Source organism: Rhineura floridana, chromosome 8 (genome assembly GCF_030035675.1).
Source record: "Rhineura floridana isolate rRhiFlo1 chromosome 8, rRhiFlo1.hap2, whole genome shotgun sequence".
Lineage (NCBI taxonomy): Eukaryota > Metazoa > Chordata > Lepidosauria > Squamata > Rhineuridae > Rhineura > Rhineura floridana.
Genome location: NC_084487.1, coordinates 108,635,087 through 108,759,555, shown reverse-complemented (window position 1 = coordinate 108,759,555; position 124,469 = coordinate 108,635,087). Strand labels below are relative to the sequence as shown.

The 124,469-nt window shown below is 41.5% G+C and overlaps 2 protein-coding genes and 1 long non-coding RNA gene across 3 annotated transcripts; 1 reads left to right on the top strand and 2 right to left on the bottom strand.

The window, feature by feature from the left end:
• Positions 1–9,527: 9,527 nt before the first annotated feature.
• Positions 9,528–43,948, top strand: ERGIC2 (ERGIC and golgi 2). Its single transcript, XM_061640345.1, has 15 exons — positions 9,528–9,845; positions 17,220–17,282; positions 20,751–20,896; positions 24,836–24,944; positions 27,669–27,715; positions 29,767–29,837; positions 31,487–31,527; positions 33,240–33,341; positions 34,529–34,624; positions 36,217–36,272; positions 36,667–36,765; positions 37,852–37,949; positions 39,260–39,422; positions 40,278–40,357; positions 43,299–43,948. The coding sequence occupies exons 3-15, from the start codon at positions 20,791–20,793 to the stop codon at positions 43,362–43,364; spliced, it is 1,134 nt and encodes a 377-aa protein (XP_061496329.1). The 5' UTR covers positions 9,528–9,845; positions 17,220–17,282; positions 20,751–20,790; the 3' UTR covers positions 43,365–43,948.
• An 8,894-nt stretch (positions 43,949–52,842) lies between these two features.
• Positions 52,843–111,357, bottom strand: MUC19 (mucin 19, oligomeric). The gene is made up of 35 exons (XM_061582765.1): positions 111,339–111,357; positions 111,023–111,088; positions 110,576–110,804; positions 109,605–109,722; positions 108,344–108,404; positions 106,340–106,440; positions 104,730–104,940; positions 102,374–102,496; positions 98,057–98,180; positions 96,963–97,098; positions 95,470–95,562; positions 94,972–95,056; positions 94,736–94,873; positions 92,741–92,890; positions 89,262–89,356; positions 87,966–88,092; positions 86,466–86,712; positions 85,115–85,167; positions 83,299–83,399; positions 82,383–82,534; positions 80,521–80,659; positions 80,229–80,333; positions 79,634–79,828; positions 77,444–77,683; positions 76,733–76,889; positions 75,163–75,288; positions 74,401–74,542; positions 70,532–70,563; positions 68,643–69,332; positions 67,354–67,371; positions 64,509–64,546; positions 61,630–61,740; positions 55,784–55,823; positions 53,713–53,821; positions 52,843–53,198 (listed from the first exon to the last, which is right to left on the bottom strand). The coding sequence occupies exons 1-35, from the start codon at positions 111,355–111,357 to the stop codon at positions 53,036–53,038; spliced, it is 4,734 nt and encodes a 1,577-aa protein (XP_061438749.1). The 3' UTR covers positions 52,843–53,035.
• Positions 111,358–114,960: 3,603 nt separating this feature from the next.
• Positions 114,961–122,524, bottom strand: LOC133390446 (uncharacterized). Its single transcript, XR_009764400.1, has 3 exons — positions 122,452–122,524; positions 116,772–116,846; positions 114,961–114,991 (listed from the first exon to the last, which is right to left on the bottom strand). It is a non-coding gene; the product is annotated as an uncharacterized LOC133390446 (long non-coding RNA).
• Between the last annotated feature and the right edge of the window lie 1,945 nt (positions 122,525–124,469).

The following is a 124,469-nucleotide window of genomic DNA, read 5'->3' as shown; positions in this document are numbered from 1 at the left end:
GAAATAGCTTTCTGTGTGTGTTCGTGTGTGTCTCTCTTTGTTAAGGGTGTATGATTGTGGGGGGGCTGTTTTGAGTTTGGCCATACTCACTACTCAAATTCAGCCGCTTTACACCCCCCCCCCCCAAAAAAGATGGCTACTCCTGCCATACAAAATGCACAGTGTGCTTCCACACTGGGCTTTTCATGTGGAAATGCCATGCTTCATCCACTCACTTTTTACAGGGCATACATTCAATGCCATCACTTATTCATTGTCAGACTGCAGAAAGTCTTCAATCTTCTTTATCCAGAAGAATAGCACAGTCACCACAGGTGTAGATGTCTCAGACGTCTTAGTGTTACTCGGGTAGGTGTGTGTGTTTAAAGGAGTGGTGTTCTGACATGGGCATTGATGTATTGGTCAGATGAACCTGTCACAGTGCTGCACATATTCATTTTAACCTTTGTGGTGAGTACAATTTTATCACCCTCTTAAATGTTTAAGCAGTCTTTTAATCAGTGCTAACACTTTCCCAGCAATATGTTTTTTTAAAAATGGAAGATAGACATAATGCTATAACACCTTAATGCTGTGCTATAGTGCTACACCATTTTAGCAACATAGCTAAAAATCATATAAGGACATATATATCTATTTTAGGGGGAATGTAAGTTTAGTGGGTAATGTGCACAATAACCAGCCATTGTGCACATTTACCAGGCTTCATGTAGAATGTGTTCATAATCTGTCCATGAAGAAAGAATTGTGCACATTTCCCAGTCAAAATGTCTAAGTTAGATATCACCTGTACATGTTTGTGGAACTTCCTACCAGCAGAGGTTTGAGAGGAATCATTCTTGCCTTTCAGATGTATTCTAAAATTGTGTTGTTCAGACAGGCCTCTGCAATGTGAATTTCTTTTTACCAACTAGTATCTACTGATGTTTTTATTGTCCTTATTGTGATTTTGCATCTTGTCTACTGCCTTCTTGTATTTTTTTTTTGAAAGTGCGGTCTATAAGCATTTCAATAAAAATAAATAAATGTTATAGTATTATGATGTTTTGTACTGTATCAGTATCTTATTATTTGTAATTTGGAGAAATGTTTTAGTGAAAATTGAAAAAAACAAGAGACCCACATAAATTGATTTGTGCCTCACACTATTATACATGTGTTCACATAGAGATGAAAGAAATCCTTTCATTAGAACCAATATTGTACAGATTCTGTGGAAAAAACCCTGCATCCTAAGTAATTTTGTTCTATAGTACCAAAACAATGCCTTTGAAGCAGTGTTTTGCTTACACAAGGGTTTCATTAAATAATGCTAGGAAATAGCAATATTTTTTAAAAATAGTATTGAGTAAGGTCATTTGATTATTAGACTTCCTCCTGACTGAGCACATGAAATATTTCATACTGAGAAATGGAGCATGAAGTCCCCTTTGAGGCTTTCCAAAGGGATTTCACACCTGGTATACAGGAGTCAACTTGCTTAGAGAACATTTGCACAGGCAAAGATCCTCAACATGACCTGCTGGAACAAGCCCTACTCAACCAATTTGCACAGGTGCGAGATCTTTAAGGACAAGACATTTCCTATTAAAAAGAAAAAAAGAAACCTGTGGATGCAAAATTAACCCACTGGCAAATTCCACCCCAGCACAATCAGTGATTTGTGGATTGCTCTTGTACATTCAGTCACAGTGAAACAGAATAATCTTGTGCACATCCTGCTTCTTTGAGTCTTGGGAATTTCTAGGAGTGCAGAGCTTGCCCAGAATTGGTTTCTATTGAACGAAAAGCACTGTATTATTCTAGTTTATTTGCAAATATACAGGCTGAGCACAGATACATACAGCTTAAAGAATCCAGCAGCCATGAGATCTCAAGAAAAGGATCGGAAGGACTCAAAAAATGTTGTTAGGTAGCATAGGGATTTTTTTGGCAGGTGTATTCTGCAACATATCATTGACTCAATAATAGTTTATTGGGATGGATTTATACTAGACCATCCATCCATCATTCTGCTTTATTGGTTGCTCTGTAATGCTTCTTCAATGTGACTGCATTATTGCCCTCTGGAGCAGCATTCTTGCACTATAAAAAACAAATGTGGGGAAAAACAAACCACCAGAACATTAAAAGTTATAGGACTTCAGCAGAAGCAACAGGACATGCACTGTTTGGAAATAAAGCAGTATGTCTGCCTCAGAACTTTTGCAGGTGCAAACAGTATGAAAGCGTGATTGCATATAACCACACTGAGACCATCATGAGGACACATCGTGACTAGATAATTAAAAGGACATCTGGAGAAGCCCTTATGAAGCCCAAACTCAACTCTGTTTTTGTGCCTCTTTTAGTCTTAACTCAGAAACTTTATTCTTTTCTTTTACACAGAGACAACTAGATCACATCATCCTTTGCTGGGGGCAGAAACACGGGGAGACTTGAGGATCGTCTAACACTTAGTTCCCATAGAAATATGTCACCTGTAGGTTCCCTAACAAAATATATGTCTAACAACTTTGCAAGGACTAGTAAAGAATGGTGTAATTCTGGCCCCATTAACCCTACACAAATCTCTCCCAATCTTACAGTACCAAGAATTAAGACAGTATAGTGAATAAATGTTAAACTTTAGCCCCACTGAAGTTATTTATTTATTTATTAGATTTATATCCCGCCTTTTCTCCCAGTAGGAGACCAGGGCAGCAGACAAAAGCACTAAAAACACTTTAACACATCATAGAAACAGCCTTTAAAATATATTAAAACAAAACTTCCATTAAAACATATTAAAACAAAACATCTTCAAAAACATTTTTAAAAAGCTTTAAAAACATCTATTTTTTTAAAAAAAGTTTAAAAACATATTAAAGACCAATTCCAACACAGACAAATGCAGACACAATTTAATGATATTAAATTGGTTTAAATGTCAATGCCTGTGGCTTAATTGTTTGTTGATAAAGCTGTGAACTGTGGACAGACTGGCACCAGGTACATCAAAAGTGGAGAAAAGCAAATTATTATTATTAAAATTTAAATTTACTACCTGCCCTTCACCCAAAGGTACCAGGATGGGTTACAACAATTTTAAAATACATCATTAAAAACAACTCAATCACATGACAAAAAAATGGGATGGGTCCTAAAAGTATACATCTCGGGTGTCAAATGCCAGGATAAAAAGCTGCTTCTTCAGCATTTGCCGAAAGCTATACAGTGAACTTGCCAGACACACCTCTATAGGAAGGGAGTTCCACAATTTAGGGGCTGCCACAGAGAATGCCCTTTCCTGGGCCATCATCACCCAATCTTTTGAGGGTGTGGAAATACCAAAGGGCCCTCACTGCTATCTCAACATCAAAGAGGGTCTGTAGGGATGGAGGCAGTCTTTCAGATATTTGGGATCTATGCTGTTTAGGGCTTTAAACACTAATGTGAGCACCTTAAAAATTCCCCAGAGCATTCAGGAATCCATCAGATCCCATTAAGTCTCTGAGGGTGGGCCATCTCAATGGGTCCCCTATCCTTGCAGGGTAGAGTAGCTTCACTCAGCCCAAACCTTAGCAGGAAATGGCCCGTCTATGACAACAGATTCACAGTGAGTCCTCCAATCAACAGAGTATTACGAATCCACTCTGTAGCAAAGACTGGATTGAGGGTATGCCCGACCACATGTGTTGAGCCATTGGTGTACTGAGACAGTCCCATGGTTGTCATGGAGGCCATGAAATCTCAAGCTAGCCTATTTGAGGCAGTCTCAGCATAGATATTGAAGTCCCCCAATACCAGTGTGAAAGGGCTCCCCAACACCATATCTGTCATGGACTCTGCAAAGTATTTCTGGAGTGATCAGGAAGAGAAGGATACGGAGGCTCTCCTACACTGGAGGCATTCAAGAGGCAGCTGGACAGCCACCTATCAGGTATGCTTTAAGTTGGATTCCTGCACTGAGCATGGGGCTGGACTCAATGGCCTTATAGGCCTTTCCCAACTGAGTAGATTCTTTGATTCTACGACCTGGGACCCGGGGCAGGGACCCAGTGGATTACAGAGACAGGAGGATGAAATAGAGAAGGCTTCAGCACTTTAGACAGTGATAGTTCGGCCCCCTTCATTTCAGTTCCAACTGAAGAAATGCTGCTGACGAGCTGGTCCCTTTTTCTCCTCCCTTGTTGCCCCAGCTGCCGCTGGGGGGGAGGGGAATCAGGGGCTGGACCAGAACCAGTGTCAGATAAAGATCTGCCTGATCTGCCTCCAACTCCATTGCCAAGGATGCACTAGCAGATGTGTAGAGAGGCACAATCAGCACCCACACATCACCCTGTTTGTAGGAGCACCCACTTGCTAACACAGTCCTGTTCAGAGTCACCTTCCCCACACAAACAGAGAGTCTGTCCTGAGCATTCTTGAAGAGTCTCGAGGGGCATGTCTAGTTGCTGCAACAACATCTTAGCTTGATGACATTTTCATTCATTGGCGATCACTTGTGACCAAGTAAGATTGTCTTCCAATATAAGGTCTTTAATGGTGGGTCCGTATGTGACTGTGGAGGCCAATCCTAGATCCACGCAGCCTCCCATAGTGAGGACATAGGTTTCTAGATGGAAGACAGTCACAATGAGGATTTGCTTGATGTCCCTTTTACCTTGTACTCATGCGTCTTCAAAGTCCATAGCACCTTTGATAATAGGCGACCTCCAATTGGGACATTCATGGGCCAAAACTTCCCAGTTCTTGATGCTTATGTTACATTTTTTTAGATTATCTTTAAGAATATCTTTAAACCTCTTTTGCTGTCCACCAATACTCCATTTTCCATCTTAAACTGGGAGTAAAGTAGCTACTTCTAGATAGAAATGTAGAATCCTGCATAACCTGTAAGCTGATTGATGATATGCTCTAAGCTGAAATTCCACATTAAACATAATGGAGACAACCACACCAGTGGGTCTGAATCTAATGGGGTTGGCCAGGACAACATCCAAGATTACGTCTGCTAGCTTGGTTAGGGAGATTGTAGTGCAGCAGGATGGATGATACACTAACAACATCCCTGTTCTGCCTCTCTGGCCCACCACCACAATCCATCCCTCAGACCCAGACACAGCACAGATTGGTCTCCTGGTGTGGGAGATGGTATTTTTTATGGATGATTGCAACTCCCCCTTTTAGCACTGGGCCACTGAGCTCATCTGCCCAGGTCTCAGTTATACATGCCAAATCTGCACCCTCATTTGGGATGGGAGAAAATATCCAACAAATTCGAATCTGGTACCGGATCCCAACTGAATTCACTAGTTCACTATCCCTATGGAGCGGCACCAATCTGCTGCAGCATGCCACGGCTGTAATTAGTACAGATTTTGTAGCCGCAACTGCAATCAGCAAGATTTCCCCCCCCCAAAATCCTCCCCCTATTTTACTTTTTTTTTGTAATTATTTTTCACAATGTTTTTCCTCTCTACCAAAAAACTACATGGAACACGGTGATCATTCATGTAAGTGACATAAAAATTACACGTTTTTCTTCCCCGCCAAAAAAACTACGTGGAATGCTGTCATTTACATAAGTATCTACGAAAACAATTATGTAATTTTTGCAACCCCCCCAAAACACCTGCAGATCAAATCACCCAAAAACATGCGCAGCAGATCGAATTGGTAAGCTCCAGAAAAGCAGAGACAAAACAACAACAATGGACTATCAAAATGCATGCAGATTGGCACCATGCAGCGAACCCCATCCCTACCCTTTAAATTGCTTTCAAAAAAATGTGTTTTTAAATTTGTATATTTGTTTTTAATATTTTTAATTGTAAACCGCCCAGAGAGCTTTGGCTATGGGGCGGTATACAAATGCAATAAATAAATAATACCCCTCATCCACAATCAAGTTGTAGATAGATATTTTATTTGGGGCAGACCTGGGGTTTAATATCACCACACTACAAGGCCAGGGCAACAGCTGACTGGCCATCCCCAGTTCTGAAACACAACAGGCAAAGCAGAAGGGGCAACGGCTTTGATGTAATTAGCCACCCTCCTGCCCCTGTATACCTTTACCCACCACCATATCTCCCCCTACCTACCACACAGGGATGGAGTTCTACTCCCATCCTTTCCTGGTCAAACAAATAAAACTATTGGATGAGAATTACACCAAAGCTCTCACCTGGATAAAAACTCACCACTCCCCCGTCCCCCACCCAGGAAGGGCACAGTTTCATGCTGAATTGGACTCTCACTCCAGGAGCATGAAACTACTTTCCATTAACACATGCCACTCAAGACCACCTCCAGCCTCTCACCCTAGAAACAGTCTAAAGAAAAACATGACAATCCTCCCAGAGGAAGAAACAATCAATACCACATATAAAACCCTACCCTTTAAAACTAATTGAAAGATGATGAGACTTTATCCTCATTACTTCTCAATGTGACCCAGAGGCAACTCCCTTTGGTATCAGCCTAACTGGCAGTGCTACTTGCTATCTCCAGCATGTTTGGATTATATCCTCCCCTTCCCCAGCACAATTACAAGATCTGCTGGTTTGGGGAGTGCCCTGGGCAACTGTAGCCACTCAGGCAGATGGAATATAGCCTTAGCGGGGTCTAGTCCTGATGTTAAACATCTCCCACAAACAACAGCCTCTTGGAGGTAGCTGCTTCTGTAAGGGGGGTGGGGGACCTGATGGTAAACTCTCCCTAACTCAGCTAGCTGCCTCCCTCCCACTCACCTCCTTCTTGCTCTTTCCCACTTACTAGCAACATTGAAATCTGCATCTCCACAAAAATGTCAGGCAGCACATCCATGTTGTATTAGTTCCTGTGCTACAAGCAGAATCAATGTTGCTTGTTCATGTCATTAAATAGCAAGTAATGTTTTTGACCTACAAAAGTCATGTCAGGAGTGAAGTTCACAGTAGGACTACCGTGTATGGTCTTGGTATACGGTAAATGAACTACATTTTTAGTTGATGGTGAATTGGCCTAACCATTGATGACAATAATGACCTTTCCATATTTTTTTCTCCATGAAGTTATCATACAACTTTATGGCTTTATAAGTTGAACGTATGACATGAAATGAGATGAAGTAGTGATTCTGCTTCTTACACATATGCTGTCTGGGATTGTTCTAATTCTGCATTTCTCATTTCATCTGAATATAACTATAATAAATGTGCTAAGTACAGTTTATCAGCTATTTTTTGGAACAATAATGCAGGGTCTATGCTCACATTATCTTAACATAACCACACAGCTTGTTGTTTTTTGTTATATACCTTCAAGTCATTAGACTTATGGCAACCCTATGAATCAGCAACCTCCAATAATATCTGTCATGAGCCACCCTGTTCAGATCTTGTAAGTTCAGGTCTGTGGCTTCCTTCATGGAATCAATCCATCTCTTGTTTGGTCTTCCTCTTTTTCTACTTCCTTTTGTTTTTCCCAGTATTGTCTTTTCTGTCTTGAGTTCTTGTGAATGAGTAAGTGAAGACAGGCTGTCCTTTCATCTCGCTGAACAACTAATATAATGCAATTAATGAATATTTGAACCCAACTGTGATGCCACTCCACTGACAATATTTTGTAATGAAATGTTGGAATGGAATGGTGACATGGGCCCTAAGGAGAGGGGGGCTTTCTTCCCTCGTTCTTTTTTCTTGACTCTGTTGGGGAGTGCAGGGGGAGCAAAGCTTTGTTCGCTTTGGAAAGTTGCAAGGAAAATAAAGGGCATCCGCCCCACCACCACAACCGTTTAAGCCAGGTAGGTAAGAGGCGAGGAATAGACTGTTATGCCTAAATTCTCTTGCTGCTTGAGACAACACAAGGAAATCGCTAGAGGAAGGCGGCAGGTGTGCTGCTTGCAGGCGCTTTCCTGAGATGCAGTGGCTTATGACAGCGTTGCTTCGAGAGAGAAAAAGGAGAGAGGAGGAAACTAAGGTGAACATTTCTCTCCTTGCTGCCAGTTTTTCAGAACAAATTTGAAGAACTAAAATGAAGGGTCGAAAATGACAATCTTGCAATTTTGCATTTCGACAAAAACAGGAAATTTAGCTACTGTAAAACTGAGGGCTTATCCAAACGGAGCAGGATAATCCACGGTTTCCATATTCAGTTTGTCATCTGATAGTCCTCACTTTGCCTTTTAGTTCGCTCTTTCCCAATTAAAAAAATGCTTTTTTGCACACGCACATGCAGCGGTAAGACCCCTACATTCTTTTTGCTTTTTCCAAGCTCCACCTCTAAAACCTCCCCCCATCAACCAATTGGTCAGCAAAAAAATGACATATGCTCCTCTCCCCCTTTGCAACGAAGCACAATATGGCTGTAAAGGAGTTCTCGCCTCAGAAGGAAAGGCTGCTGGTCGGTTTCACGCCTGCCTTGTCTGTATTTGCGATATTATGCTTAAATGAACGTATGCTTTTCTGCCTTTATTGATATTTAAGGAGATACACATGCTGGCAATTGCACTTATTTCTCCAAAAAAGCAAGAAACGTGTCACCCCCCCCTCCTTCTCCCTTTCCTTCCCACAAAGAATGAAACTGACAAAGCTTTCTGGAGCAGGCTTGAAACTGACTAGAAGCCCTTTTCTTGTTTGTATTTCCCATATTACACTTAAACTAATGTATGCTTTTCTGATTTGAAGCAAAACCCCCAGCAAGTAGAATGAAATTGACAAAGCTTTTCGGAGGCAGGCTGAAACCGACCACCTGCCCTTTCTTGCTTGCTGTGCACTGCAGATCTCACCCAGAGCGGCAGCCCAGTTTGCAGGCTGGCAAAAAATAAAATGCATCTGCGCAGTAGTTGCAGACCCCCCCCAACACCCCACCGTTGCGATGATTGGTTCAATTTTCCCAGGCTTATTCTCGCACATGCGCAGAAGTGCAGATACATGATTGGCTGGAATGAGGAGAAGGGGCAAGGGGAAAGCCCAAGAACCGCCCATCAGCTGTAAAGTCCCTGGTATTGCATCCTAACTCCTGAAGGTACAGCGGATGATTCCCGATTTTAAACAACAAATCGCATTTTTGCCAGTATTGCAAGGAGCAGATTTAACGCAAAAATGCGTAGCAGCGCGAGACGTCATTTGGACGTCCGAAAAATAATGAACACACATAGCGGGCGTGTCACACATTCTGCATTCGTCTGCATGAGCCCTAAGGTGAACATTTCTCTCCTCGCTGCCAGTTTTTCAGAACAAATTTGAAGAACTAAAATGAAGGGTCGAAAATGACAATCTTGCAATTCTGCATTTCGACAAAAACAGGAAATCTAGCTAGTGTAAAACTGAGAAGAGCTAGGCCAGTAGCTTCCATATATATCTCCTTCTCTTCCCTGAGGGAAACTTTCCTCCATCTACCAACACAGCTCGATCGGCTGCTATAAATGCCACCAACGCCTCCTCCAGGCTTCGGAAGGAAGGAGACAGTTTGTTAAGTTCCCGCTTTCGGAGAAGGGAGGGGGGAGAAAGAGGAGCAAAGCCTACAATAGAGTCTAAGAGGTGTAGAGGATAGAAAGGTACCCACTTCCGGTCCCTCTTCTTTTCTCCTCCGTGCGAGCCGCTTCCGGAAAGCGAGGGAGGGAAGATTGTGGTGTCATGAGCTGTTTTCTAATTGGCCCGGGTAACTGACATCGCCTTGCTCTGTCTCTCGCTCGCGCTTGTCCCTCTCCTTCCCCCCTCCCGGAAGATTTCGCTGGAGCTGCTGCCTGCCTTACCTGGGCGCTTGCCTGCTCCTATCCCGATCACAGGCGAAGAGGGGCAGGTGGTGCTCGCGTGGAAGGGGGTGGAGAAGATGCGGCTGGAAGGCTGAGCGCGGGAGCCGTGGAAGGCTGAGAGGTAACATGCGCCTCTCCCACCGCGATCCCGTATCTCTTTTCCCATTCCCACCCATTTTCGCCAACATTCACCCTGGGTGACACCTCCCTCCTCGCTTCTTCTCCTTTACGTTTACAACGCCAAGACGTGCAAACCCCCATTTGCGGGTATCAGGCTACCTCCTGTGTTGGGATGGGGCTGACTTCCCTTCCTTCAGTCCTGGCACTTAATATCTTTTGCTCGATTTCAGAAGTGACATTTTCACACGTGACACTAAAAGCTCCTCTGTCTGTGCTGCACGTGTGGATTCAGATTAGGAAGCGGAAAAGGAAAGCTTTTGAATCCACTGTAAGTTGTAGCTGTAATAGGCTTTGAATTTAGAATGTGGAAACTCAGAACCTGTTGTTGTGTCATGTATGAAAAAATGCATTTAGTATTTTGCATATTAGTGACCAAAAGGCCCTCTCATGTTGTGTATACCATGTATGAATGGTGTTAATGTATGATAGAATTCAAAATAGACTCATATTTAAATATTAAAGTATGTTGCAGCTAATGTAGATGTCTACATACACTCACTTCATATGGTTGTATTCAACATAAAGCCAAGGTAGAGAGTTAGCATTGAACTTGTTCTGCTAGCCTGTCATCTTGTGCAAGTGGATCTTTTTGCATGAGAGGTTTGATAAGTTGACAGCTTGTATTTGTATGTACAGAAGATAGGAAAATAAAAAGGCAGCTTTGCAAGCTCTTGTGCCATGGTTCAGCCAGCAGACCTGTAGTGCTTAGGGTTGCCAGGCTCCGGGCCTGAGACTGATCCTGTATCTTTAGGAGAAGAGAAAGTCAGCCAAGTGCAGATGTTCTTGCAACACTGTAATGGGAAAAACCACAAGGTGAAATTCTCCCTTTCCCCTGCACAAAGTGTATGGGTAGTGCAAGAGAGGCAATAAGTAGCTGAAGTGCCCTGTGTGAAAAGGTTAATTCTTCTATCCTATGATAACAGCTGTAATTGATTTATTTTGCATTTCAAATTAAAAGGCATCATTTATTAAGAAGCCCTTAGGGCATCTAGCATTTCCATATTGCTTTAACAACTCTAGGATTTCTAGGGGTATATCTGTGGCCAATGGACTGCTCATATTCACTTCTATTCAATCTCACTAGGAATGTTTGCAATTTTGAGTTCGTGTGAGTTTGTATAAAAGTATGCTACCTTCTCTTGCATTCTTTGTCTGTCCTACCTCTTATGAGTGTTTATTTTCCTGTTTCCCAAATATCCTGTTCCAAATTATTTCCTCCTTGATTCATTCTGCCCTTTATCATTCTGTTCTCTTCTCTGTTCAGACCAATACCTGATAGGGGAAGGAGGGCTGCAGAGGTTTGTTGCTGTTACCTTTAAGTCATACTTTTCATCTCTGATATTGAAGCAATATGTACAAGCTACATCTTTCACAATAAAGATATTTGCAATCTGGTATTTAAAACAAATATGAACTCTGGTGTGTATATATACACACATTATATATATTTACATGTACTAGATATACAATGTAATCATGTGTACTTGGGAGCAAGTTCAAGTTGAACACAGTGAGACTGTAGAGTGACTTGCACTGGGTCAGGGTGTAAATGCTTTGTCAGTCATAGTTTAGATTTGTCCGATAATGAAATGCATTCCCTGGGTTACATGACAAATTACAAGAGTTTTGTTATAAATAGCAATTAGGGCTGTTGTTAAGTATTGGAATTACACGTACTGAAAGTGTCTTATTTGCACTGTTAGAAATAGAATAATCATAGAGAGGGAGATGTAATAAAGAATTCCTGGATGTGTGTGACACTTCCTCCTTCTGTGGCTCTGTCTAATAGGTTGCTAAAGGTAATTTGGCAGCTGCTGATAGGCTGCAGCATATTAGAAAAAAGTGCAGGTAAGATTGTTGCAGAACAGGATTACTATTTGACGTCAGAGTTGAAAAGTTAGTGTCCAGAACTCTTTATCATACCTGACCACATTGTAATTATGGGTGGGCAGGTATGTACAGTACCATAGCATGACCTCCCCCTTCCACCCATTATGATGTTGCTTAGTGCCTTTTTGAATTTGCTGCATGCCAGTCACTCCTTTTTGTCAGCGCCGTATAGAATGTATCAGCAGTAGAAGAAAGTTCTTGAGTTGGTAGAAACTTGCACCCATATCCTGTCTTCTGCTGCAGCACAAGCAGATGCTCCTGATGCAACAACTGTAGCAGCATCCACTACCACATTTGGATGGAGGCCACTAGCCTCTAACTCTTCCTTGTAACTTCTTGGCAGTGCATGCGTCTGCTAGAAGAGGGATGGGGGACTTGTGACGTTCCTGTTGATGCTGGGTTTCAAGTCCCATCATCCCTGACAGTTGGCCATACTGGAATGTAGGAAGGTGACTTATACTGAGTCAGGCCATTGGTCCACCTAGCTCAGTATTGTCTACCTTGACTGGCACTGGCTCTCCTGGGGTTCAGGCAGGAGACATTCCCAGCCCTACCTGGAGATGCCATTGGGGACTGAACTGGGGACCTTCTGCATGCAAAGCAGATGCTCTACTGCTGAGATATGGCCCTTCCCCACTGTTTGGGGCTGATGGGAATTAGGATCCAGCAACACTGGTTACCCATACCTGTGCTAGGGGGATGAAACCATTGCCATCACTTGTGTCCCTGCCCCCACCCTCACCAGCATAGCCCTGTTCTCCGGCTCAGAACCATCGGTGGCTGCTGCAGTAGAGCTAAGTATGGGATATGGGGTCATGTGTCCCCTTGCAGTGGTGCAGGGGAATTCCAGCACGTGATGTTGGGCTTCACTGCCGCTGTATAGTAGGGCATAAATTACACAACCTTGAGAATGCTCAGATCTGTGGGCTTCATTTGCTTCAGTATAATAGGAAGAAAAAGGGGTACAGAATAAACCTCTTTGCCTTCCAGCTAACGTTAGTCATGACTATCTCCCAGTGGAACAAATGAGTCACAACCAATTTAAATCCCATTGCTTTTAAGGAGAACCATGGCTAACTTTAATTGGATCAGAGTCTTTGTCTAATTACAGTTCTAGTGGTTTCTTATATTTTTGTTTCTGTTAAGGTTGTCAAAGCAGTGTCCTCTTGTCAAAGCTTCCAGCTAACCAAGACTGATTTAGAATGCTATTACATTTCTGCCCTTTTTTTTCCAGTCAACCCTTATCCTTCCCCATCCCTCTTCTCTAATATCCTGGTTCTATGATCCAGGCTTGCTTTGGCTACCAATAGCCTGATTTGTCTTCTTTGCAAAGTCTGTCCTGTTTTGGCTGCCTTCTGATGGTTGATTCAGCTTCTTATCTGAGAGCATCTGATAGTATTTTCAGGCTTAAGCATCTTCCCCCCGCCCCTCAAAAATATGCAATGTCATTTTCAAAAAGTTTTCTTAATATTTGTGTATTTATATTAAAAAAAATTTTTTTTAACTTGGCCATGTCTCTTCCTGCTCTGTTTGTTATATAGAAACATGGAAAGCTGCCTTATCTCAAGTCGGACCATTGATCCATCTAGTTCAGTGTTGTCTACCCTGACTTGCAGCAAGCGTTCAGGGTTTCAGATGGGAGTCTTTCCAAGCTACACTTGGAGATGCCAGGAATTTAACCTGGGCCCTTCTGCGTGTAAAGCAGTTGCTCCATTGCTGAGCTATGGTCCTTCCCCAAATATTTTTCCCATGAGGGACTTGAATTAGCAACCTTTTGAGTGTGTATGTAGTGTCTATAACAGACAGCACCACTGGGCTTTCCTTTGTATAATACATTTTCAAGCAAGAGTGGAACTCTGATTTTCTTTTTTAAGCAAGGCTGTTTGGATAAAGAATAAAACATTATTCTTTGGCAGACCCTAAGTTGTCGAACTCCTTCCCCATAGAAGTGCATCTGGCAACCTCACTATACAGTTTTCAGCAAATGCTGGAGACTTACCTCTTTCTGATGGCCTTTGACACCTGAAATGTTTAGTTTAAGAACCCACCATATTTTCTTGATTGTAAGTTTTTAAATTGTTTTTAATGTTGTATTTTAAATTGTTGTAACTCACCCTAGGATCTCTGGGTGAAGGGTGGGTAATGAATTAAAATAATAATAATAATAATAATAGCCAACTAAAACATAGCGTGGTACTGAGCACACGACCATTAGATGTGGTGCCTTTCACAATGCATCTGCTTGCATCTCTCTGCCAGATTTGAGCCCTTTCTCAGAGTACCCACTCCCCCACATTTAAAATATTCATCAGTCTTAAGTTCAGCATAAGCCACTCTTGGGCATGAAGAACCTGATTTGTGTCTCTTGTGTATGGCTAGGCATGTCAACTCAGAAGAAAGTTCCCTTGAATAGCATTGAACTAACTTCTTGCCTCTCCCCACCCACCCCATGCGCATCCCACACTGTCCCTAAATCTCTGGAGGATTGGGAGAAATCTTTGTACTGAAGGAACGTTCGCCTTAGTGCTACATTGCGTGTAACTCATTTAGTTCAGCGGGGCTTACTCTCAGGTAAGTGAGTATAGCAATGCAGCTTTGAAGTGGATGTAAATAGCCATGAGCTTAATTCTGTACTTTAGAGCAAACTTGCATATGGAAATTTTGTGGACATCAGTAGAGGACAGCAGTAAACTGAAGCTCAATCCAGACAAGACTGAGATGCTGTTGGTGGACGGGTTCTCTGATCGGATGGTGGATATATACCCTGTCCTGGATGGGGTTACACTCCCCCTAAAGGAGCGGGTTCGTAGTCTGGGAGTCTTTTTAGACTCTTCCCTTTCACTTGAGGCTCAAGTAGCCTCGGTGGCTAGGAATGCGTTCTACCAACTTCGGTTGGTAGCCCAGCTACGTCTCTGTTTGAGTAAAGAGGACCTTACATCAGTGGTACATGTTGTGGTAACCTCACATTTGGACTACTGTAATGCGCTTTACGTAGGGCTACCTTTGAAGACAGTTCGGAAGCTACAGCTAGTGCAAAATGCGGTGGCCAGATTGCTGACAAGGACCAAGCGGTCCGAGCATATAACACCTGTTCTGGCCCGCTTGCACTGGTTGCCAATATGTTTCCGGGCCAGATTCAAAGTGTTGGTATTGACCTATAAAGCCTTATATGGTGCGGGACCACGATACCTTGCGGAACGCCTCTTCCGATATGAACCGGCCCGTACACTACGTTCTGCTACGAAGGCCCTCCTCCGGGTTCCAACTCATAGGGAGGTCCGGAGGGTGGTGACAAGATCTAGGGCCTTCTCAGTGGTGGCCCCCGAACTATGGAACAGTCTCCCCGAGGAAGTACGCCTGGCGCCGACTTTGCTCTCTTTTCGGCGCCAGGTCAAAACCTTCCTATTCTCTGAAGCATTTTAAGCTAAATTGATTTACTTTAAAAATGTTATTGTATTTGATTTTTGACTGTATTACTAATATTATTTTGTTATTTATTGTATTTTTATGCTATTTTATGTTCACCGCCCAGAGAGCTATCGCTAGTCGGGCGGTATATAAATCTAATAAATAAATTAAATAAATAAATAAATAAACATGAAAGGATCGTTCAGCATTGCCTTGGAATCAGTACTTTAGAGGCGGGGTCAAAGGTACATGGATAAAACATGGGGGTATAATAAGTTAGTATGAAAGGGCAACAGGATCTAAACACAAGTAGTCAGTTATGTGAAAAGTTATTTATTACACATTCAAGAGAATAATTAAGAACCATCTGCCTGTTTTAAATTGGAATGAAGGAGGTGATTGGAATGCATGCTAAATGGTAACTTTCTTCTTGACATTAAGGTTGGTTCATGTGCACCACCAAACTGGCTTGATGTCACACGACTGAGCGTTGGGCTAATACATTCTTTTTCTTCTCCTTCCTCAGCTCTTGCGCTCCACTGAATTCTACTTCAATCTGTAGTCTGCAATCCTGGTTTGGAGAGCTGTGCAAACCATGGTTTGCCAGTTTGGATTTAATGGCAGACTATGGCTTAGTGCAAATTGAGAACTAACTGCAGAGCATGATGCTCATTCCTTTTGTGCTAAGGCATGACTTGATATTAACATGTGAAGCAACTCTATACATTTTCCTCTTACTTTTTTAATTTATTTGCATAAACCTCTGTTCTGCATCTACCAATACTCTTTTTACCATAACTTTGTCTTTTTGGCTCAACTGCCAGTGCTGATCAGTGTTGTTCCATTCTAGGCATCCCTCTTTTTCTTCTTTTGCACCTCCCCTCTGCCTTGCTTGTTGACTAGCTGTTAGTAATACTGTAGGTGTTTCATTTAAAATGTGTCACAAAGCAAAATAAATAAAAGGGCAGCAGCTTTATTTTCTTACTATGTAGGTACTTGTACTTATGTGTACATGCCAATTAGATGAATAGTACGGATTTGGTTGTGTTCAAGAATTTGTAGGGTATTTGAAGCCAGGATAGATTTTTCTGTTCTGCCTCCTATGCGGCCAGCACTAAAAATAATGCTTGTAAAGGTGAGAGCTTCATAATTCATGCTTTTCGGTGCACTGTGAATAGATAAATTATTCATTTTTTCCTACTCCACCAACCCCAATCCTGCCCCTCCATACCTAACAGCCACACAGGAGTCAAATTTGTCAAGGTAAGGTGTTTTATTGCAGGCAGTGGACTGCCTTCAAGTTGATCTCAACTTATGGCTTTACCATTGCCTCCCGCTGAGGCTAGTCCTCTCCAGCTGGCTAGGGCTTGCTCAGCTTGCCACAGCTGCACAAGCCAGCCCCTTCCTTGTCCGCAACTGCCAGCTGGGGGGCAACTGGGCTCCTTGGGACTATGCAGCTTGCTCACAGCTGCACAGGTGGCAGGGTGCGTTACCCCTGAGCCACTCACTGTCAGGGTGATCTTTAGCTGGCCCTTGACACCCAGGAGACATGAGCGGAGATTTGAACTCACAGACTCTGGACTCCCAGCCAGGCTCTCCTCCCCACTGTGCTATACCAGCTGTTCCTAGTGCAAGCATAAGTCTGTCAATATTGTGGATTTAAAAATATGAATAGTGCCCTGGTTCTTAGCTTTTATACATTTTAGCTCTTTTCTCGCTCAGTTCGTCCCCTTTTGAAATCTTTTGTCCACCCACGTTTGCTCTTTTGACCTGCTTCATCCCCCCACTCTTGGTTTTCACTTTGCATAATTTACCCCCTAATTATGTTTCAGCATTACTGTTGTAGCATCTTTCCAGTTCTATTGGACATGCCCTCAAAGAACATTAAGTTTCTAAATGCAGTGGGCAGTGGAATTTGCATTTCCCCAAGAGTTAAGGTTCATGCCACTTTAGAACTTCCCAACTGCTGTGATTTTATATAAACTAATAAATTGTTGTTGATGCTCTCTTGCTTCAGAATTTCTGCCCGTGATCCTGTTGTGCTGTCTCATAACAACTGCAAGAGAAACTGAAGGTCAAGGTAAGATTGTTCATGTGCTGGGATCTTTTTTCTTTTAAACTGCTTTCATGAGTAAAATTGCATTTGGGTTTTAATGTGTTAGATATCCAGGGAAACTTTAAGTAGAGTACTTTTAAGCCCAGCTTGGTATATGTAAATTAGAAAAGCAAATAGTGGAATTTGGATAATTTATGGCACACATTGAATAAAAAGTGCTTTTTGTATTATGAAATCTTAAATAGTGTTATGCTCTGTGGGAGACTTCATAACCGTTTCATTATAGTCTGCATGCATGTTAAAGAAGAAACCATTTCATCGTTTTTGTCAGGATACAGTTTTTTTGGCCAGAGCCACACTTTGTCTTAGTCAGCCATCTCCAACCTGGTGCCACCTGATCTTATTGGACTTCAACTCCCATCAGCCCTAGCCAATGCTCAAGGATGTTCAGGGGAATTGTTAAAAACATCTGGAGCTGAGGAAGGTTGATCTTGGCTAACAATTGTTCTCAGATCCATGTTTGCCTGGTAACAATACTTAAAAAGGGAAAGATCATTTGCAAAGGAGAACCAGCATGTGGGAATGGCAGTGCTTAACTCTTCCCCTGTGACTGCTGTTCCTCCACAGTCACAACTTGCTGGGGTTGTTTTTCCCCAGGCAGGCTCCAAGTTTGGCAATAAGTCTAGCTGTAGGGACAAATTCATAATATGTGGACAAAATATAATATTATTTGACTACATTCGTTATATACCAAAAGGTAAAGGTGTCCCCGCACTTATAGTGCGAGTCGTTTCCGACTCTTAGGGTGATGTCTTGTGACGTTTACAAGGCAGACCGTATATATGGGGTGGGATTGCCAGTTCCTTCCCCGGCCTTTCTTTACCCCCCAGCATATGCCGGGTACTCATTTTACCGACCACGGGTGGATGGAAGGCTGAGTGGACCTCGACCCCTTTTACCGGAGATTCGACTTCCTCTTTCCGTTGGAATTGAACTCCGGCCGTGAGCAGAGCTTTGGCTGCATTACTGCCGCTTACTACTCTGCGCCACGGAGTGGCATAATTGAAAAAAGGCAGCATAACTGACAGGTAAAGGATTGAGAAAAGGGTTGGGGCTCCCACAAATGATTCAGTGGAAGTGGCTGTCAGAGGAAAAATAGCTCCGAGCATCTCTTTACCCTCGTAAATGAAACTTTTTTAGTTAATGGAGCGCCACATGCACACACAAATAGCATTTTGGCAGGGCCATTTTCTGTATGTAAGAACATAAGAACATAAGAAGAGCCTGCTGGATCAGGCCAGTGGCCCATCTAGTCCAGCATCCTGTTCTCACAGTGGCCAGCCAGGTGCCTGGGGGAAGCCCGCAAGCAGGACTCGAATGCAAGAACACTCCCCTCCTGAGGCTTCCGGCAACTGGTGTTCAGAAGCATGCTGCCTCTGACTAGGGTGGCAGAGCACAGCCATCATGGCTAGTAGCCATTGATAGCCCTGTCCTCCATGAATTTGTCTAATCTTCTTTTAAAGCCATCCAAGCTGGTGGCCATTAGTGCGTCTTGTGGGAGAAAAATTCCATAGTTTAACTATGCGCTGAGTAAAGAAGTACTTCCTTTTGTCTGTCCGGAATCTTCCAACATTCAGCTTCTTTGAATGTCCACGAGTTCTAGTATTATGAGAGAGGGAGAAGAACTTTTCTCTATCCACTTTCTCAATGCCATGCATAATTTTATACACTTCTATCATGTCTCCTCTGACCCGCCTTTTCTCTAAACTAAAAAGCCCCAAATGTTGCAACCTTTCCTCGTAAGGGAGTCGCTCCATCCCCTTGATCATTCTGGTCGCCCTCTTCTGAACCTTTTCCACACTCTGCTCCTGGCACCGTTACCTCTTTAAGCAGAAAGAGATATTCCTAAGGTATTTGTGTCTTGAAAGGCATATGCTGACATGCGCTGCGTGAAGCTGTAGATATTGAGCCAGGTATAAGTATAGCTTGGAACTGGATCTTGACATCTCCATATGTTGATACTGTCACTAATTTGCACTCCTCAGTTCCTACTTCTGAGGATATCAGCTCCCGCTGATAAACACGCTGGTCTTTCTTGCCCATGCATCTCTGCACACAGGCTTCTTCTTTCTGCTTTTCTGGGTCTGACTGTTTCCATTAAGTTTGACGTCTGGAAGTCTTCATTCATGCTGCACAGAAGAAGACGAGCCCTGCTAGATCAAGCCAAAGGCCAGTCTAATCCAGCATGCTTCTGCTTCCCTCAGTGGCCAACTCGGTGCCCCCAGGAAATCCAGAAGCAGGGCTTGAAAGCAATAGCAGTCTGGCCATTTATATTCAGCGGCATACTGGTTCTGAACCTGGAGATTCTCTATATAGCTGACTTTGCTAATTAGTCAGTGACAGACCTATCCACCATGAATTTGTTTAATCCCCTTTGTGGAGTCTGGAACATGTACCCCTACACCCAGTTCCCAAATCCTAGAGTCATGAACCTTCTTCCTACCAGCTGCTCTCCCTTACAAATGTCCCAGCGCCATATCAGTATTGCTAGGTGTAACAGCATGTCCATATTTGCCTTGTGAGGGAGACCAATCCCACATGCAGTCTTCTTGTTCGTGCCACTGACTTCTTTTTCCCCTCTGACTTAACTCTTTTTGAAACTAGATGAGGCTGGATAGGTGTTAATTAAAAGGGAGATTGCAGAGTCTGATTCTAGTAGATGGGCCATATCAAAGGATTATGCATTCAAAAGTGGTGGGAGTTACATGATTTTGTCTCCTTGAAGGAATGGAGGCTAGGAAGGTTGCATTTTTAAAGACACCCTAGAATAGCTGGTCTCTGTCATACCAGGCAAGAATTGAATTGAATTGAATTATGATTTATTATGGTCGGAGACCAGCATATACCAGAATATAATGGTTTTGGAAAATCTGTTTGCCTAATAATTTGTAGCCATGGTGTCACATGTAAGCAGCAAGGAAATCACAATAGCTTGTTGAGTATTTCACTGGCAACAGAACTGAGGTGATAACAGCATCTGTTGCCATTATTTTAAGTTGTGTAGTATTAGGATAGGTTACATGGCACTTCTTTGCTGATCCATAAAATTTTAACTCTTCATAGCCATTGTTATTGCTAAAAGTGCCATTGACTCTCAAGTGAAACGTACATTAGTGCTAATGGGAGAAGAATGAAAAAGGCTTAACGTTGGCATATGCGTCCAAAACAAGACTTAATCTTGAATTAATTTCAGTCTGCAAATGTTGATAGTTACTTTAGCAGAACAAGAGAACAACAGTTAATGCTGATGCCTGATATTCTGGGGTAGGATGTATTATCCCTTCAGTAACATTATAGGTCTGGAAATTTTAAATCCCAAAGATTTTTCTGCTAATCTCGTCACCTCATTTCAGAAGCAGTACAGAGTGCAGAAAAGGGCAAAAGGAGTGTTTGTTACTTATTACATTTGGATGGTACTCTCTTAAATAACAGAGTGAATATATGAAGGAAGACGTTGAGGAATCTGCTGAAGATGAGGCGACTGAATCGGAAGAAGACTTTGAATTTAATGAAGGAGTTGGATGCCTTTCCCAAAGTCCCTGATAGCTACATAGAGACTACAGCAAGTGGAGGAACAGGTGAGCCTTGCTGGCAGATGGTTTTCAGCTCTGAGCCTGGCGCTTAAGAGTAAGAGTCATATTTAGTAAACATTTGTCAGGGAAAAGCTTTTGATAGTGGACCAGCTGAATGCTTGCCTTGCTAAGCTGTGTTAGTGACAAAGCTCCATCACAGCGATTTTCAAACTTCACATTAAGGAAACATGCCAATGTAGTTTTAATTTGGTGTGAGGAAGGCGCTAGAGTCCCCCTCATTGGTCCTACTCACAATTCCACCTGCTTTTCTCCCTCCTGCTCTACCCATGCTGACCTGAGTCATGTTCCTACCCCCCACTCTCAGGAGCACTGCTGCTCTGGGGGGTCCTACAATTTTGGATCAACAACCTTGGATCAAAGTGCTATAATAGTAATTTTAAAATGTTGTCTTATCTAAAAAAAAAAAAATTGCTGCTGCCTCCATATGTTGTGCCTTGAAAGGGTACAGACCTTGGGTGACTAGGAGACTGGTGCTGCTGTGGCAGGAGGGCTTCCCTAATCCCACGTGTGTCAAAGCCAGCCGTTGCTAAACAGTCATCTGTTCCAGCAGATCCTTCTTAAGCTTTTCATGGTTGTGTTATTCAGAGAATAGCTGTCACCACAGAAGGCAGAATCAGAATGCTTACAGCAGCCTGGAATGCTGGGCTGAAATCAATAAGTTGACATTTAACACAAATAAACATGTAACACAGATAACACAGATAACACAGATAAATGCGAAGTCCTGCATTTTTGGGTAAAAATAAATAAAGTAAATAATATAAGGGCATGAGTATAGGATGGGGAAGACCTAGCATGACATCTGCTCATGGGAAAAGAATCAAAGATGTCTTAGTGGACCACAAGCTAAACATGAGCCAGCAGTGTGGCGTAGCTGCTAAAAAAGCTAATAAAATCCTACGGTCCATCAATAGAAGCATAGCGCCCAGATCATGGAAAGTGATAGTTTTACTCTGTTCTGTAGCTTGTCAGGCTGCATCTGGAGTACTGTGTCCATTTCTGCAGGTCACATTTTAAGATGGGCATTGACAAAGTGAAGTGTTTCCAGAAGAAGCTGACCAGAAGGCAAAGACTCTAGAGACCAAGTCCGATGAGGAATGGTTGAAAGAGCTGGGCAGGAGAAGAGACGGTTATTATCATTATCATCATTATTGTTGTTAGTAATAATTAAATTTATATCCCACCCTTCCTCTCAGAAAGAGTCCAGGGTGGCAATCAAGTGAGAGAAAACTAAAAACTAAGCTGAAAATTTGCCTTGAAACATCTTAGCAACAAAACATCTTAAAAATATCTTTTAAAAAAACCTGTAAAAATCTTAAAAACAATTCCAACATAGATGTAGATTAGGATGAGGTCTCTACTTAAAAGGCTTGTTGAAATTTATTATTTAAATTTATATCCTGCTCGTTCTCCCAAAGGGAGCCCAGGGTGTCAAACGAATAAGATGAATAAAGGAACACATGATAGGGATCTTAAAATATTTGCCAGGCAGAAGGTAGAGTGGACAGCTTTTCTGTTGCTCCAGAGGGAAAGACTAGAACAAATGGTTGGAAGTTGTAGGGGAGCAGATTTTGACTAAACATTATGCAACACTTTCATACAGTAGGGCAGCTGTTTGACAGTGGAAACAGACTACTTTTGGAGATGGTGGTCTCTTTCTGATTAGCAACCTGTCGGGATGCTGTAGTTTCATCTTGCATTGAGCAGAGGGTTGGAATTGATGATCTTCAATATCCCTTCTACCTCTGTGATTCTGAGGCTCTCCAGCAGGGAGGGAACACAGAAAGGGGTTCTGCATGTGCAGAAAATAAGTTTGTGTGTCCATGCATGAATTCCCTGTTTTGAGTGTAGAGGAATAACTTCAGTGGCCCAGCATATGGCATCTTGGTTGGGGTGAACTGCTGATGTTCTGAGGAACAATTTTTAATTGTTTAAGTCCTAGCCCATAAGCAAAGTGAAACTCTTAGTTGCTTCTTGCCACATTGTTTCTAACCATTATTGCAAGCAGCCCCGGGCCACATTCACACTGGACACACAGAGAGATATGCTTTTCAGCCAGTCCCTATTCCCAGAGAACTCTGGGATTTGTAGCTCTGTGTGGGGAATAGGGGTCTCCTGACAACTCTCAGCACCCTTCACAAACTACACTTCCCATGGTTCTTTGGGGGAAGCCATGACTGTTTAAAGTGGAATGATAGTGAAATAAATGTCTGGTGTGAATGTGAACTCAATACTTATATGGAAATCTTCTGAAACTCACTGATAACTCTTAATTCAACTCTTGTTCTTATTTCTTGCAATCTCTTGAGAAATTCTGATTCTGAAAGTTGGATTCTTTTTTTTAATGTCCTGGTTGGAAAAACGAGTGACTCTAACAAAAGGTGAAATACACTTGGGCACATTTTCATATCTAAAACAGAAAATTCAAATGATACTCCTTGTGGTGGTAATGATGAAATAATGTGCTGCCCTTTAGTCCCAAACTCTGCCATCTGAGACAGGCTTTCTAATCCTGCCTCATGGTAAGGCTAGCCCTGATAGTTAGCTGCAAGTAGCATTCACCTGTGAAGCAGTTTCTGGGATACAAAGGAAAGGATGCGCTAGAGCTTGTAGGCAGCATTAAAGGAATGGAAGCACCATTTGTGGCTGCCTCTTTCTTCCCTTCTCCTGCACAGAATGACTCCTCAGAGGGCTGTCCAGTAGGACTTGCTTTGCAATAAGTGTGCACAGCCTCAGATTTCAGTTTGCATGACTAGCATCATTATGTTTGCTTCACTGAATGATTACACAGTTTTCATGAAAACTTTTATTTCTGGACATCTGAACTGAACATATTGTACTACAGAATGGCCTCTAGTCTACTTTTGGTGCTTTCATGTGTACACCTTGCTCTTTTAAGAGCAGAAAAGTAAGCTGAGAATTTACTTTTTAAAATCTGTAATCGGCACATAAAGCATTCCTCTTCCCTTTTTTTTGGCAGGCATTTTCAGGGTTTTTGCATGGCAAGAACTGGTCGGGTGGCTTATTGAGTATGGTGTGCACTTTACTCCCCCATATCTTGTCCTCTGCCCGTTTTTATGTTCTTTTGAATATAGAATCTCACGCGTTGTTTTCATGCTTCGCACAACAGTTTCATTTCCTCAGGTCCTACTTGCAGGTTTTCTATAGTCATCTGGTTGGCTGCGGTGAAAACAGGATGCCTGGACTCAAGAGGCTTGTGTGGTCTGATCCAGCAGGGGTCTTCTTGTGTTCTTATGGCTTGTATAGACCATAGCTTTTTAGGAGCAGTGACCATGACATCTGTCTAAGTGCTCCCTTTCCATGGCCCCCAGGCCTCCAGGGATATAATGAGTGGAGAGGGGAAGGGGAGGTGAGTTCTACTTAGGGGACTATGCTGTGGTGATGGCAATGGAAGCCTGCTAGGTCCTTTCAATAACATATAGATGAGTGGCCCAGTGTACTCCAAAAATAATAAATGTATAGTTTATTTATAATTTTTTTAATGCTATGCTTCCTCCAAGAAGCTCGTGATGATGGTGTGTTATCTTCACAACAACCCTCTGAGGTAAGTGAGGCTGAGAGATAATGACCAGCCCAAGGTGACCCAAAAGGCTTCATAGTCAAACAGTCTGGCTAGTCATGGTTTCCCTGGTTCAATAGTGTCTGAAGTCCAATATACTATCCACTGCACCACCTTGGCTCCTCAGAAAAGGTTCTGAAGTCGTTGGGCAGTGCTTTGGGAGCAGAGTAACTTTACCTGAGTTTGCACTACAGTCACGAAGCAGAGAAACTCTTCAAACTGAATCACTGAATATATTTATGTGTTAAGTATAAAATGTATCCCGCGTTATCTTTTTTCTCCTTGTAAATTCAGTGGATATCATCTTTATACTAGTTTTTTTTTCTTCCTTTGTTTGTCCTCAGTTTCTATAATAGCATTTACAACTATGGCTCTGTTAACCATCATGGAATTTATGGTATATCGAGATACCTGGATGAAATATGAATATGAAGTAGATAAGGATTTTACAAGGTAACTTTTTATTTCCTTTGCTTTTTAAACCTGTGTTGATTGCATGCTGCTTTATTTTCTTTTCAAAGCATGTTGGCTGCCCTAAATTAATAACGTTCAAATTTTCATCTGAATCTGGGATGCCCTGGTAACAGCAACGCCCAGCTGCTTGAGAAGCTGAAAAACAAAACCATTACCTATCTCCTGGGGCAGAAAGAATCCAAGAGAATAAACACGCTTACTTGTGGCACAGAAGGCAGCAGAGGGTGGTAGAATCCAGACATATTCATTCGGGGTCCAACTATTAAAAGAGGGTGCTGGTGTGACAGGTTTCCTAGGGTCAATTCATATGTTACTCTGGCGGTGTGAGAGTCCTTTCTATGTGGCTGGATCCCATCCTGTTCCAGTAATCTTTATAGGAAGTAATCACAGAATGATTGATTTGGTTACTTCTAGTGTTACCTTTGCCCTTCCTCCTTGACCAATGATTGTATCCATTACCTTAGCCTTTGTGGTTGCTGGTAATATCTGTAACAATCAATGTGGATTCTTCTACATGCAGAAGCAGCTGCCATAGTAGTTGGGCAATGTATACATCAGCCCTTACCATTTAAAAAACCTTTACATTTCCATTGGGCTCTGATTGCCTCAGATTTGCATGTTTTAGCAGTTGCGCCTTTTATCATTGTATTTTGCTGCTTAGTCTAGTGGCCAGCCCTGCTGTAGCGTGTCCAGGGTTAGGAGTTGGGAAAGGGCTGCAGAATTGTGCAGTTCTTCCCTTTAAAGGTGAATTCTTCTTGCCCTTTCCCACAGGCCGTAAACATTTATTTGTTCTTGTATCTCTTCCTCATAAAAGAGCTCGGAGTGGCTAGCAAACTTCATAAAATACTATATCAGTCAAGATTTTGTCAAGTTAACATGAACCATAGCTTATACTAACCTGGTTTCTGAGTCCAATTCAGAATGCTGGTGTTCATGTTTGAAAGCCTTCACAGCTTGTAACCAGGGAAACTGGTCTTCACATGTACCTCTCTGAACCTTAGGATCTTCTTCTGAGGCCCTTTTTTGGGTGCATCCACTAGGGGACTATTGGGAAAAAGGGCTTTTTCAGTGGTGGCATCCCAGTTATGAAATGCCCTCCCTGTCTTGATGTCATATTTGATCCATGCTTTTTTAAATCAGTTATAAATCTGGGTTACCTATTTACTAGCATTTTTGAGCAGTATCAAGCCCTGTTTTCAGTTTTTAGCTATGGCCAAATCTGTTAGTGTTAACCATGGTTAATCTTGGTGCTGATATAATCCTCCCAAGTTGAGAAATAATAATAATAATTATCCACATAATTATTGCCATGTGCTTGCCTGCTGTGTGTTGATTTGGGGAATCATCAACTTTTTGCCTCTCTGTTGGAAGCTGATGTGATCTTAACAGTTTGGCAAAAAAAAGAAGAAGCTGTTGTGTGTTTTGGCTCCTTGTTTTATTGTCAAGGACATAATTGGGTGATGTCAGCACCAGTCTAATGTGCAGGCAGTGCTGGAAATTTTGAGATGTTGTGCCCCTTGGTAAGTCCCAGGTGAAACATTCATAATATCATGTCTTGCTTTATCAGTCAAATTCCGCACCCCAATCTAATTATTCCCTTCAATATTCTTTTCTCTCTATAAAAAGATAAGAGTATTTGCGGCTTTACCTGAGGCTCTGCATAACTTCAATATTCCTTCCAGCGTTTTAACAAAAACTTTGATAGTTCAGCATGTTATATACACAGAGGATACTGAATTTAGGTACTTCCATAGGAGTTTCTTCAGATAGTAACTTGTATTTGTTCAGTTCACAAATACAGTCAGCACTGGATGAAAATGTTTGTATGCAGAGATGTCTGTCTGGCTTTAAATAGAAATGCAAACTTGGTTCTTTACTCCTTCTTAAGGGTGTGAATGCAAGCAGAGGTGAAACAAATTAAATCTGTTGATGTTCAGGTAGCTTAGTTAAGACTTCCTACAAGGAGAAACTTTTTCAAACTTAGATTTTATTTAGAAATTGGCCTTGAAGGAAAATAATTGCCATTTTAACTGTGCTTGATATATAAGTAGCTTGCCTAGAATTTGTGTGTGTGTGTGTGTATGTATGTATATATATATATATATATATATAAAGTACCAAGCAGAACATTATTGACTGGGGATCCAGAGCCAGCAGTTTAACTAGATAGTTTTGGGATATGAAGGAGGAGCAGGAAAGTAGTGTTTATGCTCTCATGAGCTGCTCACTGCACTTCTAGGGCAACAGTTGCATGTGAAATAATCCAGACATAACATTCTGAATCCTCCAAACCAATGTTTTGGAAGATTAGGGATAAGCCCATGGTTTGTATGCGATGTTATGTACAAATTGAGGAAAGCTGACCATCTGTCATTCATGACTCCTATGCTGCTAAAGCCACATATCAGTTTTTTTAAAAAAAACATTCCTTACATATTGTACAGTTAGACTCCTCCTTGAAAGTTAAGGAGCCTTTGAGAAGTAAAGATCTTTGGTGACAACAACCATTATTAGAAATCTCTCTAAATCTGCCTTTAGTCTTTCTGGCTTCGCTTCCTCAAATGGTAGCGCATGCACTTATAGTTCATGCATAAATTAACTATCCTATCATACATATCAGCTATCATATATCATATGAACTGTTGTATAACAATCTTGTATACCTCTTATAAAATTGACGTAATATGTCTTCTTTTTTCCTAGTAAATTAAGAATCAATATAGATATTACTGTTGCAATGAAGTGTCAATGTAAGTACTCTGATGTAATGTAGTTCTTTTTCAATTTGAAATTGCTATTTTGTCATTTCATTATTTAGGGTGGCACTATCACCCACAAAAAGAGGGTTGATGCAAAAAATGGCACTCTTGGGTTGAGCTCCCCTCTCCCCTGATTGTCCAGGATCATGTACCCCATGTTGTGACACAATCGCACTGAATGTTTCCCTGCCACCAGCAGCCAGTGATGTGGAGTGAGGACAGGAAAACACTCAACACAATGGCATCATGGAGATGGAATATGTAACCCTTTGTGTTTGTAGGGAGAGGGGGAGAACGTGACCCAGGGATGCCATTTGTAGTGATAATCAAATCAAATTGTAATTCTGCCTGCTGAGGTGATACAAACATCCAAGAAGGAACACAGCAGTCTTCCATGCAGCTGTCCTGACTCCAGAACACAGGTGAGGTCTGGTTGTTTGGAAGCACTCCTTCATCAAAATGTCCCTCCACATGGAAAGCTTGCACAACCTTCTCTGGTATATGAGTTTTTCCACACTCAGGGCGATTTTTATGCTTGGTTAGTTTCAAAAAATTGATATTTATTAAATTTATGCCTCACCTTCCCTCCAATGAACCTAAGGTGGTCTGCATGGTTTTCCATTCCCAATTTTTCCACACAACAACCTTGTGAGGTAGGTTAGGCTGATAGGGTGTGACTGGCCCAAGGTCACCCAATGAGCTTCATGGTTGAGTGGGAATTTGGACACTGGCCCTGGTCCAGCACTTTAAGAACTGTATCACACTGACTGTCTGAACCTCTCGTTCATTTTGTGGTTGTCATAAAATTGTACCTCACGTTCTTCCTGTGTGTTTATTCAAAAACTCTTTCACTGCTGGCACTCTTAAAGTTTTTGTAATTACAATCGTTGATTGGCAGTGTTGAATAGTACTTGAGGGAGTGGATGAGGCATGCTGTCCTTGTATTGGTATCTGTGAAGAATGCTTATCCTTCTGTGTATGTTGATCACATTATTATACCATTCCTGTAAATAAGTAAAATTATGTTTATGCTTTCCAAATGTCTTTTTAAAAATTCTAACGTATATTTTCTTTCATCCATTTTTTCACATATATACAATACACAATTTTAATCCACGAGAACAAAAGAGAAAAGTATAATGGAAACATATGGTACATATTGCTTTCTTGACCTACATTAAGTCTCTGTATAAGTATACAGGAATGCATTACAACATACCTAACCAAATGTATGGCTTTACATTTTCCTGTCCTTTTTAATACCAGTACATTATAAATACACTCAATTTTTTTCTATAAAATGGTCACAAGATTGCCTGCTTGCTCAGAGCAGGTGCAGACTTTGCCTTAGTCACAAATCGCAGTTTATTATTTTCTTGATTTTTCTCCAGTGTAAGTCCTTATTTACTAATGCTATGTACTAAGTTCACTTTTGCTGGAAAATACAGTCCCTTGCATCACATAAAACTTTAGATAACGAGACATTTAGATTTGTCAAGTTTTTTTTCTGTTTCCTCTGGCTAGTAGGGTTTTTACTTGGAAGATGGAAAGGGGAAATTTGTTAGAACCAAATCAATCCACACATTTCTTAGTATAAGAAAAATAAAAATAGGTATAAGATATAAAGTGAAACAAACTGGAATAATGGCATCCACTGGTCTTGGGCAGCCTTCCTGTGAACTAATACTGAAATTTGCTTGTCCTCATTTGTTAACCACAAGCGCTGACTAGCGACATAATGGGTTGCTGTCATGGAAAGATTATTACATTTCTGAAGTGTTCATTAGGAAGAAATATGTTGTTTGTATGCCCTCTGTTTGACATGCAACAGTTGGGTGGTTTGAAAAGCTCATGTTACACCATCATTTTCATGTATGTCGTGCCAAAGGTTGCTGTGACAAACTGAGATCTCATTACGAGATTGAAGGAAGAAAATCTGACTTCTTTTTAATAGTTGAGCTTGAAATGAGCAGTGGATTGCAATTTTATGGGCCTGTTTTTAGCCTTATCTATCTGTCTTAACATTTCAATTTTTGAAACAGATATTGGGGCCGACGTTTTAGATTTGGCAGAAACAATGGTTTCTTCTGCAGATGGATTAGTTTATGAACCTGTAAGTTTACTCCACTTTATTCATAAAAGGTGCCGTTGCCCACTAGTTTGGTATGCACTTTAAATGGAGCGGGGCATATAACTACCTATCCCAGACTGGTCTCTCATTTTATTGAATCTGGGCAAAGATCCATGGTACCAGATTGTGTGACAGATGTTCACAGAGATCCTGTGCATAAGAATGAGATGTGTAAAGCAATATGACTAAATATCCGTGAATGTACATGATGTGTTACTGAGGAATATATAGGTCCCTGTCCCAAGGATCTTACAGTCCAGCTTTTACACTGGGGGATGGAGGAGGCAAGGAACTGGCAAAAGTAAAAAGGAATGAAAGCAAGCGCATACACTGATAATACTTAAACTTAGTTTCATTTGGGGATAGACCATTGATGTGGGGCAGAACATTTTCTGTGGGTTTATTTTTCCACATAAAAGTTTCCATTTCTAAAAATGCATTGTTTCATAAAACTAATAACACAAGGGATACAAAATCAGTTTCAAAGTTGTAATCTTTTTTTAAAAACCTTTTTTTAATTGGAAAAAACTTTTGAGATATTGGTGCACCATGTGAAATTAAAATGGCATGCTTTATTTTTTGTTTGATTTACTAAATGCTAAATCAGATAGATGGCAGTCAACTTTTGGGCATTGGAAAAATTTCCAGAACGGTTTCTGATTCATTTTTGTGAGTGTGGAGAACACAGGTAGAACAAACAGGTAGAACACTGAACAAGCTGAGTTCCACTTGTGCAACGGCGCTTTCCTTCTCGCCCCTGCTCCCAAAATGTACTCTGCGGGTCCCCAGCTCTCTGGAACAGATTTGGAGGATGTGGGAGGAGCTGCAAAGGAGGGGGGCAACTCCATTGCACAAGCAGATGTCAGCTACACAAGTGGAACAACAGCATTAGATACAATCCATAATCAGTGATAAGCACAAGATTCTCAGTCCTTCCAAGTTACAAAAGTGTATGCATATGACACTTTCAGAGGAGAAGTGGCACAGGGTGCTTAACCTTTTGCGCCATCTACTTTCCCTCTGCAACCCTTTTCCTTCTGAGCCTGGCTAGATCAAGTGAGGAGAAGGGGGAGGGAGAAGTTAAGCTTCCTCCTTCCTGCATTCTGCTTCTCACTTCTTTGTGCCCCTCTCTGCGTGCTGGAGGTAAATATAGAATCGAGTATTTGCCAGCAGATGTCTAGTTCTGTCCCAAGAGATTCAACTTCATGGAATAGATGGGTGTTTATACTGGGATTTCAAGAGAAAACATAATCAGAGCAATGGTATTGGAACCAAAGAGAAGTTAACTTCAGGGAAGTTTTTCCTGTTCCTTCTGCCACCTACAAACCCTGAAAACCCTCTCCGCAGGGTCAGGGCCCCTCCCAGGGGAGCTTCAGTAAGGAGGAGGGAATGGGAGACTTTCCCCCATGATATTTCTTATGGCCCCTGCTTTATTCCTTGGAGAGAGTTCATTTTTCAATTTAATGGTGATGTACAACTGATCGTTCAAGTCCTCCTGCATGATGCCATCCCTGTAAGATTGTACTTGAGGATGTTTGGGACTGGTCATGCATGGAAGAAAATGTGTGAGACAAAAATCTGAGTAGTTTGTCTGAGTTTTTTACTATTTTAATCTACCTTCTCTGTTGCAGGTCATATTTGAACTTAGTCCTTTGCAAAGAGAGTGGCAAAGGTAATAATCCAGGAGTGATACGGTGTGTGCAAATGGGCAGGATAAGTGTGTGTGTTGATGTTTAAATTTTGCTGCTCCCAAGTTCCCAGTTAAAATTAAGAAACTAAAATAAATAGTTAATAGCTAACAATGCACAAAGGCACTTTATGCCATTCTGTGTTTTGAGTGATCACTAGTTGTTGCTGAGTAATTGCTGCAAATGGAGACGGTACATGTTGGGTTTTTTTTTTAATGTTCACAATTCTTAGAACTCACTGTATAGTCAGAAAAAGGGTGTCATCTTTGCCTTCTTTCTAAATGTGTGCCGTGTTCTTGAAGACAGCTCATCACAGTATACTGCAACTTTCCTTAGTCTAACAAATCTTTGGCCCAAGTAAGGAAGAGATGGTTTGGAAACTATTTGCTATTAGATATTGTTTAAAAAGATTGCATGAAGACAAATCTCTACTTTTATTGTTTAAAGCAAGTGTTAAGCTGCGTTGTCAGTTGCTGGGACTCTAGTGTTAGGAACCCAATTATCTGGAGACGACAACAATACTATGGCCACTTCAAATCTATCAGCCTAGCATTACAACGTCCAAAGTTGATGATCTCAAAATGATTGGACTCGCCACGATCACGTAGGCTATCTTAAAGTGCAAATGAGTATTGCCATAGCATAGACAGAACCTACGGCCTCATAAATTTGATTTATGGCTCAGTAGGAGAACTTCTTAGTGGGGTAGTTTCCGTTAGTGGGATGAACTAAGCTGTCCATTCACTGCTTTCCACCAGATGCCCTGAAATTGCAACTTAGGCAGCTTATTCCTGCCTCAGTCTCTTTTTATCCACCCAGTTGGAAAGCTTTGTTTCCTTCTTCTCCATGCCAGCAAAGACTTTTGTGTCCTTGTTTCCTTATTTCTGTGAAGGCAAGATTTATAAACCATCCTGCCAAATCCTCCCATTTTGGCATTTCTTTGCTGTATCACGTGATGCCCCCTCTTTCGTCCCCTGATGTACTTGGCCCTCTCCGTGTTGCCCTTCTTGAACCTTTGTGCCCCTTTCCTGTATCTTCGTTGAGACCCTCACCCACATGTTTCCTCCACCAGTCCATCCTTTTGCCACCTTGAAAGAGAGCTAGTTTACACAGCAATTGCCTATTTATATGTTAGCCTGGCATTGTGGGAGCCATTTCTATGTGACTGGATCCCATCCCACTCCAGTAAAAGAGATTGCCTGGCCATAGTTATTGTTGGGGATCAGACTGTTGGCTGAGTGGGGCCCTCCAGATGTTGCTGGACTATCACTCCATTGCTATATGGCCTGTGACTGGGCTAGCTGGGGCTGATGGGAGTTGGAGTCCAGCAACATCTGCCAGAGGGGAGAAATTCCTCATCCCCTTGGCTACTGAAATGCCATGTTCGTAGAGATGACTTTTGAAAACAACTCAGAAGTTTCAATTGGTCCAGTATATAGCTGCTATTCTGTTGACTGAGACTGGTCTGATAGAGCTCATCCCACCAGTTCTTAAATAATTGCTCTGGCTACCAGTTCACTGTGACCAGCACAGTTCAAAGTGCTGATTTTAAAGCCTTTATACAGGTTGAGTATCTAAAGGCTAAGGATCATCTTGCTCCTGCATGAACCTATTATAGTTGAGTATGTGTGTGATACCTGCTTTCTCTGCTGCATGTGGCTCTCAGCTGTTTCTCTTTTACCCATTCAAATTGTAGGATGCTACAAATAATTCAGAGTAGACTGCAGGAAGAACACTCCCTGCAAGACATAATATTCAAAAGTGCTCTCAAAAGTACTTCAACGGCACTACCACCAAGGTAAGAGGATATTTTTTATTTGCAATTCATGATGCTCATCTTTTGCTTCAAGCATTTACTGTATAGGGGGAGATTATTTATTGTAACATGTTGCTTATTCGGAGGCAAATGGCATTGCAATCAAAGTGTGTTGAGGATTACTCTGCTGGGTGGCAGTCCTAAGCCATTTGCTACAAGCTTGAAAATTATCTTCTAGAGTGTTGCCTGCAGGTAGTGAGGCAAGAAAGCTTTGCAGGTGTTTCTTTTTGTGTCCCAAATGACTGACATGGGCCTGTAAGCTACTCAGCTTTTTAAATAGTCTCTCTCTTCTGCCCCCCCCTTCACCAAAAGGAAGAAGGATGTACTTGTTCACAGACAAGATTCAGTGAAATTGATGGAAATTGAATGTGTTTTTGAAGAATGGTGGGAGGGCTGTCTCTGATTTGTTCTGTGTTCACAGTTGTTGTTGTTATTATTATTTATTCAATTAACATTCCACCCTTCTTCCCAAAGGAGTCCAGGGTGGCTGTTGCCCAGCTGTTCCTTGGTTAAAGACCTGTAATTTTGTCACCTTACTTTTTATTTTAAGCATGAAAGTAATGTTTCTGTAAAACAATCAATGTACATTTTCATGAGCTTGGTTTAAGTAAGAGCTATAGTTGCAAGCTTGGAGTTTTGAGGAATAGCCAGAGAGGACCCCTTCTCCAGTGTTTGAACCATTTAAAGGCTAAGAAAGAGCCATGCCTAAGAGGGTGTGCGGTACCTGAAAGGCAAACAGATGTATTGTTGCATGAGTTTTTGTATGCTGGAATCTACAGTGGACAGGCTCGCAACTGATGAGATTCTAGACATTGAAGTGTTTTTTGTCTGTAGGGAGATATGATTTGGGGGACTTCCAAGAAGACAATTATCCACATGCATTCTGAGGTGGTTCAGGCCTATAAAGACTTTCTTCCCAAAAGCACATGTTGGCATAATAGTTCTCTTTGCTTCTGAAATCAGATATGCCATTTGTTTTATTCCTCTTTCCAGCAGTTGAAGTAGACAATGATGCTAAAATTCTTCTTAGCTCCCAAGAAGCTTAAATGTTTGCCCTCTGCTGCTGTTTACACACAGCAGGGCAAATACCACACTGGGTGACACAGTGTGTCATTGATGTGTGAAGTTCTGTTCTCAGCCGCTGTAACTTGTTTTCCTTCTTCAATCAGGGAGGACAAGTCATTGCAGTCTCCAGATGCTTGCAGAATTCATGGACAGCTGTATGTTAATAAAGTTGCAGGGAACTTTCACATAACTGTGGGCAAGTATGTTCATTTCATTTACTGAAAACACTATAAACCAACCCTTCTTTCCTCATCAAAGGGTTTCTCCTTATTTGATGGACAGACCAATGGTGTAATCATAGGCATGTTTACTTGGAAGTCAGTTCAACTAGGTTCAATGGAGCTTACTTTCTAAGACAGGTGAGGGGAACCTTTGGCCCTCCAGTTGTTGCTGAACTACAACTCATATCATCCCTGCCCATTGGCCATGCTTGTTAGGTCTTATGGGAGATGTAGTTCATCAACATCTGGAGGGCCAAAGGTTCCCCACACCTGCTCTGGGAAGTGTGTTTAGGATTGCAACTCAAATCTCTCTTCTTTATGTGAATTCTAGTCTAGGTGAAAACTGAGCTTTGATTAAATAATATCTTGGAAGGACTCTGATGTATCTGGCATTAGTGTACACTTTTAATGGCATCTGCATACAAGTCTTGGATCATGCCAGTACATGTCTACTTTGGTGCAGAGGCAACGGGGGCATCATTTATTCATATTCTCTATTTCCCCTGTTCTCTCCTGTATCTTCTATTGCTTTCTGTTAACATACTACCTGATTTAAGATAGCACAGAAGCTCACTTGCCTTCCATCCCATCTGTCTCCCCTTAACTGAATTAGTTACCTTTCCTGATCCTGTTTCCCTTTCTTTCTTTATCCATCAACCAATTATTTCTCCCTCCTCCTTTCAGAACCATGCTTTTTATTTTTTAAGCTCTTTGAGATTTTTCCTCCTTTAACATTAAAAGTTTATAATCTCTGCCTCCACCTGTGAATTCTTTGATCTTGTGGTGCTTCCTCGCTTTTTTGTGTCACTTACCATCAAGCAATCTAAAGTTGCGAGCTTGTTTTAAACAGTGGGTCAGAATATTTGCCGATTCCCCTTTACTTATTAGGGTTGTATTAACTGGTTGTGCAAGTGGAAGGCAGCTTGTGCAACTGAACCTTCCCTCTTCCTCCTCTCCCCTGCAGCCTCTATGTAGCCTCAAAACCTTCTCTAGAGGGTTGGGGAGCCCTAAACAGTAGAGACTGTGCCATATGGGGCTCAACTTTGTGAATCACTGAACCCTGGTGAAGGGAGTCTGCTGGTGTAGCCCCGTGCAACACAGTCCTCAGTGGGGGTTTTTTGGGGGGGAGGGGGAGAAATCTGACCCTCTGGAGAGGGTTTTTGGGGGATTGCAGTGGGGAGAGGAATAAAAGCGAAAGGAGCATTCTGTTCATGCAGCTGTTGGATACAGCTTTATGTTTTTTCTGTCTCACTCTTATCTGTGAGCAACAAATACTTATAAACTGTCTGTCCGCTAACAAGCCGAGTGCAGTTGCAGGCTTCATTTACCAAATCCTGGAAAATATTTATGCATGGAATCTACAGAGGGACATTAGGTGTTTTAGTTGCATGCTCATCTTCTGTATACACCAGGGGTAGCCAACAGGATGCCCTCCTGATGTTGTGGACTCCAACTCTGAATGGTGCTGTGTCCCATTGAATTACTCTGAAAAGTTCACAAACCGTTTATTTGTCCTTCTCTAGCATCCTTTTGATTTTGAAACTTTCTTTCCTCCTCGTCTTTCTCCTTAGGGCAATTCCCCATCCGAGAGGCCATGCACATTTGGCAGCTCTTGTGAGCCATGAATGTAAGCCCTTTCTATTAACCTTGCTTCGAGACTTCGTTAGTTATGTGATGTTTCAGGCAAATGTGTCACATTTTGAAATACTGTATGGAAACCTTTTGGTTTTTCATATAAGCAATTCTGTATTAAGACAAACATTTGTATCCTTTTTTATTATTCTGGGAGAGCTCTGTGTTTAGACTCTGGGTCAACTCATCATTCTTGTTTTTTCTTTTTTTAAATAAATCTTTAAAAAAATGCTAATGCTAATAGCAAAAGCCTTGTTTGATTAAAATTAACCATTGCAACTTGTTTGGCTTAGAGTGAAAGACTGCATAATGTAAGACAGAATTACAGATTTTCTGATAAAGCTAAACAGCGTTTAATTTTGTGGCTTTTACTATGTTGTGCCTTTCAGCATACAACTTCTCCCACAGAATAGATCACTTGTCTTTTGGGGAGCTCATCACAGGTGTTATTAATCCTTTAGATGGTACTGAAAAGATTGCATCAGATCGTAAGTGCATCTCTCACCTCACAGAAAAGTGTTTAGTGTAGATGTTTTATTGAATTTCATGTTGCTTGATTTTAGCTACATTTTCCGTATGATTTATTTTCATTGAATTGTTAATAGAATTTGATTTGCGGGTGAGGGGGATATGTTTTCTCATTTGTATGGGTTGTAAAATTCCTTGAGTGCAGCAATGTAGAAAGGCAGTGTACAAATTAAAAATAAAAGGTTCTTCTGTTCAGCCTTACTTGAAAATCGACAGTTTTCTTTCCAGTTGCATGATGTATTATACATTTTTCAGTTGCATTATTAACTTTTCCATTTTTACCTTAGTAGTTCAATTTTTACAAAACAACTCCCTCTTTCAACCCCACCTCATAATAATACAACTTCAGGTTAAAACAATACAGATATTAGTAATTTTACATGAAAGGCTAATGTGTATTTAAATTCAAGGTGAACCTCTTACTGATTCAGAAAGATTGTTTGTGTGTTCTATACATACATGTATAAATTAAGAGAGACAATAAACACTAGCAGATAATTCAATATTATTAGTTACAATGGGTTTATGTGCACTGGAGTCCTGTCTGCAGCCCTCCCATGGGCAACTGGCTGACCAGTTGTAGAGCAGGATGCTGGACTAAGAACATCTGAAAATCTGTGCTGGGTCAGGCCCAAGACCCATCATAGTCCAGCAATTTGTTCTTACAGTGGCCAGCCAGATGCACATGGGAAGCCTGCAAGGAGAGGACGCAAGTGCCATAGCACACTCTCCAATTGCAAATCCCAGCAACTGTATTCAGAAGCATACAAACTAAATGGGCCTCTAGCCTGATCTAGCAGATCTGCTCTTATGTTCTTATGTTGTAACTTATTAAAATGCATAGTAGCGAAGGGCTGTACCTTGAATGTTGCTTATGTGTATAAACCCCAGTATTGGGCTGTGGTTCGGTTTCTTGCATGTTAAACTTCATGACCCAACTGCATGACCCAACTTGAATGAAATCAACACCTCTAAGTCTGTGTTGACTGTTTCTTTCCCAAATGGTGAGTCTTGTTTTAATCGTTACCTTTTTGTTTTGCCTTTAGACAACCAGATGTTCCAATACTTTATCACTGTTGTGCCAACAAAACTTCATACATATAAAATCACAGCAGAGACCCATCAGTTTTCAGTAACAGAAAGGGTAAGTCCATGTTAAAGGACAACTTGAGGAATATTGGTACTGTTTATGCATTTGGTATCTTGATGTTGATCTCCTCCACATGTAGTCGATTGCAACATCCACCGAGCCTCCAGTGTGTCCAGAGAAAAGCTTCTCCATCATAATGAGGTTTCAGAAAACAAAGAACAACATATTCCATTTGTGGCAGATTTCCATCTAGCATCTCCTAACTATCACCTAGCAATCAGGGAGAGCTTCCCATTGCTAGCAAACTCTGAAAGTCTTGCTAGAGCCGTCAACAAGCCTCCTGTTGTAGCATTTCATCAGCCTCCTAATTTATGCAAACTATTAGTGAGATCTGTGCTTAAGCCACCTATCAGTAATCCTGGATCTCATCCTTGTCACTCCAAATGCTGTAACACCTGTGTGTACCTCATGGAGATAACTACTTTCACAAGCACTAGGACAGGCAGAACATATTACATCAAACAGAACATCAACTGCAGATCCTGCAATATAATTTATGTCATCGAATGCAAAAAAACCAGGATGTCATATCCAATACATAGGAAAAACTACAACAGACTTGCACACACACTTCAGAAACCACAAATCAGCTACCTTGACTAAAAAAAGTGGAGCAATCAGTTGAGGGCCATAGCCTGTTGGACTTACCTATAACACCTGTAGAGATGCCAACAGATCCAACAGCACCAACTAAGAGGAAGAACATCTGGATATACTCCCTGGACACATTAGCACCACATGACCTTAACCTGAAGAACACTACAAACATCACTTACCTTCTGCAAATGAAGCCCCTCTGAGCATTCCATTCTTGAAGCTGTATAACTGCAACCTTGGTAGTAGCATTTGTATGTTAGCAGCTGATTAAGGTGGGAGCCAAAACGTTTTGCTAGTAAAATAAAAACCTCTGTTTTGTTATGTGTATATCATTTTAGGCGATTAACAGAATCCTTATAGGGATCCAGAGCAAGCTTGGGTGAACTTCTGTTTGTTCCTTTAAAAACTGTCTATTTATCTTGATATAGTTGCATTTGGACCAGATTTTCTTTTTCCAAAAAAATCGCAAATTCCAACTCTCCCTCAGTCGGCTGTAAATTGTGTTTAAATGTGTAGATGTTACCATTCCTCAGTAGAAAACATCTCAGTTTTCATTTTAATGCCGTCTCAGCTCTAGCCATTGCTAATAAGATAGTCACAGGTTCTGTTTTCCTCACTGGCGCAAGCAAATTCGAGCCTTCGCTTGTGTTTGATCTGATGTTACTGAATTGTGTCTGGCTTGTTTTTTCCATTCTGCTGCTCTCCAGGAAAGAGTGATCAACCATGCAGCTGGAAGCCATGGGGTGTCTGGGATTTTCATGAAATATGACATCAGTTCTCTTATGGTGACCGTGACAGAAGAACACATGCCCTTCTGGCAGTTTCTAGTGAGACTTTGTGGCATTGTTGGAGGGATCTTTTCTACCACAGGTAATATGCTGCAAGAGCCACACAATATAGCAACAGGAATGCACAAATAAGAACACACTATATAAAGGCAGAGCTTATAGCAATGAGGTTGCATCCAGTGGTTCTTTGAGCAGAAGACAGCTCGCATAACCGACTGCTCACTTGCCCCTCCTTTCTCTCTGCAGTCCCAGAAAAGCCTCTCCAGAGGATTGGGGTGCACCTGAAAATGTACAGCAGGGATGGTTAACTTAGGGCCCTTCAGATGTTGTTGGATTCCCAACTCCCATCACCCCAGCCAGCTTAGGCTTAGCCAGTGGTCAGGGGTGATGAGAGTTGTAGGCTTAGCAACATATAGAGGGCCACAGACTAGAGCATGGATGTGATGCAGGCAGTGGCGGCCAGCGGGGTTGCGTGGGTGGGGCTGCATTGCTCTCCCATCTTCCCAGCATTGCACGTTGCTGCCACTTACCAAGAGTGGGAAGGATGAGGCACGGGGAGCTTGGTGCAGTGTGATGGCAGGAGCTTCGGATTGGTGCCCTGCTGCGCTGAGCTCTCCGTGCCCTCGCAGCAAGTGGCAGTGCACTGTTGGGAAGCTGGAAGAGCAACACAGCCCCCATTCGTGCAGCTCCGCTGGCTGCTACTGGATGCATGTGTCTGCTAAGTGGTGCCTGATACAAGGTGTACTGGTCAAGGGGTTGTGGGTGTGGCTTCTGTTCCCTGTTGAGTATGTACTTGATGGCAGTCCCGTGTTTGCCTCTGTTCAATGTATGAAACGGCTCTCACTTTGATTGATTACCAAGCTCTGTGGATAATGAATGTGCAGCCTCACAAGCATTAGCAACGTTTTTATATGTCCCAATTGTTCTCCCATTTCAGGAATTTTACATAGCATTGGAAGTTTCATAGTGGAAATTATCTGCTGTCGTTTCAGACTGGGATTTTACAAATCTACATCTGTAAGTGTATTCTGAGCAGTGCCTCCCAATGTGTAAAAGACCCACAGTGTATGTGTGTGTTGCTTGCCAAAGAATAATTTTTAGAAGTCGTTCTTAAGACAGAATGATAAAACTTGGCCCATCCCTCACTAGCACCCCAGTGGAAACTCATTTCAATAGGGCCACAGTCCAGAGTTTTATAAGCTACTTTGAACTCAGACTGGCTACTAATTGCATCAAGAAAGCCAGATTATGCAGTTGTTCTTATATGCTTGTTTAGTGTACTTTCAGTTTGTAAAGTAACTGAAAATGTGACACTAAGCCAAAGAGAGAGAGAAAAGATCATAGAATCGTAGAGTTGGAAGGGGCCTACAAGGCCATCGAGAAAATGAGATTAATTTTAGAGGAGGGCCTTAGAACAGGCTATAGTAGTAGCCTGTAGATGGAGACTGAGAATTATGCAGAGCACTAGCCTCATTGTTTGAAGTGCTGCCCAGCCAGCCCTGTCATTCTAGAGTAGGGCAGGAGATATTTGGCCCTTCAGATGTTGCTGAACTCCCATCATCCTTTTTCATTGGCCATGATGTCTAGTGCTGATGGGAGTTGGAGTCCAACAACATCTACAGGGTCAAAGCTTCCCCAGCCCTGTCCTAGCGTGTCTGAACTACTATCAGGCACTGTTCTCAGGTTCCCATGCGTTTCCCCCCCTCTTCTGTACTACAGTGGTAGGAGGGCTAAAAACTTTAAAGTAAATTAATCAAGAGAAATTATCTCCTTAAGTGTTCCAAGAGGTTGTATTCTGCTTAGGACTGCTCTTCATAGTGTACCAGCTGAAGTTTCATCAGCTGAAGTATACAAAAGTTTAATTGCACCATCAGCAATGTCCTCTACTAGATTTGGCAAAAGGAACCAATATAGAGATGAGTAATTCCTGTTTACCAGAAGTTCAGAAAGAGGGAGATCCAGGGATTGCCTTGCTCTCTCCTGGCTATTCTTATTTTCAGGACTTTCATGGCCTCCATTTTCTGGTTCAGAACTTTCCAGATCTCTTACTCAAACCTCTTTCTGAGCAGTTTCTAGTTTTAATTTTGTAGATACCTATGGCCATAATAAAACATATCAAAAATATAATCAAGATAATTGAGATAATCAAGCTTCTTTAGTAATATCTCCTATATTTGCCTAGTAAAGTTTGGCTTGTGCCTTGACTAGTGTCACTGAAAAGGTGGCCACTCTTCTCAGTATCAAAATATCATTGTTAAAGACTTTGATATCTTTTTTTGGCATGTTGTTCAGTGGGTACCATTTTTTAACAGATCAGAAAGATATTTCTCTCCAGTACCTTTCTAATCTGTTAAAAAAATGGTACCCACAGAACAATGTGCCAAAAATAGAGTCACATGTAACCAAATTCTTCCAAGTTACACAAGAATTGGATTGGACTATGAAAGACCAACCCAAATTGTGTGTGCATTTTGACAAATTTGTAGGGGAATATCTCAGAGAGGAGGAATGCTTCCCTGGTGCATTCACTATAGCTGCCCAATTTTCCTGCTTTTTAAAGTTTAATAGAAATATCTGTGGGCTATAGGTACGTTCTTAAACTGCAAGGTGCTGTGGTTTTTGTTTTGCTTATTAGTGAATATCTCTGCTTTTTAATCTGGGAGGTACGAAATGGGCTCCTGTGCAAGTTTGCTGAGAATGTATTGATCATTTGCAGGCTTATTGAGTTCAGTGGGATTTGCTCCCCTGCAATCATGCTTAGGATTGGTGAAACTGACTAGGGAGGAGGATGAAGGGAGGGAGAGCAAAAGTGGGGAGGGGAGGGGGAGGCCAAAGTAGAAGGGGGGAGAGGGGAGGAGAGTGGGCAAGAGGGAGGATTGAGGGAGGGGAGGAGAGGGATGGCAGATTTGATCATTTGCATGCTTATTGAGTTCAATGGGATTGCTTCCCATGCAATCATGCTTAGGTTAGGTGAAACAGACCATGGGGGAGGAGGAGAAGGGTGAGGGAGAGAGGGCTGGAGTGGGGAAGGGAGGGGAGGGCAGGTTTGATCATTTACATGCTTTTTGAGTTCAGTGGGATTTACTCCTGTGCAATAGTGTTTTCGATAGGGAAAACTGACCTGTGGTAGGAGGGGGAGGAAAGGACGAATGGTTGGGGTAGGGAGGAGGAGTTAAGGGGAAGGAGGGGAGCAAAATTGGGTGGGTGGGTACTGAGCAGAGGGAAAACACCTTTCTTTTTCAAAAGGAGAACATTGTCAATAGTAACTTTCTTTTGGGGTTCCCTCACCTTTTAATTCTTCAGCAGACACCTGTAGTCTCCCACCCAAATGTAAACCAAAGCTGACCATGATTAGGCAAGCCAAACAGCTGTTAGTCTAGTGTTTAGAACACTGACAGTTGGTTCTTACTGAGCATACTTGTGCTATCATACACTCCAATATTAATTTTCTTAAAAATCAGCCACACTTTTTTTTAACTTTTAAACTGCAGAAGATGAAGGTCAGATTATTGAGCAAGGTCAGTAACAGGATTACAGGTACTCTGTGAAAACGTCTGATTTTTAATTAATTTCAACAAATTATGAGACCACTGACTGAAAAAAGTCCAATAGGGGTCTGGATTTTTTTATTCCTCTTTCCCAACTTTAACCTCTGAATTTTCTCTGTTTGTGTATCGCCATGAAATCATAGGGGGTTGTTAAGCAAGTATTTCTGAGTTCGGGACTGTATGTTTTGTAAAAGTTTGTTTTGAAATGAGCTTATGGGAAGCAGAAGGATGGCATGAGGCGTATATTCAATTTAACATAGTGGAATGTGAAAAGTCCATGCTGACTATAGTATACAGTCACTCTTGTGGCTGTATAATAGGAGGAGGATGCCAGGAAATGAGTAGCAATACTCTAAGAACAGATAAAATGAAAAAGTGACTTCCTTTCTACTTTGTTTTTTCCTTCATAGGTCACACCTCAAGATGGCCACGTAAACAACCACGTACCTCTAATGACAGATGACTCTATGCATTAGCACCTTCTTCAGAAACTGTTTTCCTTTCTTTCTGCCTGCTGCAGAAGATATTTTTATAACTAAACATTGTGCAATATGTTAAGACAGTGCTGAGGGGCAGCAGAGATAATCAAGCCTTTTTTTAAAAAAACAACCACCACCACCCAACCAACTGTATCTGTGTGACTTGTCTCTCCTTTTAAGAATTCAGAAAGAAGCCAAGAAATCTTCTTGAATGAACAAGACTGTTTGTGGCTGTAAATATAGTTCACAGCAAGACTAAACTGTTCTGCAGAAACGGCATTTGGCCCTTGAAATATCCATTGATAGCACTCCAGCTTCCAAGTTTTACAGATTCTGCACAAAAACTAACGTGCAAAGGAGTGAAGTTGGGAGGGATGTGTATTTTTCAACATGCAGCTTAGCAGGAGGACTAACAGAAGTAGCTTAAGAACTGAAGTTGTGTTAATGCTGTCTTTTTAAAAAGTGACATAAGATGTATTTCCCCCATTACATCTGTTGGCATGTGAGTGTTGTAATGGGAATATGGAAATGGAACTTGATGCACATGAAAGGAAGCAAGCTAAAACATGCTACTGAGAGTGGATGCAGTTTGTGCAGTCAGGTGAATCTTGTTTGTAAGCAAATGGGGGGAAATTGTGTTAGAGTATGACTTTGTTTAAAAAAACCAGACTCCATCACTTCTAGAAGGACAGACAGGTTAGGGAACCATGTTGTGTGTTCATAATTTGTCCAGGGAAATGGTGGCTTCTTTTCTCTGAAGGCTTTTGAGGGGTGGCTGCAAAAGCTAACAGTTGGGCTTCTTCAAATCTGGGGAATAATGCCATTAACAGAGAGAAATTCCTGAAGTTTTGTGGTGCCTTTTGACTTTATGTGAAAGCATTTCACACACACACACACCACATGCAAATTCTCCTAAATTTGTGCGTGTTTATCATTATGGGTGTCCATCATAATTAAAAAGGTCAGAATTCATGTAGAGACGATGCAGAAAAAACAGGTGTATGTAGGCATACTGAAAGCTTAACAACACAGTCCTATAAATGTCCACTCAGAAGAAAGCCCCATTGAATTTCCAGCGTAAGTGTTGCCTTTCTCTATGGTAGATTGTGGTCACATGTCCTGAAGTCTCTGCATATACCTGATGTTAGGTGCACATCACAATGCTTGTGTGATTCCCACTAAACTTAATAGATATGCATGGCACATCCTCATTCAGGATCCTAGATCATATATAACAAACCAGAGCTGGCTAATACCTATTTTTCAAACACTTATTTGAAGAGCTTGACTAAGCTGCCTCATACACTCAAAAGTATACCCTGCATTGTAGAGATTAGGATATAAATGTAGCATTTCTTGCCTGCCTGCATGGTGCTACGTGAGCAGCACTGGGACCCAAAGGGCTTATCTTCTACATTAGATGGGCAGGCCAAAGTGAAAGGACAGGCCAGATCTTGATGACTGAGGATAAGGTACAGGAAAATCAGATGGCAATGAAAATGCTGGTAAAGTGACAGTTAAGGCCATGTGATAAAGGTTTGCTGTGATTTCAGAATGGCAGACAAAGGGCCAGTTCAGACATTCTGGGCTCCTATATGGAGGTTTCCACAAACTGCTTCCATATTGTGATGGCAACTGTTGAAAGTCTCTTTTCATGACAGTATCTCTGCATGACAGCCAAGGAATGTGTGGTGCTCATGTGTCTGTGTGGAGTGTTTTTTTTTGACAATCTTACTGTCAAACCACATAGGAAATGTAATCCAAACATGGCAGCTGCTGGGTCACCATTTTCAGTGGCCTTTATACTAAGGCGAATAGATATATATGAAGTCCTAAATGATGGATAACTGCAGTCCTGTGTCTATTGCTTACTAAGGTGGGCATTTCTTAGCAATGTGGCGGAGGTGGTCTTTCAGCTGAGAGAGTTAGGTTAACATCTCTCAGCCATAAATTCATGAAGGAAGCAAAACTGGCCTACCAGCAGTTACTCATCTGTAAAATGAAAATAATACTGACCTACCTATCTCACAGGCTGGTTGTGAGGATTAATATGATAAGGATTTAATAGTGTGTTGAAATGTTGAAAATGCTATAAAAATGATCAATTCTCAAAACTTTTAAAGTTTATTTTATGGCCAGAATGCATACTACATTTGCCGTAACAATGCTGCCAGAAATAATGTCCCTATTGTGATCTATACCTTTCTTGGTCATAATACTTGAAATATTCCCTCCAAGGGATTAGGACTGTATTTGAAGTCTTTGTCCTGATCGCCGAATTGAAGATTCTTTCATGACTGTGTCCTGCCAAGGGTCCTGCAAGGGCAGGTAAGAGGCCTGCGTACAAAGAGGTGGAAAAGAGGGAGGAGGAGAGATAGCTATAGGTGTGAGAACCATATTGGCAATGTCCTTAATGACTAGATTTTTTCCCATCTGGGATCTCTCAGAAGGTATGTTCAACAACCCACCCCCAGTCAGAGTTAGTGTCTCTATGCTCTTGGGGGGTGGATTCAGGTCTTGTGCTTCTTTCTGCACTGAGCGCTTCTCCAACAATGTAAATAACTTCCTAAAATTCATTTTCCTCCTATGAGGTAACTTGTAATTTTTCACATTCTTCGGCTTTTTTTCCATTTTACGTTTTGTTGATATCATGCGATTAGTCTTGGCCTTCCCGTGCCTCCGGGATCTTATCCCCTTCTCCTTGACAGGGGTTTGAAACTTCTTATGGGCAACAGTTTGAGGGAGGCTATGAGAAATAGGATCCACCTTAATTTTAATAGAAGATGTATCACTAATATGCATATTAACTAAGATCGATAATAAATAGTTGTACTCTGTCAGACAGGATTTCATGTGATCAAAGTCCATAGCAAGCATAAGCAGCCACCCCATAACAGCTGGGCTAACCCCATCGATTTCCTGAATCCGTTGGTGACAATTTGGATGCGGGGTAGCCATATCATCATTAGCCATATCCAATTCCTTATTTTGTAAATTGTCTGTAATTGGCACATCCGTCGTCTTATAATCTTCTATCTCACATAGAATTTTGGCCAAATCTGAAGTGGGGGAAGTTGATAGATGCTTCTCCAATAGTAATATATTATCTGTAGCATCCTTTGGGTCCTTTGTATCCTTCATTAAAACTGGTTTATGGGATAGAATTGTAGTAGGGTCTAGAAAGAAGGTTCCAGTATCCAGAGGAGAAGAAGGGGCTTCCTTATAAGGAGGTTCTGCTAAAGCTATTTCAGCTGCCAAACTTAGGGCCGAGTAGTCCTCTGCAATTGTCTGAAGATTATCTTTAAAGGAAAAGGACCAGTCATGAGGTAATTGGGTATCTTGGGGGGGAGTTCTCAAGGGGCCTTTCATTTATAAGTGAAGTAAAAAATTGCGTTATTTTTGTCTGGCCCTCGAGTTCCTTATCCTTGGATTCAGGAATGAGTATAGCTGACGAAGTTGTCAGCTGTAGATTTCTTTTTTTCCCCCTCATTCTTCTCGGCTGTGCCATACTCTCAAACAAGGGGGAAACGCCCAGGGCTTTTCTCGCACTTCTTGTTAACACCATTGAAGCAAAAGCGATGGTAGTAACCCAGTGAGAATTTGAAGCTCTGATTCTGGCATAGCAAAATACTTTCAAGCTTTCAACATGACGAATGGTCTAAAATCTTTGCTATAACATTCTTCGATAGTAAAGGGTTACTCCCTGGCTATAAGTCACAAAGATTACTTACTCAGTAAGTTGGTAATGAGCGGGTAATGAGCAGGAGAAAAATGTTTTTTGTGCTTTCTTCAAGGAAGCCAGTGATAAGCCATAAAATAGCAATTTGAGAGCGAAGTAGCAGCTGCCTGCCAAACAATAAGGTGTAATAAACAATAATAAAACAATAAACGGTAAGCAGTAGATTAAGGCCCTTGAAAAGAAAATATAGGGTAGAGAGCTCCCGTAACTGCGTCTTACCAGGACGCCATTTTCTCCCTCTCACATTTTGGTAACTGATATCCAACAGGTTGAATAGCTGTTCTATAATGGTATAAAGGCACGGGCCATCGTCCTATTTGTCTCCTGCTTCGCGGCAAACTGCATTCTTTCCACCAGGTACAACCTAGCCCTCTATGGTATAAATATTTCTAGATATTTTGAGAATAGGGCGCTTCCCGGAGCCCTATTCTCTTGTGGTAGGCCGCATCAACAACTAGCCAAGCCAAACCATGCCAAGCTTATTGACTTTACAACTGAGGCTTCACGCCCAAATCAGCTGGGGACTTTGGCTGTTAGGCCGTGCCAACAGCAGCTCAAGCCAATGCAGAACTATGCTGCGCTTAAGGATGCTACAACTGAGACCTTGTGCCCGGAACATCTGAGGACCACAGACGCTGGATGTCAGGATCCTGCCTACTTGAGTGGAGAGTCTAGAGTTCCTTTTACCTTTGAAGAATTATCGCTAATAGATGCTTACTCAGCCCTCTCATCGGTGGGACAAATTGAAATCCTGAGTAGACTGGAGAACTTAAAACTTCATCTGGAAAGACTGCTAGTACAAGAGAAATCTCCCCCTGTTCCCGCCTCGATGGATTCTATGCCAAATCCAAGGCTACTTATAAAGGAGCCAAGTTTTCAGGGAAGGGTGATAAATGGCTTGGATCTTCCACCTCCCTTGTCTAATAGTGCTGGGAATCAGTATGTGGGCGGATTAATACCAGTTATTAGTGTGCAAAGAAGGGGGGTGAAAGACTCCCCCATTAGCACAGATGAGAATTCCTCTTCCGATCTTTTGGATGCTTATAATTTAGCCAGACATGCGAAACCAACATCGCCTGACCTTTGGACTAGGATGAGGTTTTTGGAACCTGAGGCTTCCCGATAACCCTCCTGGGAATAGAGGTTTACAAAGCCCTCCATCCCAGCTCCCTCTGGAACCACTTTTTGCTCTAGCTAAGTCCCAAAGTCAGTGCAGGAAGTAAAGGGGGAAAGCCTGCAGGCCCTAACATCACCTCCCATTCTTAAGGGCTGTATCAGTACCTCTATGGACTTCGATTTAAAGTGTATAGACTGACAATTGCCAGCTCTATCCTGGAACATCATGGGCTGGGAGAGTAAGTTATATGATGAGGATTTTGTTGACTATCTTTACAAGTTTAAGATCATTTGTCTCCAGGAAACTTGGGTTGTAAATCCAGCTAAAATGTATTTGCATGGTTACCGTGCTTTCTCCACCCCAGCGGTAAAACAATCATTAAAAGGTCGTGGTAGTGGAGGGCTCACTACCTTTATCTCGGCTGATCTGTCAGCTGAGGTTTATCATCTGCCCACTACACTCCCGCAATACGTCCAGATCCTCAGGATTAAGGGCAAGCCTGTAGGATCTCTTATTTGTATAAACATCTACTTCCTTCGCAAACAAGGTCCCTGGGTCACAATAGTGTTTGGGACCGGCTAGCTGAAAGTCTTATGCAGGTAGACCTTCAATTTGCTAATGACCGTCTCCTCCTTTGTGGGGATTTTAACGCCAGATTGGGTGATTTATGGTCTGGTGGTGTAACATCTACCAACTGGGGTCCACCCTGTCAGACCGGCACATTTTGTAAGATCCTACAAGATAAAAAATCGAATGGCCAGGGTAAGCGTTTGGTAGAACTTGCGTTGGCACATCACCTTGAAATACTGAACGGCTCAGATGTCGACTTTTCCAAGGGTGCTTTCACTTATTTAAATATCCGGGGTGCCAGCACAATTGATTATATGCTGGTTTCCCATACACTACTATCAGACATCCTTGGATTTGTTGTTGATCATAGAATGGAAAGCAATCATTTCCCCCTTCGGTTACATCTAAGTCCAACTTTCTCAACTTTTTCGCATTCCTTGCCACTTTCTGATGGTTTAGTGGTCGCGGAACGGAGAGCCCACTGGTCTAATAATTTGTGTCTATCTATTGCAAAACTTGTTGAGGATAACTTCCTCCAATCCCTTCGATTGGGAGTCCTGAATTCTGAGGTGGACCCTCTGATAGCATACCAGATGATTTTGGCCTATTTAAAACCTAAATTGACCCGGAAAGATCACCCTATGGGTAATAGACATAATGGCAATGTCTGGTTTGACCAGGAATGTAAGACCGCCAAGAGAAGGTTGGCGTCCTACCTTCGACAGATAGGTAGGGGTCCGAGGAATTTCTCCCCTGACCTTTTGGCGGCTTTGAGATCCTCATATGAACATCTCCTGAAACAAAAAAAAGTTGCTTTTGCGGAAACCCGCTGGCGACAATTAGCTATGACAGTGACAGAAAAAAAGGAACAACAGTTCTGGGACCTTGTGGCGACAGGTATGGGTACATCTAGGCCTATAATTTTAGGACAGATATCTGCATCAGCCTGGCATTCACATTTTAGCAGACTTTATACATCATATTCTACCCCCTCTAAAGCCCTTGTTGGCACCGCTGAATAGTTTTTACCACCTTGGCCACCGGTCACACCAACCCAAGTCAGATTACTTATTGACTCTCTTAGAGTCGGTAAAGCCCCCGGTGAGGATTTTTTACCCCCCGAAATTTTTAAGCAGTTTCCGGACTGGTGGGCTCCTATTCTTGCCAAGCTTTTTACGCAGATTAACGACTCAGGCATTGTCCCCGACGGCTGGCGACAAAGTATACTTGTACCGATTTACGAAAAAGGTGATAGGCAGGATCCCAGTAATTACTGCCCAATTAGCTTATTAAATGTAGTGGTGAAGCTATATAGTAAGTACCTTCTTAATAAGCTGGAAGACTGGGAAACTGAAAACCAATTCATTTTCCCAGAGCAAGCGGGATTTCGAAAGAGTCTTTGTCCTCTTGATCACTGTCTGACTCTTTATTACTTGGCCAAACAAAGTATTCTTGGGCCGACAAAACATTTATATGTTGCATTCGTGGATTTGGCAGCTGCTTCTGATTCAATAGATCGGAATCTTTTGTGGACCAAAATGGCCAATCTTAATATCGATAGCCGCCTTTTATTTCTGTTAAAGACACTGTACACCAATACATCGACACGTGTGAGGGTGGGTACCTTAGGTGCATTATCAGACCCCATAGTGGTAGATAAAGGGGTAAAGCAAGGCTGCTTTTTGGCCCCTTTGCTTTTTAATATCTACTTGAATAATATTGTCTCCGAACTATCGGGTTCTGAATTTCCCCCCCCCTCTATAGGGAGTAGAAAAGTTTCGGTGTTGCTATATGCTGATGATATGATCCTTTTGTCTATTGTCCCTATTGGCCTGCGGAGAATTCTGTGGAAACTCCAGGATTATTGCTCCAAGGAAAAGTTGCAGGTTAACTACGAGAAGACAAAAGTAATGGTATTTGGCAAAAGACACGTCAAGCTCAAATGGTCAATAGCTGATCACCACCTAGAACAATGCCGAGTCTTTAAATATTTGGGAATATACTTTACAGACACACTTTCCTGGAAAAAACATATTGAAATGACTAAAGTGCTTGCGGCTAAAACATCAGGGGCTATTTTAAAATTTTACCGCACAACGGGTGGTAATCTAATTGAACCCGCTTTAAAAATCTTCCAGAGTAAGGTTATTTCCCAGATTCTGTATGGTGCAGCAGTATGGGGTTGGGATGAATCTTCTATCTTAAGCCTAGAGTCTATCCAAAATAATGTTTTGAGAAGGCTTTTGGCACTACCCCCTGGTACCCCTGCAGCGATGCTCCGAGCAGAAATGGGATTCCCCATGCTGAGAGCTCGCATTCATAACATTCTTCTTAATTTTCGGAGATCGCTAAAAGAAACCCCGGCTAAAGTACTACTTAATCTCTGTTTTGACCAAGCTCTAGGTGTTAAATTATGGAGTTTAAGAGCTGATAATTTACTCCAAATATATCATATACTACCCCAAGACTCCTCTCTTAATAAAGCAAACTTACGCGACACCATCTATCGGTATAGTGATTATCTAGATGGTTTGTCTTTGATTAACTCCAGAGTTTCCTGTCGGTATTGGACTTTTAAATTTGATCATGCTAGAGCTGTATACTTGACTCTTTCCATCCCTGTAATACTTAGACAGGCATTTACAGCTCTTCGCTTTTATTCAATGCCAAATGCAATAAGAGAGAGGCATTTTACTGGGACTCCATGGGCTCAGAGATTCTGTGTATGCGGTGGACGGGAGGTCAAGGACCTTCCCCATTACTTGCTGCTCTGCCCTATTTATTCAAACCCACGGGCTAAATATCTGATGGGACTGCTGGCAAGTCGAGATCTGACTTCTGATCGTGAAAAAATTGCTATTTGATGGCTGATGTAAATGCTGATGTTACCCATAGAGTGTCTTTATATGCTTTAGTAGCTCAGAAATTACGTGCACAGTTCACGTCAAGTTAGTATGTCGATTCCAATTTTGTTTTACCCAGTGATGGTATAAGCCCTTGGTTTGCTAAATTTTGTACGCTTCATTGAGCTGTTTGCTCATTTTATAACAATTTTACTAATGATTGTATTAATGGGTTATGGCCAAAATGCCCTGTGATAATTTTGTTAAATGGCCTTTTAGTATTGGTTTTAACCATTTTAATGTGGGCTGTGCTGTATTTGCGATGGCCTACGGCTCTGCAATAAAGTTGAGTTGAGTTGAAGTCTTTGTGGCTACCTTGCAGCTGCCAGGAATGTGAAGCCATGCTGTAGAGATTTGCAGTGTTGCTCTGATCCATGGGGATCCATTGCATGCCATGTGCACATTTAGTCAAGCATTCTAATAGAACTTCAAAGTAAATTGTTTTACAGCAAGCAGCAATCTAGCAGACACAGAGTCATAAGATTACAGACTACATTTTTGTCTGAGGATCTTAATTCCTTTGTTGATTGCTCTGGTTTGGGACTCATCTGAGGGAAATCAACTGCTTGCAAATTGAATACAAACAAATGACTGCTGGTCCGTGGCAAACGGGTTAGGGATAAGGTATGCTTGCTATTAAAAAATGATCTACTTCTGAACTTTCTGAAGACAATTTTATACATAACTTCATTTTGAGGTCTGCTTGTGCTAATGTAGGAGGCCCCTTCTTTTACTCACATCTGAATGGACTGCCTTCAAGTCGATTCTGACTTATGGTGACCCTATGAATAAGGTTTTCATGGTAAGCAGTATTCAGAGGTGGTTTTACCATTGCCTTCCTCGGAGGCTGTGAGGCAGTGACTGGCCCAAGGTCACCCAGTGAGCTTCAGCTATAATAAGGCATGGCCAGGATATGGTGTTCCTCACCATCTCCTCCAATCATGAGTTGTTTTGAACAGGACTTGCATGAGTAGTTTGGGAATGTATTTTCAGAATCAAGTTTGCATCCAGCCATATCAGATAGCTGATGCGATTTATTCTAGTCACACAGCATAGGCCACAAGGATGGATATTGTGTGGTACATATGTTTAGTGCTGCAAGTAATAGTCTAGTGACCAGACAACACAGAACTGAGAACAGCCATTTCAAAATAGTATTTATTTTGCTGTTTTGATTTGTGAAGATGCTACAAAACATATATTATAGATTTTGCTTAAGATCCAGGCATTAATAATGATTATTTAAATTGGTAGCAAATAACATCAGCAAATCTCAAAATCACATTTTTAACATGTTTGAGAAGAAGAGGAGCAAAAAGCCATTTAAAATATGATTACATTAGTGACCTTTACAAGCTTGGCAGCTGCAGGCAACAGTGTGCTTGTATTTATACATGATTAGTTTTCCTGTGGGACAGAATATGGGGATATTTTTGTATACATGTTCCTTTGCCTTGCAGCAAAAACATTTGTTCATCATTTGACGGTCAACACCACTATACCTGAAATGGAAATAAAACAGGAAAGGAAAAAATGGTGGACTTAAAATACAAATATTGTTTTAAACAGAATCTAGTGTAGAAAGATCAAACCCAGAAAGTGGGCATTTTATGCTTTTGCAAATATTTTCTACTTTCCAGCAAGCTCTCTGTGTGTGTATTCCTTAAAATTACAGCTATGGAGATTTAAAAGACTGGCTGCAATCCAGCTCTAGCTGAATGTACTGCATGCAACTGTGATCCTGAATGGGGATATCCTCTATATCAATGGAGGCAGTTACATAGTTAAGTGGGCCCCATGTGAGCATAAAGATCCAGATGCCTTTTCATCTAAGTGCATTTCTCATGCTGAATCACAAGAACTATGTGCAACCACAATGACTGGAAAATCACTATGTCCTTGAACTCTGTGTTACTATCAAGCCAAATTGTTCTCCACAATCTACCTTCACCTCCCCTGTTCAATATGACATATGGACCTCATACTATATGTATATGAATAAGCATTACAACTTACGATATTACTTTTTTGCATTCACCACTGCATACTGGCATCAAGATGTGACTTTTACAACCATTTGCACTAACTCCCACCTTCACAGGAATTGGTCTGCATTGATTCACACCTAAGAGGAACAGCAGACAAGACTCTGAAGCACTTAACAATGTGAAAAAGCATCAATAAAGAATGAGGGTTTTGAACAGCTGCTAGATTACACTTTTATTTATTTGTAAAGAGATTTCTATCCTGCTTTTCTGCTTCTAGAAAATGCCCAGGAAGGTTTTTAAACTTGCACCTGAAAAAAAAACGACTACAGTAGGGCCCCACTCATACGGCAGGTTACATTCCGGACCTCCGCCAAAAAGCGAAAACCGCTGAAAAGTGGAACTCATTGAATAGAATGGCGCATGATGCCCCAAAACTGCCGTAAAAGCGGAACAAGCACCGTATGAGTGGGGCTTTAGTCTAATTGTGTCTAATTGAGACCGCCACATTAGTGAAGTGCTGTAAAGCGAAGCGCCATAAAGCGGGGCCCTACTGTATAAGGCTCAAGTTGGAGCAATTTCTTTGTATTTGATATGTTGTATATATTTTATATAAAAGATTGATTTTAGAGATGAACTTCAGAAAACAAAACTAAACTAAAGCAAACAGGGCAGCAGCTTAAAAAATCCATGCAGACAGAAATCAGTTATTCAGATAGAATGCATGCCAGAATAAATATTTTGGATAAAATGTACTTTACAAAATGCTACAAAACATATATTACAGATTTTGCTTAAGAGCCAGGCATTAATAATGATTATTTAAATAAGCCAACAGAACCATAATAAAGAGGATCTTGGTGAACATGAAGTTTCACAAGCTGGATAGAAACAGAGAAGCCACGTTTCACAGCTAAACAAAACTCAGGCAGGATGCACAACAGAATTACCCGGGTTGTCATGGAAAGAGAGCAAAATTTGCCCCTTCAGACTAGGATCACGCAGGCAGGTTTCTGGCCACATATGTTTAAATGCCACTTTAAAAGCAATAGCCTCTTTCCAGAGCCTGCCCCAGGCCCCGGTGCTCCCCTTCAGTGATTTGCTGCAGGATTGCTCCTGTGGATTGCATGGTGATAGCTTCAGAGCCCCCGCCATTCCCTTGCTTCAACCTACCTTTCTTGGCTGTTGTGCGGTTTCGTGCACAGCACTGCCCTTAACCAAGATGGCGGCTGAGGTTTCCTTAAGGGGTTGAATCCTCTGCCGCCATCTCGGCTTACGGCAGGGATGCGTGTGCGTAGCACACATGTGTGCCATCAGCCAAGATGGAGGCAGAGGCTTCAGCCCCTTATGGAAACTCAGCCACCATCTTGGGTAATGGCAGCGCTGCGTGCACAACCACACAACAGCCAAGAGAGGTAGGTTGAAGCAAGGAAATGGCAGGGGCTCCGGAGCTTTCGCCGTGCGATCCATGGCAGCGATCCTGCCATGAATTGCAGAAGGGGAGTGGAGGGGACCCTTAGGGGCCCTCGGCCAGGGGCCCACCTGGCTGCCCTTTGGAGCTGGCCCTGCCTCTTTCAATTGATTTGTTAAAACCCCAAAAACTGATTGATCCCTGCGAAGTAACTCCTTTATCGGTGATGGGAAAAATGTTAACCCATTGAAAGTGAGGACTTAGAAGCATTGCTGTGCTTCTGATTTGCCTTCATTATATCACATAGTCTGATTGGCCGCATGGTATAAATTTTTTTTTTTTACAGCAATTGACTGTTTCCTTGGCATCTTTGAGTCCTTATTCTTCTTTAATTTCATGATGTGGAAATTTTCTCTAGTTAGTAGCAGTGTTTGATAAAAGTGCTATGAATGTCAGCGCAAAATGGTCACCATAGGACGCAAAAAAAAAAAAAAAGAGGTGTCTGGATTCCATACCAGAGAGGTCCTTCACAAAAAAAGTACTAGTTAGTAGGGTCTAGTCTCCTGGTTACCCAAGTTAACAATAAATAGAAACTTAAACATGTAAGTAAGATAATATATTACCACTGCTATCTATATGCTAGCAATTATATATTATCATTCTCAATGTATAGTGAGAAACGTATACATACAATCATAGCAGCATTTGTTCTCATGATATATTCTTGTACCCTGTTTTTAAAAAGAACAAACGTGCAGTTAGACTATATATACATTTATCAGGCTGATTGCACACACTATACATTTTGCCTGGATTGCCTGCATGTTGATCACAGCCCACTCCCAGGAAAACAGAAAATATGTTTGCAGCCCTCTCCCTAGCATTTAATGGCATATCTAAGACCCAAACTCATCACATGTAGGAGATCGAGATGGAAGAATGCCTGCATCAAAGGCTGCCCTTTGGGTCCTTGGGAACAGCTGCAGCACTGAGGGACTGGAGAAGACCAGCCCTCAGAGTGAGCACTTGCGCATTTGGGTCAACGCTCCTCTGCGTTGCTGTCTCTTGAGACAGCTGAAGTCCCTGCTAAGTGCTGCAAGACTGGACCCCCTGCCTGACCCTGACTCCAGAGAGAGGCTGCAGTTAATCTTGCAGCCTCTTGCATCAGCTCCTGGTTGGGTCAGGGGGGATAAACGTTTGGTTGCCCTTGGGCAGCAGGTCTGCCACTGGCAAGGTCACCACAGAAGGGGGAGACACTAAAGGGGTTTGCCCCTTGGGGAGTCCCAAGGGTGTAGGTGCTACCCCCTGCTATTTTTTTTAAACCAATCCAGAGCAGATTGGTAGTGGGAGGGCTTATGGCACATGTGTAGTTCCTGTGCAGGTCAAGAGCCTGTGCAGTGAATTGAACAATAGGAGAAAGCTGCCATATGCCTTCAGAATGAGAGTCTGTAACTGGCAGAAGGCTAGCCCTTCGTGGGTATTAGACGAGGGGGAGTAGATGTGCCCTGTTTGAAAGATATTGAGTGGGTCTGACTGTTCCCAATTCTCTCTGAGACCTACTGGGATAACTGGTTCAGGTAGGTTTTGTTGGTGGGCTCTTGTTGGGTTCATATCAGGTGTTTAGGAGGAGTCTTAGTAAGGAAGAACATGGATGATGCCACCCCAATTTCAGTCATCATGGATAGAGGGAGGTATAGCCATGGGGAGGTGGTGAACTACCATAGAAGACGAGGGCAAGGCTATCTACGCCTTCTTCCCCACTCCCACTCCTCTCATGTATGGGTTACTCATTGCTCATCTGCTGTACCCATTGGCTTCTGTGTGGTGGTGCTGAATGCCAGATCAGTGCACAGTAAGACCGCACTCATCCAGCCGATTTGGTGTGCATTATCGAGACCTGGGTGGGTGAGCTGGGAGGAGCTGATCTGAACGAGCTTTGCCCACTTAGATACTCAGAGCAACACCAGCACAAGCTGCAGGGATGGGGGGAGGAGGAGTTGCTGTGGTCTACAGAACTTCCATCTTTGTCACCAGCAAACCACTCTGTCTTGAAGCTGGCTGTGGGGGCCTGCACCTGGTGTTGGGCCAAGGAGACAGTAAGCTAGGGTTGCTACTGGTGTACATCCACCCTGCTGCCCAGCAGCTTCTCTGACTGAGGTGGTGGAGGCCATCTCAGCTGTGGTATTGGAGGAGACCAGAACAATAGTCCTGGGTGATTTCGATGTCCATGCTGAGGCTGCCTCTAGTGTTCCGGCTTGAGACTTCATGGCCTCCATGATGGCCATGGGGCTGTCTCAAGTTGTCACTGGCCCGACGCATAGGGCAGGGCACAACCTCGACTTGGTTTTTGCTGCAAATGGAGGAAGGGGTGGTCTGGAGATAGGGGGTGGATGTCACCTCATTGTCATGGTCAGACCACTTCCTGGTAAAGTTTAGACTTATGGCTCCGATCCTCCCCTGAAGGGGTGGTGGACAGATTAAGATGGTCCGCCCACAGAGACTAATGGAATCCACAGGATTCCTGAATGCCCTTGGGGAGTTTCCTGTAGATAGAGCAGGCGACCCTGTTGAAGCCCTTGTCATGCTGTGGAACAGCAAGGCGAGTTGGGCTCTTGACACTGTTGCCCCTGAGTGCCCTCTCCGGCATTGTGGAGCCCAGTTTGCTAAAGGCAATGAAACAGGCTGGATGATGGCTAGAAAGCAAATGGCAAAAGATGTACTGTGAGGTTGATTGGGCACATGTAAAACATCATAACCATGCCCACTGTGTGGCGCTGAGGGCAGCGAAGAAGGCCCACTTCTCTGCCACCATCTTGTGGTTTTCATGAAGTAGGCATCCCATGGAGGTTTTCCATATTGTCAGGGGTCTATTGACATAAATTCCAGGAAATGGATTTTTAGACCCTTCAGAGGCCCACTGTGAATTGTTTGAAAGCACTTTGAGGGTAAAATTGCTCGTTTCGATAGCAATCTTGATGCCCCATCCACATCTACTGTGGTGAGGTGGTGGAGGCCATCTCAGCTGTGGTATTGGAGGAGCCCAGAATGATAGCCCCAGTGAAGTTTCCACTGCAATGTCTGCTGCAACTTCTCGGGAATGGCTTCACTTGATGTGGCCTGATGATGTGGACAAGGTGCTTGTGAAGATGTGGCCAGCAACGTGTCCTCTCAACCCTTGCCCTTCTTAGCTTATTAAAGCTTGCCGATGGGTTTGACCGAGTGGATCCGGGGTGGGGTCAAGGCATCATTGAGGGAGGAAGTGTTTCCAGCTGCCCTGAAAGAGGCCATGATCCAACCACTCCTGAAAAAGCCCACCCTGGACCCATTGGTTTGCGACAACTACCGATCTGTCACAAATACCCCCTTTTTAGGGAAGGTGATTGAGAGGGTTGTCACGCAGCAATTGCAAGTACTCTTGGATGAAACAGTTTATCTTGACCCATTCCAGTCTGGGTTTAGGTCTGCTTATGGGACTTAATTGGCCTTGGTCGCCCTGATGGATGACGTTTATCGGGAGAAGGACAGGAGAAGTTATTCTTACTTGATCTCTTGGCAGCTTTTAATACCATTGACAGGATTTACAGAAATATCCTTCTGGGCCGACTTGGTGAGATGGGTATTGGAGGCATTGTTTTACAGTAGTTCTGATCCTATCCAAGTTTCCCTCTATTCAGTGCTGGTTAGGCCTCATCTTGAGTACTGCATCCGGTTCTGGTCTCCGCACTTCAAGAAGGATGCAGACAAACTGGAACAGGTTCAAAGGAGGGCAACAAGGATGATCAGGGGACTGGAAACAAAGCCCTATGAGGAGAGACTGAAAGAACTGGGCATGTTTAGCTTGGAGAAGAGAAGACTGAGGGGGGATATGATAGCACTCTTCAAGGACATGAAAGGTTGTCACACAGAGGAGGGCTGAGATCTCTTCTCGATTGTCCCAGAGTGCAGGACATGCAATAATGGGCTCAAGTTGCAGGAAGCCAGATTTCGACTGGACATCAGGAAAAACGTCCTGTTAGAGCCATACAACAATGGAACCAGTTACTAGAGAGGTAGTGGGCTCTCCAACACTGGAGGCATTCAAGAGGCAGCTGGACAGCCATCTGTTGGGAATGCTTTGATTTGGATTTCTGCATTGAGCAGGGGGTTGGACTTGAAGGACTTATAGGCCCCTTCCAACTCTACTATTCTATGATTCTATTTCTAGGGTTGTTTTCAGAGAATAGCATTGGGTGATTGTCTTTCAGCCCCCTGGCAGTTGTGCTGTGGGGTGCCACAGGGTACCATCTTGTCCCCCATGCTGTTTAACATGTATATGAAGCCCTTGGGAGCAGTCATCAGGAGATTTGGGGCAAGGTGTCAGCAGTAGGCTGACGATACCCAGCTCTATTTCTCTGTAATATCTGAATTGGGACAGGCTATGCTAGCCCTGGATTGCTGCCTGGACTCAGTGGTGGACTGGATGAGGGCCAGTAAACTGAGTCTGAATCCTAGTAAGATGGAGATGCTGTGGGTTGATGGTTTCTGAGTTCAGATAATTGGTCAGTTGCCTGTTTTGGATGGGGTCGTATCCCCTCTGAAAGAGCAGGTCCGTAGTCTGGGGGTACTCCTCAATTAATCTTTGTTACTAGAGGCCCAGGTGGCCTCAGTGGGTAGGAGTGTCTTTTACCAGCTTTGGCTGGTAAGATAGCTGCGGCCGTTTTTGGATCAGGATAGCCTGACCACTGTTGTCCATGTACTGGTAACATCCAGGCTGGATTACTGTAATGTGCTCTCTGTGGGGCTACCCTTGAAGTTGGTCTGGAAGCTGCAGCTGGTGCAAAATGCTGTGGTGAGACTGCTCACTGGGGCAGAGTATCGCCAACATGTCACCCTGCTGCTGAAAGAATTGCACTGGCTACCTATTAGCTACTGGGCTAAGCTCAAGGTTCTAGTTTTGGTTTACAAAGCCCTATATAGCTTGGGACCAAGATACCTGAAAGACCGTCTTATCTCTTATATATTCAGTCAATCACTGCGCTCTGCAGGTGAGGGCCTCCTGTAGACATCATCTTATCAGGAGGTCCATTCCGCACAACATAGGAAATGGACCTTTAGTATAGCGGTACCTACCCTTTGGAATTCCCTCTCCTTAGATATTAGACAGGCGCCATCTCTGTTATCTTTTTGGCGTGTACTGAAGACCTTCCTCTTTCAACAAGCATTTTAAGTAGAGACTTTATCCCATTCTGCATCTATGTTGGAATTTCTTTTTAATTTGCTTTTAAACCTTTTCTTTCTTTTTTTTAAAGATAGTTTTAAAGTTTTTTAAACAATGTTTCCAAAGATGTTTTGTTTTATATATTTTAATGTCTGTTTTTATGATGTTTTAAAGTTTTTTTTAGTGCTTTTGTTTGCCGCCCTGGGCTCCTACTGGGAGGAAGTGTGGGATATAAAATAAACAAATAAATAAATGAAGTCTCCAGCGCTCATCCTCTCCCTGGCTTCAGTGGTGCACAGAGGAGATGAAGCAAGTTTTCCAGCCTGTTGCAGACCAACACGCAGTCTGCATGGCACACCTGTGCCTGAGATGCCGTGGCAACTGAACTCAATGTGGGATGGGCCAGTAGAAGTAAAGTGTCAGAGGTGAGATCCATGTGAGAGCGGCAGAAAGGAGAGGGAGGGGAGAGACAAAGAGAGCGAGGAGAAGAAACACAGTTGGGAGTGCCGAGACACCTGTGGAGTAAAAAACAGAAAGGGGGAGTAATAGAGGTGGAAGAAGAGTGAAAGCTGTGTGGGATGCAGAACCAACAGGGAGGGAGGGTGAAAGACATATTGGGATAGGCCCCTGGTTGTCCAGAGAGAACAGAGAACATGGTATGCGGTGCAGTGAGAGAAAGAGGGTTAACCACACACATGGGTTAAAGAAAACCCACTGAGTTACAACTGTAACAAAAATGCTTTCCCATTAATGCAGCCCTCTTGGGTTTAATACAAATGTAATAGCGGTCATGGACATTCCTGGCCTACATGGTCACAGACAACAGCATCTTAACCCCACAGTCTTGCAGTTGGTTGTGTCCTCCTTAAACAACCATCATATCTCAAAACATAGTATGTAGAATCCTCACTGTGGAGGGAGAATTAAGCACATTTTACACAGATGGAGGCTTACACTTTACCTATTTGCCCATGCATCTGCTATGGTGCATTTGGCATGCTTTTTCTGAGCCCCAAATCCCTCCTCCCCCCATAGTTGCCTTGGGTGAGAAGGAAGGCTAAATACAACTTCCTTCTTTCTCCCTCTGCCCCATAACTGTAGGATAGGAGTAGCCAATGTGAAACCCTTCAGGTGTTGTGGACTGCAATTCTCATTATCCCTTACTATTGACCATGCTGATAGGGTGTGACTAATGGAGGTCAAAAACATCCAGAGGACCACAGGTTAGAGGGAAAACGATCCAGCTTCCCTTCACCTCTGAGGAATTTCCTCATAAATTCTGCATGGTCTCTAGCCACTTGTCACCATCTATACTTCTCCAAGCCTGTTTTCCAACATACGTTGTTGCACCACCTCTGCCCAGCACATTCTTCAACTTCTGTTTTAAAGCCGTCTGCGGTACAGGTGTACTTGAGGCACGGATTGCTGGGATCCTTAAACTTTTCTCCAATCTAGAAAATAAAAATAATTAAAGGCAGCAGTGTTGAGACCCCTGAAAGCCAAACTGTGTGCCCCAAGCCAGCAATTCAACAATATTTAATTCAGTGCATTCCATTATTCTGTTGAAACTGTGATTCACATCACAGGAGTAGCTTTCAATGATGGTAAAGCATTAAAGAGTAATTTCTAGTATTTAGGAATGGACAGTCACTTCAGATAAGGCTTCCCATTCATAGAACTGGAGCCCAGTAAACACAGCTCCGGGACGCAACAAGACCTCCAGGGCATGCCATGCAGCTCTAATAGTCAATATCAATTAGTCTCTGTTTGACAATGTGCTTGGCTGGCTCAAAGTTTATAGACAACAAATAAGAAGCCGAAAGCCCGAATGAAACAACTGTTTATAGCAGTTCCTTCATCCAGGTAGTCTAAGTCCATCGTCATTTGGAATAACAAAGGAATTGGGAGTCAGCAAAAGATAATGGTGAAACAAACTGAATGCTTTACCCTTAAAACTTTTAGAGGGCAGAGATAAAAAAGTTCCCGTAAATAACAGATACTGTCCTTGTAATAACGAAGAAGTGGAGTCGCATGTTATTTTTAAATGATAAAAAACCCCAAAAACTCAGGGGGCTAGAGAAACTCTGGTTGCATCCGCATCATGCATTTAAAGCACATAGCTTCCTCCAAAGAATCCTGGGAAATATAGTTTACCGCTCACAGACCTACAGTTCCAACACCCTTAACAAACTACAGTTCCCAGGATTCGTCAGGGGAAGCCACGTGCTTTAAATATATGGATATAGCCCATTATACAGTCTTTCCCAGCACAATATTAACAGTCTTTGCTGATAATTTTATTGGAGGGCTGTATTTTTTTAATTACTAAGCAAGCAGCAAATTTTCTAAATACTGCAATTTCCTTTAGACAAACCATGACTGCTTTCTGATCTGCCCAGACTTGTAACTATCTTATGTATTTTACTTTCTGTAACTTTTTATTTGTGGTCAGTGGATCATAAATAAATTATATTTGTATTCAAATAGCCTTTGATGAGTTTAATTGGTTTAACATTCAGACCTACTCACCTTCTTTTTGGTTATTTTAAAATGCTAATGTTGGGGAAGAGAACATTATTTTCCCAGGAAGTCAGTATTCAAGGGTGTTTCTGGACAGGGGCTTACTTTGCAAATGAGTAGCTGGCAACAGGCTTGTTTTTTACTTAAAGATTATTCCAAGAAAGGGTAAATAGCATTTCGATACCCGTGATGTGTGGACGCTACAAAAATATGGATGAGGTGCTCCCATTCCACAATAAACACTCACCTGGAAGCCTTGTACATTTACTTTTCAGAACATTGTTGATTTTACTGCTTCCAGAAAATGAGGCATTCCCTGAACCAGCTTCTGTGGGCCAGACCTTATTGCTGTCCTGAGGAAAAATATCTCCTCTGAAGCAGCTATTTGCATCTGGTGGAGGTGAGGGAGAAATCCCCATTTGACAAATCACTCTGCAGCCTTTCAAGTCACAGTGTATACGGTGGCAGGCCAAATGGAAAGGCAGAAAAGAGGAGGGGCCAAATTCAATAGATGCAAGGACACATTTTTTTGCCAGTGTGTGTGATTTTTTTTTAAATTGAAGCATGACATAGTATGTGTAGGGGGAAAAAACCTCAACAGGCCAATGAAGCCCATTCATTTCCCCATTTTAAGACAGTGGTGTGTAACGTGTGGTCCTCCAGATGTTGTTGAACTCCAAGTCCCAACAGGCCCAGCCAACATAGCCAATGGTTGGGAATGATGAGAGTCGTAGTCCAATAACACCATGCTGGTTACCCCTGCTGTAAGTCCTTGAAAGAATAATTGAGAACAGATTCCTTCAATGACTTACAGAGCAATCCAACTCATGGGAAGCTGGTTGGGGATAATCAGAGCTGTAGTCTAGCAAAAGCTGAAGGGCCACAGCTTCCCCATCCCTGCTCTAAGACAACCTCCCCCAACCTGTTTGCTCTCCAGATGTTGTTATCTACAACTCCTGTCAGCCCCAGACAGCATAGGTGTCATAGTCTAAAACATCTGGAGGGCATCAGGTGGGGAAGGCTGGTTTGGGCTGTAGGCAAAGAATCTGTGGCCACTCAGATGTTGCTGGACTACATTTCCCATCATCCCTGACTGCTATATAAGCTGATGGCTGACAACAATATCTAGAGCAGTCTTTCCCAACCTTTGGGTCCCCAGATGTTGCTGGACTACAACTCCCATCAGCCCCAGCCAGCATGGCCAATGCTCAGGAATGATGGGAACTGTAGTCCAGCAACATCTGGGGACCCAAAGGTTGGGAAAGGCTGATCTAGAGAGCCACAGGTTGCCCACTCCTGATCTAGGGCAGCAGTTTCTCAAACTTTCTAGCTTCAGGGAATCCTTTTGTTAAGATTGCCAGGTGCAAAAAGAGGTTCCTTCACCTTTTATAGTTGTGTAAAAGGGGAGGTTTCATCAGCTCTGGTTTGCATGACAAATTCCCTATTCTGCATAACTATTAAAGGTGCAAAGTCCTGCCCCCTTTTGCATTTGGCCACTCTCTGTTTCCATTAATTTGCCACAGGCAGAGGAATCTAGACAACTGTTTTCAGCACTGAATGGTAATGAAAAAGAACATTGCCTAGGATTAGACACTTTCTGTTTTCAAAGGATGGTGTCAGTAATGAAATGTTATCCTCAAACCCTCACTGTGAAGCATCACATCTGTTACAGTACTCTTTATGTGTGTATTCAGCTCACCTCATAGTACTCATTTTGAAACCGACATGAGGTTGGTTCTGAAAGAAAAAAATACAGCGTTATCCAGATGCTGTGTTTTGCACATATTACACCTTTCTACAATAGTTGTGGCATTGTTGAAAAGCTAGGAGCCTCATTATTCCTACAGAACCAAAAAAAAGCACCCACATAAAGCAAGAGGAGCAATACCTTTACTGGATTAGCTACTGTTCAAAATGCTGCAAGGACAACCTTTCCAGGTCGACAGAATTCTTCATCCATATAATCCCAGTTCCAGCTCTCTGGAATGAATCACCAGCTGAGTGTGATGTTGAGGAATCTACCGAAGACATTCTTGTTTATGAAGGCTTTCCCTGAAGCCGGTCATTTATGGAATGTCTATTTTATACCCGATTAAATTGCTTTGCTATTTATATGGATGGTTTTATTGTTTTTAGAGTTTGTGGAATTGATTATATTGTTTTAGAGCTTGTTGAACTGATTTTGTTTTTAGAGATTGTGTTTGTGAGTTTTATTCTGTTTTATCTTGTACACTGCTTCAGTGGCTTGTGCTGTGAAGCAATCTATAAGTTTGAATAATAATTATAATAATAATAACAATGCCGTAGTGAGTTCAATTAGACTTACTCCCAGGAAAGTGTACATAGGATTGCAGCCTAAATCACCTTACAAATATTAAAAGACAGCATGTTAATAATGTGTTTCAAACAGAGCAATAAAATCATGAGAAAAGCTTGTTCTGCTAATTTTTTATTACACAGTCTCTAAATGAGATGTAGTGAACCTGCAGGTCGTATCTGTCCCCCCCCCCCGATGATTTCTGGTGGGCTCTGAAGTCCCCCAAGATTTTGGTGATAGCTGTGTTGCGGTTTTTATTCTTTTCTCTTGTTGGGCAGCAAGCGGTGATGTTGAGCCACATCACCATGCTGGTAAGAGTGGAGAGGTCTCAACTTCTCCGCCCATCCAGCAGGTTGATACAGGGATCTCTCTCTCCTCTGCATTTTTTAGTTTTGGCACCTCTTTTTACCTTTACAAAAGGGTCCCTTCTTCCTCTGGCACCATTTTTAGAAAGTCAGCGCTATTGGTAGAAAGATTTGGAGAAGTTTAGGAAGCAGGACAGAGCGCTCCTCCCAATTTCGTCTCTGATCTTCAAGCAATGGGACCAGCCTTCTAAACAAAGTGTCTTTTGCAAAGGTAAAAAAGAGGCCTTGCAAAGAAAAAAAGATGCTGTTGAGTGATTCTGTGTGTCTGTTGCTGAGTCCCACTCTCCACTCTTCTGTGGATATGCGCAGACTGCTTGTCTGATCCCTCCCCTGCCTCTAAACTCTGCTGAGTCTGAGTGTGCATATGTGCTGCTGGGTGTGTGTGTTTGTGTGCACGGGCACTTGGAGGGGCGGCCTACCCTCAGTGTGGTCCTTGAGCTGAAAAAGGTTTGCCACCTCTTGCTTTAAATGTCTAGGATTCCTTTTTTCTGGGGTTCAGGAGAGAGTAGCATCCATAAATATAAGTGACATCAGCAGATCGCCCTCAACCAGCAAAGCCGCAGGCCAAAGAGATACCCTCACTTTGCCTGCCATGCCTACCAATTGCATCAGAAGCAACCTGATTCAGCAAAAACGAAGGAGCTGAAGGAAGGAACAATGCATCTTGGACCCTGCACCATTTCAGTTTATATAATAATAACTTAGAGAAAATTAGGCTATTTGTTGTGCAATCCTTTTTATGTCTCCTCAGAAGTTAGGCCCATTGATCTTAATGAGGTTATTATTTCCTGGCAAGTGTGTGAGAGATTGCAGCTTTGATTTCTTAAATGGCTTGGAAAAACTTTTTGTCTTATTTGCAGTGTAATAAATGCAGTCTTACGATATCTATATCTATTTTTTTAACAAAGTTCTGACCATTTAAGTTCTCTCCGTTTCTCATTTTTCCAATCTTAAAATCAATTCTCTACATTTCTGCAGAAATTTGTGATTTTTTTTAAAACAAATCCTCATGAAAATTCTCCAGCATTTTAGTGCAAATTTCTCCTAATAAAACACATTTTTGTAACAATTTTTTGACTAATGTACACATTTTTGCAAACAATTTCTTGTCATATAATGCATTCTTGTATTATCATTTTGAACAAGCATTTTCTCATATGTTCATTTTAATGCACACTTTCCCCACATACACATTTTTGGAAACTTTGTTTGGCTGGCGAACTGTACGGCAAAATTTGAATAAGTGTGACTTTCAAAGGATGGCTGTGTTTTGCCTCTCATGTTGTTTCGGACAGTGTGAATTTGATAGATTCAACTTGCAATGCGAACTGAATCAAATTTCTCGCCCATCCCTACTCTAAAATCACACCCTCTAATAGAGAATTCAGGTGGTGAGTGACAACAGAAATGGAGCCAAAAAAGGGCCACTGAGAAACAAAAGGGTGGTATCAACATGCCTGAGGTTTGCATTATATATATATATATATAAAAGATTTTAAAATCCCTACATGACCACCATCCTCCCCCTAAAAACCAGTGAGGATTGAAGATGCTCAGTAGCTACAGAATGTTAAGTGTCAATTGGAAAAGAAAAACAGAAAAGGGGGAGTTTAGATGAGTGAATGGAATGGAACGCTTCTGTTAGAAGGCGGGAATATATTGCAACATTTTGTTGTAGGTCCCATTTGTGTTCTTTGAACCTATGCCTTCAAGAATGATGAATCCATTCCTCTAATGAGATACCACAGCCAGCCTCTTTGTGAATCCCTCTAATTAAGTTTTCTGCATTGCCACCTTTGATAGATCTTGCTTTAAAACTATTTTTTCTTATATATGGGATAAATAAGGAGAAGAAAACATACCTGGTACTGTCGGACATTCTGTATGAAGAGAGAAAATTAATATCAATTTAGTTGTTAGCTATATTTTTACAGGGAATAAATGTTTGCATGGTGATGAATAAAGAAGCAGTGCTGCAAGCTATAATTGAGATGGAATTAATAATAGTACCTTCTTGAATAGCAAAAGCCTGAATACTGTTATCCATGTACTGCTAACCTCAAATATTCGCCCTCTGACTGCATACACACATTTTATTCTAGAATCAGTGAAAACTGAGTTCTTGTTTTTTCTACCTCGTTCACACACAATCTATTGCATATTTTTTGCCTGTGAAAAACTAGTTTAATTTCAAAAATAAAAACTCATTGCAGATTGATTCCACATTATTCCACAGTGTGTCTATTTGAAAACAGATATAGGTGGTCCCATGAATAGGGGGTGTATCCACACGTACCCAATGATGTTGTGGGTGGGTGTATACAAGGATAGCAAGGGGAGGGTTTTCAAACATCTATCAAATAACCATGGCCACCCATCTGGACGGCTTGATCTACAATCCATCTAGATCAAAAGTTAAGGACGAGCACGAACGATTCTATATTGAGAAAAAATACAATTGTGTGCTACAAATGGGTAAGTGCGTACACAGCCTCTGAAGATTTTTTGCATTCTATAGGGGGCTGTCTCTAAAGATTTTTAGAAGCTTCAGCTAATACAAACTGCAGCACTTAGGGTTGCTCACTGGAACTAGTTATACAGAATGTATCTCATCAGGTCTTAATGAGCCACACTGGCTACTGGTCTATTTTCAGGCATAGTTCAAGTGCTGGTGCTTACCTATAAGGCAGGAATGGAGAACCTGTGGCCTGTTGCTGGCCTCCAACTTCCATCAACCCCAACCAGCATGGCCAATGGTTGTGGATGATGGGAGTTATTGGAGCCCAGTAATTTCTGAAGGGCCACTGGTTCCCCATCCCCACGTAAAGCCTTAAATTTAAAGGACCTTTTACTACATGACCTTTTACTACATGAGCCTGCCGAAACTCTGTATTCATAAAATGAGCCTCCCCTCTTGATCCCTCCTCCACATGATTTGAAGAGAAGGCATATTTATTTAAAATGGTATATCTTGCTTTTCTTTTTAAAACAAACTCAAAACAGCTTAAGAACGAAAACCGTAGCATACAATAAAATGGCTCAAGTTATAGTAAAGCCAATTCAGATTACTAAAATCAGTTCCGTATGTTAAAGGCAAGAGCAAGATAAAACAGTTCAGTATAAAAAGAGGGAGACGTGGCAGATGCTATACCTCCAGATCTTCCAATAGAGGTTTTAGGAGCTGTAGACAAACCTTCTTGGACCCCCTCGGTGTAGCCAGTGACAACTCCTCCAATACTTCTGGTTGTAATTCCAATATTGCCAGGCCTGGTTGCGCTACTTGCACTCACAGCAAGGCTAGTACTGTAGCCTTCTGTGGCAGGCTCCCTATGGCTTTCTACCATCTCTGTGCCTGAAATGGTTCCATGTGGGCCTTCAGTATGTTGGTTGGTATATCCAGGGACACTCTCCATGCCTTCAGTTGAGCGTCCAACGCTTATATGTTCCGTGACTCTTCCGATGACCGTTGCAAACCTGGTGATGCCTCTGCTGGTTCTTGGAAGGCCTCCCGGCTTGGAGTATCTAACTGTTTCTGTAGTGATGCTCTCCGTGACTTTAGCTGAGCTTTTAGCTCCTGCACGTCCCGTGGGTCTTGCGCTACTGGTGATACCTGAGATGGTACGAGGGACTTTGCTGTAGCGCTTGGCATTTCCAACACTTTCTGTAGTGATTCTCTCTGCGGCTTCAGTTGACTTGCCAACTTGTACATGTTCAGTGGTTCTTCTGGTATTCCAGCCAGGAGTGCTGCCTCTTCTACCTTCAGTGACACCTTTGGTTGCTGTTTTTGCAGTCGTCTTTTTCAGGCTTGGTACCACACCCATTCTTGGAATGCCTGGAAAATCTGGATGAAACGAGAAAACACCATATAAGCTATGCATCAATGCATCAATGATTTAAACAAAGAAAGACAAATAAATTTGGTAGGAACGGAAAAGGAAAAAAATTAGAGTGAAAATGAACATGAGGGAAAAGGAGCAACGATATGACAAGGAATAAAACAATCCCATATCAGATGTGATCATAATTATGATCATCAAAATTATAAGAAAATATTTATAAATCACATCAATATAAAACCAAAACAAGTTGTATATTCTGAAAAATCCATCACAATATAATTAATATAATCCATTACACATTGTTGCCAAGAAACAGTGACTACAGGTCATGCTACAAGTCAGAAGTGGCCAACATGGTGCCCTCCAGATGTTGTTGGGCTCCAACTCTCATCACCCTCAGCCAGCATGGCCAATGGTCTGGGATGGTGGGAGTCATTGTCTAATAACACCATGATGGCTACCCCTGCCATAAGGCCTTAAAGGAATAACTGAGATCAGACTCCTTCAATGACTTATAGAGCAATCCAACTCATGGGAAGGGGTGCCGGCAGAGGAGGAGCCAGAGGGAAGGTCAGTAGCATCCAACTGCTTTTCAGGAGCCTCTGCGCCAGCTGAACACAAGCTCAGCTGGGAGCTGTGTGCAAGCACCAGAAATTAAAACCCTGCTCTCCCGACTACCCCTATGCAAAGTAAGCACTCTCCATAGACTTCCACTGTAATTTTTCTTAGACCGACCTTTTTCTCAGTGTAACTTTGGCCAAGATTGGGACCCACAGGAGCTGTTTGAACAGGAGTTGGATGTTGCATAAGGCACCCCCCCTCGGCCCCTCCTCTGACGCATCCCCAGAATGTCCCTTTTCGGGCCTTCTGCCAGCTTCCACCAGCAGCTCTTCCACTGGGCAGGGTATCAGCTGTGCCACAACTGAGTCGGGGTAAGGAGCTTCTGCCAGTGGAGTCTGCCAGAGCCCGGCTGAGCCAGGACCTGGCCAGCTCAGCCACCATATCCAACTCCCCTCAGCTCAGCATAAATACGAGTTGGATTGCACCCTTAAGCTTTTAGTTTCTTGCCACCTGTTATCTCAGACACTACCTGGAGTCTCTTTACGAAGCAGGAAAGGAACAAAAAGAGTTCTTAACAACAGCAGTTATAAAAGTTTCATTACATCTGATATAAAGTGACGTGTCAGTTTATGATACTCACCAGAGCAAACCAACTCCCCAGCTTTGCAGACACTATATTCAAAATAAAAAAGATTCACATTAAAAAAATCAGGTTCTCAAAGTACTACACAAAGAATGTTGCCAATAAAGACACATTCACTAGCTAAAAATACTGAGATTTTTTCCAAAGGTAAGCATAGTTTTTGCACATCGAAGTAAGTAAGAGCTATTTATTTTGTGCTGGAAAAACATTCCATTTTTTAGAGTAGTTGCATACTTTTGTCCATCCAAAATGTGGAGATTGGGGCAGGAGAAAGAGAAGGCAAATTGTCAACTTTTTTTTATTGACCAAAATTGTTAGCTTTTAGTTATTTATTCCTATTAACCACTAACAGTCAGAGGGATAGGCAGAGAGGGTGGGATTGACCATCACTCTGCCACTTTTATTAAAATGACTCTTATTAACTTTGAGGTTAAACCAAAAAGGCCAAAAATCTAAAATCAAAGAGAAACATAAGGAATTAAGAAATGGGTAAATAAACCTTCCGGTTAGTTTAAACTTGGAAAGCCCAAAGGGCTACTCTACTACTTGAAAAAGTACCAGGGTGTGCCAGTAGGTGCAACAAAAATGTTTACAATATTGCATAATACATTCTTCCTACATACTTTTGCTCCCCATGCTGGCATAGATGCTGATTATTATAGCTTTTGCTGGAAAAAATATTTAAAAAGTGACTTCTGGGAAGGGTGACTTCGCTTGTGCCTGCTTTTGAGACGGGCTCCCGCCTCACAAGAAGCTTATTCAGATATAAATCAATCAGAACATTTTTTTTTTTTGACTGATGAAATTTCTCCCGGGCAGGGAGAAACGTAGAGATCAACCTCAAAAGCCTGTTTTTGTTGGGAGGACTGGATTTCATTAATTTATGAGAAAAGGTCCAGCCAGCAATGCTGGACGGACTTCCGAACAAGCTCTATCTGATTAATGCGATACGTTTATCTTTTCTTCAAAGAGAAAACGGACTAACAGGCAAGCACCCTTCTTTCTTTTTTTTACTTGGTTTAAATTGTTGCAGCAAAAAGAGATTTGTCAAATGAATCAGCTTTAAAGAACTTCTGGGTGAGCTATAACTCTTCTCTGTTATTCACGAAATTAACAGCTTATCTTTGTTTCTATTGCAAAAAGCTGTCCTGGAAGTGCATTCTAAAGATATAAACAGAAGAGGGATTTCTATTCCGAGGAGAAAAAAATAAAAAATATGAACTTTGGAACATTATATTGTCTGGGACTATTCTCTTTTTGGTCTATTTTATTTTGACGAATCTGCTTCTTCATGACGCCACTAACTGTTTTGATGCTGGGAACTAAATTTGTTTTGTATTCTTGAACATAGAGAGATAAGGCAGGCTGCTCTGTTTATACTGTGATGTCATCAAGCCTGGAATATTAACCCAATTGTTGCTGAAATAAGAAGTGGTTCTTCTTTATTTTTGTTTTGTTTTGTTTTTGTGGTTTTAAAAATGGCAATCAAGAAAGTGGCTGAGAATCTGGAAGTAATTATGTTTCAGAAAATAATGGATGAGATTGAGATAATGAAACAAACCCTGCGACAGGGCAGTAAGGAGCTGAAAATTGAACTGAGCAAAATGACGCAGGAGCTTAAAGAAATAGGGGATCCTGTGAGAGAGGAGAATGAGATCAGAGATGAGAAAAGAAAAAATAAAGGGAAGATACAAGCCCTGGAGATTGGAACAAATGTGGAATTGGAAAAAGATCTGGAGTTTATGGATATTAGAAATAAAATCTACTGTTTGGAATTTAACGTTATCTCTGAAGAAATTAATGAAGATATTAGAGATAAAGTTATCAATGGCTTGGATAATCTTCTGGACTGGAATGACGTGATGGAGCTTGATATAGAGAAAATCTATGGAATTAACTGCAGCCATGTGACAATGGAAAAACTCTCAAGAGATGAGCCAGTGCATTTTGTAAAAAAGAAGAACAGAGATATGACTTTACAACAATATTTCAGCAACTTATTCAGAATTGATGGCAAGAAAATATTTGGGATAGAGGAAATTCCCATCAGACTCTTATTATATGACTATGGCTATGACAGCAAGATTATTATGGAATACTGATAATGGAAGATTGGACACTGAAATTACTGGACTTAACAGGACTACTGAAGATGGAAGATGGAATTAATATGGATAATGGAATAATGGCTATTGAAATTATTGGACTTAACAGATTTGATGAGATGGATTAATCGATATGTTTATTTGGACTATGGTTATGACAATAAGATTATTATTATTATTAACGAGATGGATTAATCGACATGTTTATTTGGAGAAAAATTGATAGATATATTTCTTAAAGAATTGAAACCTCTCTTTGACTTTTTGTGGAAAGAATAAAGTAATGTTTATGAGATTTGATGATTAATTAAGATAACTACTGGAGGAAAGTGATTTTATAATATAATTTAAGAGACAGGATTGTTATATATTGTAGACCTATAACTGATTTGATCTGCGACAAATGGGAAGTCAACATTTTATTTTTTTGTTTAATCATTTTTTGTTTTGTTTTTTGTCTTTGAATGTTTTATGATTTTGTTTTGTTTGTTTTATGGAAATTTGAATAAAAATTATTGTAAAAAAAAAAAGGAAAAAATATTTAAAAAGTGACATGCTTGTGTGACTTTTGAGCTATTTGTTTCGTGGTTGAGTCTATGTTGGGGTGATGATGAAAGGATTTGTTTTATGATTTGATCACCTTGTTTTAACAGTTTTATTATTGCAATAGTTGTATTATATATTGGATTTTGAAACTAAGCCAATTAAAACTTTTTTGTATTAATTAATTAATTGTACAGCATGTTGAAAACAATGTTAAAAGAAATCATGATATACAGAAAAAACCACATCCCAAGCACAGTAAATGAAGAGCAAGTGGGCCAGCAATCACCAGTCCACAAAATGCCTGGGTGAACATTTCTATGGGTGCCTGCCAGATCTCTGAGAGGAGATTGTTCATACAAACACATATGCAGTACACATACCACACACACCATGAAGGTTGTTCCCCTTGCTCAGCAACTAGGCTTGAAAAAAGCCTTCTACTGGAGCCAGTAAGAAGTCCCTTTCCAGACTAATTGGGGTGTGCGGTGACATTTTTGGCAGGGGGTTGCAGGGCATAAAGGAACAGGTGGTTAACCCTTCTCTCTCCAGCTACGATCCCCCCCAGCGCCCTCCCAGCCACTAATAGGCTTGAAAAAACCTACTATTGACTCCAATAGGAAGTTTTTTTCAGACCCACTTGGTGGAGTTGGTGGGGAGAAGGTATGAGCTAGATGTGGAAGCCCCACTTGCCATGACTCTCCCATGGGCTGGAGGTTCCTTGCTCTGCCCTAATGGAAAGTTCTTAATGTTTGTGCAAGACAGGGGAGACTGACAAAAAATGTATGCCCTGTCTATTACAGCTCTCGGCACCATATTCCATTCTGTTCCAGAGGGTCCCCCAACCCTCAGGAGCAGTTTTTTAGGGGCTAGGGGGATGCAGTGGGTAGGGGGAAATCAGCAAAAACTAGATGCCCCACTTTGCATGAGCAGAAGTGCTTTCTGCTAGGCAAAGCTACCACTTGTTATAATCCACAGTTCAGCTTTATAAGAAAGCCCCAAAGCTTACTAACATTTTTATTAATCTATGTCCCTCCCAACACCTGCCCATGTTAACTGATTTTGGTTCACTGATGGCATTTAAGGAAAAAAGCATCAGCTCTTCTATATTACAAAAATGTCCCTGTTTGGCCACCTTAAAATACTTTAAATAAAAGGAATACTTAAAATACTTTAAATAAAAGGAAAGCGGTTGTGAGGGACTAAAAAAGATCTTACCATATTCTTCCACAGTTATCATAAATGATTTGTCCAGCAAGAATTATGTCATTGTGGAAGCAAGTACAGTCTGACAAACGGACACATTTCATTATGTTTTCATCCAGGTAGGGTGCATTATCAGGACACTTTGCATAACAACCTACATTTCAAGAACATGGAAAGCTGAGTTCAGCATCCCTAATAAGCAGTGAGAAAAATGTCACTGGGCATAACACTTTAGTCATCCATACACACAACCCATATTCCCTGCTTTCAACAACACTGGGGATGTACTTAAATGACTGATATGTATATGTACTTAAATATTGCCAATTATTTCAGTAAGGCACCAGTTGAAACCCCACTACCTTGTGCAGGAAAAGCAGGCTAGCTCTTACCTCTCCACCACACATAAATTCTACATGAGGTGGAACTACACATTGGGAGGCAAACATGGCAAACCCAGTCCAATTCTCCCCAAGAAAGACTCCCATAGCTGTTTTTAACCGTTTTTCCTCCAAGCCAAAAATAAACCTTGGTAGGAAAATGGCTGGAGAGGTGATCTTTTGTAAGAAAGAATCAACAGGCATCAAGCACACCTTTCTTGCCTACTGATTGTCCCTACAAAAGCTTCCTGCCCCTGGGTTTTCATTACCTCAGCAAACGAGGGTTTGAGAATACATCAAAGTCTGTTAAAAATACTGTGAACCCCTTCTTTGATGGATTTAAATGGAAACTTTGAGTCCCCCTGTTAGGCAGTTGAAATCAACTTTGTCTTACCTTCCAAGACGGACGGAAGAGTCCTGCCAATCACATGATCCTTACATGTTTTGGCTGTCACTGTCCCACAGGGCTCATAATGCCAGCTACACTCCCCAGGTACATTGTAGTAATCACAGAAGACAGCTGAAAGGTGAATCCATGACAGGAGTCCATTTCAGAACCTATAGTTTTACAGCTTAACTGTATAACCTTTACTGTGTCTTTGAGAAATGGTGTTATGATAGAATGTTTAATAGACCTTTCAGTTATATAGGCTGGTGGGCTGGGCTTCCTTACACTTGTGGGTTATGCCAGAGCAGCCATTTTTATTCAACAGTCACATAATTGTTTTTGTATATAAATTCCTCTACTCCTCATGATACAGTCAGAGCTTCGCACCAGTTTTTTGGCTGAAAGTCTTTGTTAATTTAATATCGTATATACGCACACCACCTATGGCCAAATAAAAGTCCTGTTTGCTGTTGCACCTTCAGCAGTAGCTTCAGCTACAGTAATTAGTGTGAAATGTTTTTACAGCACAGAGATAAGCATTATTACCTACCTGGAAAGGCAACGTTAAGGGTAGAACTATAGAAGCTGGTTAAAAAGTACTCAGCTTTAACTTCACAATGTGATCTTTTTAGCTTTAATCTCTGCGGAACTGTTAGTTCTAATTTGTACTGCAATTTTGTTGAGGGGACAAGATATTCTGTTTATTAAAAGAATCACAATGTACAAAATAGGCTTTATACAGATACTGAACCTATAACAAAAAGATCTCTTTGATTTTAAATGTTTTAAGACAGGGGTGGAGAAGCTTTTTGGCTTTGTGTGCCAGATCCTTATCAGGATCTATCCTCACAGACCAAATTTGAGAGGTGAGTGGGGCTGCCCACTTGTGAATCACTTGACATCACAATGACATCAGTTACTTGAGCACTTTGAAGTTCCAAAGTGGGTCCCAAAACACCACATGCAGGTTCTGAACCGATAGTCCCTAATTATTTCACATTTTCTCAAGGCCCAATCTTTACAGTATGCATTTGCATCATATGGAAAAAACTCCGCTATTGTGTCTCAGCTATCGTGTCTGAGCATGCAAAGCTAGCCTTCTAGCTATTGCCAAACTCTACTGGCCCAGCTGCAGCTCATCAGCTGAAGTCTGATTTTGCTTGCCAGTGCCCAATTGGGAGCACATTTTAAAGGTTCCTGATTGTGCATTGGCAGCCACATCTCCACCTGCCTCACACCTGATGTCATATATGATGACAGGTGTTTGGCATGGTTTCGGGAAAACAGCTTTGGGCGACAGATTTGAACCCCTGGCAGGCCAGAATTAGCCCACAGGCCACAGGTTCCCCACCCCTGTTTTAAAAGAAGCAGAGATTATATAGAGCAAGGATGGAAAACCTGTGGCCCTCCAGATGTATGCAGCTCCCATAAGCCCCATCTAGCATGGCCAGTTGTAAGGGTTGATGGGAAATGTAGTACAACAACACTTGGACAGCCATAGGTTTGTCACCCTTGTCTCAAAGGCTTACCTGAATCAGCTTATGTGAATTAGTATAGCATCGTATGTTACACTTACGGCAAAGTTCTGGAGTACGCCAGTGTATACAAATGCCAACTGCTGAGCATGCTTCTGCATACATTGCTACAGCAGTACAGAATCCAAGATACTTCCCTTCCATGGTGCATGCGCACGCTTCCTCAATGCAAGACTTGTGATATGGAGTGGGGTCAACCTAAGGAGAATATGAACTGCCATTACTGTTAGGCTGCATGTCTGTGGGCTAGCTGAGATAATTAGCCTGGCGACAAGGTCGGATGCATAGCATGGAATTGGCTTGCACCTTGGGAATGTGTCCACTTGCCACCATATGACAAAATTCATTTGTGAGTAGGCATTCACGTATACAACCATATATGCCATTTTATCTGATATCCATGATCCTTCCCCGTTGCAAAAAATATGATGTGTACGTTTGTATATACATATACCTGTCTCCCATGTGACATGGTCTGCATATGGCATGCTTGCATACTTGCTGGTACCCCACCACTTATTTATTTATTTATTTATTGCATTTGTATACTGCCCCAATGCCAAAGCTCTCTGGGCGATTTACAACAATTAAAAGCATTAAAAACAAATATTCAAATTTAAAAGCACATTTTTAAAAAAGCAATTTAAAAACAGATATAGGGCCTTACTGTTCTAGTGTCTGAATCTGCCCAAAGTCTTATGAGGAACTTTATGCATAAATGTGTTGAACAAGCCTTCTTTCAAAAGACTTACCCGGCTGTGGCAGGCTCTGAACCGATAATCTCTAATTATTTCACATTTTCTCAAGGCCCAATCTTTACAGTATGTGTTTGCATCGCATGGAAAAGACTCATCTATTGTGTCTGAGCATGCAGAGCTAGTCTTCCAACTATTGCCAAACTCCACTGGTCCAGCTGCTAGCAAACCTTGTCTAGTAGTAAGTTCATCTTGAAGATTTCCATTGTGATTTCCACACAGGCCACATACTTGTCTCTGTATTTCAAACAGAAAGATACAGTGAGGTATCATCTATTCTTGGCCATGTTGCAGCCTGGACCCATCCTGTGTCTGGACCCAATCGGCCACACCAATTGGTTTCTTGGGGGATGGGCTCTTAGTGTAGACCTGAGAGGGAAATACTCCCTCCTGATCTGCTCCTGGGCTATAAATAAGAATCCAGGCTATATGTCACTTTTACATATGCTGATGGTATGTTATTATTATTATTATTATTAGCATTAGCATTAGCATTAGCATTAGCATTTATTGCCCGCCCTTCATCCAGAGATCCCAGGGTGGGTTACAACTACTTTAAAATACAGTGTTTAAAACAATTAAAAACAACCAAAATCACAAAATAGAGTGGGTCCTTAAAAATAAATGTCTCAGGTGTCAAAAGGCCAGGGTGAAGATGTGCATCTAATTACTAATACTAATGAAAATAATATAAGAAGTTCAAGTACTTCACCAATGTTCTGCTTGCATTATCATTGTGAGGGATATGAGTGAGCACAATCTGTTATTTCAAAAACAATTTACTATTTTTAATCTTTAAGTAAGTTTTTTTTTTAAAAAAAAATAGTGTTTAAATGACCAGCTTGACATTAAAGGACTCTTTTAACCCTGAACCGCATGATTAGCTGGTGCAGCCACAACTTTCATACAGGTGACTTCTTGCAGAACTGATACTGGGGGTGGGGTAGGGGAAAAGTTACTATGACAGGGAGCAGTGTGCTAAAGTAGTAGCACTCTTCAGGCATGGATGGGTTGATTAGATGCAAAACCTCCTGCTGCTTACCCCTCCCCTTCAAAGCGTCAAGCAGTTTTGAAACCACTCTGGTAAGAGTGAAGGAGATTATCATGCAGGCATGTGTGAGAGAGTTTATTTATTATTATTTATGTATTTATTACATTTCTACCCCACCTTTTTTTTTTCATGACTGAAACCCAAGGCAGCTTACATATGGTGCCCAGGCGGTCTCCCATCCAGGCACTAACCAGACCTGACCCTGCTTAGCTTCAGCAGGGAGCTGGCCACATGTGCCTTCAGACCATAGCCTGGGACTGAGTTGCATATGAAGCTGGCGGCTGCAGGTTGCCTTGGTCTCCCTCTTGCTGTTCACCTGTTGGTAAGCACAGGCAGGCCAGAAGAGAAATGCTGTGGGGATGGCAAGTCAAGAGGGACACCCCAGCATCCTTCAAGGCTTCATAAAAGGTAGCCAGAGGGAGTCACAGAGCCAATTGTGTTGGCTCAGAATGCTGTAGCATTGCAGATCTGACAAAAGGAACACAAGTATAAGAGAAGGAAGGAGGGAATCTTGCTCAGAGAAGATAAAAAGATCAGAGAGAAAGATCAGTAAGAAAGAGGAGAAAGCAGAAGAAAGTAGAAATATACAAAGGGGAGGAAGCCTGGACAAGAAACTTTGTGAACAGTTGAGGATTAAAGTGAAAAGAGGCAGAAAATAGGAATCTGCGATGAGAAGGCTCCCTGTCTTCCTTTAAAGCTAAGAATCCACCAGCCAGACCCCGAAGTAACTTTTGAGGTCTCTCATTATAAGAGAAAACTTTACAAGGGGGTTATATAATACATATTCTGATCAGGGTGTAGGTACTCAAATGAGGACTTTTGCTCAGAATCTGTGAGTAATGAACGTCTTTATCACGAACAACTCTATTGCCCCTGCACCCCAGTATCCATAGATTCATGTACACAATGCCTCAAGGCTATTTTTCTGCCATGCTAGTATTTTAAATATATATTAAGGAAATATAATGTTTGAAATAAGCAAATGAAGGGAAATTGGAAGACTTTATGCTCACTTTGGGTTGAGAAGAAGCTCATGGAAAATGTGAAAATACCAAGCACCTACTCATAAAAGACAGAATAAATTGCATAATCATAATGATTTTTAAAAAATAAAAATCTGTCTACATTGTGCTTACTGTCCAGTTTGGCTCCATTATAATAGAAACTCTTGTATTTTTGTCCCAAAATAGGGTTATTCCCTGTATATATTTGATTATCAAATACAGTCCAACTGTGTGTACAGTGTACTGTTGCTTGTCTGTTTCACATTGAGTACTTCCAGCATCTTTAATAAACATGTATTTTCCATCTTCTAGAACAAGGGTGCCATTCTGAAACATTAGAAAAAACACACACATTATGCTGTTTATACTGATATTTGCATGCAAATAATTGAATAAATGGGAGCTGCAACAAACCGTTGCAGTGTGAGGTTTTGCTGTTCTCTGTTCCAGTATGTCAGCTAAGCCCTCCACTGGGATACTCCATTCTATCCCTACTTCTATACAGTTTTCTGTTTTCACCACAACAGTCAACAACCCGTGGCCACTGAGCACTCTCAGTCATCATTGCAAAAATGTTCTTTGCACTTCTACAAACTTTGGGGTTTCTCCAAGCCTGGAGACACCTCTCTCTTCTGTGTGGATGGTACTATTTTGGCTACATAAGTAGTGGCCCTAGTCTGTGAACATCAGTAAAAAAAGGGAAGGATGCATGAGTAAGAAATCCTACCTCTAGAATCACTGTGATTTTCCTTGAGCATGTAACTCCATTATCACAGCACGGGACACTCTCTGTTAGGATTCTAAATAATCCATCTTCTTTACCACAATAGTCCTGCAAGTTATGCATAGGTACACATTTATGTATTGAAACAGTCAGCAAATATCAAAGGGGGCTTCACCTACATAGTATGTTGATCAAGTAGGCAACTCTATTGTGACTACAAATCAGTACAACTTTTGGTAGGGAAAGCAACAAATAACAAATGCGCAACTTGGAGGAGTGTCCATAATGTACTCACCTCAGCAAGGACATATTGACAAAGACCATCATAGCTGTACCACTTCCCATCAAAGGTTTGGACTTGACCATCTCCATAGATATGGCAAGAACTCTGACATTTGTTTTCTGTACACGTCCAAGATCCTTGTGTACATGTGCTGAGATAAATAAGAATGGTTTATTAAAATCTTAAAATCAGTCTACACTGGTCAAAGGTGCACCTTCTATAGTGATATTAAGCAATCCACTCACATATTGATCACTACTGATTATAGGCATAGACACTCTCAAAACTCCAGTTTAAGTCAAAAAAGGCATTTAAAAATCAGTGCATTTAAAAAAAAAATATCACCACTACACACACACAACATGAAACATTTTTACCTTTGTGTAGAGATGGGACAAGATGCCCATGGCTAAGCTCATCTCCTGTATAGCTATTTAGAACATAGATAGACAACCTGCAGCACAGGTGGTAAGGGTGGTAAAGGTGGTGGGAGTTTGGGGCATGCCTCAACAGGAGCGGGAAGGTCTATTAGCCTGTCTTATGCATAAAGTCACGCCCACACTCCTGCTTCCCCTCCTGTATTGTTGCCTGCTCCCAAGCTCATAGGCTAGAACAAACCCAAAGCCAGAGGCAAGGGGAACTTCCAAGCACCATAGTATGCTACAGAGCAACACTATTCATAGTGGTCTCAAATCTGGGCAGAGATCTGGACCACACAAATGTTGGTCCCATCCAGCTCTATCTTTGCCCAATTCATGCGTGTTTGCTCATGAGGGTTTTTTTAAAAAAAATGATTAGTGGCCCTTTCTTTTCAACCATCATCTTGGGAGAAATCTCACGTTAAGCTTTTTAGATGTGGATTTGATTGATACCATAGAAAAATACAAACACTGGTAACAAAAATGCAAGTAGAAACGTAACAAAGAAATAAGCCATCAAATACATACAAATAAAAAATGAACCCGCAGAGATCATTGTTAGCATAGCAAACCCAGCTAAGAAAGAAAAAGGGATCAAGGCAACAAACAGAAAGAAATTGATAAGGAATAAAGAGGAAAAGTAAGGAAAGGTTATGTATTTAAATTGAAACAAAATAGATACTTCTATATTTGGCAGGGATGGAGTCATCAACTGGCAAGGATGTCACATATGAGATAGGAACTTGAGTGCAAAGACTACAATCAGACTAGATTATTCTCTGTGGGGTTCCCTTTAAAGAAGGTTCAGAAACTTCAGCTAGTTCAAAATGTGGCTGCAACTGCACTGGTTGCCTATTTTGTTTCTGAGACCTATTTAAAATGTTAGCATTCACCTTTAAAACCCTAAAAGGTTTGGGGCCAGGACTGCTTACACCCGTGCAAACTTGCCCAGGTCAGGTGCTAAGTTGTACTACAGAAGCTCAACTCCCAGGCTGGCCAGCAGGATCATTTAGACTGGCAAGCCCAAGAGACAGGGCCTTTTCAGTGGTGGCCCTGTACTTGTGGAAATTCCTCTTCCAAGAGATGCATTTGGCTCCCTCACTGTTAAAGAGGGTAAGCTGGATGTTAAACTGATTTTGCTCATTGTGTAAGAGGATTGTTGTTAGGATTGTTGGTCTAAGGTGCTTTATTCTGCTCCTTTAGTTTTAATATTTTAGATACAGATGTCTTTTTAAAAAGGTTTTTACAGTGACAACATGCTGCAGTGGGAAATACTTTAAAAGGTAGCAGAGAAATCCTTGAAACAACACAATAAAAGGCATGTAGCAAAACATGGGACAAACACAGTACTATATGTAAAACTCTGTAACATTTGTGGGAAGCCTTTTCTCAGCTCAGTCAGCACATGCTTCAATAAAGTCTTCAAATTAAAACGGTTTCCAAGGGCAAGATTACCAGGTGTTGCAATCAACTTGGATTGAGCTTCCTTGATTATATTTCCGACCACTGTAAGAACATGGGCAATGAGATGGTAGGATGCACTCTCCGTCAGAGTTTCGAACCCTGCCCAAAGGACAATAGCATCCACGCCTGCAGGGCAAGTCCATCTGTATATAAAATACACATATTCAGAGAGCAAGGTTGAGTCTACTGTATGCCTTCTATGTCTCCAGAGTCTTAGGCAGACGTCTTGCATATTACCTGCTGCACTATCTATCTATCTATCTATCTATCTATCTATCTATCTATCTATCTATCTATCTATCTATCTATCTATCTATCTATCTATCTATCTATCTATCTATCTATCTATCTATCTATCTATCTATCTATCTATCTATCTATCTATCTATCTATCTATCTATCTATCTATCTATCTATCTATCTATCTATATCCTGCCCTTCCTCCCAGTAGGAGAGAGGCCAGGGATTGAACTTTCTATATGCAAAGTATGCATTCTACTCCTGACCAATGGTCCCTCCCCTACCGTTTGTTGCATTATAATTAGTTAAGATCTAAGAGTCCACCCAGATAGTAGCTCATTATACTTGGCCAGAAATATCCGAGAGATCCAGCACAGCTTGTGCTGGTCCTGCAGTTTCCTGTCAGCCATGTCTATCAGAATTCGACATCCGGCCTGCAAGGAGTTTTGCCATGAAGGAGAAATATACATTGTTCCTGCAGTCACAGATATCTGCCATTTATTGATTAGGCTGATATCCTGACCATCCTTTGGGATTTTCAAAGAGGTAAATCATAATGGTCCCAGGCAGCTTCCCATCGTGTCACTGGCCATGCAGAGGCCTGCTTTGCTTAAACAATGCAGAGGCATAATAGGCTTTCAGACTGTTCTCTGAGGATTCAACTTACAGAAAAGTGAGGCATGTTCAGAGCACTGCATGTTTTATCAACTCTTCTCTTTGCTTTTGGGTCAGAACAAGTGATAAATTCAGCTCCGCCTGTACAGGTTACTGAAGAAGAAAGCAATGTCCAATTATATTATTGTGAAGGCATGTGCTTCGTTTTTCCTTAAGTGCTCTCTTTAACACAGTGATCTGCTTCAGACAATCATCCTTCGGCTTAATATGTCAAGTTAACACGAGCTTTTTGCCTGTGCACATATCCCCTTTGTTCTTCCTTTTGTAGTGCATCGCAGTTACTCAGGAAAGTATCTTTTAACCATAGTTTCCTGTTGTGACCAAACTGGGAAATGATGGCTACCAGCTTCAGGACAATCCAGGATCTTAAACCAACTTCCAACTATGGTTTAAGATACTGGTTTGTTCCTAAATTGCTAACCATATTTTCCTGGTTTAGAAATGGGAAACTACAGTCAATTAAAAACTTCCTAGATTATCAAGGTGCACTGTGAAGGGCAAAAGGGTTGTATATATAACAGCTTATTATAACAAGATATGATAATCCAAATATGTCTGAGTTCAGGCATAACACGAAAGCATAATTTAAACCTTGGCAAATCTTGGTCTTACGCTGTCCCTTTCTCTTCTTCTCTTCCTGCAAGTAAAAGATCGGAAACTTTCACTTCCCAACGAATCACACTTACTCTTTTCATCCAAGCCAAGTACTCCTGTTAATGTTAACTACGGTTTAGAGAAACAAGCAACGATCATAAACCTACAGTTGGAAGTTGGCTTGTCTCCAAATAATAGTTAAAACTAACCACAGTGTATCCAAGTCTGGCCATAACAAGAAAATCATGTTTAGTTGAAAACAGAAGTGAAAAGTGAAAACTTCCAGTCTCCTTGCAGTCATGTTGCAAGAGGGGAGCATAAGAACCCTGAGGCTAGTGTATATGTGTAGGGATGTTGGAGAATTCTGACAGAAATGGCCAATGTTCACTTATTTGTTCATGTCTGGAATGGAAATCAATCCAGTGAATACTATTGGTTTTTGTTGTTTTCAGTCGCAAATGACAGGCAATTGATGACCTTTACCCATTGGGATAGCATTTCCTTAGCTGTGAAATGAATGGCATTTGCATTGAATGAGTGGTGCAGAATAACATAATAACAATGTAATTGATTATGTAAAATTCTGCCCCAGCAGACAGCAAGATGAATAATGTATTTTTTTGCAGAAGCTGAACTGCAGTGGAATGGAAAAGGGGCTGCATGTCATGAACATGGGACAGGACAAACATAAATGCTTTCTTACATCCCTAGCTATGCATGAACCAGACCAGTATTTCTTAAAGTTATTAAATTTACACCCTCTTTCTAAATGTAATGGTACATTCTGGAGTTCTTCAACTGAATAGCAATCTTCTGTTCCACAGGTGAATTTGCAGAGATCTTTCTACACTGTCATGAGCCTTGAGCCTACTCCTGTGCACAAGGATCTGTGGATTAGGTTAATCTACATTGGTGTGAGAAAAGGCATTGAGAAGGATCTCTTATAAAGAAGGATCTCTCTTGACCCCAGTGACAGGGAAGCATGAGGACGAAGTAGCAGCTCAAACTGTATTGTAAATAGACGTAAGGGTTCATTTGCCTGTACAAATCCTATGCATGTATGTGAAGGTCTGCTGCAAGGGGCATTCAGTCTCTATCAGGTCATGGCTGATGGAGAGAGGCACCATCTGTCTTAGGATCCCATCCCTCTCTTGGCACCAATTTGATAATGATTATTTTAATACAGTGTAATTCTCTGGTACATAAATACTTACCAGGTTTGAAGTCAGAAGGATTATGGCAAAGTACCTGACCTTTTCTACAAGCACTGTAAAATATATTGAGAGAGAGAGAAAGAGAAGATGCCTTCTTCAAAAAGCATTCTAATATTGGCTAGGAAGCACTTTCTCCTTAAGAAGTCCCACTGATCATTCCACCTTTTACCCTGATGTCTTCTGTAAGAGTCTGTACTAAGACTTTTCTAGGTGTGGTGCCATCCCTTTGGAACTGCCAAATGAACAATGGTGTTCCAAGCTTGGCCCCTCCCTTTATGCTTTTCATCCTAAATTTGATAAAAGCTTTCCTCTTGCTGATTTTATTCTTTGCCTATTGTTTACAAATGTATCCTTTTTAGCAAGAACGTCTCTTTGCATGTCCCTTTGAGCAGTCCATTTGGACTGGAAAGTGTCCTAAAGTTCCCCATTAGTCAAACATGTTGTGGCGAACCATAGACTCATACCCTACCTGCCTCTCCCCACAGCTTGATCTTAATTTGTTTTAACTGAATTATTGTAAGAAACTTCCTGAGTTTGGACATAATAGGAAACTGTGGTTTATTCAAAAGTGAAAGTGGGAACTTTCAATCTTTTCCTCCTACACACTGAGGACAGAATGCATGAGCCCACCATGACACATCCTCGTAACAGGAAACTAAATCCAAATATTTGTTGCTTAGCCAGAAGCCATTGTCAGTGATATGACAGTACAATAAAAAGGGGAAACCACTCCATATATGATTAAAGCAAACCAATAGCATTATACACTACAAGTGTAACAGGAAACCACGGTTTACCACAATATCTGAATAGACTGCTCTTAAGAACTATGAACCTCAAGCACTTGCATTTCAAACAAAGCAGTTTTCTTTGCCGAATTTAGACACACACACAAATCACAACCATGCTTCCCAACCCAACTATGTTCAGTGCTTCCAATGCTGCGCACACAGAGTTCCTTTCACACAACAGAACTTTTCCTCCTCTTCCCAGTCACCCTCAAAATCTGGTCTGGGGGGTCTTCCAACCTGCTGAAGCAGATTTTGAGGGTGCATGAAGGGCTGCAGGGAAGAGGAGGGGGAAATCCCATTGTGCAAGTGGACATCTGCTGCGCTAGTGCAACAGATTTCCACTGGATTTGACCTCTTGTTTTCTTTTGTTTTTGATAAAATCCTCTGCTGGGCTTTGTAGGGCCGCAACATTTACCCAGCCTAAGTGGCATGTGTCCAGACCATAACAAAGCAGTTATCCAAATTTATCTAGGAATGAATATATTAGTTAACCAATGTGTAGAAGTAGCAACATGTTTTCCTCTCCAAAGTAAAACAAACGTTTGAATATATATACATACCACATATAATTATCCAGGTGGATATTTTGACCTGTCACCACCACCTCATTATTGATGTAACAATCGCACATTTCTCGTTCCACACACATTCCTTTGCTGTTTAAATACCGGCCCTCAGGACAGACGCATCCATCTACAGGAATGTCTATCACATCACAGCTCAAATCTCTCTCCGAAAAGGAACGGCAAGAGGTGTTGCAGGCTTTTACACTGTACTGGAAGACTTTGCCCTCTTCACAATCTTCCCCTGTTTTTTTAAAAAAGAGAGAAAACAATAGCAATAGTGGGAGACCTCTTACTTTGCACTTCTGAAATGTAATTCTGCAAAGATATTTTCTTAAAAAAAATTAGGCATGAGATAACATCTGCTCTTCTTTTTATCTGATACCTCCGTTAACTGTAGTATTGTTTGTTCGTTTCATTTATATACCACCTTTCCTCCAAGGTTCTCCTCCCTTTCCATTGTATCCTCACAACAAATCTGTGAGGTAGGCTAGGCTGGACCAAGGTGACACAGCAAACATCATGACTGAGTCAGGATTTGAACCCTGGTCTCCCAGGTCCTAGTCTAACCACTACACCATGCTGGCTCTCACTGTAGATAACCCCCTTGGGTGTTATATGTAGAAGGATTATGTGAACTGACCCTAAGTTCTATGACTTGCAGTCTGTGTCAGTCTGGTTCAGCAACAAGAGTCCCACTTTTCATTGCTGTTGCAGAAAGCAGCAATTTGCAGCTCTTCCCTTGTGTCAGCCAAGTGTTCAAGGCTAATTGGTCCTATCCAAGCTCCCAGATCAACCAGGCAGAATATGTTATAGATGTATTAAGTAGGCCTAGAACTTGGTGACAGGGCCAGCCCCAGGGATGACTGAGCCCTTGGGCACCAGCCTGCCCTGGGCCCAGGGTGCTATAGTGCAACACCTCCCCTATACTTGTGGCCCCACCTACCTCTCATGTTGTGTGAATGCTGTGCATGTGTAGGGCACATGCCTGCCATCTACCAAGATGGTGTTGGGGGCATCAGCTACTTAGGGAAGCCCCTGCTGCCCAGTTGGGTGACAGCAGGCATGCGCACACGGTGAACACGGTATTCATACTGATGGGAGAGGTAGGTGGGGCATGTAGCGTGCTTATTGAAGTCCGTGCTGTCTGTATTGGGGGTGTGCCTGGGAGCTCTCTCCCTGTGACCCGTGGCAGGGTCGGGTTGCAGGACCCAATGCTGCCACACAACACGTAATAGGAGTGCCGCCCTCCCACGCTATGAAGGGGCCCTTCAGGGGTTCTTGGCCAGGGCCCAACCTGTCTGCCCTCTGGCACTGGCCCTGCTTCGCAACATTTTGCATGATATGTACACACTCCTTTCTCTCTAATGAACTCATAAAGAATGTAGAACCTTGTTCATGATATAGGGCGGCTGGTGTCTTCAAGATACAGTCCCAATAACCCAATCACAGGAGCAGATAATTTCTGTAAACTTAGACAGCAATCTCTTATCTTACCACAAATACCCTTTCTCCAACCAGTAATGTATATTCCATGTTTAGTGCATGCTTTGACATAGTTTCCCAGTGCTGTGCATAAGCAATCCTTGACTTTTTCACATACACATGTTGATATCAGACATCTCTGCAAGACAGACAGACAAAAGTCTAAGCCTTTCATTGAATACCCCATGTGTTGTTTTGTCACTATTATAAATGCTCTGGTGAGACTCAGAAAGTACATTGGTGGATTAGAAACTCATATCCAACAAGTTAATAACCAAATTACTCAAATTGTAATACTTGACTGTAGTTCTTGGTAAAAGACATAGATGTCACATAGCTCCTCTCGCACATGTGTGAATTAGGGATGTACAGATCAGTCTATTTTTGGTCTATGTCCATTTCACTTGTTTCATTCATAAGTCAGTTCTGCCCCATTTCTCTGTTAATTTCTGTTGTTTTAAAAAATCCATGCAAAGTTTGTATATAAATATGTATCTCAATGCACATTTTATCACAAAATACATATTTTAATGTGTATTTTATCTCAACGTACACAATTATAAATGTATTTTACCCTAAAATAATAAATCAAATAATAAAGAAAATACATATTTTAAAGCAATTTGGTATGTTTTTTGAGCTGAGAATTGTGTAATAACATTCAAAGTAGTATAACACTCAAAGGATAATTATGTTCCAATGCATGTATTAGTAGCCCAGCAGGAGCAAATTTGGCCAGTTGGCTTAAAAATGGGGCATGAACAAACTTCTTCTCCATCCCTGGTGTGAATGTTGGTAGTGCAAGATAGAAAGGTTAAGACAACCACTTTTACATTCATTGAACAATGAAAGCTTTGTCTTGCCTTAAAAGCAAATTTCAAATTAAGCCTCAAACTAGAAATTGGAATTAGACAGGATGAAAAAGAATAATGTAATGACAATGTAATCTATGTAATTTACACAATTAATTACATCATTTCACCATATTGGACAGCGAGACGAATAACACCGTTTTAGGTAGAAGTCGAACTGTAGCAGAATGGAAACAGCGCTGCATATGATGCCTACAGGGTGGAATGGAAAATGATGCCTTCTTACATCCCTACTCAGAACCAACTCAAGAGTTACTCTAGACCATCTGTAAGAGTAAAACAGACAATCTCTGCAATGAAATAATTGGAACATCCCTTGTAGATGGGGGAGCTCTGTGTATTTTTCATTGTCCTTGAAGCCATAAGAAATTGTGTTTTGAGGGCATAATTGAACTCTGTCTCTCTTAACACGTAGTTACAACGAATATTTCCATACCTCATAGTAAGTTTTGTGGTCTACAGTGGAATGGCCAGAAGCAAATATTCCATTGGGATCATTCAGTACTGCACAGTTTTCTTTTGCATATCTCTCTGAAATTAGTAACAAATGTATTAAATTAGTAATAAATTTAAGAATTTTAGGATTCTCTCTAGGCCACACTCCCTCCCAGGCCACACGACTCATCAGCACTGCTGTGACCCTCCTTGAATGTTTTTGCCTGGCTAGAATATGTCCTTCAGCTCTGATCATGCTTCTTGCTTTCCTGGCTGAAGGACAGAGAGGGATGTGTGAGTGTGAAGAAACTAGCCTTCTGTACAAAGATAAAATTCACATTTAATGCTCTGCCCACTTTCGGCCACTTAATGTGACCACAATTGGCATTTGTCCCCCAGAAGGTTGCCCAGAAGTAATGTGGCCTTTGGTCTGAAAAAAGACCCCCCGCCCCTGTGTTCCTGGGTTTGGCTCGCAGCTTGGAGATGGTGGTGGGGGAAATAGATCACAATAATCCCTGGAAATTAGGTATCTTTAAAGTATTGTTTCCTATGATGGATGTCATATGCCTTAGCAGTCACTAGGTGCCACCCCTACTCCACAACTTCGTTGTTTAGGATGGGGATTTTGGAACAATAATTCCACTTTGAGGGCCCTTTGGGGGCAGAAAAGTGTCTTATAATTTTTAATATAAACTAAAAACAATAACACCAAAATAGAGAACAGCAATGTTGTACTGGGTTTTGGATTATGAAGCTATTTGGAATTAATTAAGTTTTACAATACACCATATCCCAAATGCAAGTAAAATCAGCATTTCCCACTGGACATAGATATAATATTACATTATGCATTTTAAGATATTTATTCTAAAGAAAACTGACTTATAACTCAGTAAGATGATGTCGACAATTAGCAGTGGTTGTTTCACACAATCACACAGCATAAGGTCTTTAAAAAAAAAAACACTGCAAAAACAGTGTAATGGCAAATTATATGTGTAAGCAGTAACTGTTGTAAATTGTTTCATATGGAACTTTAAAGATAACAACTTAACACATGCAAATGACTTGAGGTGGAGGGACAGCCGAGGGAAGGTTGGTCGGGAGGGAATCATGAGAAATGGAAGCTAATATAACTGGGGGGGGGGGAAGGAGGGGTTCTTTTGCAAAAAATTAAATAATAACTAACCATTTTGGTTTTGCCTGGCAGACCTTCAAATGAATGTATTGTTAATAGCTGGGGATAGTAGAATTTAAAGAGGGAGCCTTTTAACTATTGTTGCTGTAAGTAGAAACTAATATCCAAATTCTAGGAGAAGCTTATTGGACTCTTACAGTATTCCAGTGCTTGTGAATATGCAGCATGTAAACTCAAGGCAGCAACTTGTCCCCTCATGCCAGCCACGGGATCCCAGTCTAGCTTTAGCACTTATCCTATGCAGCAGAGCTACCTCATACTCAAAGGGTATAGGTCACAAGGAAAACTATGATGCTGAGGGAGAGAGGTGTTCATCTTCCTAAGGTGCCCACATATTGGGAACATTTAAGTTGAGGTTGTTTACAAGGTCGATTATAATTATTAAAGACAAACTATGAGATAAGGTAATGGCTGCGTTCACATGCAACGATAAGTTGAGTTGTTGGTTTACTGTAAACAAGAAGTGTGCTGGTAGTTATGAGCATGATGGGCATGATGGGAAAGAAATGAAAGCCTAGTGGGCATGGAAAGGTAATGCAGAAAGTAATGACTGAATCTCCCTACCCCAAAAGACTGAAACAAACAATCTGTGATCCTAGTTGGAGTGGTCTGGAGCCCAATTTCCCCCAGTTTATTGGATTATCCCTGTATCAGGTCAACCCAAATTTACAGGAAAAAAACTTGGAAATTAGTGCTGTTTGAGGGTAATGTCATGTGGACTACACAAACAAAATAGGAATGCAAACAGTGGCAAACACACAGTCAATTCTGGTGTGGGCAAACCTTAATCTCAGTTTGGCACTAGGAATGGAAAGATCTGTCTATTTTGAATCCATTTCTCATTTTTCCAATCTTACATTCAGTTCTCCACATTTCTGCAGAAATTTGCATTTTTTAAAAAAAAAAATCCTCATGAAACTTCTCCAGCATTTTAGTGCTGTGACCACAATCTTGTCCTAATGGACACATTTTTGAATGCAGTTTTGACTCATATACAGTTTTTTGCAAGCAATTTCTCCTAATGTAATGCATTTTGTATGTTATTTTCACTAATATATTTGTTTTATGCACACTTTCCCCTAATATATTCATTTTTGTAAAAACTGATTGGTTGGAAAGCTTGTTTCTGCAAATGCGAATTTGATAGATTTGGCTTTAAATACTAACTATCAAATTTCTTCTCATTCCTACTTGGCACCAAACTGAGTTTTCATAATCTCAGGACAGAACTTTTAGCTGTGCAAAGATCAGTTGGTTATTAATTTTTCAGCTATCACTGATCTGGATGCTGAATACAAACACAGGATTTTTAAGATTTAGAATGAGAAGTGGCAGGATCCAACTCCTTCTGGATGCCACTCCCCTGAACTAAAAATAATTTCTTCCTGGGTTATCTATCTGCAGGTGCACAAGCATTCTTCTTTAGTATAATGTTGCATGTTACAGGGCTGAATCAGGTTATTATTATTATTGTGTTATTGTTATTATGAAAGTATGATCCCCTTTGGCAATAGGAAACAAGAGGTTCTGCTAGAAACAGCCTCTATAAAATAATATCTTCCTAACCTGTTGTGAACAGATCAATACCACTTATTATTTATTTATTTAAAATATTTCTATCCCATCCTTCTACCATATAATAGGGCACTTATGGCAGCATACAATAAAATTGCACACATACATAATAAAATTGTACACAATAAAGAACACAAAGACATTAAATTAAAATACATAAAATACAATTAAAATATATAAAATACAATATATATATATATATATATATATATATATATATATATATATATAGGGGAGTGGTACTAAAGGGACTAAAAAGGTAAAATAAAAAATGTCAAAACAGTCTCATGCTCTCCCATCAGTCCCTCCCAAAGGCTCTCTGGAACAAGATGGTTTTCAAAAGTCTCTGGAAAACCATCAGGGAGGGAGCAGAGCGGGTGTCTTGGGGTAGGGTATTCCAAAGCTTGGGGGCCACAGCTGAAAAGGCTCTTTCTCGCGTGCCTGTCTGTCTAACATCTTTCATTCCAGGCACACAGAGGAGACCAGAGGCAGATGATCTTAAATCCCGGGCAGGTACATATGGGCCATTTAGGTCAAAACCAGCACTTTGAATTGGGCCCAGAAACAAATTGGGAGCCAGTGAAGTTGATAAAGCACAGGGGGTGATATGCAACCTGCGCCATGCTCCAGTTAACATTCTGACATGTCAGTGCAGCCCTATAACAAGCATACTAATTTAGACAGAGCCAAATTCCTACAATGATTACCTTTTTCTATGCTGGTACATGAAGGATGCTTAGGTTTCGGACATGTCATCATTTCCCAGGAGCTTGCAAATGACTCAGATGTCACCTCCAGGATATTCTGGCTGGACATAAAATCATCCTCTGCTTTGTTGTTGAATGAACCACAGAGCCCTGTAGATTAGCAGAGACAAATTATTTGTGGGGTTTTTTAACTTCATAATTGCTATATAGAATCATACAGAAACACAGAGCTGGATGAGATTTCTATTCTTATCCTTGGGTGCTTCCAGACTGTTGCTATTTTGGGGTGGGATTCAATCACATCAGTTATAATTGATTGGGAGGTCTTGCGCAAGAAACCCGCTTCCCCAAAAGATAGAAATTTTTGCAGTAAGGAAAGTGACTAGAAAAGGCACTGGAAATGTGGGATATCACTTGCTTTAATGCAATGCCATCTAACAAACAAATCAGAATGAATGCTTGATAAACAAGTTGTCTGGAAGCAGCCCTTATGAAAGGACTATGCATTGTTCATTCAATAAAAGACTATGCTAGACAAGTCCTGGATATACATCTGAAAATTCCCTCAAGGGCTTATCCAGTCAATCATTCCCTATCAGAGATGGAACTCACCTAACCTAATCCAAACAAGGGTGAAAACACAAAGACGCTTGCCTGCATGCAGCCTCTATATAGGAATCTCCAACTTTTGAATGGCTTGAATATACCCTACTGTCATGGGCTCTAAAGACCAGGTAAAGACCTACCTCTTTGCCCAGGCATTTTAATCTTAGATTTAATTTTAATTTTATAGTTTATTAATTATAATCTCTATTAATTTTATCTTAATCTGTTTTTAATGTGTTTTTATACCTATATTGTAATCCACATTCGTTGGTTTTAAATGTGGTTTTATTCTGTTGTACACCGCCCTGAGAGCCTGTTGCTAAAGGGCGGTTTAAAAGTGCAATAAATAATAATAATAATTTCTGGAGTGATCAGGGAGGAGATCTGGGATCTGAGGGAGGGACCCAGTGAGATACAGAGTGACAGCTCTTAGTTTCAGTTCCTACTGAAGAAACGCTACTGTCTGACAATGAGCTGACCCCTGTTCCTCCTCTCCCCCCTCCCTTGTCACCCCAGCTATCACTGCCACCTCTACTTGGCAGAGGGAGGAATCTGAGGCTGGACCAGAGACAGTGTCTGAGGAAGATCTGCTGACCTGCCTCCAACTCCATTGCCAAGGATGCACTGGGAGATGTACAGACAGGCACTATTCGGATCCACTCATCACCCTGTTTGTAGGAGCTTCTGCTTGCTAACCCAGTCCTGTTCAGAGATACCTTCCCCACACAAACAGAGAGCCTGCCCTGAGTCTTCTTAAAGAGTCTTCAGGGGTAGTTGCTGCAACAATGTTTTAGCTTGAATAGTTATACCCTGTATTGCTGTGTAGAGATATGCAATCCTGTGTAACCTGTAAACTGATGGATGAAATCCTCTAAGCTGAAATTCCACATTAAACATAATGGAGAAAAAGACCAGTGAGTCTGTCTCTCAATCCAACGGGGTTGGCCAGGGCACTTTGCACAGTAAGACACATCCTTTGCTCCTCTCACTATTCTAGTTCAGGATTGCTCATTTGAAAAATGGAGCTTACACAGCTACTTTGTCACTCCTCATATATAATTCTGAGAAACAGAACTACTCAGTTTCTGTTATCATCTACAGGATTGCCGATACGATGTTGGGTATTCAATATGCTATTTTGATCCAGGCCTCTCTCTGCAGGGTACAATTTCTCGTCATGTGGCAACTTATCTGAGCCCCACTGGGACTCTGGACTCTCCACAATTGTTACCACCATCTGCAGCCTTGATCATGTTCAGAATGAACAGGAGCACCAGAAAGGCTCTATAAATTTTGAAATCTTGAAGTTCCTTGCCTCGCACACACGACTCCTCTCCTAATAAAAGCAATGCTGTTAAGCTATAATGATTATTTCTGCCAGAAGCTTACCTCCAGTATTTGGATACTTTTTTGCTGGCAGTGAGGCATAGAGCTGCATAGTTGGGACAAGCTCTAGCTGTAATTTTAGGCCGTTAAATAATTCTGCTTCAATGTTGGATGATGATGGCCTGAAGATGATGATTTGATCTGTAGAAAGCCAGAGTTGAACAAAATGACAAAATATTCATTTGGATTGCTATTTCTCTTCTTGCCTTCCTGTGAGCAAAGAAAATGCCTTATCTTACCTGATGCGTAATAATCTCTATCCTTTATCTTGTCATTGAAGAAGCTGCCATTGTTATGGAATGTATATCTGTCTGCTGACAGAGACTAATGTCCACATTGTTGTATTAATAAAAATATTATCACTTTATGCGTTAATCATATATATCTTACAGCTGTGACCAAGTAAAGTGCAAAATATAATTTGTAAGACTGTCAACTGATTAAATAATTTGCTTTTTTTAACCAATCAATTGATTACATTTAGATCATTTGAACATTACCAAGAATACCTCACACCTCTACTGATTAACATTTGTCTTCACTGAATCAAATTGCTCAAAATGATGAATCAAGTAAGGCTACAATCTTATTTACCTGGGAGGAAGTCCCATTTAATTTAATGGGACTCACTTTTGAGTAGACATGATTAAAATTGCAGCCTGTTCCAAATTACACTGATCAAAGATTGTGGCCCTTATTATTTGAATGTACACCCTTTAAAGCAGTTTGATACCTACCTGGCCTAGACTCAAAGTCACACTCTTCAGACATGTCTCAGCTGAACCAGTGGCACAAGGACGCAATTCCACACTCAGAGACCAATCTTTGTCCTAAAAACAAAGAAACCCAAGAGCACACATACAGCACACAATGCTTGCAAAGGCTTCCTATAACCTCCAAGAAGGGATATACATCCGTACAGATTATTCCACTGCTGAGGGCTAAACTACAGGTATAACAGAGCTACTTCTTCCGTCGCATCAAACTGATGTCTGAACAACTGTGAAACAAAAATGTATTTATTTAGGCCAGTGGAACTAGAGAATAGCAGTTGAAAATGACAACATAAATCACTGAAGGAAAGACAGGTTTCATATTACTTCCCTCTGTTGTGTCCTATGATACACATTTAGTCTGTAATGTCTCAATAAATTATGATAATAAAATTGAAAGCTTGAGCAATACAAAATGTAAATTTAAACTGCAGATTAATTGATGAACCCCAATGTAATTTATTTATATCCCTAAAGATTCATCTATGATTTGAAATGAATGCTGATGAAAGTTAAAGAGGAAAGCACAAAAGCAGGACTACAGCTGAACGTCAAGAAGACTAAAGTAATGACAACAGAAGATTTGTGTAACTTTAAAGTTGACAATGAGGACATTAAACTTGTCAAGGATTATCAGTACCTCGGCACAGTCATTAACCAAAATGGAGACAATAGTCAAGAAATCAGAAGAAGGCTAGGACCTGGTAGGGCCGCTATGAGAGAACTGGAAAAGGTCTTCAAAGGCAAAGATGTATCACTTAACACCAAAGTCAGGATCATTCAGACCATGGTATTCCCGAACTCTATGTATGGATGTGAAAGTTGGACAGTGAAAAAGGCGGATAAGAGAAAAATCAACTCATTTGAAATGTGGTGCAGGAGGAGAGCTTTGCGGATACCATGGACTGCAAAAAAGACAAATAATTGGGTGTTAGAACAAATTAAACCAGAACTGTCACTAGAAGCTAAAATGATGAAACTGAGGTTATCATACTTTGGACACATCATGAGAAGACATGATTCACTAGAAAAGACAATAATGCTGGGAAAAACAGCAGGGAGTAGAAAAAGAGGAAGGCCAAACAAGAGATGGATTGATTCCATATAGGATTGTACTGTAACCCTGTGCCCAGTAACTTGCAAACAAATTCCATTGAACTCAGTAGGGTATCGTTCTGATTAAGCATTTGTTGAATTGGGCCATCTATTGGATTAAATCTAAATATATTAGTCTAAATGATTGTGGACTGGAATTATCATCATCATTATTGTTGTTGTTTAGCTTATCATCATTCTTTGACATTGCACAAAAATCAAGGGAACATGCAACCATGACTTTGTGGCTTTAGAAAAAAATTCAGCTGAGAAACAGGTAGGTATTCAGGCATTCCTTATGGAAAGTTAATGTGGGGAATGGGTGCAGAAAGCAAGCTTTATGTAAGCAACAAGCTAATAACCTGGATTGCTACAAGGTGACAGTCTCCAGCATAGGTGAAAGAGGTGCCATCAAAGGTTGTGATGAATGGTCCTTCCACTTTGCATCTTCCTGGACACAAAGGTTCTGTGCACGTCCATTTTGCATCATGGCAAGTACTATTGAAATGGAAATGGGGATTGGGGGTTGGGGTGAAGATTAACAGATTCTGACTACAAACACCTTATCTCTATGAAAAGTACCATTTCTGATCCCACTCTAAACAGAATCCAAACCGATGGAGAAATGCTATTTGGTGTGATGGGAAGTCTCAGCTTTGCTGCCCTGGCTCCTTCAGGACGAAGGGTGGAGCATAAATACAATTAATAACAAGGACAACACACTGGACTGGCATCTGCCAAACCTGCAATCAGGGTTGGGCATAGCCAGAATAGGTAGAAGCAAGGTTGCCACAGTGTTATTCGGCATGATTTTGCTCCTCTCCCCCTTTTATTTAAAAAAAAGAGAAATCCCTTATGCACACTTTATGCATTTTTGTAAACATTACTTGGCTGGAGAGCTGTATTTCAAAATTAGAAAAAGAGTGAATTTCAAAGGATGGCTGTGTTTTGGTTCACATATTGTTTGGGAAAGTATGAATTAGGTAAGTTTGCCTTTAAACACAAACGGAATCAAGTTTCTCCCCCATTCCTACTGTGAGGAGACATGGCTGTGGGGCACCACCTCAAATGCTCTACAAAAATCTGTCACTCAAATCAACTTGTTTCATGCTGCTTCATAGTGAGTCAGGCCTGAAGGCTCTCCATCTAGCTTGCCAAAAACACACTAGGAAGTCTTTTTTATGTGACCATTAAAAGTTCATCGTTAAATTGAGTCTGATTCACAAATGAGACAAAAAGTGGCATATTGAGACTTACAGAGTTGCATTATTTGAATAGTATCTTCTCTGTCAAGGCCATCACAGATGAGTTTTGGTTCACATCATGAGATGCTGATAACATGGCAGTTCAATCTTGAACAATTCTGGTGGTATTGCCAATTATTCAATAATAAAAGGACCACATTTTTTACATGATACCCAGTTATTTTAATATGTTAAATATGGCAAACACTTACCATTTTGAGTTACAAAGGCCTTTCCTCTCTTCACCAGGTCTGTATACTTTTCCATTAAATTTACAAGCACAGTTTGTTTTTGCGATGCATCTGCCATTTCCACTAATATCATCAAGCACATAACCTTAAAAAAGTAAATAAATACAACGATGGTAAACCATTTGCCTTGAATGTAACTTGATCAAGACAGAGCATGTAAACAACTTTAAGTATACTTTTTCCAGAATGACCTAGTTATAACTATTTTTTCCTTTATATATATATATATAAGACAGTTTTGAAAGCAACAAACAGAACTTCACTCAAGCTTGCTCTGGATCCCTATAAGGATTCCGTTAATTACCTAAAAATATATATGATCGTAATTGTGATTAACCAAACAGAGGTTTTTATTATATTAACAAAACGTTTCAGCTTCCGCCTTCATCAGCTGCCAACATACAAATGTTTTTACCAAGGTGGCAGTTATAGAGCTCTGCGGATGGAAAGCTCAGAGGGGCTTCATTTGCAGAAGCTAAGTACTGGTGGTACTGTCCTCCAGGTTCAGGCCATGTGGTGCTAATGTGTCCAGAGAGTAAATCCAAAAGTTCTCCCTTTTGGTCAATGCTGATGGATCTGCTGGCATCTCTATCGCTGTAATGGAAAAGTCCAACAGGCTGTGACCCTCAATGTTAAAATGCTTTGCAACTGGTTGCTCCACTCTTTTTGTCAAAATTGCCGACTTGTGGTTCCTGAAGCGTGTGCGTAGATCAGTTGTGGTCTTTCCTACGTATTGGATATGACATCCTGGTCTTTTGCACTCGATGATGTAAACTATATTGCAGGACCTGCAGGTGATGTTCTGTTTGATGTAATATGTCCTGCCTGTCCTAGTGCTTGTAAAAGTGGCTGTCTCCCTGAGGTACACACAGGTGATACAGCATTTGGAGTGGCAATGATGAGACCCTGGATTGGTGATAGGTGGCTTAAGCACAGCTCTCACCAACAGTCTGCGCAAATGCACACAGAGAGAATAGGCAACAATTAGGATTGTCAATCAACCAGAAAACAATTGGCCTGATTCACTCATGGAACACAGGAAGTTGCCTTATACCAAGTCAGACTACTAGTCTATGTAGTTTAGTGTTGTCTGCAACAAGGGTGGCCATCATGGTGCCCTCCAGCTATTGTTGGACTCCAACTTCCATCAGCCCTAGCCAGCATAGCCAATGGAGATGGATGATGGGAACTGTAATTCAACCACAGCTGGTGAGCACCACGTTGACTACTTCTGGTCTACACTGAGTGGCAGCAGCTCTCCACGGTTTTTGTTAATAAGCTCTATTTGAAGATACCAAAGATACCAGAATATGTTCATATGTGTGTGTGTGTGTATGTGTATGTGAGTGAGTATCAAAGGATGTATGGAAATAAGTATTAATGAGGCAGTGTTTCTATGTGCATGTTTGGATAGGGTGCAGTGTAGTATGGATACATGTTTTCTAGATGCTTAATTACTTGGCTAGATAATTTATACTGCGGCTACAACTGCAGTCTGAGGTAAACTTGGTCCAGTTTCTCGAGTGATCTACTTTACATATATTATGGGTTCTCTGCTATGGGTCTACTAATTATCATAGGAAGTAAAAACTGTCAGTCTCAGTGTCTGCCACTGTATAATGGGTAAATATTTTCTAGAATGTCTTAACAGATGCTTAATTCTTGAATAATATGCTGCATATGTGCATATTATACATGGGGATTGATATGAGGTCTATGGCTGCAGCCAGGCTCACCAGTTCGTATTAACTGCTCTGTCAAAAAGCAATGATTAAACAATTCTCTTTCTAATTTTAATTTTAATATTTTAATTTTATTGTTTTAATATGCAGTAGGAGGGTATCTTGCAAGAGTGATTATGTTTAATGCTTCTTTTAAGTACTGTAATGCATTTGTGTATTTGTATACGTTCAGTTTGGTCTATGACCGTAAATAAAAAACCAATCAATCAACTGCTTTGTATAAACTCTGTAATTCTTGCTTTGCTTTTGCAACACAGTCACTTTTGACTTTGGCTTTAAAAGAGGATTAGACAAATTCATGGAGGATAAGGCTGTTCATGGTGACTAGCTATGCTCTCCCTCCATAGTCAGAGGAAGTATGATTCCAAATACCAGTTGCTGGAAATCACAGCAGGGGAGAGTGCTCTTACACTCAGGTCCTGCTGGTGGGCTTCCCATAGGCATATCTGGTTGGCTACTGTGAGCACAGGATGCTGGACTAGATGGGCCACTGGCCTGATCCAGTAGGCTCTTCTTACATTCATATGATTACACTGATCAGTTGTTGACCTGATATCATGTATGGGTGTATTGGTTAGTGACAGGGAACTTGTAAGCACATGCAACAGCTATGTGCATTAAATGAATACAATGTTGTTCTACCCTTAGACTTCAGCCTCAGACCCCACCCTAGTACTGGAATTTTGTCTTCCAAGAGTTGACAATTCTGGCAACACTAAAATATGTTGAATGTATGGCCCATATCTGATATTCCTCTCTGTTCCTCCAGTCTTCAACCATTTTTGCAGGGTAATGCAGAAATGAACCTACTGTTTTCTTCTGAATCTGATATACTTATTGCAACTTTAGAAATGGAAATCATTATCAGCTGATACATTTTAAGTGAACATGAACAGAGAAACCAGGGTGAACAATACATGCATGCATTAGTAAGTAGATGTTAATCTGGGTAGGTGAGCTCTTAAATAAAGTAAGAAATATCTTGTCTTTAGCACAAGATGGAATCATATGTTGTATAAAATATTGGCAAAGACGCCTAGTCATATAATTCAATAAGAATTTCCCTTGTGACTTAATAGTGGTGCATGTATTAACGGTTAGTCTTAAAGACTAATGGCAGATGATGACTCCTTTGTATTCCTAATTTAGGACAACCAAGGATGCAGTCCAGTCAAAGGTTAGTACCTTTAAGTCTACAGTCCTTTGCATGCTTGCTTGGGAGTGAACCCCATGGAAAGCAGCAGGAGTTACTTCTGAGTAGGCATGCGTATGAATGCCCAACAAGTAACATAGGCTTCAGTGTTAAAGAACTAAGGAAGTGCTTAACTTTCCCATTGAAATCAAAGGTGATTTACAGCACAGTCCTATGCATGTCAACTCAAAAGTAAGTCCAATTAAATTCAATGGCACTTACTCTCAGATAAGCATGCATAGGATTGCAGCCTTAAAGTGTTCAACTTTGATTGGATCAGACCAACATAGATATTTATAATGTTAAATAAATACTTGAGTCCTTCTATAAAAGCATACAGCTTAAACTGCAGACACAAGGAAAGATGATTCACTAATAAGCAAAAAAATATCTTGCAGTTTAAGAATGTACCTATAGCCAACAGATATTTCTATCAAACTTTAAAAAGCAGGGAAACTGGGCAGCTATATTGAATGCACCAGGGGAGCAGGAGACCTAACCTTCTCTCTGAGATATTGTACTACCCTACAAATTTATATAAATGCAAACACAATTTGGGTTGGTCTTTCATTGTCCAATCCACTTCCAGCGTAGCTTGGAAGAATTTGGTAACATGTGCCTCAACAAGTTATGAGACCACTGAGAGAAAAAAGTTCCACAGGGGTCTGAACTGTTTTACTCTTGTTTTAGACTTTGAACTCTGGATTCTCTCAGCGAGTTTTGTGTATCGCCATTAAAACTTAGATAGTTGTTAAGCAAGGATTTCTGAGTTCAGGACTATAAGTTTTGTAAGATTTTGTTTTGAAATGAGCTTATGGGAAACATCAGAATGGCATGGGGGGTATTTTCAATTTAACATGGCGGAATGTGAAAAATCCATGCTGGTTATAGTGTACAGCCACTCTCATGGCTGTATAATAAAACTAATGATGATGAGCTCCTTAATTGTAGTTAGGCTATGGAGCTATTTAGAAAATGGAATTGCTCATTGCTCTAAATTAAGGTTCACTGATTGGCAGAATTAATTTCTTGTTAAGCAGGCAAAATCCTAAGTCTGCAAATATATCCACATGTGAATGCTGAATGAATTCTCTAAGGAATTCTTTCATTAAGAGAAGTAGCGGCTGCAGCAGATTCCAACAGCTTCGTATCAGTAAAGCTAAGAAAAAGGACATTCATGGCCTTCATCCATTCTTACTGCAATACTCAGTGCCAGGCAAGAGCTGCCAAAGGACTGACTGTCATCAAAATAAATTAATTTTTCTATAGTAGAGAGAGCAACAGGTCATCTATTGAAATTACGATGGTGCTACCAATAAGTGAAACTGAAGTGTTGTTCATTACCTTTTGGGCATACACAACCACTCACACATCCAGTCTCTTGGTAAGGAGACATGTAAGTACATGTTGCCTGGTTGGAAGGGCCACAGTCGCTGTAAATTTCAGATTCTGGACATGCAGGTGTATCTGGAATATAAATTTGTGAGATTTTAGAAAATGCAAGGAGATTTAAAATCTGAATTCACCACTGGCCCAGTTCAGTTTTAGTGTTATCATGCTTTAAGCCATCATAGAGTCAGTGGCCTCATTCAGATATAAAGTTTAATTATGGTTTAGAGGTATGCCAATGAACCTCAGGCTCATGAGCTCCCATCGCTCTTTTCCAGGTCAGCCATAAGGAAGGGGAGTGAAATTTTTGCTTCTGTTTTAAACTAACCCAGATTATTTGTTATGTTCAAACCCAGACAAACTGTGGTTAGGCTTACCAATGGTTTAGGAAAACAAGCCATCTTTCAGTGATTTATAATCGTGGCTTGTTATCCTAAACCTAAACTGTGGTTAACATTAGCCACAGTCTCAGATTTGGACATGTTGATAAATTATAGTTAATTGAAAAGAGAAGTGAAAGCTTCTAATCTCAAGGCCAGGGGAGAAGATACTAAATCATAGTTTAGTGTTACATCCAAAGCAGATCGTTGTATTTTTATGTGTAAATTATACTATTTCACCTTTTATATTTATCAACTGTTAATGTTAGGGCTGAAGTTAAAAGTATTTCTTTTGTCAGATTCATATTTGCCTTCAGATTCAAAAAAGTAAATGCTCCCCCTTTTTAAATTTTCTATCTTAGCTGACATCAAGAGGTTTTGAGTGACCACATGCTATGTTCCAGATAAATGCATGGTTGGCTCTGTATACCAAAGTAGGTCTTTCTTCCCTTTTCTTTGGAATTTTGTTTATCCTAACATCAATGTTGCTATTGCTTCTCCGCCCCCCCCAAACTAAGAGGAATAGTAATCATTCTATAATTATACAATGGCTGTAAATCTATGCTTTCATAGGATTATAAAAGAATAGAGCACCAGCCAGGACCTTTTCTAGGCTAAATTGTCCAAGGCTAAATGCTGGAAACTATTTTGAATGTCAGGACTCAACTCTGGAACGTACTGAATAAGGCAGAGTATGACATCGTACAACATATCCCACCTCTTCCATTTTGTAGCCAATTAGAGAAAACCCACACCACTATTTAAAAAAAATAACTTCATTCTTCTCATACCCCCAAAAAATCTGTCAGTGGTTTTAGCATTACTCTTTGGCAGCTTATGAAAGCTTGAGTCTTGGCACACTTATCCTTGGAAATCAAGCACTGTTCCTAACTTGCACTGTAATTCTGTGTGCCTCATTCAACTTGGCATTCCAAAATACTCACTAATGAGATCTTATCAAAAATGACTTAGCAACAATGAGTGCTCCAATCCAATGGATTTCCAAATTTCTACAAAAAAATCTTCTTATATTTGTATATTATATAAATACATTGTCTGTGTTCTGACATAATATTAAAGTAAAGTTTTGTGCTATGTGAATGGGACCACTGGCCTCTTCTTAGGAATGCACACTCCCACCTCCCACACAGCTGAGAGGCTTCTGCTTCTGCTTTTAGTTAACCAAAGTTTATTGTTTTGTGTATAGACTGGAGTGGAGATGAGCTTTTAGCCCTTCTCCCAGTGTAGGACTTCCTCTTTTTTTAATCAACCATGTGTTGTGCGTGGTTATCTGTATAAAAAGTCCAAATCATCAGGTCCTCCTCCCATGTAGGGTGTCTGTGCAACTAGGACACCCATATAACCAGGTGTCCTGATCAAACTAGCCCCTACCCATGAGATTTACACATTGACCTTTTTATACAAACAAATGTATGCAACATGTAGTTGATTTTAAAAAATCCATGGGCAAAGCTAAATGCACAGTCTCACTCTGGTCTATGCACAAGTATGCCCTACACACGAACAAAATTAATAGCATTATTGACTATGGTTAATGTTAACTCAGCTTTGTAAAAGTTGGTTTATTTTGAAGCTAACCACAGTTTCTGGTATAGATGAAATGACAAACTGTGGTTAACTAAAAGCAAATGCTTTGGAACTGTTCTTGGCTGAGCAAAAATAGGATGGGGAGTGTGCAAACCTAGGAGGAGGCAAAATTTATTCACCTAATGCTAAACTATGGTTTAGCATTATTTTCAAAAGCAGCCACTGGGTCCTTCAAAATATCAAAGTATGAAATATTCATACTGGAGTTGATTTTGCAATTATGAAAATGTGGGAAATCTCTCTTCTCTTGTTTGTTTGCTTATTTTTATTTTTAATTAGCAGTACACAGAATGAAACACAGTGATCAACTAGGGAAGGCATACCACAAACCACATCAGGATCACTTCTCCATTTTTCATATGGACCAGAACCTCCAGACGCACATTCCTGGGCTAATTCGAAAAATGTAGGACATACATCCACTCCATTCCCAGTTTTGCAGTATTCTTCAATGCATATCCTTTCATATTCATTATATAGTTTGCCAACATTTTTACATGATTTGAAGTACTTTGAAATTATACTACGGCAATACTGAAAAATAACACATTGAGAGCTATTTTGATGAGAGAACATCAAATCGAGAACATTTAGCATTGCATATTTGAATGCTTACTTCCTATAATTGAACACAAACATACATTTCTATATTTAGATATTGAAGAACCTCCACCTGATAATGGGATTGCAATGAAGATTACACTTGAGTCCCTTGGAGCTGTTCCTACGATAAACAGATTATATATGCTTGTGTTTGGAGAGTTTACTAAGAAGACAATGAACTACAGATTTTTGGAGTGGAGATTCCTTGAGCTCCCTCTTTCCTTTCTGTAAAGCAGAATTTGAAAACATTTTTATTTCAATAGGCTTTTTCTGTGCATTTTTTGGCTGCTGTTTTAGATAATGTTTATTACAATTTCTGCTTTCAGATTGATTGTGTTTCTTTTGTATTTTCTATTTACATTGTTTTTAATATTCTGTTCTTTTAAAGTTGTAAGACACTCTGGGTGCTCTGTGGGCAGAAGAGCAAGGTAAAATAATAATCATCTAATAGATTATCACTTCTTCTGCACAATGTAAGATATCCATTCTTATTGTCTCAATTTCTGTAATAATGTACTGCTTCATTTATTTCAAGGACGTAAGGAAAAGTGGATACTGTCATGGAAGCTAAATTAAACTTCCATATATAGAGGTAATCTACCTCTGAATATCAGACACAGAAGTGCCAAATAAGAGAAAGTTAGCACCTCTGTAACCCCACAGAAATATGTAGCTGGTCATTGTTCGAAACCATGCTGAACTACCCTGGCAATTCTTATATTCTTATGTATCTGCTGGTACGCCCAATTAATGGATGAAACCAGCGAGTGTTGTGTGTGAAGAACTAAGGTTTTTTTATTGGTGTTTAGTCCATTGGTATTGCATTGCAAGAGGCTTGTTAATTTACATCTTCAAAGTTTGTGATGCTGTTGGGAGGGCAGATGGGTACAGATAAGGAAAGTGCATTCACAAGCTTCTTCACACACCCATAACAGAGCTCTCTGAATCATGGCTGGGGTCTATTAAAGTATGCATTAATGATGCAGCTCACCAAGAATTGCTGGTGCATGTTATTGATTTCAGTGGATCTGCACAGCAGTTCCACTCAAGTCACATTGGAGTTGCATTGTGTGGGGACATGATCTGGGTTGTCACATGAATGATCCGAGCATCCAGGCATTACCAATGCAGAGTAGGAGCCAGCCATGGGGAGCACCTTTGTGGTAGCAAACACAAAGGTAACAGACAAATCAGGTCGCAGACTGTACGGAAGAGAAGGATATATCTGAGGTCCCCATCTGAACCTGATTAGCTGGGAGACACCTCTTAGATTTGCTAATGAAGATGAAATTGTGATGTAAACCATAAAGATGCCCCCGTTTGTTCTTACCATTCTTCCCTCCTCACAGTGCAGACCCTCTTCAGGAATAGGTTCAGGACAAGTTGAGTCTGGGATTTTGCTGTCTGTAATAAGCTTTGTGATATCTGTGCCTTTAGAGAAAAATATATGAGGGAAAAGATCATCAGTATATAGAAAATCATGCATATTATTACTATACTGCTACTACTGTATTTTTTAATAAGTTTGTCACATATAAATATTATTATGCTTTTTTTACAAAAAAGCTCAAAGGCTACTCAAAGAACTAGTGAAGATAGGCAGTCATTTTAAGTGGAGTAAAAGTAATTTGCAAACTCATTCTCTCATCTTAGACTGCAGCAAATGAGTGTTCAACAAACCATTTCTACAATACTTGAATACATAGGCCTGACATCACCCCAAGTCACATCAGAAAAACAGAATATCATGTAAGAACTACTATTATTTTCTTAGAGGTGGATAGCGGTGCACTGTCATGGCAATCAAGGATGAGGAAAGGAGGGTTACAGGGGGTGTACATTGTAAAAAAATGAAATAAAAATGCAGTGGCCACGCAGTTGATTGAACTGAATTGAGGCATCCAATTCACATACAAGAATGCAGAATCTGGTCCTGTGGGTAGAGGGTTGCATTCAAAATGTAATAATGACTAGCAACAGGCAGCTCATTTTACCTTTGGGCCACTTTACACACTACATTTCTTTTTCATTTAGAAGTATGTGAGGTTAGTTAAATGTGCATCCCATTTGAACACTATGCATAGCATCATGCTTGAGAACAATCTATTTAGTCATGTGCATGGAAGCCATAGAATACAGCTTTTGACTTTACTATATGGAATATTACACATTTATCTATAAATCAGTATAGGCAAAACACACGAATAAGGGTTTGTTCTGTGGATGAATAACATTTCCTTTAGTTTACTAATCTAGCTCTGACTAGTGATTTCTATGCAAAATTGTTCAAGTGTTCTGGGAAACACTAAATAATAGATTTGGGTAAAACTAGACTTTTTTAAAAAAAGGATGCCTACTAATAGAAATGGGCAAATCTGTCATTTTTGGTTTCTCTCTGTTTCTCATCTTTCCAATTGTAAGGTCATTTCCACATCCGTTTATGAATACTTTTTTTTAAAGTCCTCATGAAAATGTCAGCATTTTAGTGCAAATTGTCTTACTATACACATTTTGTATGCAATATATACATCTTTGCAAGCAATTTTCCCTACTATAACATATTTTGGCATGTTATTTTCACGAATGTATGCATTTTTATGCACACTTTCCCCTAGCATATGCATTTTTGTACACATTACTTGGCTGGAGACTTGTATTTTGAAACCTGAAGAAGTGCACATTTTTGAAGGATGACTGTGTTTCAAGAGGTGCAAATTACGTAGGTAGATTTGCCTTTAAATGAGAGCTGAATCAAATTTCTCCCCATCCTCCTACATACTACTATTTCAGATCCACATTTATTTACTCATTTTTGCAAGAAAGCAAAGGGTGGTATTCAGCACTAGTCCTACTCTGAGCAAACCCATTGAAGTCAATAGACATGGCTGACTTAAGTACATTAATTTCAGTGGGTCTACTCCACGTAGGACTTAGTTGAATACAACCAGAATAAACTGAGTTTGTTGCCCTAAAATGTTGCAGTGTCTCTATTAAATGTAGTGATTTTATAGGATGCCCTTATTATGTTTATTATAACCTTGTTTCCTACTGAACAAGCAGCCATCACAACGGCCATCCTTGATCTAGTTAAGTAATTACTTCCATAATATACTATTAATATAAGGTTATGAAGATCTGAAAGGAATTTATATTTATATTTATATTTATCTTCAATTTTTATCTTTTCACATCTACTTTTGTAGAAACTACCTAGCTCCTTGTTAAATCCCATATGACCAACTGCACAAAAATATATTGCACACTGCACAGATATTTTGTTTTGACACTGCACAAAATGTGTCTAACTGCACATTAGAATAAATCCTGGCCTTACCTTTGCTATCTCGGCTATCTCCACAAAGACCACAGGTGTCATATGCTTTATGTAGAGTGAGCTTAAAAACACAGATCATAGTGGATATTTTAAAGTTGTTGATGTATATGACATTTGATTGATCCATCATCATTCATCTAACAATCTGCAGAGCAAGGAAATGCTTTCCCTTCGAGAGTAGAATTAATTATTTATTTATAAACATATTGGTACACTGCTATTTCATTTAAAAACATCAAAGCAGTCACAGCAAATAAAAACCATTAAAATACAATAAAAACAAGGTCAGCTGTTGCAAAAAGACATCTTAACTGTCTGCGTAATTCATTAATTGTTTGTATTGCCTTTAGGCCTGCAGCAGGTTCACAGGGCAGCTCACAAAATCTAATAATGACTAAAACTATGTTAGAATTTTAGAACACATTACAAACTTTAAACAGCTAAATTAATAATATACAATAAAATAAAGAGAAAATCAGCACTAAAACAATAGGAGCCAATTGTAAACTATAAAAGCAACCTATAACAGAGGTCTTCTAAAGGCCAGTATTGAACCAGAAAGCTTCTCTTTAGAGAAAATCCCAGAGGATGGTTGCTGCCACAACCAAGCAAGTCCTGCTCATTGTACCAGCCTAGCATCAGAAAACCATGACACTAAAATCAAGTTCCCTTTAAGAATTGGTACAATCCAACACTTAAATTGGGTGAAGAACCTGTGGCTCTCCAGATGTTGGACTCAGATGTCCAGTTGTTGGACCCATCAACCTCAGCCAGCATGGACAACAGTCATGGATGATGGCGACATCTGGAAGGGCCACAGGCTTCCCATTCCTGACTTAAGGTTTGTGGCGATATTTCTGTGGATAACTATATGAATCAGGTTCATGAACTGAGTGGTGATATATCACGCAATAGAAAAAGAGAGAAAAATGAGATGTCATCTTCAAAGTATGTTCATGAATGCACTTACAGCTGACCCTCTTCCACCAGATAAGTTGATGAACAAGCTATCAACCTGTAAGCCATGTTTTAGAGATAATGAAAATAATAGCTGCTTAGCCTGAAATTATTCCATTTATAAGCCACAAATACATATAATTTCTAATGGTTCAATGTTATTACTTTGTTCCTACACTGTATTAATTATCTTCACTGTATTGATCACAGTGAAGAAAAGCAGTACTGATGGTTGCTATGTTATTATTTAGAAACCACTTCACCGCAAACACCTAACACAGGGCAAAATACCAGATAGACTTACCGAGACTTTATCATTATCATTCCATAGTAATGTCAGAATACCTCTGCGGCTTTCCAGCTTGGTGTAGTCCCCATATTTCTTAATATGAATCATTTTATTGTCAAATGGCACTTGCACACTGGAAATAATTTTTTGTTCAGTTAGAGAAATATTGCAAAGACCTGCTGGATCAGGCCCATGTAGCCCAGCATCCTGTTCTCACAGTGACCAATCAGATGTCGAGGGTATGCCCACAAGCATGACCCCTGGATCAGCATTACATTCCAATCAGGGATTGTGGTTTGTTTTGCTCTAACAAATCAGTTCTCCAAGAACAAACTCTAGCTAGAGAGAATGGTTTGATGGAAGCAAAAGAGATCATGATCCTTTGTTCAGATGTAACACTAAGCCACTCTCATGGTTTGTTTCCTCCCAGAATGGGTGGGAAGAAGCACAGTGGCCAAGATTAGGGTGTTCATGGTAAGCCATTAATCATGGTTTACCATGATTTGTGAATGGGGCCACTGAATTACTGAAAAGTATGAGAACAAAATCTCTGGTTGCATAATCTAGTAAGATCTATTAAGCGTATTTGTTCTAAGGAGGAGTGAGGAACCCTTTTCAGACTGAGGGCCACATTCTGTTATGGGCAACCTTCAGGGGGCCACATGCCATTGGTGGATAGAGACCAGAAGCAAAAGCGGGTGGAGCGACTCTTACCTTTGTATAGTGTGCTACATTTCAGCTGCCCCAAAGTCAGAGGTTTCTACACACACAGACCTGCACGCATCTCTGCACCCAGGCAAGCATGAAGCATCATCACAGTTCAAGAATGCATTCCAGACAGGCAAAAGCACTCATAGAGGGTGCACTGCAGGCTTGGCGAGGCCTGTGGCCTGGAGAGAGTCCCAAGGGCCAAATGGAGAGGGCTGGAGGCCTACTTTTCACCCCCAGGCCTGAGGTTCCCCGTCCCAGTTTTAAGAATCACTTACAATCTGCTGTTGATGAGAATTCTACTCCCTTTCACCGTGATATCATTGCCATCCAGCACTATGGACAGTCGTCCAATCTTCCCTTCCTTGTTCCGATTTATTTCAACATTGAACTCTCGTCCCGACTCAACACAATGACGACAGAAAGTGAAGTTGCAATAGGACTTGAAAGTGAACATACGATTGTCAAAGGTTTTGTACGACCCTTTGCCCCACGTGGAAGCCTCATCTAATAGAGAAAGGGGGGGGGAAAGTCCCATATGAACACCTGGACTTTTAATTAATTACCTAGAATTCCACAAAAGTTACTCCTTTGAGATCTGCTGTAGCAGAGATGGGGGGAGGGGGAAGGGACTGGTTTCAAATTTCCTTTCAGCCATGACAACTTTTTGAGTGACTCAGGCTGTAAAGCTGTTTGCAAGGTCATAAAAAACAGTCTGTTTTTACCTGTATGGACATCAGTATCTTTTTTCGAGTAGAGTGGTGTTCTATCTGGAACATGTTGTGGTTTTTCTGTACAGTGAAAAAGAAATGGAATATCAATAAAAAGCAGAAGGCGAGTTTTCCCAGAGAGTGTGTGGGCTGCTTGGCAGTCAGTGGTGAGCAACTGTTAGAAATCGCAATGGAGCACAAAATAATTAAGAGTCGCTGACTATTTTAGATTTTGAAGTGAAAGCGCTTCGGCAGGTCATTGAAATGTCAAAGGACAAGGTATAATGAATGTATCAGCATGTGGATTCCTCATCTTAGGGCCCATCCATACCTAACCCCCAAATCCGCATTTTCCATATTTGGTTGGTGGCCTCGAGATCCATACATGTCCTGTTTGTGGTCGGATTATTGTGAAAACCCGATTATCAAGCATCTATACATGTGGGCTCTTTTTTTTTTTGGTCTAAATTTTTTTAGCATTGACCACTCCCCTGAGTCCACCCCTTTTCAGTGATTGATCCGTACCCCACTCTTCCTCTGGGACTGGGATTAAGGGTGGGCATTGTTAGGCATCTGCCAAGGCCCATGTGACTTCAGGGCCCCACTGCCAATGTCTGCAGCTGCTTCTCCTTGTCACTGCCTGCTCACCCGCCTTCTCTGAGTTTGCAAGCTGTGACCAGAGTATACATCACTCACTCACCTTGTGCTCACCCTGTGGGTGGTTGTATGGACTGGGCCAATAGGGGGAGGGCAAAACAATTGGCGGCAGGAACAGAAGTGAGGAGGAAATGGTGGACCCTCTCTGAGAGAGGCCATCTTAGAGCTAGAACTCTCCCCCCTCAAAGTCCTTTTTTTGGTGAAAGGAAGCTGCTCCTTTTCACAACCGCAATGTGTAGCTCCACCCCATCCCTTGGGATCCATTTGGCAGTGAAGAAGAAGCCATTCTTGTTTGCCACCAAAATGATTGGTCTCCAAGAAGATGCATGTCCACAGACCACAATTCCACCTCCCCTTGCAGTCATATATATGCCCAAGAGGACGATGGCTAGCACCAGCATGTTGTCCTTTACTGCTGGGGACATTCCCCAGTTGCAGGAGGGACATGTGCATGTGCAACTTTCCCCGCTATGCTTTTGAGGCCTGGGTGCTGCAGCAGACAGTTCCTTCCTTGCTGCACCTTTTCGTACCCTCTCCTGTCCCCCATCAGAGGCTGTGTGCAGAGTCTGACTTTGAAAAGAGATAGTTTTAATATGTATTTTAACATCATTACAGTACCTGAGAGTGGTGTTTCAGATATTTTGATGGAAGTGGAACGTGAGCTCCCTGAAACAAACGAAAAAGTTACTGGCTTAAAAAAAAGAAGATTATCACATTTCAATTCAGAAATGTAACATACTCATTTATGTTATTAACTTCAAATCCAGAATCCTGCAACTTGAATATATGGAAAAAAACAGGCAGTGATTCCTATAGGTCCCTATAGTTTCCTATAGCTTCTCTTCTTACTTCAGCAGCCTCCAGAAAATATATATCAAAGTCTTCAGTTTGGACAAAACTGTGTCTGCAGAAGAGGTGACCAGGTTCACCATCTCTGCACCAACAGTCTTCTGTCTTGAGTGTTTTAAAGTGAAAATGTTCTCTGGTAACAGCAGCTTCTCACAGCCTGTGATTTGAGCAGGCAGTTCAAGTCCAGTGAAGGCATTCTGTGCTTTGGGGCAGAGAAGTGTTTTGGTGTGCAAAATGCAAGAGTATTTATTATTTACTCTGTATTTATTTATTTATTTCCCAAAAGCCTGCCTGAAGAGCCAAGTCTTCAAGGCCCGGCGGAAGCTTATCATAGAGGGGGCATGGCTGAGATCATTTGGGAGGGAGTTCCACAAAGTGGGGGCCACAATTGAAAAAGCTCTCTCCCTAGTTCTCGCCAGTCTAGCTGTTTTAACTGGTGGGATAGAGAGAAGGCCTTTTGAGACTGATCTTGTTGAGCGGCATCCCTGATGATGTTGGAGGCGCTCCTTCAGATAGACTGGGCTGAAACCGTATAGGGTTTTAAAGGTCAGAACCAACACCTTGAATTGGGCCCGGAAAACAACCGGTAACCAGTGCAACTCCTCCAGCACTGGAGTGATGTGATCTTGCCGGCGGCTGCCTTTAATCAGGCGAGCTGCCGCATTCTGTACCAGTTGCAGCTTCCGGACCGTTTTCAAGGGTAACCCCACGTAGAGCGCATTACAGTAGTCTAGGCGAGAGGAGACCAGGGCGTGTACCAGAGATGGGAGCAGATGGTTAGGAAGGTAGGGGCGCAGCCTCCGTATCAGATGGAGTTGATACAGCGCCACCCGGCTCACAGCCGAGACCTGAGCCTCCAAGGACAGCTGGGAGTCAAGAATGACCCCCAGGCTGCGGACCTGGTATTTCAGGGGCAATTGTACCCCATTGAGCACCAGGTCAACATCCCCCAACTTTCCCTTGTCTCCCACAAACAGTACTTTGGTTTTGTCAGAGTTCAGCTTCAGCTTATTCCTTCCCATTCAGCCACTCACCGACTCCAGGCACTTGGATAGGGTTTCTACAGCCAACCTCAGTGAAGATTTGAATGAGAGATAGAGCTGTGTGTGATCAGCATACTGGTGACACTGCAGCCCAAATCTTCTGATGATAGCCCCCAGCGACTTTATATAGACGTTGAACATCATCGGGGAGAGGATGGAGCCCTGTGGCACCCCACAAGTGAGAGGCCAAGGATCCAAAACCTCATTCCCCAATGCCACTCTCAGGTACCTACCAGAGAGGAAGGAACGGAACCACTGCAATACAGTGCTCCCTATGCCTAACCTCTTCAGGCGGTCCAGAAGGATACCGTGGTCAACGGTATCAAAAGTCGCTGAGAGATCCAGGAGGACAAGGAAGGTGCATTCGCCCCTATCCAACGCCCTCCTCATATCATCCACCAAGGCCACCAAGGCCGTTTCAGTCCCATATCCAGGCCTGAAGCCCAGTTGAAATGGATCCAGATAATCCGCTTCCTTCAAATGCACTTGCATGCAACTGCTTCTCCACCTTCCTGAAGGAGCCCAAGGTAGCAAACACATCAGCAATTTTTTTTTTAAAAAAGCATTATAAATATATTCTCAAAACATTATCTAAGCCTGTGATTTCAGGGTTGCCAGGAACAGTCTCCTTCAGCCATCAAATGCTTAGGAAGAACATGAATGTTTTAAAATTCCTCTTGGATTTCAATAATGAGATGCACCTCACCAGGGAAGGTATTCCAGAAACGGAACTACCACTGAAAAGGCTCTGTCAGGGGGGTCAATGCCAATTAGGCAGTCCCCCAGTGGTGGCACCACCAAGACTTCACCTGCCAATCATAGGGTCTAAGATGGTTGATACTGTAGAACCATGCATGCCAGGGATCCAGGGAAAAACATGTGTTGGGATGCTTGAAGGAGAGTAATGGGATATAAGTGGCCTAACTTATAGGGTGCTTAGAAGTGCAGCTTTCTACTCAGAGGCTGCTGATGAGGAGAGAAAGGGTTATATCTGGGCACTGCTGTGGAAGCTGCTCTGTATTGACCCCTGCTTTCTGTGAGTGCAGCACACAAGGTTATGTCTAAAGGTTACAGACCAGGGCCTAGTTCTCAGTGAGGTGGCAAATCTGTGTCTGGGTTGTTTGCATTACTTCAGACAGCAGGTGGGGGTTCCAAAAATGAGTTGTAACTTTATATACCTTGAGTGCTCCAGGCCTTGTCCCTGTCTTCGGTCCCCAGCAGACCTTACAACTTTTTGGAACTGGCCCTTTTTGTAAAATTTAGCATTCTCTTTTCCTAAATCACAGATACATACAGATTATCTTTGTAACCCCACTTCTTAAATAAAAATAATTTCTTTTTTTATGATGATACAATCGGACTGCTTTTTAATGGTCCTTCCAGCATAAATTCAAATAATAAATACCTTGACTGTCTCCATTGTCTTTATCATGATCTGCAAAAAAAGGTCATTGGTTATATTTCACCTGAGCAAACCTCTAGAAATATAAGCCATAGTGAGCAGGACCAGATTTAGGGACAGGGTACCCAGGCAACTGCTGTGGCACCAGGTTGACGGTACATTTATCACAGATCACTCAATTATCTACTCAGCTATCTGCTCAACAACTGAAACGTAGTATACATTTTATATTTTTAATTTTAATTTATGGCACAAATATGTAGAGATTTACATATCAGTGCATGAAAATTTATCATCTTATAGGGATGGCGATCATGCATCATAGCTGAGAAAATGGGCTACAAATGTAATTAAATGCATAAATGGAGGAGAGGCCAAAGATGTTCTGTGCCTGGGAGACCATTTGGCCTAGGGTCAGCCCTGATGGTGAGTAAAACTCTATAAATCCAAGCCATTGAACTGGTCCTGGAAGAGGGTGACCATAGAGCTATATTCAGGATAATGGACAATGCAGGGTAAAGCAGAAGTGGCTCGCCAGGTGAGGCAGAGCCAGCTAGGGTAGCTTCCCAGGAGGAAATGAAGGAAGAGTGAGGCAACGGCATGATGCAAACGCACCAGCAGGAGTGCCAGATTGATTAGGGGAGGGCATCTGTGCCTTGCCACCCTCCCCACTGCCTCATCCCCCACAGGCAGCCAGTGTAGTGGCTCCACCTCACCTGGCAAGCTGCTTCTGGGATGAAGCAGGGTTGAGGATTAAAGCACCCAAAGTAAACAGTTTTAAAACAGACGGCATGTGGAGATTTGAAAAAGCATCATACATCTCTGATTGCAGCCTCAGTTAGCCCGCATGCTCTTCATGTTTACTCAGAAGTAGGAACAGACAAATCTGTCACTTTCGGTTTCTCTCCGAATTTCACGAATTTTTTAAAAAATCCTCACAAAATTTCATCAACATTTTAGTGAACATATAAATGTACACATTTTTATGCAATTTTGCTTAATATACAGATTTTTGCAGGGAAGTTCCTCTAAATCAATATATTCTTGTATGTTATTTCCACCTATATACAATAGGGCCCTGCTTTTCGGTGGCCCACTTTTTGGCGTTCCACTAATACGGTGGCTTTCAATTAGAGTAAGGCCCCAATCATACGGCGCTTGTTCCGCTTTTATGGTGTTTTTCGGGCATCGGGCACCATTCTATTGAATGAGTTCCGCTTTACGGCGGGTTTTGCTTTTAGGCGGGGGTCTGGAACGTAACTCGCTGTATGAGTGGGGCCCTACTGTATGCATTTTTATGCACACTTTCCTCTACTATATGCATTTTTGTACACATTTTTTGTTGCATTGCAAAATTCAGAGAATGCAAATTTTGAAGGATAGCTGCTTTTCATTCCATGTATTGTTTCAGGAAATCAAATTAGGCTGGTTCACATTAAAATGCAAACCAAACCAAATTTCTACCCTATCCTTAATGAGAAATAAGTCCTGCTGAATTCAGCAGAACTTGCTCCTAGGTCAGTGTGCATAGACAGGTGCCTTAAGACCTATTGACCACAGTGGCATGTAAATAACCTATCTCCATGAGTGCAGATATCTCCATGAGTTCTTATTTGAGGAATGTAAAAATGTCATATAATGGTATTCATCCAAACCACAGCATTCTGTCTAAACAGACTAAGTGTATTCACAGGTGGCCAATCACTGAACTAGCAAGCTTAGCTCCCGTAGAGCCAATAAACAAAATGTTATTTGGGGAATCAGCATTGAAATAATGGAGCACAAACACAGAGGACAGTACCAAGGATCTTACTCAATACTTTTTGCTCAATGTGTTCCAGAGTTTTTACGTCATATGATGGATGAACATCGCCAGTGTTGATGAATGCTACAGAAATAAAAGGAGAGCAAAAAATTAAAATTTGAATGTTAGATTCTATGTCTTTTTGGATTTGATTTCAAGGTATTTCTTTTTAAAAAAAATTCAAAATGGTCCTGGGAAATTTTCCTGGTCTGCCCAGGGATATGGTAGCTAGGCTACCCAGCCAAGCTATAAATAGCAACATATTGTTGTTTATTTGTTCACTCACAAGTATTTCTAACCCACTCTTCTGTTCAGAAAGAGCTCCCATAGTGGCTAACATGCAATCATGCTTTTTGTTTTATAAGAATGATCCTGTCTCTTGCATAACTTGGCCCTTCATGGTGGCCAGTGGGGTTCTGATCCACGTCAACAAAGAGTCTAGTGGCACTTTAAATATCCTACCATTTGGGAAAGTGGAGTGCTTGGAACAATACTTTAATTATCCAAGGCTCTTTGATCATCCTGAAAAAAATGATTTCATAAAACAATCCAGATGGCTGAAGTCAGTAAACCAAGCTACATCCCTCAAGGCACTGGGGATAAGTGAGAGTATCTAGCTGAAAATTAAGCCAGAGAGAGAAGAGGAGACACTGCCCAGGTGAAGGGGGAAAAGTTGTAAATGTAGAGGTTTTGCTGCAGCATAAACAAAGGATTAAAGAAACTATGACCAAGGGCATTGCTGGGTGTTTAAAGGCACAGGCCAAAGGCACACATTTTCATATGCATAGATGCCTCTGGGCAAATTAAGATGGTGGTTGCTGGTGTTTCACCAGTACTGCATTTTGCAGTGTGCCCAGCTGCCTTGTAAGCAAAGGGGAAAAAAGGTTTATTAAGTTCTAAAAAGGGGGTGGAGGTGGAAAGGAGCTGAAGATCTAGGACTCAGGCCTCCTGGAACAACTTCTAATAACATCTAGGATCATAACTAGGGTTGCCAGGTTCATGGCCTGAGACTGATCCTGTATCTTTAGGAGAAGAGAAAGTCAGCCAAGTGCAGGTGTTCTTGCAAATCTGTAATGGGAAAAACTACAAAGTGGATTTCTCCCTTCCCCCTGCACAACTTTTAAAGATACAGAAGACCTCTTGGTCGCCCTGATGGATGACTTTTATCGGGAAAAGGACAGTGGAGTGCGACCCTGTTATTCTTACTTGATCTCTCGGCGGCTTTTGATACCATTGGCCATGGTATCCTTCTGGGCCGACTTGGTGAGATGGGTATTGGAGGCACTGTTTTACAGTGGTTCCAATCCTATCTCCAGGGTCGCCCTCAGAGAATAGCATTGGGTGACTGTCTTTCGGCCCCCTGGCAGCTGTGCTGTGGGGTGCTGCAGGGTACCATCTTGTCCCCATGCTGTTTAACATCCATATGCAGCCCTTGGAAGCAGTCATCAGGAGCTTTGCGGCGAGGTGTCAGCTGATGATACCCAGCTCTATTTCTCTGTAACATCTGAATCGGGAGAGGCCGTGCAAGCCCTGGACCGCTGCCTGGACTCGGTGGCGGGCTGGATGAGGGCCAATAAACTGAGTCTGAATCCTAGCAAGACGGAGGTGCTGTGGGTTGGTGGTTCCTGAGTTCTGATAATTGGTCAGTTGCCTGCTTTGGACAGGGTGGTACTCCCTCTGAAAGAGCAGGTTTGTAGCCTGGGGGTGCTCCTGGATCCATCTTTGTCACTAGAGGCCCAGGTGACCTCAGTGGCTAGGAGTGCCTTTTGCCAGCTTCGGCTCGTGAGACAGCTGCGGCTGTTTCTGGACCGGGATAGCCTGACCACTGTTGTCCATGCACTGGTAACCTCTAGGCTGGATTATTGTAATGCACTCTATGTGGGGCTGTCCTTGAGGTTGGTCCGGAAGCTGCAGCTGGTGCAAAATGCGGCAGTGAGACTGCTCACTGGGGCAGGGTATCGCCAACATGTCACCCCGCTGCTGAAAGAATTGCACTGGCTGTCCATTTGCTACCGGGCCAAGTTCAAGCTTCTAGTTTTGGTGTACAAAGCCCTATACAGATAGGGACCAGGATACCTGAAAGACCGTCTTACCCCTTATATACCCAGTCAATCACTGAAGGCCTCCTGCAGGTACCATCTTATCAGGAGGTTCGTTCTGCACAATATAGGAAATGGACCTTTAGTGTGGCAGCACCTACCCTGTGGAATTCCATCCCTTTGAATATTAGGCAGGCACCATCTCTGCTATCTTTTCGGCGCCTTTTGAAGACTTTCCTCTTTCAACAAGCCTTTTAAGTTGAGACCTATCCCAGTCTGCGTCTGTGTTAGAATTGCTTAATATGTTTTTTAATAATGTTTTTAACCCTTTTTAAAAGTTGTTTTTAAAAAAATGTTTTTAACATTTTGTTTTAATGTATTTTAAGATCTGTTTTTATGATGTTTTAAAGTGTTTTTAGTGCTTAGTTTGCTGCCCTGGGCTCCTGCTGGGAGGAAGGGTGGGATACAAATGAATGAATTAAATAATAATAATAATAACAATTTTACTATCAGAGATAGAGAGGTAGAAAGGTGCTTGTAGAATTTTCTGTCTCAGGTGTCAAAATAACTTCACCCTCCTTGGGGAGGAGAGTCTGGCTGGGAGTCCAGAGTCTGTGAGTTCAAATCCCCGCTCATGTCTCCTGAATGTCAAGGGCCAGCTGAAGATCACCCCCACAGTGAGTGGCTCAGGGGTTACGTGCCCTGCCACCTGTGCAGCCATGGGCAAGCTGCATAGTCCCAAGGAGCCCAGTTGCCCCCCAGCTGGCAGTTGCGGACAAGGAAGGAGCTGGCTTGTGCAGCTGTGGCAAGTTGAGCAGGCCCTAGCCAGCTGGGGAGGACTAGCCTTAGAGACAAGCAATGGTAAACCCCCTCTGAATACCGCTTACCATGAAAACCCTGTTCATAGGATCACCATAAGTTGGGATCGACTTGAAGGCAGTCCAATTGTGCCCCCAACTTGACTGGCAGGGGGGCGGTTCTGCCTCTTGCTATTCTGGAAGCAAAATGTCTTGAGCAAGCCTGAGAAGCATCCATACCCTTGACGTCAATTATAAAAAATGACTGTGTGTATGGCATAAATATAGCTTACAATATCTTGGCTGAGGCAGCTTCAGGATTGCGTTAGTCTTTCATTATAATATAATAATTAATTTATTTCGGTCATTGACCAGCAGAATTAGTTTTTCCTTAAAACAAGAAGATGTTGATAGAAACCAATGCTAAAAATGATGGTCTGCTCTTTCAAAACAACAATACATTCCCAAAAGTTCAAACCATCTCTCCCCCCCCCATAGTATTTCCAGAAGCACCTCCTGTCTCAATGTGCACTGAATTCATTTTAGCATTGTTTGAGAAAGGCAGGAGAAAGCTGGCTCTCATTTAGGCAGAAAAACATTCCTATTGAACTTTCTGCAATGAGGAAGAAGAAATGGGCGGAGAAGTGGCCATTTACAACAGGAGCTTCCGTTCACCCCTGTGAATAGCCTCAGAAGGTTGCCCAGCACAATCCTTTGCATGTCCTCTTAGAGGTAAGTCCTATTTCTTTCAATGGGAGTTACTCTAGGTAGGATGGCAGCCTAAGTCAATTAGGCCTTGCTTGAGTGACTGGCCTTGCTTTAAACTACCGGCTGCCAATTAACAGATGACAAGAAATAAATGTGTAAAGACTATAATTAAGCACCATATGCAAATAAAAGAGTCTCAAAATCATTATCCGTGCCACCCAGCGAGGGGGATCCGTATATCAAAAAAGGGTTATTTGCCTCTAGCCAACGCAGATGCATCAGAATGTGCCTCCACATCTGTATTGTGGGTCTCCATCCCCATTGAACTGGCTGGTTTAATCTTTGGATGTGAATGCGCATTCCTATATGGGAGCAATCCACTAGTTGTCTGTAATCCTATTTGAGTGTTGACAATTCAGTAAAAAGTTACCATGTGAGGGAAGCTGCAGAGATGAGCTCTAACCCCTGCTCTCGCCATTCAGTTGCCTTCTAAGCAGTAGTGTAGAGGCAAATTCAGAAGTGCAGGGTCCCTTCATGATAGTCATGCCACGCCCCCTCACAGCCATGCCCCCTCACTCGCTTGCTTGCTCTCCATAATAATCTCCATACTTTCCAGTCCTTCCCATGCATGCCTTCTTTCACAACAGATGTCCCCAGGAGCCAATGAGCATGAAAAGGAAGTGTGTTCACTACTGAGAAGTGTCTTTTCAATAGCTAACACACTCCCTTTTCATGCTGATTGGCTGCTGGGGACATCTATTGCGAGAGAAGACTGAGAAGCAGGGCCGGTTCTAAAGGGCGGCCAGGTGGGGCACTGGCCCGATGGCCCCTGGAGCTACAGGGGCCCCCTCAGCCGTCCCTCCACTCCCCTTCCATCATCCGTGGGCCCCCCATGCCCCCCATGCCCCCATCTACCTGTCTGCTGTCTTTTACCATTGCCCTTAATGAAGATGGCAGCCGTGGTTTCCCTAAGGTACTGAAACCCCTGCTGCCATCTTAATTGATGGCAGATATGCCCATGCGTAGCATGCACGCGTGCCATCAACAAAGATGGTGGTGGAGGCATCACCCCCTTAGGGAAACTGCAGGCGCCATCTTCATTAAGAACAATGGTAAAAGACAGCAGACAGGCAGGTTGGGGTGGGGTGTATGCATGCGTGTGTGCATGTGCGAGCGAGCACATGTGCACACACACACACACGCTGGGGCCCAGGGCAAGCTGATGCCCAAGGGCCCCAACATGCCTGGAGCCGGCCCTGAGTCTTCTCAGTGGCTGACTCACCTCCTTTAACTCTGATTGGCTTTAATCACTAGGAAAGGACAAAGAAGCACATTAAGAGATCCTTCTCAGTGGTTAACATACTACCCTTTCGTGCTGATTGGCTCATAGCATGCTGGAGACATAGGGACCCAGCTAGGACCCTGCTCCCAAAAAATTAAGGAGTCTAAGAACCCCTTCCCTGAGACCCCAGATGACTACACCCCTGCTTCCAAGTTGTGGAATGTGACTGTATGAAGTGGGGAGTCTTTTCTGTCTGTGGAGATTCCCTACCTATTTCAGAACTCTGAAAAATCAATGTCATGAAGACATTCCTGCTCCTTACAGCCACCCCTCTAGTTTCTGATATAAATTCTCCTATCTTTTTCTCTCTCCCCTGTCTCCCAGCAGTGTACAAATATTTGTATGGTTTAGCTCTAGCCTTAATACATGATTGTACTCAATTTGTTGTGTGTGGGGTTTGTGACAAGCATCAAACCCTCATTTTACAAGCTAGTAGAAATCTTTGCTAAAGTCAACTGGTCTACAATATACCAAAAATCACATTTGTGCTTATGGCAAACAGCTATACCCTGAGCTATTCTTGTAAGAATTCAAGGAACTTCAGGAATTTGTCCTTACCTTCTAGAGCTCTGTTTGTGGCACTGAAATTTTCTATGAACATACAAAGCTAACTTACACTGAGTGTGCTGACTCTCTCATTTATAGCAACAGGCATGAATGAGCATCATGTTTGCCTTGTTTAGGCTGCAAACTGCTTTGTAAGCATCATCATCTGAAGCGGGGGGAAATAGCAAGCAAATAGTGAACCCTCCCAAGCTGTTAAAAGTATAACAAAGAAATTTGTCTTCATGAAATTTCCTTACCTTTGACGTAAACATCAGACACCAGAATTAGGTATAGCACTGTCCATTTCATAATGGTCGCCGGGGAACAAAGGTGGAGGTTGGTCACTGCTCAAGACTGAGATGTTTCCATCTTCCTCTAGCTTTTTATAACCTACTACTCCCCCGCATTGTCCCCTCTCATTTCCTTAATATGCTGGAATCCACAGGAGTGATAGCTGAGTAAACAGCTAATTTGCCTAAAGCAAAAAATATGTTTTTCCTCCAAGCTCAGCTAGATCTATAAGGTTGGTGTTGGCTGTTACTTCTTGAGACAGTCTCAAGGATTGCACAGGTGCTTCTGATTCATCATTGTCCTGTCACAAGTTGGCAAAATGCTATTGCCACAGCGTCCCTTTACTGCTGTCGTTATCTGAGCATCAAAACTCTAGGAAGTGCAATAAAAAAGTAAATAGATTTTTTAAAAAGGCCCATCAGGAATGGCATAAAGGTGGGTTTGCCACTTTCCGGAACTTGTCCTTGCCTGAAGAGCACTTTCTAAAGCTTTGTTTGTGGTGCTGAAGCTTTTTATGAACATATGAACATATGCTATAGTTAGTTTGATTGGTACTGTCCAGTGTGACTGGCAGTGGATTCCATAAATGTCTGCAGTTTCTCCAGGCCTACTACCCATGATCTTTTTAGTGGGAGATGCTGGGAATTACACCAAGGACCCTCTGTATTCAAAATATATACTATATTGGGTATAGTCAACATGGTGCCCTCCAGATATTTTGGCCTTCAACTCCCTTTAGCTGTAGTAGTGTGGCCAATGGACAGAGATGATGGGAGTTGTGGTCTACAATATCTGGAGAGCACCACATTGGCTACCCCCGTGCTATACCCCCTTCATAGGAAATCTTGATTGCTTCCAAGGGACTTACACACATTTGACAAGATAATGAGAATACACAGTCCATGGGCACTTTACTGGGGAGGACTCAGATGAGCTTAACCTCTCCTGTGCCCACAAATCCTCTCCTGTCCCAGGCCATTTCCCTTTCTGCTAGATTTACTTCAGGTTTCAGAAAAGGGTTGGAGAAAAACACCAGGGGAGTGGAAAACTGGCTGAGGAGAACTGGTGGACAGGGAAAGCACTTGCTTTTATCCACCAGTCCTCTCCTACAAGGAAGCCCCTACCCCGACATTAGCATTATGAGGGGGGCAAGAGCCATATTTCCCTCAAGGCCATCACCAACTTTTGGATTGTCACCCTTTGCACTGCCTCACCTAGGTTTCATCAACAGTGATTCATTTTTTCTTGGTTTCTACACAGGCCCTGTCCTCGGATTTTGGCCTAGTTGCCTTTCAATGCTGTGATGGCACATGTCCTGACTTTGAGACTTTGCCCTGAACCTTACATTGCTTTGGCCCTTATAGCCCACATATAGCTTTATATTTCTCTTGTTCAGGCTTAAATTGCAGATTTTATTCTCTTACTATTGGAATTCCACAAGTTGTTAAGGATCAAATGTCCATAATAAATACCAGCATTTCTATATGCGACTTATAGAAAAGGTCAAAATCAGTACAATGTATTTGGTTAGCCAACTATATAACCAGCAGTTGAAAGGTTAATAACCTAAGTGGAAATTGGACAAGGAAAGTTAGTAATGCCTATAGCCTGATCTTATGCATATTTACTTAGAAGTAAGTTCAGTGATCAACTTCCAAACAAGAGATGGATTGATTCCATAAAGGAAGCCACAGACCTGAACTTACAAGATCAGAACAGGGTGGTTCATGACAGATGCTCTTGGAGGTCACTGATTCATAGGGTCGCCATAAGTCGTAGTTGACTTGGAGGCACATAACAACAACAACAAGTTGAGTGATCAACTCCCAAATAAGTGTTAATAAGGGCTGCAGTCCTGGCAGCTGAGTGCTAGTTGCATTCTCAGTTTTGAGGTCCTTTTTAGCAGCACTTTAACATAAAATAGGATCTTCAGCCCCCACACATGCAGACTCTTCCCCATTCCCTCCTGTCAGGCAGAATACAC

What these genes read in the sequence shown, in the direction of transcription:
- ERGIC2 (XM_061640345.1), top strand. Translation starts at nt 20,791, where the DNA reads ATGAGGCGACTGAATCGGAAGAAGACTTTGAATTTAATGAAGGAGTTG. An exon ending in GTAGATAAGGATTTTACAAG is followed by an intron (nt 24,945 to 27,668) that starts GTAACTTTTTAT and finishes CTTTTTTCCTAG; the next exon opens with TAAATTAAGAATCAATATAG. An exon ending in AGCTCTTGTGAGCCATGAAT is followed by an intron (nt 36,273 to 36,666) that starts GTAAGCCCTTTC and finishes TGTGCCTTTCAG; the next exon opens with CATACAACTTCTCCCACAGA.
- MUC19 (XM_061582765.1), bottom strand. An exon ending in TAGAGATTATTACGCATCAG is followed by an intron (nt 94,874 to 94,971) that starts GTAAGATAAGGC and finishes GGCTTTCTACAG; the next exon opens with ATCAAATCATCATCTTCAGG. An exon ending in GCGTACTCCAGAACTTTGCC is followed by an intron (nt 75,289 to 76,732) that starts GTAAGTGTAACA and finishes TTCACCTTTCAG; the next exon opens with CTGTCTTCTGTGATTACTAC.